The sequence below is a fragment of the Canis lupus genome, chromosome 36 (genome assembly GCF_011100685.1).
Source record: "Canis lupus familiaris isolate Mischka breed German Shepherd chromosome 36, alternate assembly UU_Cfam_GSD_1.0, whole genome shotgun sequence".
NCBI lineage: Eukaryota > Metazoa > Chordata > Mammalia > Carnivora > Canidae > Canis > Canis lupus.
In genome coordinates, this window is record NC_049257.1 from 30,800,440 (window position 1) to 30,922,335 (window position 121,896).

The following is a 121,896-nucleotide window of genomic DNA, read 5'->3' on the forward strand; positions in this document are numbered from 1 at the left end:
AGAGACACATGAGCCTCTAGAAGGGAAAATTGCCAGAGGAAGCGCCCAGCAAAGAGGGGGACAGAGGGCAGGAAGGGCGTCGCCTGGACAAAGCAAACGAATATCACAGCCAGGCTTAAAGCCTGCGGCAGGGCTGAGTCGGGAAGGGCTTTGCGTCTCAGGCTAAGGAGGGACCAAACACAGTTGGCCTCGGTCAGGCCAATGTCGGGCAGACCAGAGCCATTCGGAAACCAGAAGATCCAGAGGACGCTGCGGATCCGAGGATCCCGCCTCATTGGTGCCAGAAGGTTCCATAAGTCTCTTGCTCCCACTACAAAATTCCATCTTAAAGAAGAGCTTGTGTTGGGGATAAAAATATGAAGGAAACTATCTAAAACAACGAAAGAGATTGAGTTTGCCAATAGAACTAAAAATTATATAGTCTGTTTTGTTTATTTGCTGTTCGTCTATCAACAAACGTGTGGACACGCGAGGACGACCGTATCAGGCGACCATATTTGGCTATTACAGGCCAAATAAAGCTGCTAAAGTCTTTTTCTGTGTATCTCAATATTTTGTGTGTTAATGGTATTCTCAGTATATTAATTAAGAATATGAGTTATATGAATTATACTTCTTTAAATTTTTGTGGAGTACTACCTTATATTTGTTAGTTCTTTGTCCTTACATAAAATAATAATAATAATTAATAATTAATAATAATAATAATAACAACAACAACAAATGGGAGCACCTGGGCGGCTCAGTCGGTTTAAGTATCTGATTGTTGATTTTGGCTCATGCCATGATCTGAGGGTCATGAGATCAAGCTCCATTGGGCTCTGCACCCAGGGAGGAGTCTGTTTGTCCCTCTCCCTCTACTCCTCCCCCGACCCACACTCACTCTCTCTTCTTCTCTCTCTCTCAAGCAAATAAATAAATAAATAAATAAATAAATAAAATCTTAAAAAAAAAAAAACCTAAAATAATAACAACAGCAAACTACTAACACTACTTGGAGCTAGGTATGGTCTCAAATTATTTACATGAGATATCTTTTTTATTCTTCACAAGAATCTGGTGAAGGTATTCTTATTATACTCATTTTTTTTTTCAGACTAAAAAAAGAGAGAATGTCTAAATCATTTGCCAAAGGCGCTGAGCCAAGACCCCAACTGAGGCATTCTGACTACAAATCTACAGCCACAGCCTGTTCATTCTTCTTGATTATTCCTTAATGAGAGTGAATCACTGACTGTGAGATACTGATTTCATTACACTGGTCACTTTGATTTGAAACTTTGCCAAGTAGGTTGCTTGGCACCAAGTAGGAAAAATGTCTGGATGAATAAGAGAATTTTTTCCTGAGTTGAAATGTCTACATTTTAACGTGGCAAATACATGTTGGTTGTTCCTGATGACCCTGAAGAGGCATTGCACTTACATAAACTAGGAGTTAAAAGGTCCTCTCTTGTGATTTCAGTGCCTCTATTGGCCTGTTTTAGTTTCATATTTTGACTAAGAAGATGCATTCAAATCACAAGGGCAGACCCTCCACTGTAATGAGGAACTTCAGGTAGCCTGTCTCTTTATCACTTCCCCTTACCCTACGTAATTACTTCTGCATTTTCCTCCTCCTTTTCTCTCCTCCTTCAACTCATTCATTTTGCTCTTCTCTGTTCTCTTCATGTTTACCTCATTCTTTCCACTCAATATTCTTTAGTCAGTTCCTCTTGGAAAGAACTATTTTTCTTCATTAATCCTCTGTCCTCATCTATCAATGTTATCAGCACAACTATGGCAGAAGGAATATTAAAATAAGAGGTAGAGATTTTAAATCACTTGGTGTTAGGCATGTCATTAATTTGTCTAGGTCTGTTTCCTCACCTGTAAAATAAAAGGAATTAACCTAGAAAGGTTCTAAAATTTACTCTAGTTCAAGAATTCTTCACTGGGCTTGTTGAGTTTGCGTTTATATTTTACATATAGCATTATTCCTTTAGGATGTGTCTATGCAGTGTCAAACATGAAGTCAATTTAGTCAAAATATTAGCCGGCCAGATCTTTTGTCTTTATGACAGCAAACATCTGGGAGAACCGCATTTTGGACTGATTTGAGACCGTTTAAGTACCGTGGCATAAGCCTGGCCAGTCAATATATTAGCTGAACTGATAGTTTGTATCTGGTTCCCAATTAGTATTTCTATATGTAAATCTAATGTCTGTGTTTGAACTGCAACTATTTTAGAACTTCTCAAGAGCTGGATGACATTTGAATAAGACACCAGAAGTTTTCAGAAAGATTTATTTCACTGAGTGATCCCGTGAATAGCCTAGTTGAACTGGAGGGTGAAATGGCCAACTTGGTTTCCTATAGAAGTTCTGATTTTGATTTTGAAATGCTTGGAATAATCAATTCCAATGCTTCCAGTAATTATACCTGGTGTTTAACGGTTCATAAGAGGATCTTCCTCATACATCTTATTCCTGAGAGCCACAGCCTGTTCATTCTTCTTGATTATTCCTTAATGAGAGTGAAGCACATTTGGTTACCATCCTCCCTACAAAAATAACTGAAGTACTTGCAGATGCTCTCCTCCAGGACATCATCTTCTAGATGCACCGCGTGGGGAATCTGTTTTAGTTTTCAACTTAAAACTTATTCTGCCATTATTAAAATGTGAAATATGTTTAGCTGGATGCATAGGACAAAATGAATAATTAGGGCTATGTAGTCACTTTGTTTTAGGGTTATTGGAGGCAGCTTGCATGCAAATAATTAAAGATTGGAGAATGGAAATGGGAAGAAAGTATAATCTAGTTACTGTGAGTCGTGGTAATGAAAATTGCTATTTATTGATTTATATTGCACACATTAAGTTTTTTTTTTTCAAAAATTAGGACAGAGTTTCAAAAAGGATGAAATAAACGTCCAGCTAAAAAAGAAACTGTTCACACCAGAACTCAAATTCTGGCCTGTTTTTCTTAAAAATCCATGCATTTTCTAATACACAATTTTGTCACTATACCAAAAAGTTCAAAGGGGACATTATCTCATATAAAACCCACAGATTTATTTAAATGACTTGGTAAAGTTTTAAAAGATTATTTTAAAATTGGGATATGTCACACAAGATCTCTAAGAGAAATCAGAAAATCTAGAAACATTCACCCAACAGTTAGCAAGTTAAAAATAGTTTCTGCCTCCCTTTAAAAGACCCCTATAGTATCCAGTTTGTCCCAATCTCCATCATCCTCTACCATCAATCTATCAATATGTGTGAATGCTTATTGTTATATGAAAACATTAGATATTATGTCATTAGATTACCAGAATGATACCCAATCTAATTAAAAGACTTTGCATGATTTCCACATGCAAAAAATGTGGCACAGAGGCAGTGTTGGTTTGCCATAATATCCAGATGGAACACATGATGTTAACATATGAAAATCTTTCCATTCAAAATAATGTGATCACACAGCCAATATGCTCTTCCCCTATAGGGCTATGACACATATACATCTGTCACCCAGCTGTGTAATCCAGAATTGCTAAAAATAAGAGGTGCTCTTTTCAAATAAAGAAGTCTTAACAACATTAATTTTTTGGATAAATGTTTTGAGCCAGACAAATTCCATATCAGATGCCAAGCCATATCCTTTCAATCCATTATGATGTTGCCACCAATCCAGGGGGTCACATGGCACCATAAATTAAGAAATGTTGTTTTATGTAGTCTTTCCCTTAATAGGCCCTATAAAAGATAACTTGGTCTCATAAATACTTGGCAAAAGAGTCGAGTTGTAGGAGGTAGTAGCAACATGTAACTTCGAACTTGCAGAGTTCCAAGAAACAAAGTTGTGGGCTGGAGAACTCACACAAAAGCAAAAGGGATTACAAATGGTATCTGACATCATATTTACTTGTTTGTCGGTTTGCTTACTGCATTTTACTGTTTTAAATTTACCTACTATGTTCTAGACACTAAGCCGGGCACGATAGATACCGTGTTAAAAAAAGACTAGACATGGCCCTTGCTCTCATGCAGCTTGCACTCTAGTGGAAGGGAAAGGCACTAATCATGGATTTACATATAAAGAGGTTTTCTGGAAAATGCTGTTTAAAAGGAGATCTGATCTAAAGAGAGGAAGCCTCCTTGAGGAAATGAGGCTTTTCGCTGAAATACGAAGGACACGCAGGAGTTAACTATGGAAGCAGAAGATGGACAAACACGTTAGGCCAGGAAATTGTATCTGGCCTGCGGTGGGATGCAGCACAGCGAGGAGAGAGAGACTGGGAGCATGTCTTCATGGCTGGGCAGAGAGCAGAGCTGAGTGTGAAACGGGGATGGGGATACGGAGAGGAGCCAGGCTACGCAGGGCTTTGTTCACCGTGTGAAGGAGTTGGCTGACATAAGCAGGAAGCCGTCGAAGAGCAGACCTGAAAAACAGACTGACTTATGTTACGGAAAGATCAGTGTATCCCAAGAAGACGTCATCTGAGAGAGGCTACACGGGCTGTGGGTAGGCAAGCTGGTAGACCAGCGCACTCCTGGAAATGTGAGCTGTTTGTGGCTTGTACAAGGGCTGCTTAAACACGGCTTAAAGCCACACACACCTATTATCTCGCAGATTCCACGGATCAGAAATCCAGGAATAGCTTTGTCGAGGTCTCGGTCTGTAGCTCCCTTGGGCGGGCGAACAGGTGTTCAGAGCTGCAGTCATCTCAAGGCTCCACTGAAGGGGCCCACTTGCAAGCCCACCCATGTGGCTGATAGCAGAACCCGCTTTCCCGTGGGCTCTTGGGTGAGGGTCTCAGGGGCCCTTGGTCAGCCACCTGCCTCGGCAACGGGCCACGGTAGGCCTGTCCGCGGTATGGACTCTGGCTTTCACCAGAGCAAGCAAGTGAGTCAGAGATGGCAAAAAGATGGAAGCCCAAGTGACTCTGTAAGCTAATCCCAGAAGAGACGCTCCATCCCACTGTTGCCATATTCTATTCATTAGTCAGTAGGTTCAGCCCAATTCAAAGGTAGGACAAAATGCAAGCGCGTAAAATGTCTGGAGGCAGAGACCCTTGGGAGCCTCTCAGATGCTGCCTATCAATCAAGTAAGAGGCAGTGGTAGCCTGGACTATGAAGGAAGTAAGTGCATGTTCAAGAGGCATTTATTTAAGGAAAAAAATATTAACGAATTTGGTGATAGATTTTTACGGGCTAAATTGTGTCCCCACCAAAATTCATATGTTGAAGCCCTCACCTGCTAGCACCTCAGAGAGAGAGATGAGGCCTTTAAAGGGGGGATCAGGGATCCCTGGGTGGCGCAGTGGTTTAGCGCCTGCCTTTGGCCCAGGGCGTGATCCTGGAGACCCGGGATCAAATCCCACATCGGGCTCCCGGTGCATGGAGCCTGCTTCTCCCTCTGCCTGTGTCTCTGCCTGTCTCTCTCTCTCTCTGTGTGTGTGACTATCATAAATAAATGGAAAAAAAAAATAAAGGGGGGATCAAGGTAAAATGAAGCCACCGTGCCGGGCCCTCATGTACTCTCACCAGTGTCCTGGGAGAAGGGGAAATCTGAACACAGACACCAGGAATGCACACACACAGAGGGGAGACCATGTGAGGACGTAGGGAGTTGGCGGCCACCTGCAAGCCAAGAAGAGTTGTCTCCGGAGAAAGCAAACCTACAGGCATCTTAGTCTTGATCTGGGACTTCTATCCTCCAGAACTGTGAGAAAATACGTTGCTTAAGCCACTCAGTCTGTGGAATTTTGTTATGGCAGCCTTAGCAAACTAATACAGTCGTCAACCCTGGAAGATGAGGGAAATGAAAATGTGGACAATTTTTGCTAGGCTCTTCAGCTGGAGGAATGGCGGTACTTCCCACCAACAGGAAACCCTAAAGGAGGATCAAGTTCATAGAGCCCTTTTTTTTGCCTTCATGAAATAAATATTTGTTTAACTAATATATGCTGGGTACCAGTCTATGCACCAAGGATAGAGCAGAGACTAAGCAAGAGTCACTGCTTCCACTGAGCTTACGTTCCACGTAATGTGTGGGTCTGCAATTCAAGGGATCTGAGGTGGAAACAGACATTTATGAACCATCCAATTAAGGTAATAATTAAAGCCACAGGTGAGCATGAGATGCATAGGTGGAGAGTGGTAAGTAAACAACAACAACAAAAACCCAAGAGCCTAGAAATCCATCTTGATGCACTCCAACAAGGAAGGCGAGGTACAGGCGAGTGAACTTATGTAGGAGATTGGGGGAAAAGGAGGAAAGCAGGACAAATAATGTTCCACATGAGCCAAGGGAGGAGTGTTTCAAGGAGGAAGAGATGGTCAACAGAGCGAAATGCTGGTGAAAGTTAAAATGAAATGAGAGATGAAAAGTGTGTGCCAGATTTAGGGCCATGGAGGTCATTTGTAGACTTGGTGAAAGCTGGCTGGGTGGAGGGTCTCTATTAAAGAGGTGAAAGTAAGCGGTAAGGAAATATAGATAAGAACAGTTGCTCCTTCCAAGAAAGTTGTGTGTGGATGGCTCGATAGGAGAAGGAGCCGGGGGAAGGAGAAGTGGGGGGATCTACGGGTGCACACAAATAAGGTGAGGCGGCGAGGAAGGAGGGCATAAGACCCAAAGCACATGTGATGGGAAGGATTAGCCCCAGATGGAAGCGAGCTCGCCTCTTCAGTTACGAGATGTAGATTTTTGTAGGTTTGGGATGAGGAAGAGTCGGAGTCCATATGCATGGTGGCCAAAGTCAAGGCCCACATCGGAGTGCTGGGTGAGAATCCAACCCTGCCGCTTGCTAGTTGTGTGACTGTAGGCAAATAACTTCAATGCCCTTTGCGTCAGTTTTCTTGTCTATAAAATGGTGATGAAAATAATGCCTGTTTCCTAAGGTTGTTACAATTATTAAATTAGTCAATATATGTAATGTTTTAAAGACTAGTTCCCGGCATATAAGGAGCATTAGGCATGCATTTATCACTATTATTACGTCTCTACACTGGAGCTAAGCCAATCTGCTGAGGGTAAGGATGGAAGAAGAGGGCAGGAGTTTGGGCGATAGTCGGAAGGGGTGGAGATACGCACCGCGGCGGGCAGGGAAGAGGAGACGTAGTAGGATTGTCTCGCTATGTGGGGAGCCCTTTAATGTTGGGATTGTGAATTTGTCATCCGTTCAGCTTGCTCTATTATGTGCATTTTGGGGCAGTTTTCAGCTATTTGGAAGCAGCAGCAGAGAAAATAAATATTTGAATACAACCACACTGGGTTTGCCCAACACACTGGTAAGACAAAAAGACAATAGGGCAAGGAGTTTCAGTTTATTGGCAGAAAACTGTATTTCATGGACATTAGGCCTGATAAAGAGGGACATAAAGGAACAGGACAGATGTTGGATTTGGAGAAAACAGAGAGGTCTCTTTTACAAGAGCCGCAGATAATAACAAGGGAGCATGTTGCTTGTCAAGATTAATTTCTTTTGGCTCTGATTTAGAATGACTTGGTATCAGTTAAAATAGGGTTTAATATCATCCCGACATTAATGGTGTGAAGTGATATCAGCAGAATGGTGGCATAAAAGACCCTAGCCTCTGTCTGTTCACCAAAATCAACACTTAGCCAAGTGTCTACCAACAAATCAGCTCTGGGTGGGCCCTGGAGTCCATTTAAGCTTCGGCAACACGCGGACACAGAAACCCGAGAGCGACCACACGAAGAGGGAAGAAGGCAGCTTCGCTTTGCTTGCCTCACCCCACCTGCCAGCCTGCAGTGCAGGCCATGAGGGGGCCCCCCCAACTAGAAAGAGTTCCCTTTACCAGGAGGACCAGAGTAGGGCGAGCAGCAGCTTCCTCGGCCTTGAAGGGCTCTGCGTAGGTTCCTGCTTGCCCTTACCCTACCCAGACAGCAAAGAAGAGATGGATGGACTGAGACAGCGAGGGGAGAGCAGGGAAGCTGGGCGGCCTAGCAGCAGTCGCAATCCCGGTTCCCAGGAAGCTGCTCTGCAGTAGCCCAGCAGCTTCTGTCGCTAGAGGAAGGAATAACCAGAACCTTCTACAGACTGTACCCATTTTTGCCCCATAGATAGTTGCATCTGCTGATGCCAGCTGCGTGGTCCCACCGCCACAGGAGCCTGGGAAGTGTCCCAGCAGGCCTCTATGGCTACGTGAACGCAGGCTGCCCGTGAGGCTCCCACAACTGACCCACCACATCATGTGCCTGTTTGGGTGGGCACCTTCAGCTGTCCCCCCGCATGCCCTCAGCTCTGAAGAACCCAACAAAGCAGGGCATACCAGCAGCCAGGACCCCTGCAGCTTCCAGGAAGCCTTCAGTTGGCCCCCGCCCTTGCCGCCTGCCCTGGCCCCACCACTACGTGTGTGTCCACAACGGGCCCCTCCCACCCTACAGGCAGCTGTAAAAACTCCTACAGGACTTACGGACACCATAAAAAGACATAGGCACGCATTATTGGAATCCCTAAAGGAAAAGAGAGGGAGTAAAGGGGAGAGAAATTACTTTTTAAAAACAATGGCTGAGAACTTCATGAATCTGGGGAGAGATTTGGACATTCAAATTCATGAAGTAAGAGGTCACTGCAAAATTTCAATCTAAAATAGTCTTCTCTGAGACACATCATAAAACTCTCTAAAATCAAAGACAAAGATAATTTTTTAAAAATTCTCTTATACGAGGAGACCCTGCAGCCGAGACCGTGAAGGCTGAGAAAGAACGGAGAAAAGAAGTGTGGAAAGAAAGATGCTGCCAACCAAGCACACTTTACCCAGAAAAGCTGTCCTTCAGAAATGAAGGCATAACAAAAACACACACACACACACACACAAAAAAAAGAAAAGAAAAGAAAAGAAAAGAAAAGAAAAGAAAAGAAAAGAAAAGAAAAGAAAAAGAAATGAAGGCAAGATAAAGACTTTCCCTAACCAGAGGCTGAGGAATATCATTACCAGTAGATCTGCCTTACAAGAAATGCTGAAAGGACTTCTTCAAGGTAAAATGAAAGTGTGTTAATTAATAATATGAAACATGAAAATATACAACACACCGCTAAAAGTTAATGATGTAGCCAGGCTTGGAATAACACTGTAATATGAGGGTGTTAGCCGCTTTCCTCCAGCATAAAGATGAAAGGAAAACAATATTTAAAATATCCATAGGAAAATAAATAAATAAAATAAAATAAAATAGCCTTACGTACAATAATTTGTTAATGAATACACAACATAAAAAGATGTAAATTGTGACCTCAAGAACATAAAAGGAGAGGAGTAAAAGGGCACAGTACCTTGAAAAGGTATCCATAAAAAATGCCAGGACAGAAAATGATCAACCGACAAAGGAAGGAAGCAAGAGAGGAAGAAAGGAACAAGGAAAATATAAAACAGCCAAAAGCCAATTAATAAAATGGCAGTGGTATCTTAGGTAGCAATAACTATTTTTTTTTTGCAATAATTACTTTAAATGTAAATGGATTAAATCCACAAAAGACATATCAAAAGACAGAGTGGCCCAATGAATAAAAAAAACAAAAATCAAATATGTGCTGCCTCTGAAAGACTCAAAGGACACCCACAAGTTCAATGTGAAGGGATTAAAAAAAGATATTCTGTGCAAATACAAACAAAAGAGCAGGGGGTAGCTACCCGTGCATCAAACAGAATAGACTTTAGGCTAAAAAATGGTATCCAGAGACAAAAAAGGTCGTTCTATGACTCGACACATTCAACCGAGGACATGGAGTAGAAAGAAGTATAATTGTACAATTCGGCAAGTGGGTCCCTCGCTCAGTTCAATAGTTGGTGACACGTTCAGTAGGAATGTGGTGGTTTATTGGGACGAACTGTAGCTGAGAAACCAAGTCACCGAGCCGCATCCCGGTTCTCGTGTGAACCATGGACAAGAGTGCAAACCCTCTGGTCCTCCGGCCCTCACCAGCAGGGGGGCTTGGTTTAGTGGTCTCTGTGGCCCCCTGCAGCTGGAGTGCCTGCTGCTGTCGCCCGGGGCTGCCATTGTCCAGGTCAGCTACAACGCGCCATGGAGGGTGCCTAATAGGGTGCCTAATAACGGGACGTATTCCCAGGCAAGAGATGGTCTGCAGCCTGCTGGAGGTGGAATCCAAGAAGGGCTTAATTTCATGATGTTAAAGAGGCCCGTGGAAGTGTATTTCCTCCATGTGGTTTTGGTTATGGGCAAATGTAAAGTATATCTCTGACTCAACTTGTGGGTGGTCAAATGGGGGAAGATAAACAAAGGCTGGCTCTGTACTGCGTTAGATCACTGCAGCCCTGTGTTTGTAGAAGCTGCTTGAGAAAAGATAAACAAACAAATGCTCAAGTCAAGTGAAAAAAGAGAACGTTATATGCAGCTCAAGACGCATAGACTATACCGCTTCCTAAAATAGAGGAAGCTAAAGATGTCAATCTTTAATCATTTTATTATTCTCTTCCACTCCGTCACAGTGGAGTTAAAATTGTTAAAAATTGTTAAAAACCCAACACACAAAGAACTCTTCTTAAAAGTGTCTTTACAACATTAGTAATCTGTAGTAGTTAACTTCCAAGTAAACCAAAATTCGATTTTACAAGTTTCCTTTGTTCTATTTTTATAATAAAAATTTTGAATCTATGGAGTCTTAATATGGCAGGATATAATAGAAACTGGGAGAGCCCCATATAGGACCTATACAGGCTCTTCAAAAGGAGTCACAGAAATATGGATTTGAATTTTGTCTGAAGAAAATGTAACAAAAAATTTTGGAAATATATTGTGGAAGTTTTCCTATCAGCTGAACGTTCTGATGCATTGAATCAATTATTATAGGACATTTACCATACACCAACAAAGGATTCAGTGAGAATTGGGATCCACATAGATCCCATTTAAAATCGTATAAAATGTGTTCATTGAGTCTGTGAATTTGAATACTAATTTAATGTTAATTTGCTGATGAAGAAAAATCAATCAGAAAAAAAGTAAGTCTCTAAAAAACTAGTCTCATCTACATACCTATGTTTTTCTCATGGTTGGATGTGTGGTAATTCTCCATTTATAGCCATTGAAATTATTTCAAGGAATTTTTTTTTTTTATTTCAAGGAATTTTTGAATGGAAATCATCAGTGCCATCTGGGATCATGCATCAAATCCCACACTTGAAAGTGTTGGAAGTACCCCTTTTATTATAAATATAGTTTCTGTATCTTTAATAAGCACCTTCTTTCATTATCAGATGTCTCTGAAAAAAAATCACATGTTAAAATTTTTAAAAGATAAAGATAAACAAATATTTTATTTTAATAAAATTTTATTTTATTTTAATATTTTAAACATTTTATTTGAAGCATTTTTCTTGGCCATTTGCTCTTTGTATTGTGCACAACCATATTGTGCATTGATGAGGACTAAAGCTAAAACAAGAACTAACGTATCAAGGTTAAAATCACAACTATTAGTCCATATGTAACTTTTTTCTATGTTGGGAAAAAGTAATTGAACATTTTTGATTTTTATTTCATTGAGAAGATTAACAACCTGAATTGTTTAAAAACCTAAATACTTATGAGTGGGGATAAGATTCCATCAACTTTTAATGTTTTAACTAATTAGTTAATAATGTTCTATTTAGGTGCCAAGCGAAAGGAGAACGTGATTATGTAATTTTAAAGAATTTCTTTGAAATTAAGATATTTTATCTTTAAGTTTTAAAAATCATTAGTTAGTCAATTCATTCCCTTGTCAAAGTACAGGAAGCAGTGTCTAAGAAGTAGATTCCCAACTCACGTAAGAGTTTCTGACATCAGGTCAACAACAAGGGGCCGTGGAAAGGGAGGAGGCAGGGGGTTGGGGGTGACTGGGTGACTGGCACTGAGGGAGGCACTTGACAGGATGAGCACTGGATGTTATGCTATATGATGGCAAATAGAGCTCCAATAAAAAAAAATCAATAATTTTTTTTTAAAAAAGAGTAAATCTCAGTCAACCAACAACAACAAAAAAAGAAAATATCTTCTGTAATTTGCTTATTTTTATTGCTATATCAGTGCTCAGGGGGGTGTTTTATTTTACTCTTTTAGATTGAATATCTAAATAGTTCTGAGCTTTAAGAAGCTCTGAAAATGAAGAAGAAAAAAAAAGAACTTTCAGCATTTGGTTCCTTGCTATTCTTTCTCCTTCAGATAAGATGATAAAATGTGGAAGGAATGGATTCATTTTTCCCGTATGACTTGGAACAATGTGTGGTCTCTCTTTGCGTGACTATGGACCACACAGTTTTACAAATTGCAGGGCAATGAGTCAAGTTCAAAATTCTATAAAGAGAAGTTTCATTTTTCATGTAAAACTCCTGTTATCATATGGAAATTCTCTATGTCTTCAAAAAAAAGTTTTTTTTTTTTTTTTTTAATAACCACTGAATAGATGTGTAGGTTTCCTTTTGTCTGCCCTTAATTTGCATTCCAGTCTTCCTTGGCTGCCGTGGGTGCCCTCCTTCCACTCACAATCATTTCCTGAGAGCCCATCAGTAGCTAGGAGCTGTATTAGCAACATGGAGACAGGAAACTAAAGCAGCCTTTCTTCTCAGGGAACCAAAAGCCAACACGTGCTCTTTGATGCGGTGGAAGCGGTTGAGATCGTTGAGGTAGAGATAAGACATGCAAATATAAATAAAATCTTTAAAAAAAGAGAGAGAGAGATGCAAATATAAGGGCAGCCAAAGACCAAAAGCCAGCAGCACCGGGTCAGGGCTAGTGGGAGGCTGCCCGCCGAGGCCGAGGCCTACCCGCCCTGGCTGCACCAAGACGTCCTCTCTAGTCTCCCTTTGTGCAACAAGAGTAGTATTTTTAAGAGAATCCCAAACTTAGATTACTTTATTAAAAGTGAGTTTTCCTTTCCCCGCCCTGTGCTGGTGTTTCAGTCCCAGGGAAATAGGGAGAGGAGACGTTCAAGTCAGGAATCTGGGAAAACCCCGCAGAAGAGCCAAGTAGGTGCCCCTGAGGAATCCGGGGGGTTTGGAGGTGCACAGATCCTCACCTGCTCCCTGAATCCTGCCTGGAAGGCAGTGGACGTGCTGGGTAAACTGAGGACAGGAAGGGAGCGTTCTGGAGCAGCAGCCGAGCAGCGTCTTTGTGGGCACTGGGACGAGGGAGACGGGTCTCCCGGGCCCAGCCCCCACGAGGCCGTGTTTCTGTGGTTTCTGCTGTTTTCTGGTATGTATTTTTTAACGATTTTATGTATTTATTCCTGAGAGACACAGAGAGAGAGACACGGGCCGAGGGAGAAGCAGGGGCCGAGTGGGCCCCACGCAGGACTCTATCCCGCGACCCAGGGTCACGCCCTGGGCCGAGGCAGGGGCTCACCCGAGGAGCCCCCAGGGGCCCCTGTCGTGGTATTTTAATGACCTGGAACAAAAGAACTAAAACTGTTCTCTGGGGGAAGAATCAGGGTCTCGCGCTTGTGGACCTCCCGTGGGGCGTGCAGGTGGGAGCAGGCCTCAACACTCCCGGGGCGTGACCCGGTGCCCAGGGGTGGGAGGGGACCCCGCGGGTGACAGGTGGGCAGAAGAGGACACCCGCAGGGGACAGGTGGGTGGGAGGGGACCCCTCGGGGGACAGGTGGGCGGGAGAGGACCCTGCGGGTGACAGGTGGGCGGGATGGGACCCCGCGGAGGACAGGTGGGCGGGAGGGGACACCTGCAGGGGACAGGTGGGCGGGAGGGGACACCTGCAGGGGACAGGTGGGCGGGAGGGGACCCTGCGGGTGACAGGTGGGCGGGAGAGTACCCTGCGGGTGACAGGTGGGCGGGACGGGACACCCGCGGGGGACAGGTGGGCGGGAGGGGACCCCACGGGGGACAGGTGGGTGGAAGAGGACACCCGCGGGGGACAGGTGGGTGGGAGGGGACCCCTCGGGGGACAGGTGGGCGGGAGAGGACCCTGCGGGTGACAGGTGGGCGGGAGGGGACACCTGCGGGGGACAGGTGGGCGGGAGGGGACCCTGCGGGTGACAGGTGGGCGGGACGGGACACCCGCGGGGGACAGGTGGGTGGAAGAGGACACCCGCGGGGGACAGGTGGGCGGGAGGGGACCCCACGGGGGACAGGTGGGTGGAAGAGGACACCCGCGGGGGACAGGTGGGTGGGAGGGGACCCCTCGGGGGACAGGTGGGCGGGAGAGGACCCTGCGGGTGACAGGTGGGCGGGAGGGGACACCTGCGGGGGACAGGTGGGCGGGAGGGGACCCTGCGGGTGACAGGTGGGCGGGACGGGACACCCGCGGGGGACAGGTGGGTGGAAGAGGACACCCGCGGGGGACAGGTGGGCAGGAGGGGACCCCTCGGGTGACAGGTGGGCGAGAGGGGACCCCTCGGGTGACAGGTGGGCGGGAGGGGACCCCGCGGGGCACAGGTGGGCAGGAGGGGCCCCCGCAGGTCCGCAGGCGGAATCAGCAGGGAAGGAATGGGCTCCCTCCAGATCCTGTGGGTCCGAGCGAGCAGGTGGGAGGCCGGGGCCACGGCCTGGGGAAGGGCACGGAGCGGGCGGCCTGGGCAGGGCCTTGTCTGTATTCTAGGAAGAGCCCGCAGGTAGCCCATCACCAGCATGAGCCAGAAAGCTCCTTCCCTCCTGTCACCAAGAGGTCATACACGTCTCCCTCGCATCTCCAGGGAGGACTCTAAAAGTTCTGCGTTAGGACGCCAAACAATTGAATTAAATCTAAACAGACTCTTTAAATTATCATGCATATATTTTTAACTAGATTTACCTGTATTTAATTTCCTCTACACCCACCCTGCAAAGACTTAGTGGACCAAGTGATAAGGGAGATAAAATCTGTGTTAGAATATGAGGAAATTCTATTTTTTTCTGCAGAAATAGTTTAAAGTTAGTAATTTTTCAACCAAATAATTATGCATCATTTGTTTTTTGTTTCTCATCCCTCAACAGATTTTTTTTTCTTTTTTTTTTGTTTTTTTACAAAATTGAAAAGAACAAGTTGGGTGAAAAGATGAACTCTGATAGTTTCATTATCCCAGAACTTTCTGTCCTCAAACACACACATAGTTTGATTATTATGCATCTAAATAATCTTTGATTAATGACTGATGCCTTTTTTTTTTTTGACTGATGCCTTTTGTCAAAAGACTCTTTTTTTTTTTGTCAAAAGACTCTTAACAAGAGAGATGCAACTGGTAGCGGTGGGTAATTTAGTATATAATGATTATGGGGCATATGGGATATCTACTTCTAGATAAACTTGGAAAACAGTATGTAGAAAGGAGGAAGGAGGTCTGACGTACGGGCAGTCCTGGGAAAAGTGAATATAGCTGTAGCATAGAACTAAAATCATAAAAAAAAAGAAGAACTAAAAGCATATGGTTGGAGCCTAGGGACATCAGGACCTTCAGTGGGAAGAAGCTCCAAAGCCTAGGAGACATTTGAATTAAGGGCAACGGGAGGGCACCTGGCTGGCTCCATCAGTAGAGCAGGGGACTCTTGATCTCAGGGTTGTGCGTTCGAGCCTTACACTGGGTGTAGAAACCACTTAAAAATAAAATCATAAATAAATAAATAAATAAATAAATAAATAGGACAAGGAGAACTGAAGGGTAATCAGAATAACATTTATTTTTATTTAAAATACACAAATGTTTTAATCACATCTAATATTCCACTGACCCCTCACACCAACCTCAGGATGTCTTTTTTTCTTTTTTTCTTTTGCCACTGAAAAGCCCAAGATTCCAAGCCGTAAAGTGACTTGTCTAAGGCCACAATACATTAAGTGGCTGAAGTCGGGCTGGAACTCAAAGGTCCTGCTTCCATGTCCATTTCTCTTCTAATTTCAATCACAGTGGCAACTTTTCAAACCTCCTAATTTTTTACATGTCCAACTCTATGTTTTTAAATGATCCAAAACAAGTATGAATAAAATCTAAAAAAAACAATGGCCCTCCAACTTCTAAGACTGTAAACATTTCGGCTCAGGCAGTCCAGTCTAATCTTTTCATGTCTGTCCTTCATTAATATTTAGACTTGCTACCCTGTACCTAAAATCTAGGATTAGTGTCCTTGAAATGCTTTTAGTAAAAATGATTTGTCTATTAGTTTGTAGAGGAAAAGATGGCATGGCATGTGAGAGTTTCTTGCATTTCAGACTTGTCAGTTTGAGAAAGATAAATGAAATATAATAAAGTATATCAATTGAGAATGGGTCCTGAGAGGCACTCAAGTGTATCTGAATCTGTAAAAATATGCAAGATATTGTCCTATTCTCCTCGGAGTAATGGTAACGGCTATCCTACAGTAGAGATGCTTGAGAAGGACAATGATACACTTTTCCAAGTATAAAATGAGATACTTTTGCCTTCACGGTTCAAGGAAAAGAAGGTTTTTATAGCCATGAAGTGAACATTTAATGGCAAATGCATTTTTTTGAAAATCACAGATAATCATTAAACACACAGAGGCTCCGCTCCAAGGAAGGAGAGGGCACAGGATTAAGAAAGAAGGTAATATATGGGGCATATTTTCACATGGCTGGTTAATGTGCTCATCATCATTTAGGGACGATCTTTCTTGAGAAGAGAGTTGTCAAGTTACACAGATTTCTTTTACCAAGTGTTTTCATAATACATTTTTTATCTTCCATACTTAAATTTTGCTGTATGCTTTGTTACAGATATATCTCTTTAACTAGTTTATAATTAGATGGTCTTTCGTCCAGTCTGACAATCTTTGTCTTTTAACTTGAACATTTTTAGTCCACCTGTATGGAAAAATAATTACTATTGTGGCTGTTGCTAAAAGTGTTGAAAAGTCAACTAATTTCACTCCTCTGGAGAGAATCTGTCTTCTCTAGTTAGACTCAGATTTCCTCTTTGTCTCTGATCTCTGTTGATCTATTCATTTGTTCATGTTCCTGAGGTTAATTGAACTTCCTGAAATAGTGGATGTCTGTGTGACATGTTTTATTTATTTTTTATTTTTTATTTTATTTTACTTTTGTTGTTGTTTCTCTATTCGACATGTTTTATTATGTTCTCACAATTCTTTCTTCCCTGCTTGCATAGGCCTTGGTCTACAGCATGTCCCCATCTCATTGATAATGGGCACGCCTTGCAACATGCTTTGATCAGTAAAATGTATGAGGGAGCGAGGGTGTGGGAGTGCCAGGACCTAGCCAGGGCTCTACGAATACCTGGTATTTCCATGGGTCCTGACTCCATGAGGAAAGCATGTTCAAACGGGCTGTTAGGCCCCAACCAGAGTCCCACACAACAATATTAAACTTGATCCTCCATCAGTTGTGTACAACAAAAGTGAATTTGTTTAACTATCGACCACTGATATGTGGAGGTCGCTTGTTATCCTATTATTGACGCAGGTTTCTGAGTAATGCAATATGTTTCATCAGGTCTTGAAACATTCTAAGTTTTCTCTCTCTCTCTCCCTATCTCTTTTGCTTCTCTCTTTATCTTCCAAATATACATATGTTTAAACATACATATGTTTACAGCTTACTTTCTCCTAGTCACTTACAAAAATCTCCATATTTTGATCATTTTCCATGCTGTTCAGATAACTCTTCTAACCTATATTACAGATCATAAGCTCCCTCTATAACTGTTTACCTTGATTTTAAAATATCTATGGAGCTGTTTTCCTATAATTTCAATGTGACTCTTTTTCACACATAGTAAGCCATTTTCACAGATTTCTATTTTCTGTAGGTCTTCAATCTTGTTTTTTTTTTTTTTTTTTTTTCTTGTTAGGATAATGACTTCTTAGTCTGCATCTAATAATTTTTGTGTTTTAAAGTATTTCTTTCTCTCTTGTTTGTTCTGGCTCACAGTCATTTCCTTTGTGATCAAGTCTCTTTTATGACTAATTATATTTTTAGAATTGCAGACTTATGGAGAGTTTCTCCTTTGGGAGCAAGATGTATATTCTTTTCTGATGAATGACCACGGATTTTACCTGCCGTGTCCAACCTTCAACCATGCCAGTTTCAAATTCCTCAGAGCACTGAAGGATAGAAACCCGGATTGTAATTCCATGCCTAGAACTAATTCCTTTCTTTCTTACATTCATCCAGAGTCCAAGATAACCGGAGGATCTCGTTAGACTCTTCTGTACACTCTCAGCTTTAAATTCAGCTTCATCATCATAGGAAGATTTTGATTTTCTAGGTCAACAAATGCCTAAAGTACTATCTATGTTTGCTTACGTACTTGATTTCTAACATTCCTTTATTTTGCCACTGGTAATTGTTGATATTCCTGTCGTTTTCTTAATGTTTAAACCTCTTTAGAGGTTTTCTTTTTAAAAATCTTTTATCCAAGTTTTAAATTATTTTCAACAGGATGAGTGATCTGAACAACCTATTCCATCGTTATCAGAAACAGGAAGTACCTCACAGTTTTTCCAGGCCTTTTCATTACACTGCTATGTTTTTCTGTTTAATTTCCTTTTCTCCCATCTGTTCTTTCCACTATCTTACATGTCTGTGCTGGAATCAATCCTGTCCCAAATTAAAGTACATTTGCAAAATCAAGAATAACATAAAGTCAGCATTGCGGGCAGTCTGACTCTCATCTATTGACTTTATGGAGTTGGGAACAAACTCTCAGGTTGGGCCCCCATTTGGTCGAGTCATTTTTTTCCCCTTTCTGTGTAAGAGATCATGTCTAGAAAGTCTGGACATTTTTCCAGCATAGTATCAATGCCTTACTTTTCCAGATCTTTTTTGTTGCTGAAATCCTGTCTCTTCCCTTCCAACTTTATGGCTAATGTCATGTTTGTTTAGGAAAGACCATGTTGATGCAGACCTTGATCTCTACATGTTATTTTCTACAATCCTTGTTGGAGTGTTTTATTGGCCTTGTGGAAAGCTCAATGCCATTTTCTGAAACTCTTTGGTACTGACTGTTTCAACCAATTCTCTGGATGCCAAATTCTCTCCCTTGACTCACTTTACCACATCTCCTATAACTAGATATGTGATATACGCACACATTGCACCCCTCTCATGGACAAAATATCATTCTGCATTTTGACCCCTCTTTGATGTTGCTATCAGCTTCATGAACTATTCCATAAACTCTCGTATCTCCAGACATGACCCTTCACCACTTGCTTTTGAGTAGTGAAGAAAAGAAATGAAAAATTAATCGATAGATTTAATTATTTGCTTATACATTTTATCAAAGATGTGCTATTTAAGGATGAATAAACCAACTGAGTCACCAGTATCTTTAAAAATAAAAATTTCTTGACAGGCACTGAGGTGGGCACTTGACGGGATGAGCACTGGGTGTTATTCTATATGTTGGCAAATTGAACGCCAATAAAAAATAAATTTATAATAAATAAATAAATAAATAAATAAATAAATAAATAAATAAAAATTTCTATGAACAATAGGAAAACCCCTACTTCTTTGAAACAATAGGAAAACCCCTACTATCTTTGAAAGATAATTGCATTGACAGATTCTCCCTCCATGAAATTTATTAAATGTACTTCTCCCAATATTTTGGCTTCCTTTTGCAATCTAACTCCTGGAGAAAGGTATCAGACACAAAATCTGAATTACAGCTGTGTTGTTTCAAAATGAATAATGTCTACTGGGTGAGACACTGAGTCAAGGGTTTAGTTTGCAGCAAAGGAAAATATTTGTGAGTGCTGCTGGAAAAGCTGACAGCCTAGCATATGCAGCCTCCCTTTTAGATAGAGAAACATGGGAATAAGAGCAATTGCTAATCTGGCTAGAAAAGCAAAAGCAACTTTTGTAACCACTTCAGTAGTATCCCAAAGAACCTCTGATTACAAGTAATCCTCATCTGTTCTTCCTTGTTTTAGAAAGTAAAGTTATGAATTTTTAAACATTAAAACAAACCTCTGGTCTTAAATTCAATGAGAAAAGATTTCCTGGAAAAAGGCAGTGAAAGCATTCTTGTTGCTCAACACAGAATGTTATCTAAAAGAGATAATAGGCCTAACATCGAGTTCACTAGCCCTCGCTTCCACAAGCCTAAGCAAGTAATGGGATTGCTGTGTTGAACTAGGCAAAATGCATATTAGTTAAGGTTATATTTTCTAACTCTTAATTCATTAATCAGACAACACTTAAAAATTTCTCTATTGAAAATGTGAGTTTTTCATTTAGATAAGCTTTCCACTTGTTTGGTTTCACCAGACAATTAATACTAAAAGTTAGAGAAAGTAGGAATTGATCTTTCAGGAAGAATGAATTTTATAAAGTACTTGGCTGTGCATATTTTTTACTCAAGTTTTAAACATTTAATCTCAACTAAATCTACCTAAATTTAAACCACCAGCAACATATTGGTGGGTTTAAATGAAATAAAAAGTTCAGTTCATTAAGTCTGAGGGGTATTCATTTGCTCTCACTCTTGAACCCACATGTGTGCTAATAGTGAGCATATATGAATGTGTAACTCGGCTATTTACTTGTCTTGATGGGATTGGAAGATTACTGGAGTAGCAGCTGGAGCGATGCATTTCGAGCGGCATCATTAACTAGCTGGATAACTCCAAGTAAAGACCACAGACCCCCATTCGTGTTGACGTTCTTTGAAAGCACTAAAAATATAACAGCACAGTGAATAGGTCATTGGAAGGGCAGTCCAAACTTTTCCACAAATCCAAGTATTTTCCAGGGTTAATTAACAAGGATATATCGTGCTACAGACTTACGTGACATGACTTTGGCTCAGGTAGTTCATCTTCCAGAAACGACCCCGACAGACAAGCAGGAGTCTAGGATAGATCATGTGCAAGGTCATCTGCAGTTTACACTTTGTTTGACAGTTCAAGACCAACCTGGCTGCTCTGCCTGCGTGCACAGTACGACTTGAGGAGAGGGGCACGCGTACCCAGAGTTAACCAAAGGAAAATGAGCTAATGAGCTCTGGGGAGGCAACCATACTGCAGCATAAAACATCTTCTTGGCTTCCAAAGTAAGAATTGATTTAATAATGCAATAAATGAAGTAATATAAAAACAGAGAGCCAATATCAAAAACTGCTAGCAAGTTGCTGAACATGACTTGTTTTTTTAAAAAGCCATTTATGGGGGGTGCCTGGGTGGCTCAGTCGGTTAAGCAGCCGACTCTTGGTTTCAGCTCAGGTCATGATCTCAGGGTCCTGAGATGGGCCCTGGCTATTAGCAGATATCCTCCATAGTTTCTCTACCACATAATACATGGGCTATAGAGTTTGTTATTCCAAGAAAAATACTTGAGAACGAAAGGATATTTACTAAATGATCATTGTACATAGCATATTGTGTATAATGGCTTAAGTTTCCTTTAACTAAAAAAGCCTAAGCTAAAAATGTTTTTACTTCCTTTATAAGCTATAAGGAGTTATTTTTTAAAGAGGAAAAATAGGAAGAGGCAGAGAAGGAGGAAAAGGAATTTCAAATCCTTGGTATTTTTCAACAGAGATGTTATCTTTCATCTACCTATTCAATGCATTTCCACCTTTAAATAATGTTATCTCTAAAAAGTATACACATGATACAGAAAGTTAGTAGAAAATAAAATTTTCTGAGTTTCTTCGTCCAGTGATTTCACAAAGTTACTGAACTAATGAATTAATGAAATAATTCTCATCTCTCATGACTGCTTGCAGTCTCCCAACTAACAATAAGGAACCTCATAAAGTGATTTATTTTCTTTCTTGTGGATGTAGAATCAAAACTGATGAGATGCTAATTAAAAACATAAGCTTCTTGTAATTCTTAGTATGTGGGTCTCCACTGAACATTGCCATTCTTGCTGATATCTTGTCTTGATATGTTCTTATTCTTTCTTTCTGATACTGAGCATCTGCGTCATAACACAATAGCAAAGTTCACACATGTAGTAAATTATAGGGTGAGTACCACGTCCATTCCTTCATCTTTGCTGAGCCAGTGATCAATCAGATACTTTTGCTCAAGATGTTGAACTAAGAGAGAACACAGTCTCTGAGCCACACTGATGGTGGAACATTAGAAAGAATGTCTTTCAAATATGAAGGAAACTGGAAAATATATTTGTGAAATAGAGACTCTCAGAAACTCTGACAGAGATCTTCACATTTTCTGGGCTTCATCTTCTAATCTGGGTTTGGTTATGTATTTAAAACAAAGCTAATCATCATTCATTGCATATATTTGGTAGAGAGAGGGAAAAAAAACATTATATTTTGATGTAAGAATTTTTGAATTTTTAGTCTATGTAAATATTACCCAAATCTTACAAGACAAGTGCTAGTTACCAATTAAAAGCATAACATTTGCAACATCTTTTACTCTCTATTCATTATTTTTGAGAGTCAAACATATAGCACCATCAAAAAGAAGTCCCTCGTTGTTCAAAGCATATATATAAAAAAATAAATAAAATAAAAATTTAACAATTTAAAAAAAGCATATGTATATTCCTTTCTCACTAATATGCTTATTGAATCAAGAAACTATGAGATTTTGTTTTGGCTAACAATTTATATAGATAAAAATGTTCAAGTCTCATGATATAATGGACATCTCCAGATAATAAAACAAGACATGGAAATATATAGAAAACAAAAGAACTTCTATTCCTGCATCACAGTCACTCTCTGTGGGCACTCAACTTCCCACAGCCTCTCACAGTCAGGCAGGGTACATGGTTTTAAAGTAGGATCATGCTTAAACAAATACATTCTCAGCCACCCAAGCATCGGCTGATTGCTGGAAGTCCAGAAACATTGGTAAATGTTTTGCATTTCTGGTTTTTGACCTGGGTTGAACTGGACACACTGAAATTATGTGAGAAAGACTGTTTTTTGGCTAGAACTAGAAGCTAATCTGCCAGCATTCCCGTGAGCATGCTTTTTTTTTTCTGTCCAGCTTTGACTGTTTGAGAAATCAAATTATGTTAGACCCAGCCCTTAATCTCAACTATAGCTAGATCATGAGCCATTTCTGAGAACGACAGAAATGCCTAACCCATATTGTGAGGGTGGAGCTTTTAGGAGGGCTGGCATCGCCAAAAGTCAGAAACATTTGCTAAGTGGAAGAAATGAACTGTCAAAACGTGTGTCAGTGGGTATTTTGTCCCATCCAGGTGAGGTGAGCTGAGGGTAGCTTCTCACCTAGAATGTGACCGACACCACGCCAGAGAGAACTCTCCAGCAGAAGTTTCTGAGATACGTTAGTGATCGTCTATCTTCCACCTTCAGTGGGAAGAGGAAGGTGTGGCCATAGTTAAATCTCTAACTTAGTCTTAGCGTATTAAGCTTATGTATTACTAATAGGATATTTGATATAAGTTTATAATTTATAAGTATCTGCAAACTTTATTCATCTTCAAACTGATCTCTTTCTGCCAAACGTTATTTTTTACTTTTAGATTTATAAAATTTTTCAAAGAGGAACAAAGAGGAATGGCTAATCTGAAGCTGTATTTTATTGTTAACATTCTGATAGATTTTTTTTCATACTTATTATTCTTGTATCTTATTTAAACATAACGTGGTTCTCTTTTAGAATCATGAAATAGAGTTGGAAGCTTTCTTCAAAGGTCAAAACATCCTAGAATATCCTTTTGAAAAAAGGAGTGGCACATTATCCCCAAGTTATGCAAACATTACATTTTGCCTAGGCCTCGGGCCACAAGATAATCACAGATGAAGCCCATTTTTGCCTTTTCAGTCACCAGTGAAGGAGAACAGCTGGCTCCTCTCCTTTGTATGTTCATCTTTTATATATTTAGAGATCAGGCTCAGCTCTCAGTGTTTAATCAAGACTAAACAATAAAGATCCTTTAGACTTTACTCATCACTTTTATTTCCAGTTCCTTACTAATCATGTGGATGGCCCCTGAAATTTTCCTCATTTCCCCCTTTTAAGTTGTGGAATCAGAACCAGGAATAGTAATAGTCTTGAAAGGACTTAGTCAACCCTGAAGAGCATAAGTTGAAAGAACTTCTTTATGGTTCTTAAAGTTCTTGCGCATTACCTTACTTTCCATAACAAGCATGACACACAGTTGACATGTGATCAAACTGAGTTTATTTCACCCATTCCTAGCAGTGTTCTGTGAGCGTGCTGATGCTATGTATTTTCCTTCCCAAATGTGCTACATTCAGCCCCAGGTCCAATCAAGAAGCTAAATATTTACACGTAAATGTGACTAATAACCAATCTGATGTCTACAGCTGCCTATGTGACCATCTATAGTTGAGGGGTGTTAAAGTATTGCCACCACCCATAACAAAAATTCTAAAAGCATCTAAATCCACTTAAACAATGAAGTAGAGAGAAGAAAAAAAATTTTATAGGAAAAGCACATTTCAGAATCAAATGTGTAAGGATGAGTTACCCTGTCACTATTGTTCCAAATCAAACTGGAATTAGACTTTCTGGTGAGCTCTGCTCGGGAATGATCTGTAATAAACACAAGCAACCAGAGCCAACACCTCAAGGGTGGTGCCCAAAGCTGACTTTTGTCATTAATGACAAATCAAAAAAGCATAGTAGTCCAAAACATAATAAATGGATTTCCATGATTATTGCTATGGTTTTATATAGTCTGTGTGCCTAATAGCTAAACACAGGGTGCCTAAATATACCCATTAATAGGGAAATCCATTTTTTTTGTTTAAAATATCTAATATGCTCAGTCAATATTCTCAACAAATACTATTCTCTAAATGGTTATGTTTGTTAGGAAACCTTTGACTATAGATAACAGAAATCTGACTATTTAACCACAAAAATGTTTATCATTTACTTAACAAAAATTGTCTTGATGTTGATCCAGCAGCTCAGGGATGTCATCAAGGATCCAGGCTCTTTCTCCCTTTCTTCTCTGCCATATTTTTATATTTCCTATTTGTCTTCGGATTTGTGGGTACCTGCCATCGCTCAAGACATTATAATGTCCATTTTCAGAGTAGGAAGAAAAGGAAAGAGAAGGTTCATCTAACATTAGTCTCCGATTTGTCTCTTTAATGGGAACTCCTCCCCCCCCCCCCAGAATAACCTCCTTCAGGAGAATTTCTCTCTCTCTAATCACTTGGTCCCTCCCATCTACAAGAAGTTTAAAAAAAATGAGTTTCTATCAGGTGAGAATAAAGTTACATGATTGGTGTCAACTAATCACAATTCATTTCCTAGTTTCGATGTATTGCCTTATTTCCTGGAGATCAAGACCTCTCACTTAAACAAACCTATTTCAGTTTGCAGAAAAGTACGGCGTGGGGGTGGCTGGGTAGGCAGCCAACCCCGGTGGCCATCTCTCCTGCACCATCACGTATGTAAACTGGTGTCACTCTCCCCCAAACATGTCTTGGATAAGATACGCTTCGGGAGATAACATCAAATCGTTCTATGTAAACGTATGCAGGTATTTCTAAGAAACAAAAGTGTTCTGAGCTAAAGAAAGCCTGGAATGTAGAGATCAAAAGGGCTCACTGTGTCTCCGGCCCACATCCGTGTTTCATCTAAGCAGAGGGCTACTGAGCTCTCTGGGGGCGCTGGGCCGAGGCCCAGAAAGCCTCTGACATGTTAACATTCTCACAGTCAGGCTGGCTTCCCTCCCTCTGGAACCCCCCCTTATTCTCAATGTAACATGTTTCACACGTGAGCAAGGTTCAACCCAATCCAGGGTCCGGGAGACTCAACCAGCAAGTGAAGGTACCAGATACACAGCGCCTTGTGTCGAGAGCCGTGAAGGACGTGGCCCTCTGTGGCTCGCTCACCTCACCTGTCAAATAGAATAATCGCAGCTGCTTCTCTGGGTTGTTGCAAGGATTAACTAAGATAGTCACAAGTGATAAGAGCCTAATCAAGGGGCGCCTGGGTGGTGACTCAGGCGGTTAGTGTCTGCCTTCGGCTCAGGTCACGGTCTCAGGGTCCTGGGATGGAGCCCGGGGTCGGGTTCCCTGCTCAGCAGGGAGTCTGCTTCTCCCTCTGCCCTTCCCCCCACCCATGCTCCCTCTCTTGCTCCCTCAAATAAATGGTTTTTAAAAAAGAGCCAAATCGGTGCAGTAGTACTACTCTACGAGACGTGGATTTATGTATGAAGTTAATGGTAAATGGTGACTGCTTCAATATCACTGGTGAAATATTCAAGGTTCACAGGTGAGTAATACCTGAGGTTTCTATAAAAAGATACAATAAATGTTATCTACACACACACAGGGAGAATCATCTCATTTTTCTCCTCTACCACACTAAATCCTGGAAGACACTAGCATATCTACAGAATTTTCGTTTAGGGTCCAAGATGTTTTTACTCATACAACACAGCAATAGAAAGATAGCTTCAAATCCTCAAGGACTCAGGGTGTAACCCACATAGTTTTTGTGGAAAAAAAAAAGGTTATTAAAAACGTACTTTAATCAAGAATAGTAGCCAGTGTCATCCCTTTAAAAAGTAGGTCAGATTGTGTCATTATTTTGTTCAAAACCACCCAATTGCTCCTTCTTCACCTTAGGATGCATTGGCAGTAGTTTAAAAAGACTCAGAAACTCTGGCCCCCGTTACTTCTCTTACCTCATGTCCAATTAGCCTCACTGTTGGTTACTCAGCTCTAGTGTCAGTAGCTTCCTTGCTGTTCCTCAGATAAATCAGGCGTTTTCTTACCTTGGGTCTTCTCAGAGATAACCCTCTCTGCCCGGAATGCCCACCCCACCGTTACTGCAAGAGTCTCAAACACCCCTTCTCCCTGTGGCTTCTGACCAGTGGTTTATTTGATTATCCCTAACCTTATTCCATTTTCTCCATCTCTGCCATCTGTAGTATGTGCTAGAATATGGGTTCTCTGCATCTTCCATAGCTATGAACTCTTTTCCATCTTTTTTCTCTTTCAGCTGAGGTTCACTTTACTTCTAATTTTCTGATTCTTTTTTTTAGACTGATACTATTTTAATTTTTCCTGCATATTTTTAAGATTTTTAAGAATTTTTCTTGGCCTGAGATTACTCCTATTCCCTAATATCTTGTTTGTGCTTCGTGAATGATAAATTCCCTCGAATATCTCTAAAGATACATACTCAAGTTTTTAAACTCTCTACTATTTCTTGCTTTATTTCCATATCTGGGATGTGCTCCTCTGATTGCCCATCCTGGTCTTTCTTTTCCAGGCTGTTAAATATTCCTCAGAGGCCTAAGAGTCCTCGGTTAATGATTCATATTCATCAACAGAATTTTATCTGACTCAGCATGAATTGCTATCACGCTTTTCCTTTTCAGTCGTCTACGTCTCCCAACCGGAACAGGAACAGCTGCCTGAGACCCCCGTGTGAGTTGATGGATCCTGTTGAAAACCAGGCTTCTCTTTATGGTTCATACTTGGCAGAAAGGCTGGCTCAAGAACTCCACAAATGCCGAAGTAAATGTTACTTTGAAGCAGATCCTTGCACAAAGTACTTCTTCTCGGCCGTGGCTGTCCTAGTCTCCTGTGCGGACATGGTATCCGTCAGCCTCTTCTCTACTTCACCTCACCACACCGACTCTGCCTGACGCCTCCCCAGGTCTATTACTTACTCTGTATAGAGGGGAAATCCTGCATTTCCATCTGTGAACAAACATTCTAGAATGCTGCTCCAAAACTGCCCCGGAAGATAAGGAGCCAACTTAAAACACGTGGATTTCCGTGACGCTGCCCAGTCCTGCTCTTTTGCTCTCTGCCAGCTCCAAATGTGGAATTTCTCTGGAGCTCAGCTAGGAAGGGCTTTGCCCTCATCTGCAGCATCTTACTGTTGCCTCTCTTCCAAGCCATGACTTTTTCACCCATCTGCTTCATCTATTAGTGTAACCCCTACCACTTTCAGAGTTCCAGAAGTTTGTAAAATCTCTAGTTTGCTAGAGGAATCCTCTCCTGGGCAGTGTCCTCAGGGACTCACTATGTTCTATGTCTTTAGTGCCCTTCAATGGGATCTATGGATGGAGGGGAGAAGCCGGTATGTGCCCAGTTCGCCACTGTAGACTGAAAACCAGCATGAAGTATTGACTATACAGTGGCAAGAAACGGGCTTCAGATGAAGAAACTAGAATAATAGGAGTAGGAATGCAAATTAGGGGTTTTCCTAAGAGAAGCCACAGGAAAAGGAACTTCACTGTGTTTTTCTATCTTTCTGACTTAGCTCTCCTCGCTTCTCAAGGCTTCTCAGGAACTGTAATGTGATGGCAACACCTATCTTTGTAGTCTACACCTAGGGATTTCAGAAAAAGTAAATGTGGAAATCAGCCAGGAGGCCCGGCTCTGGTCTTAAGTCTCATGGAGAAGGTAGCAACAAATTTCACTAAAGAAAAGAATGGCTCAGGTTCCAGGCAAATTATTCGAATGTGACAATAATTTTATAGAAACAGTCTGTAAATTTTCACGGACAAAATTTCCCTCAGACATATTTTAACATATCCTTTTTCTGACTCTCCCATGTTGGTTGATTTTTATGATTTGGCCCTTTGGTTTGTTATTTATTCTTTCCATCTCTACCTCCTCTGCAAAACCTTGTAAGACAATAATTCAGGATGATAGACAAGGCAACATCTTAACTTCATTATGGTTTTCCATCCCTTAACAATTATCGTGACTAGAGAATGACAGAGGCAATTGGCCCAGGAGCCTAATACCAAAATTGAGCTTTTGAGAACAAAAGTCAAGACATCAAAGCCGGCAGGACAAATGAGGCGGGCACAACCTCCTACATTCTCTAATTTGAAACAAAGCAATGAAATTCCTTTTCATTTTAAATGGATGACTGAAATAAATTAGAGTAAGAGAATGTAGGATGTGACAGGACTGTCTAGTGTGATGCAAATGTTAATTTAAACACCAACGTCTTCATATTTGCCTTAACAACTACTGAAATGTACATATGTTGATGATGGCTGTTGCTTATAATTTGAAGTTTCATTAGATGGTGGAAAGTCTCCCTTGGAGGCTTTATAATTAGCATAGACAATCATCATCTGTTTTGGATGATTTTGGAGACAGAATTTCTAGGTCCCTTCCAGCTCTGATCCTGTGTCTGGGTCTAAACAAAATGAATCATTTCCAAGCAATTTTCCCAAATGCACACATCGGCACTTTCTGCTGCTGTCATATTTCAACCACAAGTGTAAATTTGGAAATAACCGCTTGACTGTGCTTTATCTCAATACCACTCCCCCCAAAACACACTTCTGGTTGTGGTCTTCCCGGGATGCTCCAGTTCCACCTTCTCCCACCTGCTTCCCCTTCTTTCCCTACTCCACGAACACATCATGCTCAAGTACACACACCTGCTTACTCTTTCTAGCTCATCAACTAATCCCTCATTTCCTCTCCAAGTCAGGCTGCCCAGCTGCAAAGAGCATCATTAAATCATAGTTTATATGTTCTCCTTCCTGCTCTGATGTGAAGTAAGTGATTGCTTCTCTGGAAAATTCCTTTCTGTTTTCAAAGAGCCAAGTTTTTACACAATAAGATAATCAAGAGTTTTGGCCTTAGTAGGTAAACAGGTGCTCACATCAGCATACAATGATTTACCACTGAGCAAAATTATTTATCAAGCTCAATATAATCCATCTTTGATGTATGTTATAACATCAATCCATATCTGATATATTTTATAATACATATTATTACAAAGAATTCTAAATAAAATTAATATATCTAACAAAATTACTTTATAGTCAGGTAGGTTTGTGAATTCTCTCTCTCTCCACTGACTTTAATTATAAAAGAAGGACAGGAAAGGATGCCTGGGTGGCTCAGCGGTTGAGCACCTGCCCCTGGCTCAGGGCGTGATCCCGCAGTTTTAGGATCAGGTCCCACATCAGGCTCCTTGCCTGGAGTCTGCTTTTCCCTCTGCCTACGTCTCTGCCTTTCTGCGTGTCTTTCATGAATAAATAAATAAAATCTTTTAAAAAGAAAAAGAAGAGCGGGGAAAGATGGAAATAATAATAGTTAATATTCCTTGAGCTCTTACCATTGTTCTCCACACTCCAAATAGAATAATCCATTTAATCTTCACAACATCCCCAAAGAGTGGGAGTATTTCTATCCTGACTATGTGCGTAAGGAAATGAGATACAGAAATTTTCTATATCCTACCCAAGATCACTGCTACCAAGTGGCAAAGCCAGAACTCAAACCTATAACCTGGTTCCAGAACTCATGGACTTAATCAAAATGAGTTAATGCCTCAAGATATAATGCAACAGTGCTAATAGTCCTTGAGAAAATATTTAATGGAAAATAAAATTATGGAGTGCCAACGATGGCATTGAACATTTTAATAATAGTGTAATTGCGTAGTAGACAATTTTATCAAAACAGGTTAAAATAAATAACTGCTTACAAGGAAGAAAAACAAACCAAAAACCTTTCTATAGTAAAATCTGACTCTGCATATGCTACAGTGACACAGACCCCAGAGCTACTGTGAAATGACAGGTAAGTATACAAAATGCCACATGATGGGAATTACAGCCATCCTGCCTATGTCCCATAATTAGGATTTCCCTAGTGCCTGTTATACCGAGTATCCTTTGCACAACGAATGTTTGTTGAATTGAATGAACTTTTACTGGTCGCCCTGTAAGGGAAATATCAGGTATGAAGTATTTGAGCGCCTTCTTTGAACTACTTTCAATTCTTTAGGATTTATATACTTTGGAGTGATCTTTTTACAGAAGTCCTCAGCAACACACAAGCAGGCGCACGCTTGGTCCAGGGCTGCGAGAATGTGAAAGCACAGCCACCAGAAACTTCCTAGCCTCGGGGCGCTCACCTGGTTGAGCATCTGCCTTTGGCTCAAGCCACGATCTCGGTCCCGGGATGGAGCCCCACGTCAGGCTCGCCGCTCAGCGAGGAGTCTGCTTCTCCCCTGCCTCTGTTGCTCCTCCTGCTTGTGCTCTCTCTTTATGTCAAATAAATACACAAAATCTTTTTTTTTTTTAAGAAAAGAAAGAAAGAAACTTTCTAGTCTAATTCTCTCATTTACAATAGGAGGTTAAATGGGCCAAGAACGGTTAACAGACTTGCTAGCTCACTAATCAACTGGTTTATGGCAAAGGGCATCTACCCACGTATCCTGATGCCTGGGTTGACTTGAGAAGTACACACATGGACACAAGCACGTGCACACTGCATCTGCTCTACACTGTTTTTCCTCACCAGGATGCCACAGCTCTGAAACCCCAGCTTTAAAGGAAACGGTCACCCATATTTGTCTTTCCCATGTTCAATGCTTCCGGCAAAACCCCATCCGTGGATTTTGCACCATCACGGCACCCTACACAGCACTGCTGCTGGTCTGGGAAGTCACTTCTCAGCAAAAGAACTATTGCACTGGGCTCTCGCTCGTGGAATTCACTGGCACTTCCATGTTTTCAGTCATCCTGAAGCAGCTGGCTTGACGGAATGGTGGCATGGATTTTTGAAGACTCGGTCACGGTAGCAGTTCAATGGCAATACCTTGCCGAGCTGGTGGAAGGTTCCTCGGAAGGCTGCACAAGCTCTGCGGCTGTGTCCAACGTATGGTGCTTTTTCTCCAAAACCAGGATTCTTGGGCCCAGGAATCACAGGGTGAGAATGACAGTGGCATCATTCACGATGGATGACCTTTAGTGACCCATTAGCAAAATTTCGTTTCCTGTTCTAATGACTTTATGCTCTGCTGCGTAATGGTGCTAGTTTTGGAGAGAGGAATACTCCCACCAGGGAACACAATAATGATCCATTGAACTGGAAGCGAGACTGCCACCCAGACGCTCTGGGCTCCTCTGAATCAACAGGCAAAGGAAGGAGCTCCAGTATTGTCTGGGGTGTTTGCTTCTCACTGCCCGGGGGAGGTCGGATGACTGTTCCACAGTGGAAGTAAGGAAGCACGTGTTTGGAATATTGGAGACCCCTTCAATGGTCTCTTAGTATTAACTTGTCCTGAAACTAAGGCCAATAGAAAACTACAGCAGCCCAATCTACAGAGAAGCATTAATAACTTAGACCCTTTAGGAATGAAGGTTTAGGTCCCCCAACCAGCTAAAAACCATGACCAGCCTTGGTGATTGCTGAAAACAAAGGGAATACAGAATGGGTAATGGGATAAACTGGTTATAAATGGCAGCTATGATCACGTGACCACTTACAGAAATGACCACTAACTCTCATGAGTATTGTCTTCCCATTTTGTTATGAACACATCTGTGTATGTGCAAGTATATGTCTTCATCCCTTTCTTATTCCCTTATCATGTAGTAGAAAGTTTATTGATTTTGTATCATACTATTTAAATGTTGTGATTTTTTACCTCATATTATTTAAGTTACAGTATATCAAGAAGAGTTAACATTACCCAAAGACTTTATCTTCTCTCCTGGGGGACAGTTGGTGTGTTTTGGGTTGTATGCAGGATAGTTGTATCATGTCAGGTGGAATTATGACCTTGTTATTGTCTTTATTTGGAGACAAGTCTGGTTTAAGGATATGCGTTATGCATGTGAATGCCGACCTGACAAGGGGTGAACCTGCGATGGTTAGTTTTGCGTGTCAACTTGAGTGAGCTACGGGGTGTCCAGATAAAGCACTATTTCTGGGTGTGGCTATGACAATGTTTTTTGGATGAAATTAGTATTTGAATCAGCCGACCAAATAAAGCAGATTATCCCCTCCAAGTTTGTTGGGCACCCTTCAATCTATTGAAGGTCTGAATGGAGCAAAAAGCAGATGTAGGAAGAATGTGGCCCTATTTTCTGCCTCATTGCTGGAGGTGAGGCATCTCATTTCGTACTCTCCTGCGCTCAGTCTAGAATACATGTTATTGACTCCCCTGCTTCTCAGACCTTCGTACTCAGGCTCAATTATACCACCAATTTTCCTGGGTCCCCAGCTTGCAAATGGTAGACTTCTCAGCCTCTCTAATTGTATGAACCAATTCCTTATAATAAATCTCCTTTATATACTATTGATTCTGTATCTCTGGAAAATTCTGACTAATGCAGATATTATTTTTAACTGTGTAAATAGGCTAGGTCAGCTGTAACCCCACGACTTTAAAAGAAGGAGAGAAAAACAATGGCCCAGCTCCTTACAGTTTTCATGAGTTGGTCCTGCTGTTGGTGTTTCAGTCGCCAGGCAACTGCTAATTGAATGTTTTCTGCAGTCACATTGGTAAGCAACACGTCTTGTATCTAGAGGATGATCTCAGCAGACATCTGGATCTTGTTCTTCTGTAGTATTTTTATTTCTCATCTTAACCTTCTTTATCCTAAAGTGATGTATCCACCTACTTATGCCTGAGAGGGTGCTGACTAGTAATATAAAGGGAAGCATTCTCTCTCTTGGCTGTTTTGCCCACTTAGCAGCTCTTAGTTATAAAAAGATAATTAGAGAATTGAATATCTAGTAATTTTCATGCAAACAGAATCACCTTTCAACTCCGTAAGACCATTTATTCGTGTATTTAGTGGTATAGATTAATTATAAATACGACTGTTTTAATGACTGTGTTCAACAACCCAATGTTTAGTTCACCGCGCCCCAACAAGTAGAACCAATACAATTTTGTGACCAAGTTTGGACCCTGATTTTTCTAAGATACTTGTGATGATCTCATCCTCTTTGCCACTGATTGACTTAAAGAGTCTCATAATCCACTTGGTCTGGCGAGACATGAAAGTAAGTATTCAAGTTTCTTCACTCTTAAAAACAAGAGACAGAAAAAAGTCAGCCCCATTTCTTTTTCTCCTCCTGGATACAAATGAAGAAATATGCATCCCTTATTTCCACTGAAACATTATTCAATGAAATATCAGGGTTATTCTGGCCAGATAATTTTTAAAGATTTTTTATTTATTTATTTATTAGAGAGAGACAGAGAGAGAGAAATAGAGAGAGAGAGGCAGAGACAAAGGCAGAGGGAGAAGCAGGGTCCATGCAGGGAGCCCGACGTGGGACTTGATCCCAAGACCCCGGGGTCACGCCCTGGGCTGAAGGCGGCCCCAAATCACTAAGCCACCAGGGCTGCCCCAGATAATTCTTTATTATGAGGTATTGTAGGATCCTAGCAGCACTCCTGACCTCTACAAACTAGGCGCTAGTAGAAACCTTCCAGTTCTGACAATCAAAATGTTCTAGATACTGTCAAATGTCCCATGGGGGTAAAATCTCTTGCGAGACTTTAATCTCTGAGAAATATTGACATAGATGAAGCTGGAAGGATGGACAGCAGCAAGGAAAGACCAAGATAAATTAGATTCATGATTTTATCATTAAATCTCTAGGTCAACGAATTCTGAAAACTTCTTTACATCTAGCCTATTACAAGAACTAATAAATCTCTTGATCTCCTTAACCAGTGTGAGTTGATTGGTCACCTGCAGTGGATACTGGGCGAGGACAGAGTGAATTGGATAGTGGTCGGCAGGTATAAAGTGATACAATCTTAAAGCAGAAGCTTGTGAAAGAAAATGAGAAATATGGGATATTGGGCACATGATGGTTATGAAGTTGGGAAAAGAAGTATCAAAGTAGGTTGTTGAAAAGAAGATGAGGAAATGGCCAAGGCACAAGACGCTATTGGGAGGAATTTTGGACTAATGCTGTCCCCCTTCTTGTTGTTCTTCCCCTGAATTTGTTTCAGCAGAAAACCTAATATATTTGTGCGGTACATTCGCTCTCCCACTCCCCCAAATGACTGCTTGATATGCCCAACCTCCTCAAGCCACCTGCTCACCATATGCACTGTTAGTCAGTTGCATCACTCCCCACCTCATTGAGAAAATAAAAGAAGATGAAATCTACTTACATCCCAAGTCCAAATGTATTTACCAAGCAGCACCTATTTCCATACACTGTCCTCTGTCACTATGGTTATAGGAGAATCGTTCCAGTCTCTTCACCAGTACAGTAAATCTCATTCCCTTTCTCCCAGTATAGCTCATAACCCCACAAATTATCTCCCTCTCTCTTCCCTGTATCATTTCAATCAGTAGGCAACCATGCTACAATTTCTCCCACTTTATATTATTCTGGGTTCTTCGGAGAAATAGAGCCCATAGGATATCTGTCTGTATCCCATCTGTGTGTCTGTATCTATCGATGTGTTACAAGAAATTGAGGTACACAGTTAGGGAGGCCAAGAGGTTAGGGTTACACAAGATTGGCAACCGGGAAGCTAAAGACCTAGGAGAACCGATGGTATGCGCTCCAGTCTGAATCCAAAAGCAGAATAAGATCAATATTCCAGTTCAAAGACAGGCAGAGAAGTCACATTCTTCCTTGCTTAGCTTTTTTTGGTCTATTCAAGCCTTCAGTGTATCGGATGAGGTCAGCCCACTTTGGGGAAGACGATCTGTTTTACTCACTCTACTGATTGCAACGTTAACATCATCCAGAAACACCCACAATAAGATATAGCCAGATATCTGGGCACTCCACAGCCCAGTTAAATTAACATTAACTCACAAACTTTAAATTTTTTAGAGTAAACTTTTTATGACCTCGCTTTCCCTGTGGCAACAGATCCATTCATTTACTTTCCTTTACAGCAGCCTCTCAAAAAAGCTACTCATTAGAACTATCTGAACTCAACATCTCCAACTTCCCCCCACTATACTTCTGAATGTCACCACAATCAAACTTTCACTCCCATTTTTCCACCAGAGCTGCCTTTATCAAGATTAGTAATGAGGAGCACCCGGGGGGCTCAGTGGTTGAGCATCTGCCTTCGGCTCAGGTTGTGACCCCACGGTGGTCCCGGGATCAAATCCCATGTCAGGCTCCCTGCAGGGAGCCTGCTTCTCCCTCTGCCTGTGTCTCTGCCTCTCTCTGTGTGTCTCATGAATAAATAAGTAAAATATTTTCAAAAATGAGTAATGACCTTTGCATTGGTATATCCAATTGTTCATTCACAGCCCTCGTTTTATTTATTTCTTAAAGTTTTTTGATTATACATTTCTAATTTGAATTTATTAGTTTCAGAGGTAGAGGTCAGTGACACTCAGTGCTCATCACATCACGTGCCCTCCTTAACGTCCATCCCGCATTTACTCCATCCCCCCACCCCCCTCTCCTCCAGCAACACTCAGTTTGTTTTCTATGATTAAATCTCTTATGGTTTGTCTCCCTCTCTGGTTTTGTCTATTTTCCCCTCCCTTCCCCTAGGATCCTCTGTTTTGTTTCTTAAATCCCACATATGAGTGAGATCATATGATAATTGTCTCTCCAGTGGACTTATTTCACTTTGCATAATACCTTCTAGCTCCATCCACATCATGCAAATGGCAAGATTTCATATTTTTGTTGGCTGAGTAGTAGTCTATTGTGTATATAGACCACATCTTCTTTATCCATTGATCTGTCGAAGGACATTGCTGACAGCCCTCATTTTAAATCACTGATCAGGAGCCTTGAATAAAGCTGATCACCCTCTCTTCCTTCATATATTTTCTTCACTTGACTTCCTACCGCACTGCCAACCTCGGGTTATTTTACCGGGTTCTCTTTATTTCATTTACTTCAATCCTGAGCCCTATTCTCAGTTCTTGGTTCTGTTCTTTTCTCTGCTTAAACTTTCTACTTTGGTGACTTTTATCCAATCATGGCTATAAACTGATATGCTGAGGTCTTTCAAATTTATGTTTGCAACCCAGATCTCCCTCCTGAATCTGAAACATGTATACACAAGTATCTCCCTGATACACTGTCTTAGTGCTCTAATAAATATCTCAAATAGAGTCAAAAATATCTGCTCTTGACCTCCTCCCACCCAAACCTGATCCACTTGAAGCCTACCCTTTCTAAATGGAGGACAAAGTTATCCGTTTAGTTCTCTTTTATCATTTCTTTCTTTTCCTTACACTCAGACTGTTAAGAATCTCAGCTGGGTCTACCCTCAGAATATACTTAGGGTCTTACTGCTTCTTGTCGGCTTCAACACTACATTCTACTATATATTGTGCCTGAGTTACTCAAGTAGCTTCTGTTTTTCCTGTTTCTTCTCTCCCCCACAACCCTAGGACACTCTCAGTACAGAAGCCAGAGTAACGCCTGTGTGCAAGCAATATTTAAACCCTCTCAATGGTTCTCCACCTAAACTTTATGAGACACAGCTCTATTAAAAAGACTGAAAAATCCTATATGACGTGGCTTCTTTAACTTCTTCTAGTGCATTCCCCCTTTACTCATAGCTCTAGCTGTCCAGGCTTCTTTCGTGTTCCAGAAACATGCCAGGTATGCTTTTATCTTAGGGCCTTTTGCACAGATGCTCCCTTCTGTCTGGAATGCTTTATCTTAAGATACCAATGTCTTACTCCTCTACTAGATCATATAGACATAGATGATATAAATATGGACACTGAAGAAATATGGCCAAAGTGTTACCAAATATGGTAAAACACAAACACACACAAATGCACAAATCCGAAAAACTCTTTGAACCACAGGCCATTTAAGTACAAAGGAAACCACAGCCAGGCCCAACATAACCAAACTGATGGTAAAGCAAAAATGAAAAGAAAATGTTAAAGGTTGCTAGAAAAAAAATATGCATTACATTCAAGGGGAAAAAATATGAATAAAAGTTGACTTCCTTTCAGAAAACAAAATGAAACAAGTTTTATCCCCATGGAATGGTATCCTTAAATTCTGAAACAAACAACAATAATAAAAAAAAAAAGGGATCCCTGGGTGGCGCAGCGGTTTGGCGCCTGCCTTTGGCCCAGGGCGCGATCTGGGAGACCCTGGATCGAGTCCCACGTCGGGCTCCTGGTGCATGGAGCCTGCTTCTCCCTCTGCCTGTGTCTCTGCCTCTCTCTCTCTCTGTGTGTGTGTGACTATCATAAATAAATAAAAATTTAAAAAAATTTAAAAAAAATATCAATGACCACCAATACCATATCCAGTAAAAATATCCTTTAGATACAAAAGGATTAAAGAAGTTTTCAGATTGAAATGGAGAGAATGCATTTCTAGTACTTCTGTAATGAAGGAAAAGCTAAAGAAATTCTTCTGGCTGAGGGGAATAGAAACCAGATAAATATTTTGACCTATAGGAAAGAATATAGAAAACTAGAAATGTTAATATAAGAAAATACAAAAGGCTATTTTATCATAACTTCCTTAGAAGGCATATGATGGAATGAAAATAACAGTATTGCGGTAAGAGTCATAGCATTTGCCAGTGGCTGGAATATATATGACAGTATCAGTGACCAGATAAAAAGAACCCTGTGATTACAAAGTTTTTACCTTTTATATAAAGCACAGTGTTATTTCAAAAATAAAGAATGCATATTGCAATTCCTAGGGCAACCACTGAAAATAACGGAACTAGGTTAGAGCAGAGAAAATAATAAAGGACTGCGCTGGAAATCAGTAACTAGGAACTCCCTCAATTATTTTGAAATCTGACACACTGCTAGGGAACTCACAGCTCAGGAAACAAATTGCAAGAGAAATTAGAAAATATTTCAAATTATTTTTTTTATTTATTTTTTAATTTTATTTTTTATTTATTTATGACAGTCACACACACACAGAGAGAGAGAGAGAGAGAGAGGCAGAGACACAGGCAGAGGGAGAAGCAGGCTCCATGCACCGGGAGCCCGACGTGGGATTCGATCCCGGGTCTCCAGGATCGCGACCTGGGCCAAAGGCAGGCGCCAAACCGCTGCGCCACCCAAGGATCCCTAGAAAATACTTCAAAGAGAATGATATTGAAAACACACCACAAAAAAAAAAAAAAAAATTGTTGCACAAATTTAAAACTGTATTTGGGGAGATTTGTAACTTTAGATGTTTATATTAAAGAAGAATAGTCTAAAATCTATTTTCAAGTTTTTCCTTCAAGAGGGCAGAAAAGAAGTGCTGCTTAGAACTAAATTGAATTTAAAAAATAATGGCAAACATCAGTAATAAAGTGTGGGAAAATAGACAAAATTAACAAAGTCAAACTTGGGTTCTCGAAAAGATAAATGAAATTGATAAATAATTGTGAGACAGAAAGGAAACAGAATTGAACAAAAATAATAAAGCAAATTAGGCAGAAACATGAAATAACTGCTGAGGGGTGGGTGGGAGCTCTTTGTACAATTCTTGCAAATTTTATCTATTTGAAAGCAGACCAAAAATTTTAAAATTCAAAGAAAATTCCTAAATATTACTTGAAATCAGAGTAATATTTGAGTAGGCTAAGATTAACCTTTCTCCCTTCCTGAGTACTGCTGACGCTGGCTCATACCGGTTCCCACTGGCTGTGGCCCCACTTACACTATGGACACCAACAAATGCCATATGTAGATTGAGGTTTGATTTATTGTTTTGTTGATCAGCAAGACTTAGGAAAATGATTGGGAAAATGTTAATAATGCAGATTAAACAAAAGTATGTCAGGTATGTAGCTTTTGTATTTTGAATAACACAACAACAATTAAAGAAACACTCTCCCAGGATTCAAAAGCTAGTATGAGATTCAGTAAAAAAAAAAAAAAAAAAATTGCCGGAGGCATTGACCAATAAGTGAATTTCTGCCGTGTGTCTTTATTATCTCACTTTGTTTTACTTGTTAATGTAAATTAAAATGTAAAACAGTGTTCACGTCAGAATTACATTTACCCATCATTTCCGGTGACAGATGGGTTATGGATTCAGAGCTCAACAAAAATCCGAAAGAGTGTTCTGGGAGACTTCACTGGCCACGTGGAGTCGATGACGGAGTGTTCCATGGCCCATGGTTAGCCGCAGGCTCTGGGCTACACACCTCTTCCATACGTGAAAATTATAATGCGCTTCTCGGTATACGTGACTCTATATTCACGAATGTGTACCTGTGCTTTTCAGCAGGGATCTAGGATCACGTCACTCAACTGTGGGCACATCCCCTAATTCTGAACATGTCCTAGACGCGGCTTCACACCTGACGGTTAATAGGACTCAGAGCTACCTCGTAAGTTCGACGTGAGGATTATTGTTGCGACCTCAAAGCGAGCCAACGTAGTGCCCAACACAAACCGGCCACGTGTACGACAAAGGCTGGACCCCCCGGGCTCCCCCACTGCTAACTGGCCGTGGCTGAGGCTGTGCCTGGTCCCTCGCGGTGCCCCCAGGCTCCATGTGTCACCCCCTCAAGTATTTTTGTCTCTGTCCTAGTTTGTTGACCTCAAAAGGAGAAGCCAAGTCTCTGTTTCCTTCAGGCTGCAGTGTTGTCACCGGTGAGCGAGGGGCGACAGGGGTCCCGCAGCCCAGGGCTTGCACACCCCGAGGAGGGCTGAGTGTGTGCCCTGGGTGCCCTCGCGCCGGCCCACCCCCCGCTCCTGGAAGAGGCCTCGGGAGGCCTCGGCGGGCTCGGCGCCTCCCCAGGGCCGCACGCGGGTGGCCTGCGGGCTGGAGCAGGTGGCTGGGCCTGCTGAGCGGGACTCGCTGCCTGCCCGGGACCTGGGATACAAGGTCGGCAGCTGGGCCGCTGCCAGTGAGACCCTCTGGGCCCCCACTTGCCACCTTTATGCACAAGACTGCCCGGCGCTGCCTGGAGATTCTGGAAGGGGCGACAGTGAGCAGACCCGGAACAGCCGAGGCCGGGCCTGTGCTCCCGGAGAGCTGCGCGCTGACCACCAAGGGCAGCTGTGGCCCACCCTGGGCTCACGCGGGCCAGGAGGCCTTCCCCCGGGTCACCTCGGGGAGTCCCGCTGTGCCATCAGTCGCAGGGCGGTAGGGACATGCACTGAAGAAAACATTTGTGACTATTGCTACTCTAATAAGAGCAGCCACTAGCGAGCGGCTCCGTGGCCGGGGTGCCCTTCCAGAAGTCTGTCTTTTGCATCCCAGGTCGGCTTGGTCCAGACCCGTGCTCGCGCCGAGCCCTTCCCAGGACTCCCTATTCATAACTACAGCACGCCAGGGACGCCCTCCCGACATGTAATCTCTAAAACATATTTGCAATTGAATCGTTCTGCCATTTCCTCCTCTGGATTTCTTTCTAGGACACATGGAAAGGAGGAAGGCTACTGTTTGCACAGCCAAACAGTCTCCGCGTCCAGAAATTTCCCTTGGCAGTCAGTGCAGCAGGTTTCCGAGCGCGATGAGAACACGTACTGCTCCCGAATGGTGAAAGGGGCTCCCAGCACCGGGCTGCCACAAGCCGGGTCTCAGATGAACGCTGACTGGGTGAATGAATAAGAATTCAATTAAAAATAAAATATGTTACGTACTTGGAAAATACCTTAATGCTTTAGGGAACTGGGAAAGGTGTTTTAGACAGAAAATACAACCCACCCACCCATCCACTCAGCCCTTCCATAAGTGCTGATTGAGGTCTGCTCTTTTCCAGACACCGTGCAAGCCTCCCCGACTATCGCGCTCACCCCGACGTGCTGGGATCGCAGACTGCTGAGGAAATAGGTATTAAACATAGTCTCAAAATCACTGCCACTCATGAAGAAGACCAGTTACGCAAGTATGTAATAGGGAATATAAACAGGAATTTCAGGTTTTACCTATAAAATGATAGGATTCAGTTCTTTGAACCCACCTTCATCCACGTTTGTAGAGCTGACGTTCCAGAACGAGGCTTAAATACATGCATCTCACGATCAGGTTCTGGATGCCCTGCGTTGTCGTTCAAGGTCTGATGCTAAATAAGCTTATTATAAATTCATCAACTACAAACCCAAGGCATGATGTGCACTATCGGACGGTAACGTTGAGGTTCAGTTGTGTGGAAATGGGCTAGTCCATTTTATGAGATAAATAGCAGTTTCCTGCAACAGAGCATCAAAAAAATGATACTACTTGAAGACAGGTGGCTAAATCTTTAAATGATAATCTAACTCACAAAGTCCTGATCCTGACTAGACAAAAGTAACACAAAAGAGAAAATCCTCCAAAAATTGAAATATAATCAAAATAACAAAATAGGAATTAGTGTAGAAAAAAATAGGTAAAAAAAAAATTATAGGTGAACTTCACAGAAGGTTGGAGGCTGTGGATGGATCGTGAAGCAAAGAGGACTTTTAGGCCAGTCTGAATCCACTGAACACGGGGCTGAGCACAGCCCGCTCGGTCCTGGTGAGAGGAAGCAAGGAGCCTGCAGTGTGCTCACCCTGGCGGCAGTCACCCAGCCCTCTGCTGCCTTGGCTCCCGGAGCTGCCCGGCCAAGGGCGCAGGGCCCTCGAGGTCCATCAACTTCCATGCACGTGTCGTGCTGCACCTGCACCTGCAGACCCTGGCCGCAGCCCTGAGGCCGGCCGGCCGCCTCAACCTTCCTGCTCCTTCCCCCACTGGGCTGCGGCAGGTAGGGCCCCGGAACACCCTCCCAGGAGCACGGCCCTCCCCAAGAGCACAACCCTCCCCAGGAGCACGATCCTCCCCAGGAGCACAATCCTCCCCAGGAGCACAGCCCTCCTCAGGAGCACAGCCCTCCCCGGAGCACGGCCCTTCCCAGGACCACAATCCTCCCCAGGAGCATGGCCCTCCCCAGGAGCATGGCCCTCCCCAGGAGCACGGCCCTCCCCAGGAGCACAACCCTCCCCAGGAGCACGATCCTCCCCAGGAGCACGATCCTCCCCAGGAGCACAATCCTCCCCAGGAGCACAGCCCTCCTCAGGAGCACAGCCCTCCCCGGAGCACGACCCTTCCCAGGACCACAATCCTCCCCAGGAGCATGGCCCTCCCCAAGAACACAATCCTCCCCAGGAGTATGGCCCTCCCCAGGAGCACGGCCCTCCCCAGGAGCACAACCCTCCCCAGGAGCACGATCCTCCCCAGGAGCACGATCCTCCCCAGGAGCACAATCCTCCCCAGGAGCACAACCCTCCCCAAGAGCACGGCCCTCCCCAAGAGCACAATCCTCCCCAGGAGCACAATCCTCCCCAGGAGCACAACCCTCCCCAAGAGCATGGCCCTCCCCAAGAGCACAACCCTCCCCAGGAGCACGGTCCTCCCCAGGAGCATGGCCTCCAGGAAAGCAGGCCTCCAAAAGGCAGAAGCCGCCTCCCACACAAGGGAAGGCCAGCGCCCTGCAGTATGCAGAGAAAGGAAAGCACAAGTACCATGAACACAAGGGACATATGCTGTTCCCACGTGCTCAGCACGCCTCCCCTCTCATGTGGGTCCCTAAACCAAAATTTTGAAATCCCAAACTAACATCAACAAAAAATAAAAAATAAAAAAAATAAAAACAAAAAATCCCACCACCGGGGACAGCTACTTTGCCAAATTCACCAGACTTTCCCCCAAAGGTCTTAGTCATTGACCTGGTTTTGCACAAGAGTCCAACTCTAACAAAGAATTCACCGCCCATGTGATTGCTCCACCTTTTCAAGAGTTGGGTGAGCTCTTCCCTCTTCAAACATCCCCTTCCCTTTACGGTTCCCAGCCTCTTGGCCACACTCACCCTGGCAGCTCCCGGCCCCCTGCACCCCACCACGGGTGTCGTTCTTCGGGGTGGCCCTGCAGGCGTCCCCCCCATCCTGCTCACTCAACGTGCCCGTTCCCATAAGCAACCCAGCCAACTGCTGACCGGCCACCCCTGTCTGCCAGGTGTGCGTCTTCAGCCCCCCAATTTCTCCGGGCCCTAAAGCTGTAGCCAGAAGGACCCCTAGACCCTCAAAGGCCACCTGGGGGGCTCAGCTGCACCTCGGACTCTGCACACCCCAAGTCACATGCTCCATTCCTCCCACCCAAACTGTGCTACTCAAGGAATGAGCACAGCAAACCCTCCTCGCGAAGGACCCACGTGGTTTCCTCCACCGTTTGCTGTCTCACCACGATGGTCACCCACATTCCAGTTTAAATCAGCACAAGCTCTACATAAACTCAACCCTTGTCCTTGCTTCCAGATCCATCGGCCCCTACACTTCGCTCCTCAGCTGCATGCACTGGGTGTCAGGCGCGCTGCCCGCCTGTAGCTCGGGCCTCGGTTCCACCAGGTCCATCGCAGGACCAGCCTGAGATCTGTGTCCTCACCCAACTTACTCCACCCAACCCAGTCCTCTTCACGCTGCGTCGTGGCACATGTTGAAAGCCAAGGGTTCATCACTGCTTTCTGTCTTGCTCAGAAATTCCCGATGGCCTCACTGCCTGCTGAGAACGAAATCCTGCACCTTCACGAACCAAGCAACGCCTTCCCTGGCTTCACCCCCGCCTGCATCTCGGGCTTTGCCTCACACCCTCTACCTGGCTCTTTGCTCCAACTCCACGGGCATTGCCTCAGTCCCCGAAAGTGGCCTGCTCTCTCTCACCTCACCACTTTTGCTAAAACTCTTCCCTCAGCCTATGATCCTCTGCTATTTTCCCAACTTTGGAGAATACTCATCATTCAGGTCAAATTTCATTTCCTGAGGGAATAATTCCCAAACACCACAGACCAGGTCAAAGACCTCAGTACTTCACAGCACTTAGCATTGTTCTGTATCAAGCAACAATTTGTGTGAAAATGGAATTAATGTCTCTCTTTCCCATGTGTCTCTGCCATAGGGGGCATCATGACTATTTTCATCACAATTACATACCCAGAGTCTAGCCCGGGACCTGTCATTTAGTATTGATGCTTTTTATTATTTTTTTTATTTTTTATTATTATTATTTTTTTAGTATTGATGCTTAATAAATGTTTGCGGTAAGAAAAACCAAATTAACCCATTCTGTAGAGATGAAAATTAGTTCATTTTATTTAGAGAAATAATTAAATGTCTTTTGTTTTTCAATCTTATGTCTTTGATCTACATGGATACGTTTGATCAAGTAAAGTTGACTCAAAAAAAGGCTGATTTTCTTTTTTTTTTTTTTTTTTTTTTAAGGCTGATTTTCATACTCAGGTGCATCTTAGTAATGTTTCTGGATGACTGGTTGACAGCAGAGCAAGAGTGATACAGGGCTTTGTACGTATCACACTTCTCTATTTTCATAATGCGAAACTCTGGCTCTTACGTATCTACAACTTGAAATACATAGTTGGCGTATATACATACACACCCATGTATGTACACGTATATAATATGTGTATGTGTATACGGATTTTTTATCATAATATATATAATGATCAAACATTTCAGGAAGCTGAGCTCTCCCTATCCCCCACTGTGAAATTTAGATTGAGCGCGGTCTTTTTTCAAATTCAGGAAGAGGTATTTTTGACATCTTCTTAATACCAATAAGCTCGAAGGCGGTAGTACGTTATGCTTGACTCACATGTGACTACAGACGAGGAATGGGAATTCTCTAGGCAATGCTTGGCTGTGCCTTTGAGAAAGTATCAGTTTTTAATTTCAGTTGGTAAAACTTGAACACAGTTGGTGATTTACCAGCCACCATGTTGGAGACACATGCAAAAGAAAGGAGACCCATCACTTTAAAAGATTTATAGAATTTATGGCAGTTACTGCCACGTTTCAGGTATTTACAAGCCCTGGAAGAAATTACAGTTCATTGATAAAGACTCTATATCTTCAAGGCTATGCAGTCAATACACTACCATAGTTGACTCTTTGGAAATCAGTGTATGAATTCATATATAATATATATTAAAGCTTAAATGTGACTTTTCATTATCATACAAAATATCAAAATTAATTTTATATTCTATTTTAAAATGGTTGTTAGAAAAAAATAATAAAACAAAGTAAAATGGTTGTTAGATATTTATTGACTCTAAAACTGTTTATTTGTGATAAAATTCTCAGCTGGATGTGACCTATCATGTAATAAAGAAATCATTATGTGTTACCTCACTGCTAGTATCATCAAATCGAAATATGTTTAAGACACTCTCTAGTTCTAAGAAACCTGTAAAAACGATTACATGAGAAGAAACACTAAGACCAGACTCTGAATTCTTTCAAATGGGAAAAATGGCAAATGCATATTTAGCTTACACACCAAAGACCTCTCTTCATTCATTCAACAAGTAACTCTGCTAGATCCCCTGGTAGCTAAGATAGTTCCCGTGAGTTAGATCTCCAGAGGTCACCTGCCTGCCATCCCAAGGATGTATCTTAACATCTTCTCAGCTCCTGGCAACCACCTTTCCGCTCTGGTTTGGGGGGGTTCATTTCTTTTTGGATTCCACAGAGATATCATATAGTATTTGTCTTTCTCTGTTTGACTTATCTCACTTAGTGTGATCTTCTCAAGGGCCGACCCTGCTATTACAAACGATAGAATTTCCCTTTTCCTCATGGCATGTGTGTACGTCCACCACATCTGTATGCATTCGTCCATTGATGGATACTAGTTTGCTTTCGTACCTTGGCTTCCGTGAATAATGCTGCACATTAAACTTGCGAGGAGATGAAATCATAATTGTTTCTCTAGAACGATTAGAACGATTATCACCTCTAGAAGAAATAATAATTGGGGCATGTAGGTGACTCAGTTGGTTAAGTGTCTGCCTCTTGATCTTGGCTGAGTTCATGATCTCAGGATTGTGAGATCAAGCCCCGAGTCAAGCTCACATCTGCTTGAGTTCCTCTCTGTCTCCCTCTGCCCCTTCCCCTATTCATGCTCTGTCTCTCTTAAATAAATAAATAATAAATAAATAAATAAATAAATAAATAAATAAAATCTTTTTTAAGAACAGAAATGATAATTACGTGGCACCACAGAAGGATTAGCTAATACTACAATGACAATCATACTGCAACATAAATTATCAAAGCGATATGTTGTGCCCCTGAAATTTATATAATGTTATATGTCATTCAATTATACCTCAATTAAAAGAGAAAACACCACTTGTAAAAAAGACGTTTCTAAGAGTGAAAAAAAATTCCAACCTCAGAGAGCTTAATCTAGTTCTAAGATTAACCTCAATTTTGGTGAATCCAATCATATAGAAATTTTTTTTTACCTTAAGTCATTATGATTATCTTTATATCCAAATAATATTTGAGGTTGATGTTAATTCGTAGTATACATACCTAATAGACAAAATAACATATATGATTTACTGATAGTTGCTTTTGTCATTTTTCTCATGTATTTTTTTTTAAGATTTTATTTATTTATTCATGAGGGACACAGAGAGAGAGAGGGAGAGGCAGAGACACAGGCAGGGGGAGAAGCAGGCTCCATGCAGGGAGCCCGACGCGGGACTTGATCCCAGGATTCCAAGGATCACACCCTGGGCCAAAGGCAGACTCTCAACCGCTGAGCCACCCAGGCGTCCCTCTCAAGTATCTTTAAAATTTTATTTCATACGTACATAAAATAAAATATAAAATAGATACTCTACTTAGGAGGGAAATTGGTTTTTCAATGCCTTTTAGTCGCAGAGACTTCCTATTTTAAATTACTCTAAGTCATTTAGAAAAACAAATGTTGTCATCTGTTCCTCATGCCTATTTATATACCTTCTAGATCCCACCCCGCAGGCTGGCAGGAACCCGCGTGGTTGTGTTGTCGGAGAGAACTGTTCATGCTGCTGAGGGGAGCATGAATGAACAGGGTGTGTTCAGGGATCTGCAGAAGTATTTTCCTGAGCTGTAGGACTGACTCTCCTTTAATTGCAGTTGACTCAGGCAAAATCACACACTCGTCCAGCACAAGGAGGGATTAGGGTGTCTATTCTTCATCCATTTCCTTTGAGTGATTTGGAAAACCAGCTGCCCTATTCCAAGACCGTTTCCTTTGTTTCCCCATCACAAAATATCTTGCATTCAGATCGACGACACCTGGATGTAGACAGAAATGCTCCATGCCCGACTATTATTACTGATAGATGACATCGGTGGGCAAAATCAGCCAGGCCTGCCTCATCGCGACCCCCCTCTAGGGCCTCGTGGTTGTCAGTGGCATGAGGACTTCCTCACCCGACCCTGCTGCAACAGGAGTTTCCTTACGGATGGGGAATATGTGTTACTTGCATTTATATGACCAGTGGTTAGCAAATATTTGGATTTTAAAAATGTTTTTAACGGTATGAACAAAATGTACCAATTCCCCATTTAATGTTCTGATCAAATAATAAAAGGACTCACCGTGTACAGAAGAAAAGCGCCAGAATTGTATCGCACACAGCCTCGATTCTGCTGCCAACCCTGCCTACTTTGGGGACCTTGCTGCGGTTCTCACCTGGAGCTGCACCATGGAATCACCGAAGGATTTCTTTTTAAGAAGATCCCACCCAGATCACATCTCAGACTAAACAACCCAAAATCTCAGGAAGGGAGTTGTAAGCATCTGTATTTCTTAAAGCCTCCTGGTTGGTTTGAATATGCAATTAAGTCTGAAGAAACACTTTTGAAGACGAACCTGAGGAATGCAGTTATTTCACTTACGTATCCTTAAAAGAAAAGGCTAAGCTTATTTCAAAAACTGGTAATGAAGATAAATGATTTAAACAGACGTCGAATTTGTTAGAGAAGAATAATTAATATTTCAGCTCCTCAATCTTGAGATGTTGGGGAATATTTTTGGATGAAAAGATAAAAATATACTTGCTTGAAAAGTTGCATGATGTGATACGAAACCTATTAAACCTGGAGAAGCTTCCCAGGCTTCAGAGACTTTCATTCATAAATTAAACCGTGCATCTCAGTGTTCTCACCTGTCGAGGGACCAGGTTGGGCTGGATCATCTCTGATCCTCCCCAGCCCCAGAACTCCATAGCTGGTTCGAGGAGCATTCTGAATAATTATCTTAATCCGTTTCTAAAACGTACTTTTCTTTCTTTTTTTTATTTTTATTTTTTAAAAAAACATTTATTCATGAGAGACACAGAGAGAGGCAGAGACACAGGCAGAGGGAGAAGCAGGCTCCCTGCAGGGAGCTCGATGTGGGACTCGATCCCAGGACCCCGGGGTCACTCCCCGGGCTGAAGGCAGACGCTCCACCACTGAGCCCCCCAGGGGTCCCTATGACGTGCTTTTCATTGGAGGGCATATCCTTGACAGTTGTGATGAATTAGGCCTTTGATGGCCATCAGGACCTTTTGTTTTATATTTAGGAGCTCTATTCTTCAAGAAAAATAAGTCTAGAGTCCTTATATTTTGAAGAAAGGCTTTCCTTGGCTCAAATTCCTTAAGGCTGAGTCCAGATCCCAAAACCCCTGCCCACTGTCCACATGAATGAGTCCAACACTGTTGGCTATTATGGTCTGTAAATCAGCCTTCATGGGATAAGGTTGATTCTGACCAAGAAAGGGCTTTGCCAACTACAGAGAACTGCAGGAATTCATTCTGGCTGCCGCCAATCTGTAGAGAATTATGTAATATGGAATAGTTAGGAATTAGTACAATAAGCAAACAATTGGGTCTATCAGTGAAAATTTCACTACGACCTTTAAGCTTATGTTCAATCTTTCATCTTTCTTTCATATTTTCATCATTGCTCATGGAGTCAGTTGCTTTAATACCGGCCCAACGTTCTATTTGCTTCTCTTGTACTTCACATATATCTCAAAACAATTCTGTGAGTCAAAGGACATTAACTTTTTTAAGTGAGAAAACTGAGGTTATAAGAAATTCAATAAGGTGTCTAAAGCCAGTCGGTGGCAGAGCCAAGGCTTACGTCCCGCGTTTTCGGTTCCAAGTCCAGGGTGTCGGTGCTATGCCTTGCTGCGTGGCCAGGCACACCATCAGTCAAGTTGCTCTTTTTATTTACTTTTAAAAAATGCGCTCTTCATGTTTCATTTGGATTGCAGTGACTGCGTCTTCAGTTCTTCTCAGGGCAGAGGTGGGACTGAACAGATTTGCACACTCATGCTTGGAAACCACTTGAGACAGAAAGTGATGATGTCAGTGATGTCAGGCCATAGCAGAAGAAGCAAGGTTCTGCGACCAGACACTGTCGTCTCCGTCTCCTTGCCCTTCCTGGGCAAGGCCCAGTCTCTGAATTACAGGTCAGAGCGTTCAGACTGAGATTCCTTCTGCTTTCTCCTTCAGTCTCAATGCGATTGTCTTAGTGCCGTACGCTAGACGATATTCAGATGCCCGGGTTACCATTTTTAATTTTTTCTTTCTATTTAGTACAGATTTCAGGTAATATTCTTTGTTTCTAGTGAATACTGAATAGACTACTAAACAATTTTTCCTTGAGTAAGGGATTAATGAAATAACTAAAGGTCTCATTGTGGGGATCCCCGGGTGTCAGCAGTTGAGCATCTGCCTTGGGCCCAGGGCATGATCCTGGGGTGCCGGGATCGAGTCCCCGTGTCGGGCTCCCTGCATTGAGCCTGCTTCTCCCTCTGCCTATGTCTCTGCCTCTCTTTCTCTGTGTCTTTCATGAATAAATAAATAATATCTTTTTTTTTCTTTAAAAAAAGGTCTCATTGTGCTTTTCAAAATCATTAGGCAGTTGAGATCTTTTCTCTGTGGTCTTGATTAAATTGCTAGAAATAACTAGCACGTACCTGATTTCTCTATTTACATTTGTATTTCATTTCTTTGCATATAACATTGACTAAATTATATTTAACTACCCTTGATCTAACAATATTAAGCATTGGACAACTTAAAACATTTGTGGAAATCACATTCTAATATTCTAATTATATAGGTGTTAACAAGTCTGTCTGTACCTAAAGATCTGTAAAAAAAAAAAAAAGTCACTGTGATAGATAGCATTCTCAGATGGCTCCCCAAATATCCTGTCCTAATCTTTGGAATTGTGAATAAAATAGATATTACTCCCATGACTACATGATGTCATGTGGTACAATTAATTTTTTAAAATATTATTCAGTGACTACTTTAATCACTAGAATCCTTTTCTTTCTTTCTTTCTTTCTTTCTTTCTTTCTTTCTTTCTTTCTTTCTTCTTTCTTTCTTTCTATATCTATATCCTATATCTATATCTATATATTTTTTTTGCTAGAATCCTTTAAAAGCCAAGAGTTTTCTGGGTCTTGTTACAGAAGAGGAAGTCAGAAATTCAAAGCACAGGAGAGGCCTCCCACACCGTCGCCGGCTTGAAGGCAGAAAAGGCCACTTGGCACGGAGCGTCCAGGGGACGCCGAGGGGCTGAGGGCGGCTCTCTGCGGATGGCTGGCAAGGACTGAAACCTCAGGCCTGCCCTTCAAGGAACAAGAAGGGAGAACTTGGAGGGGCCACTTGCCTGAGCCCCCAGAGGAGACCGCACCGGGCACTGGCCGGATCCCAGCTGTGGCGCCCTGGGCAGAGGGCAGGCTTACCTCCCGACCTCTGTACTGCCAGTAAAACCCAACCAATAAATGGACTTTTGTGGTCATTATATTTGTCATGATTGTTACCCAGAAATAGGAAACTAATACATACCCCACCTTGGCCTCAATTCTCTGTGCGTACAGTTAAGAGTTACAGGGTATTGATGCACAGTACACAGAAAACAATCACTCAAAAATAAATCAAATACACAAACTTCTTGAAGTTGGTCGAGGAGATGGGGAAGGACTGCATGAGAACCCGACGGGTGGCGCATACTCAGGAAATCCTGGCATTTATCTTGGTTTTCTAGGAGCCACGGGGCTTTTCTCTTAATGTATTTCTCACAAGAAATTTTCTTTGATTTCTCATAATTTCAGCTTGATATATATTATTATATTATATTATTATATTTATAATATCAATATATATTTATAATATTAATATATTATCTGTATATATAATGCTATATATTTGCTATATTCACTAGGTAAAAATTTTTCAAGTTCTGCCCTTTTTCCTAATTGCTTAATCGTTTTCATGCATCTGATTCAGATTTTGCAAGGGGGGATCTGATGAGAGTAGCTCCCTTAATCCCGCCATTCGTGTTCAAGGCCAAAGGAGGCTGCGTCCTGATTGCTGACGCACGAGAGGGATGAGACCACAAGCTCCCCAACGGGGCTGCCGTGCAGGCAGGGAGGTAGCCATCCCCCAGGACGGACTTTGCCCCATGACCATCAGCTCTGGTGGGAACCTCATAACCTTCTCTCTCTCTCTCTAACATACAAACTAAAAAAAAATAATAAAAAAAAGGTAAAAATTTGCCTTATCTCCTCCTATAGAGACAAGAGGAAACCATACTTAATTAGTTGGAAGCCTACATACCAAAGAACATCTCTGCAATTGAGAAATAGCACTGCAACTGGTCTTTCCATAGAATATTTTACTAAAAAAAAAAAAAATGTTCTCGAACATTACTATCCTATAACGAAACATCTATAGGAATAAATGAAAGAGAAACAAAGGCAAAGTTAATTTGAAACCATCAGATAATCAGAACTGAGTGAGGATGAGTCAATCGGAGAAGGACAAACATTGTATGTTCTCATTCATTTGGGGAATATAAATAATAGTGAAAGGGAATAGAAGGGAAGGGAGAAGAAATGTGTGGGAAATATCAGAAAGGGAGACAGGACATAAAGACTCCTGACTCTGGGACATGAACTAGGGGTGGTGGAAGGGGAGGAGGGCGGGGGGTGGGGGTGACTGGGTGACGGGCACTGAGGGGGGGCACTTGACAGGATGAGCACTGGGTGTTATTCTGTATGTTGGCAAATTGAACACCAATAAAAAATAAATTTATTATTAAAAAAAAGAACTGAGTGGGGAATGAAGTGACGAAATTGTGTCCCTCAATCTTCAAAAATATCTGTCAACAGATATGAATTCTTATTTTGACGTAGTTTATGTTAAGATGGCCAGTCTGGTGCTAACTGGCCAACAGTGACAGACACTCTAGACAGTTCTAAATTTCAAGAATATATTAAATATCATAAAAACTCAAGTGTCATATCATCTTTTTCCACAATAGCTGACAACAACCTATAAAACTGATCTTGCCTTTGGATGACAAGTGACTCCTGGATACGTGCAGAGAAGTTGAGAAAAGGCACGTCTGGAGGAGGTAGTAGTTGGAGTAAAAGGATGCAACGATGAAAATGAACACGACCAGCTGAGATGGCACCAAGACCTGGAGAAAAGCATTCATAAAGTGTTTTAGACGTTGACTTGTACCGGGTTGAGTGGTCAGTATGGGAACTCTGGAGAGAAAGCTGCAAGAGAAACCGAGCGTCACAATTCCATGAACATCAAGCGGTGCACTGGATAATGGCGACTAACGCTTACTTGACAATGGCCAGGATTGGTTCTTCATGTCTATCACCTCATGCAATTCTCACAAAAACCCTGCGAGGTAAATAACTATCGTCTTTTCCATGTTAGAGATAGAGGATCTAGGGTAAAACTGGGTAGGTGACTGGCCCAGGGTCATGCAACTGAAAGAACTTGAAAACAAAAATGTTAGTGTCTATTTTTATCACTCCGCCTGGTTTTTCTAGCCTGTGCTTCTCCTCTCTTGTGTGGGTGAGGAAAATCAGCTAGAGGGCTGATAGGTAGAGAAACATAGTTATAGGGACGGTGAGCGGGGGATGAGGTCATTTTGTCTTATTACTTTGAGTTAACGGGAGAGGAAATGGCAACAATCAAGTATGGACTGGGCCAAACTCAAACTCAGTAAGCTAAAAAGAATATTCATTTAAAAAAAAAAATGCATTGAAAGGCTAATAACCGTTTTTGTGGGTAAATTTTCTTGTGAGCATTTTTAAGCCCTGAAACGTTTAAGGCAACATCCAATATGCCATTTATTTCAAAGAGCATAGAGTTTACAACTCTGCGCTGTCATTTATCCCTAGTTCCCACAATTTATCACCGAGACCACGAACTCGAATATGCTTTTCAGAATTTACTGAGGTTACTTTGATGTTTGTTTTTTTTTTTTTAAACTGAGATCTATAGAAACTCCTTGTCGGTTTGTTCTTTTCAGGCCAACAGTTTGTGATAGTACTAACCAAGAAAACAACATTTAAAAGCTGATTATTGTAAAAACAAAACAAAAAAACCAACAACAACAAAAACAAAACAGCATTTAATGTGGTGTTTGCCTATGATTCTTAATTGTACTGAAGTGGGAAAAGAAACATCAAATCTTAAAAAAAAAAAAAAAAAAAAGAGCAGGGATGGCTCAGTGGTTGAGCGTCTGCCCTGGGCTCAGGGTGTGACCCTGGGGTCCCGGGATCGAGTCCCGCGCCAGGCTCCCTGCAAGGAGCCTGCTTCTCCCTCTGCCTGTGTCTCTGCCTCTCTGTCTCTCTGTCCCTCATGAATAAATACATAAAATCTTAAAAAAAAAACCATCAAATTGATTAACAATTAGTGATTTTTTCACCTCGATTTATGCTTAGCTACTAATATTCACTGAACTTACACTTCTTTCTTCTCTTTTTCTTTCAAGTATGTTCCACACCCAGCGTGAGCCCAGCCCAACACACGCCTTGAACTCACGGCCTTGAGAGATCAAGACCCAAGCTGAAATCAAAAGTCAGACACTTAACTCACCGAACCCGCAGGTGCCACCAACTTGCACCTCTTCCACAGTCAAGCTCGCGGAGCTGGGGAAGCAGACGCCCACGCCCTGGTCACTCCATTTTTGGATATTTCTTATTCCAATGATTGGTTTAAACTCTTTGGTGAAAGAAAAAAAAGATTTTATTAATTGATTTTAATTAATTAATTAATTAAACTTCTCTACTGGGTTTAACTGAAGGGTGGAAAAACCCCAAAGAAGGAAGACCACTAAAGCTCGTGTAAAACCTAGAAGTCTGATCTACTTAAATGACAGAGGGTTGTGACAGGAAGGGAGGGTTTTTTGTTTTGTTTTGTTTTGTTTTTTAATGTTAAAATATCTATAGAAGTGAGTAAAATTTGAATAATTCACTTGCATTTCTCAAATGGAAGTTCTTTCAGCTTGAAACCTTCCACAGCTCAGATGGCTTTCCTCTGACTCAGGAAACCCCTCGTGTGGCCTTCTCATGTTTACATTGTTTTTAAGTTCACTTTAGAGATCTAATGGAACGAAAGAATTCGGCAACTTTAGAAGAAACCACTGGGGTTTACATGGTTCTGTTAAGCATTCCTCTAAAGTTATTTTGTTTCTGACGATCTTGGCTGTACGCAGTCACTTTCAAAAGGCATATTTGTTTTCTTTTATCTTTCTCTGTTTTCCCAAAGATCTCACAATTTTCTAAGATGGGCACTTAAGGATTAAATTACAATCCAACATCTAAAATAAAAGTTGAAAAAAAATAAAAAATAAAAGTTGAATATCTTACTGCTTTAGACTCTCAATCTCCTGCAAAGATGGGAAGTAACTAGGTTCCTATACCATGAAATCTCTAATTTCATATGTGAAATGTTATTTTTTTTTAATATGCCGCAATTCTTATTGCAACATGGCCATTTTTGTGAAGATGGGGAGTTTGATCTAAATGTGCAATGACTGACTGGGTGACGGGCACTGAGGGGGGCACTTGATAGGATGAGCACTGGGTGTTATTCTATATGTTGGCAAATTGAACACCAATAAAAAATAAATTAAAATAAATAAATACATAAATAAATAATAAAACGCTCAAAGTCTCACAAAAAAAATTTTAAAAATAAAAAATAAATGTGCAATGTTTAATAAATGCCATCTGAACGGTCTCTCTTCTGTCTGTGCATATGTGGAACACGTACTAGTGCCCAATAAGATTTCCAGTTTTTTATACCAGGAATTTTCTTCTGCGAGCACACCTCGGGTCTTGCCGTTTTGCTTAGCCCATGAAAGCGACTGGAGGTGGCGGGCCAGTTGCTGGTGGGGACGGGGGCCAGCTGTCCAATTCCCCACAATCTCTGCAGCTCACAAAGCCAACTCGAAAGCCTCCTGCTCATGTAACAGCAGAGCTTCTAGGGGTTTCCCTCCCTGAGTGACCACGATGAGCAAAACCCCTGCTGACCTGCAACCCATGTACCATACGCACAAAATAAACCCATTTTGAGAGTTCTTTGTGCATCCTGCATACAAGTCTTTTATCAAATATGTGAATTGCAAATATTTTCTCCAGTCTGTGGCTTTTCTCCAGTCTGTTTGTCCTCTTAGTATCTCTCCCGGAGCAAAAGTTCTTAGTTTTAATGAAGTACTTTTGTTTTCCTTCCCTGGATGGTACTGTTGGTGTCATATCTCAAAAGTCACAAACACGAGGTTGCTCAGACAGATCTCCTCCTATTTTTCTCCTAGAAGTTTGATAGCTTTGTATTTTACATTTATTCGGTCCATTCTGAGTTGATTTTGTGTAAGATGTGAAATCTGTGTGTGAGTTCACGTAGTTTGCACAAGGATATCTAATTATTTCAACATCATTTGTTGAAAAGACTATTTTATCTTCATGGAATTACCTTTGCATTTTTGTCAAAAATCAGTCAGCTTACATCTGTGTGGGTCTACTTTTTTGGCTCTCTATTCTGTACGATTAATCTGGTTTCCACTTTTTCTCAATACCAGACTGTTTTGATTCTAGTAGCTCTACAATAAATCTTGAAATGTCATAATGAGAGTACTCTGACTTTACTCTTGTTTTTCAGAATTGTATTGGCATTCTAGGTTCCTTACCTTTCCATATAAATTTTAGAGTAATTTTTTCATAGCTCCAAAAATGCTTGTAGGGATTTTGATTGGGATTATGTTTAATCTATGGATAGGGCTAGGAAGAACTGACATCTTAACAATACTGAATTTTCTTACCCATGAAGAAATATTTTTTATTTATTTGGATATTATTTGATTTCTTTTGTCAATAATTTACAATAGTTCATATACCAATTCAGCACATATTTTGTACATTTAAAACTAATTATTTCCTCTTTCTTTTTGGTGCTATTGTAAATGCTAACTTTTTTCTTTCCACCTTCTAATTGTTAATTGTTAATAAATAGGAAAGCAACTGCTTTGTTGCTTTAACCATCTGAAGTTTAGGGGTTATTTGTTATCAATTGACTGTCTTGATGAATGTGAACATTGTGCATAAAGCGTGCTGATTCCCTAACAGAAACCTAAAACATACATTACTACTATTGGGATCTAATAGCTGGTGGCAGGGCATCATTCTGGAAACTAGAAAGACAGAGATTTGTGCTTCACAACATGGTGAAACATGTGCTATGACCTATAATACCATGAAGGGCAGATCATGTTCCCAACACACTTGTAGCTCTGAAGGAACACCTCGGAAAGCACAATGTTGGTTGTGTGTTTTGGTAACCACTGGGTAGTTTGGCAAGAAACAAATGAACTCGGGAAAGAACTAGCCAGTTTCCAAAGCAGAAGGGAAAGGAAATAGAGTGAGGCCAGACATTACTTTTTCATCCCAGACAATGAAAGTCTTTCCTTCATTGAGAAATACTTTGTGGAACCAAAATCCACTAAAACCTTTTAACTGATTAGACTACATTCGGGCAAGGAGCAAATTAAGGGTGAAAACTCATAAGTCCTTTCAACTAGAAAAAGAATTCATTATTATTAGATCTTAGGGTATCAAAGTACTTGACACTAAAGGGAGAGAGAGAGAAAATGTGGACGAGAAAACAAAGAAATGTAGCAGTTCTGGGAACTATATCTCAAAAAAATAGGATTGATCTGGTTCCCGGCCCAAGGAGCTGACTAAAAGCATATAGATCTTAATCTTTTACTGAATTTCTGAGGAGTCTGTTCCTCTCCTCTTCCAGACTTTAAATGATCTTTGGGCTCCCCACCTTATATAGGCAGAAATGAGTTAAGAAAGCAAGTACATATTCCCCAGTGACCATTTAAGATGTGGCCAAGAAATATATTGGAAAAGGAATACTCTCCCAGAGGGAGTAGCTAGCAACTTGAAAAACAATGAACAAAGGAGTTCCTCCCAGTGAACACTACCGGGGCATAACCAAGGAACATTCCATACCCCCAGGGCAGGGATCCTCATAATATCTTCCCTTTGGAATTTTAGAACTGCTGTGAAGTAGAGTTTATAGAAAGTCCCCTGTTCTTCCTCTTTCTGAATGGGAGTGTTTCCTGTTTTTCTTTCCCACCATTGCACACCGTGCGTCTATCTGGTTGGGAAGGTAGCACATCCTCACTGTTTCTAGCTCCCCGTTCTCCAGACCAAGGGAAGCCATATTAAGACCAACACACATCACTCGGATCCTGGATTCTAAATTCCACAGCATGACTGGGGTCGGCTTTCGCATCGTCTCTTTTCGGTCGTAGTGAGTGTGTTCCACGTGTGGGGAGAAGAGCGAACAGAATAATTGATAGAAAAGCAAAGTGTGATGGTTATTTATATTGTTCCCAGAGATTTCCTTCTCCTCCCTTTCCAGGAACATTCATTCTCTAAGTGTTTCGTAGCCGAAGGACGTTCTTTGGCCAATGAAATGGGAATGAAAGGAAGTGTCCCCTGTGAGCAGAAGCAGAAGTCTCCATGGAAGTCTCCAGGTTCTTCGGTCCGACCAAATCTAAACCTGAGGCCTTGTGTCCAGGCAGCCACGGAGCTTCAACCTGGCCTCCTGAGGGGCTTCGGTGTGCAGGTTGCCCTTTGCCAACCTGGATTTCAGGTACCACAAGGAAGAAACGGATCACTGTTGTTTTCAGCCGCGAATATGTGGGGATTCTTTGTTTTGCAGCATAAGGTGATCTATCCTGATTGTCGTACAAGGTAAACTACATAACAACACTAGACACTTGGATGGACCAAAACTCAACAGCTTTGCACATAAATAAAAATGTCCACATTCGGCATGAAATTCTTAGGGGAAAAAAGTATGATTTTAGTCAAGTTTCTATACCCTTCTAAAATACATTAGTCATAGTAAGTATATGAAAAGAACAAGATATACAAGTCTAGGTAAAGGCAAGCTTGTGAAGTTTGTTTTTTGAACCCTTCTACTTCCTTTTTCTGTGGCTATTCGGTCTCCAGAGGGCCTTAGTCTCCACTCACCAATCCCAACCTCTAAATACATGATTGTTACACAACTCAGAGCATGATCGTTTTGGAGAATATGTAAAAGTGGTGCCATTTGGAGTTAGTGCAAATTATCTCCATTATTTGGTTTGGAAAGCTCGGAGAAAATGATACGGGATGTGAAAAATAATGAACAGGTTTGTGCATGTCTACACTAGAAGCAGGATTCAATCATACTTTCCCTCTTCTCCCTCTTCCCCACTTTTTCCCTTTTCTCTTTTTTCTACTCATCTTTTATTTTCTCCTCTTGTGATGCCTTTAAAAAAGCAATTTTAAGGTAAAATGCAACACTTTGATAGGATATCAAGAAAATATATGTGATGATGTGTTAATTTAAGGTCCTTTTAAATCCACATTTTAAGATGTCTTATTTACTTATCATAGAAGAATCACAAAAAAATTCCATCCTAGAGCTTGAAAATTAAAATTCAGAATTAAAAAAAAAATAAAATAATAAAATAAAATTCAGAGAAATTCATTGGTCTGAAGATTCATAGTCACAAGGAAATTCAGGTGCTCTATTGGTGAGAACAAATATAACTAAATGGTAATAATGCAGGGTCTCAAGTATGATAAGCTGCAGGTGTGGTACTCATTGTACTTACAGGGCTCACTGCAAGTTAAAGGAAATAAATATTTGCATTTTATTCTAAAATAAAGGCAACGTTTTATAAAATATGGCCTAGTTCTCCTATTTCCTGAGATATTATTAAGCATGATCCAGTAAACCATTTTCTAAGGAGTTAGCCCCTAGATAAGGCCTAAAGTTTCCAATGTCCTTTGGCCTTAAGAAATTCCATCTATGATTCACTGGTTTCCAGTGATAAGAAGTCGACAAATACCAACTTGTTAATAGTATTTTCTCAATACGATTTCGACAGTAAGTGGAGTGCATATTGACCTTGACAAAATATGACTTAAAAAGTATGGATTTTTAGAGCCCTGAAGTATCCTAACACAAAATACACGTGACAAAGTGCGTCTGTTGGTGCAGAGCCGTTTTGATTCTCTGGGGAATATGTTCCCAGGATCAGACCATTGACTGAGGGCTTTTTTCCACGACTGTGATGAGACTCAGCTGGGTCTCCAACAGTCCCTCCAGGGAGCCGGCACTTCCCAAGGACATCGCTGCGCCCGGCTTCCCTGCCCCCCTTCCCTCGGTGAGACTGACTGTCTGGGAAGACAAAAGGGTTCAGACAGAGAATTCGACATGAGTTTAAAGCGGTGCCAAAACCCACTTTATTTCATGTAGGCAGTGACTTTCCACCCACAGCTTCCATCTCTTAAGTGTTCCAGGCCTGCCTGCCGGCTCATGAACAATCTTTTCCTGTGGACCACTGCCAGTTACTTGATTATTATATTTTCCTTTCTAACTTTGAACTGAATTATCTTTCACTGGTTGAAAATCTTTCAGAAATATCCCCCAACTAAAGTTAACTCTTTCTTTTCATCTTTCCCTTTATTCATGGAAAACTTAAAGATAGGAGGCTAGCTAGCACTCAAATGGAATTAGAGCTAGAAAAGAAAAAAAAATGAATGTATTTTATTGACATGGGGAAGAAATGGATTGATGTAGGAAAAGTGGCTGATATTTGATAATACATGTAAATTCTTTCCAACATCAACCTCAATCTCTGGTACCATACTTTTTTTTAACTGAATAATTGCATTTAATTTATTCTCATATTCATTGGTTTAGGTACACAGACTCTGCTTTTCTCCAATCTAATTTTATCTTAGAATTCTTCATTATAGCTCATGGAAGCTACAACATGTAGAAGGTATTAAATGGGACTTTACACATTATCCACTATGGCTACGTGGATCAGACTAGAATGAGAAAGTTTAACCAAACTCATTAAAATCTCATTACACTGATTTCATAATAAGGATAATAAAGTAAATATGATAATAAAGGATAAGAGAATGGCAGTGAGAGGCTTCAGACACTAGATATCATCATCAAATCAAGAGAAAACACAGAAATGTTCTTTAATTCTCATCATCTTTGAAAAAGTATAATAAAAATTAATCACCAGGTCCAGTTTGCCTAGACCAACTGGTTTTCTATACAAAGTAAATTCCAATTTTTTTTAAAGATTTTATTTATTTATTCATGAGAGATACACACAGAGAGAGGCAGAGACACAGGCAGAGGGAGGAGCAGGCTCCATGCCGGGAGCCCGACGTGGGACTCGATCCCAGGACCCCGGGGTCATGCCCTGGGCCAAAGGCAGGCATTAATCCACGGATCCACCCAGGCATCCCCAAATTCCAAATTTTTAACCTGTATTTCGGTAGGCAAGTAATTTCTTGAGCTCAAATCTCAGGAGGAGTCGGTAAATTGTTGATTCCCTTGGATGTGTGTGTAAATTGGATCTATGTATAAAATATCCAATGAGTATTAAGACAGTATAAACGTGTCCTCTTTTACATAAAAGAATTACTGAATATGTATACTTTATATGTGACATTGTGCAAATTTAAGGCATACAACACGTTAATTTGATACATCCACATGTCACTGCCATAGTCTGGTTGCCATTGTAGCGATATTGAACGTGTCTATCATATTACGTAACTATCCTTTCTTTTTAGTGGTTGGTAAACTTTTTAGTGGAAAAAGGTCAAGAGACAATTCTACAATAGTGAAGGGCATGCTTTTTTGGAATAAACACTTTTCAAAAAAACACTCTTTGGCTGTCGTATCCTAATGACACAAACCATTTCTAGTTTCCATATAAATGCTTCCATTTCATTTGAGGACAGGTGCCATATGAGGTCAGGAATAGGGTGGTCAGAACACGTATTACACATTGGCAGTACTAGACATGACTTCTGGATAAAAGAATGAGAAGTTAATATATTTCCATTCAGAGTGTCAGTTAAAAACTCAGTCTTCGGTGGTGATGATGAGTGGGTGGGGAAGGCCTTGTTTGTATAGTTTTCTTTCTCTTGCTGTGGTTTTTTAGAACGTTTCAAAAATATAGACACTGTGCCAAAATAAATCACAGTCTTTAATAAAATAATTGGAGAATTTTATAAATTTGAATGTGCTCTTTACTTTGATATAAAAAAATCTGCAAAGAAAGAAGTTGTATCTCTCAATAGGTAGTTGAGGCATTAAAACATTAGTGGTAAGTAGTAGTAATAATGATAATAATAATAATGTGATATTTTGCAAGGGACGTATGCAGAGAAGTTCTCAAGAAATTGCACTTGCCGTAGCAGATCTCTGTCCAGTTGGGAGGTGACAGCAAGATTCATTTTCGTTAAAATGCAAGACTTCTTTCCACCTTCACGAGAGCCCGTGTCGACAAAATCCATCAAAACTATTAAGGAAGAGCACAAGGTATAAATCTCCTGTTTAAGAAACTAAAGGATTCTTGAGTAATATTGATTACTTACCACTTTTGTCCCTTCTTTCTCTTTGCTCCTAAATTTTCATTTGAGGTAAGCCAGTTTAATCACAGTGGATACCGCACAGAGAATATTTGGTTTATTATGCAACTCGAGGAAAACGGTCGTTCCACACGTTCATCTGTGGAACATAAAAGCCCAGAACGGGAATTTCCTGGGAGACGGAGCCAGAGTCTTTTATGCCAGTTCAAAGTATAAAGATTGTGGGACGACCGGGTGGCTCAGAAGGGTAGGCCGCTGCCTCGGCTCAGGTCAGGATGCCAGGTCCTGGGATCGAGCCCCTCGCCGGGCTCCCCGCCCAGCGTCGGGCCTGCCTCTGCCTGCCGCTCCCCCTGCTTGTGCTCTCGCTCTCTCTGTCACATAAAGAAAATCTTTAAACCAAAACAGAACAAAGTATGAAGATCACATGAGTTGGCTGTTGCTGCCACACACTTACGTCTGACAGTCCCGGAGATCGGGGGTCCAAGGTGGGCCTAGAGCTGCAGTCGAGGGGCGGCCGGACCCTATTCTTCCCCGGGGGCCTTAGAGGAGTGTTTCCTTGCCCTTTCCAGTTTCCAGAGGCTGCATTTTACTCCACTGGGGGCTTCCTCCTATTTTCCAAGTCAGCGATGCCCCGTGGAATCTGTTTTACCTTGTGTTAGTCGGACACAAACATCCCGGCCTCGCAGAGGCTGTTCCACGTTTAGGAAACCTTGTGATGACCTTGGGCCCATGCACATGACCTGGGGTCATCGCTCTATTTTCAAACCCACTGATTAGTCACCTGAATTCCATCTGCTTCTTTAATTTCTTTTGGGTCGGAATTTAACATCTTCACAGGTTCTAGGAATTAGACTGTCGCATCTTCAGTGGGTCATCTCGCTACCTGCCACAGAACTATTTTTTGCGCTTTTGTGAAATTGAGCATCTTAAGGAGGTGATTTTCTATATAAGACGTGTGATTACTAATACATTCCCGTGAACTTTCCCAGCAATTAAAACCATATGCCTCTTTTCCTAAGGCCATATTCTTGTTATATCTAGCATTTTCTTTCTTTGAAGAAAAAATATTTCAAAAAAATTCATTTTCCTTTAAAGGAGTTACTTGCCAGGCATATATCCAGGCATACAAATTAATTAAAAACTTCCAGGTTTTAACCCTGAAAAACCCTGAAAAAAGTTATGAAATTTCCATATTTTAAAAATGGTGTATGGCTCAGCAATAGTTTCAAGGGAATAAGAAATTCTTTAATAATGACTGATTTGTAAAGGGTCTTTCAAATCTATAATTCCTTTCCTTAAAAATTTATCTTATTGAGATATTTTCTTTTATGCATTGAGAGGACTTTACTTAGTAATTGCCTGCAACCTTGTTTTTTTTTTAAATATTGGAAATAGTGAATTTAACATATAAGCAGTTGTGTGTTTATTGTTTTATATTTCTAAAGGTGTTGTGTGTGCATATGTCACCCACCCCTCCATCCCAGAAAACCATTTATTTCTTTTCTGTCATTATAGATTAATTTGCATTTTATAGAATTTCCTATAAATGAAATCATATATTATGTACCTTTTTTTAGTTCAGTTTCTCTCACTCGGTCTATTATTTTCATATGTATCAAGATTGGTGACTGGCTCCGTAGTTGATGATTTTCGTAACCGAGCAGTAGTCCATTCCATACCAAAGTCTACAATTTGTTACCCACTGACCTGTTGTTGGAGATAGAGACTGTTCCCAGTTTAGGGTTATTACAAATAACATCCATCAACATGTATACTTATAGGCTCTCCTTTTTATTGAGTGAACAGCTAGAAATGAAATGACTGGACCCTATGGTGAAAGTATATTTAACTCTTGAGCTGAAAACTGTTTTCCAGAGCAGTTGTATCACGTCGCATTGGTACCAGCAGCATATGAGGATTTTAGTAGCTGTCTATCCTCATCAACATTTTAACACCTTATCAATATTTTAGCTGTAGACTTTCTAATAGGTGTGCACTGGTACCTAATTGTTCTGATTTATATTTCTCCAGTGACTAATGATATTGGCCATCTTTTCATGTGCTTTTTACCAAACACACACACACAAAATGTGTGTACATTTTCTTTGATAAAGTGTCTATTCAAATCTTTTGTTTGCTTTTTTCCCCACAAATGTGTACATCTTCCTACTGCCGGAGCCATGCTAATCTACTCTGTATTGTTCATATTTTAGCATATGTCACACCAAAGCAAACGTTATTATTTTAAATTGAGTTGTTGTATCCCTATTGAGTTTTGAGAGTTCTCTATGTATTCTGAATACAAGTTCTTTACTAGATGTGTGGTTTGCAAATATTTTCTCCCCATGTTTGGTCACTGTCTTCATTTCTTTAACAATGTTGTTCAAAGGCCTAAAGTTCTTAATTTTGGTGATGTTCTGTATATCAACTATTTCTTTGATGTTTTGGGGGCTTTGGTGTTATATCTAAGAAAACTCTACCTCAAAATCAAAAATATTTTCTCTCACATTTTCTTTTTTGGTGTTTTATTTAGGCCTATGAACTATCTTGAGTTTCTTTTTGTATATGGCGAAAACTATGGATCAAGATTTTTTTAAATAAAGGGATACTCAATAAATAAATATATAAATAAATAAATAAATAAATAAATAAATACTCCATTATTCCAAACACAATATAAGAATTCTATCTTTTCTTCATGCAATTGACTTTGCATCTTTTTTGGTATCAGTTGACCATATGTGCATGTCTACTTCTGTAATTTCAATTATGTTCCATTAATCTGTCTATCCTTACACCATGATCGCACTGTATGGACTACTGTAATTTACTATAAGTCCTAAAGTCAGATAGTCTTTATCATCCAACTTTATTCATTCTTTTTCAAGTTGTTTTTGTCTATTTGGATAATTTATATATTTTTTAAAGGACTTATTTATTTATTTTAGAGACAGGAGAGAGAGCATGAGCATGCAAGCAGGAGGAAGAGCACAGGAAGAGAGAGGATCTCGAGCAGACTTGACACCAAGAGTGGAGACTGACTCACCACCCTGATATCATGACCCTGAGGTCATGACCTGAGTGGAAACCAGCTCACCTGACTGGGCCACCCAGGCACCTCTTGGGTGATTTATATTTCTATATGTACCTCAGAATGAGCTTGTCTGTTTCTACTCCCCAAAAAAATCCTGCTGGTATTTTGACTGAGACTGCATAAAATTTATAATCCAACTTGACTTCTTTTTTTTAATTTTTTAAATTTTTTTCCAACTCGACTTCTCAACATTATTTTGTGTTCCATTTCATAAATGCAGTGTATCTCTCCATTTATTTAAGCTTCTTTTGAAATCTTTCATCAGAGTTTTCAGATATTCAATGTATAGGCCTTGTATATATTTTTCAGATTTAAGTACTTTATCTTTTAATGCTATTGTAAATGGTATTTCTTTAAATTTAAATTTCCAATCTTATGCTGTTAATATAGATGACAAAATTAATTTAAGTATATTCATCTGGTACTCTGCAATGCATTAACTTCACTTAGAAGTTCCACTTTTTTATTTTCCAATCTGGATGGGTTTGATTTACTTTTTTTGCCCTACTGACCTATCTAGAATCTATCTGAACCACCATACAATGATCAATAGAAGTGGTGAGAGTGAACATGCTTGCCTTCTTGAAGATCTTAGAGGGAAACATATATACACATAACCAAGTAAGAATAAATTACATAGCCCATTGCCCCAGAATATGAAAAATAAATACATTCTGTTATGTAATCACAGTACAATTATCAGCTTTGTAAATTTAAATTGCTATAATACTTGGATCTATTTTAGCATCAATATTTCAATTTTGTTAGTTGGTCTAGAAAAGTCATTTACACCATTTCCCCCCTGTATTAGAGTATCCAATCCGAGGCCAGATATTGTGCTATCTGCTATTTCTCTTTAGTTTCCTTTAATCTTGAACATCCCTAACAATCTTTCTTTTATGATACTGACATTTTGAAGAGTAAAGACCTCATTTTTAAGTCCCATGTTCCTCTCTTATGTTCATCTGATGTTTCCTCATGATTAGGTTGACGTTATGCACTCTCAGCTGGAATACTGCATAGCTGCACTGTATCTTTCTAAGTTCACTTTTGGAGACATATGATATCCATCTATCCTTCATTGGTGATGTTAGTTTTGATCACCTCATTAAAGTAGTGCTGAAATCTCCACTGTACAATTATGGACTTCTCTCCCTTGAAATTAATAATTAGTCTGTGGGGAGACACTGTGAGATAATGTAAATATCCACTCCTAATAAACATTTCTTTTTTAAATTTGTCATACCTTCATGATTTTGCCTAATTCCATGTAGACATAATGTTTTTCAAATGATTATTTGCCAAATTTTACATTCACTCCACATTGATCAGTTGGTCATCAGTGTTTACTATAAGGAAGAGGTCTCCTTTCTTTAATTATACATTCCTCCACTTATAAATGTGGACCCCTGAATTCCCATTCATTTAGTGGATTACAATTCATTAAGGTGTATAATTATTTTAGTACTGAAATTGTCCCAGATCTGGCCAGTAATGCCCCTTCAAATTGCAGTTGTGTCCTTATGACATGTTCCCATCACTCTTTTTGTGGTACTTCCTTACTTCCTGGCATAACAAGGAACACCAGGACCATCTTACTGTGTCCAGCCCTGGTATCAGATTCTTCAAGGTGCTTTCATTCACTTTAGGGAAGAGTGGTAACAGAAAAATCGTGGGCATCAGATGGGTTCATTGCTCCTGGGGTGTCATTTCTTCTTGATCTTTCCTTGGACAGAGCTAAGAAAAATGAAAGCACAGTAATATAAAATCTCAGAGGGAGCATATTGACTTCCAAAAATTCATGTGTTTCAAGTGCAAGCAGGATGTGTTCTTTTCCAGTTCTCTTTCTCAGGAATCATACCATAATCCAGAAAAAAAAAAAGAAAAGAAAAGTAAGTGATGCCACCTTTAACAAGTTTTTGTATAAGCCATTGTCTTTGTGCCCTGCAATAGCATATGAGGTACATGGATGCTATATTTTGAAAAAAATAAGTAAATATATACATTACATTAAATGCAATGTGTGCATGTTTTCCTAATTGTATGACTACGACTGAATATAAGGGAAAGCCTGAACTTAACCCACAACTTTTTTTTTCACATTCTTCATTTGAATTTTGGTAGGAAGTGTACTCATTACACAGGATTATTTATTAACTAAAGGATGGATAGAGATTCAACAGTAATAATCAAATTAAAGGTGTAAAATAAAATCAAATTTACCCAACTACTTGTTTTCTTATATCTCTTCCTCCTGTCTTCAATTTCACTCCTAAGCCAGCCAACACTCTGGCTCCTACTTCACAGACTTGGTCAAATACTTTTTCCATCTCAAAATCTCACTCCCATTAGTTTCTTTTCCAAGTTATGTCATATGTTAGCTTCACATTCTTTCCTCTCCCTTCTCAGATCTCACTTTAACATATCAAGACTTATTGATCACATAAGTCTAAAAATTGGATTGCAGTAAGTTGGTCATTTTGTGGTGAATTAATATCAATATAATATGATTTATCAGATCATTTTAATAATTGAAACAATGACAGGAAAAACACCTACAGGATTATAGTCTAACAGCAGCAGTATAATATTAGATATTTGGCTTTAAAATAAAATTTTTATGAAATCTTATTTTCTTATGTTAATATTTCATAATCTAAATCCTATCTCCTACATTTTACTCTTTTATTCAGTTAGGAAATGATTACTATAGTCATATGTATCTTCTGTTAGCAGAATTTCAAAAAAAGCATTACACTAAGATATGAGCTGGGAATATTATGACTGAGACAAAAGAAATTCGAGACACAATATAACAAATAAGGAATAAGACGTTCCTATTAAATTCTTTTAAATTTTTGTAGTTATTGTTTTTTTGTTTTATTTTGTTAGTGTGAACATAATTTTGCTATTTTGGTATGAAAGAGACAGTTCTATTTAATAATATATGGGAGCTCCTCATCAGCATACTTGCATTAAGCATAGAGAGTGAGTGTAGTGCTCTAACGATGCCAGATGCTCTACTCTCCCGCAACATTAGCTCATGGTCTAAAGAGAATTGTAACATGTGGCAGATTCAGAAAAGAGATGGATTCCAAATCCTTAGCAAGAGTTCTGAAAAATGCCGATAATATTTTGGCAAGGAAAAATCGATATACATGGTCTTGGCTACAGTCCGAAGCTTGGCCTGGTTCCATCCTTTTTCTTCACCTACATTCCAACTTTGTTTCAGAATGGTTACCACGGCGGGTCTGAGAGGAGGGACAAACAGAAACCCTCCAAATCTGGCTACGAAGCTGTGAAGGGTCACCCAGCCTCACCTACAGGTGACTCTGGTCACCGAGCCAGATCTAGGCAGGTCGACTTTTGAAAATTCTTGCTTCTTTATCCTTGAAAGGCAAGAGCAGATAAAACAAATTGATCAAAGTTAAAGGAGGTAAAGGGGAAGCTGATCATTTGGTGGTTTGGGACTGTTTTAGAAATCTGGAAATATTAGAAGTATTTTGGATCCCAGAAACTTTAAATAGGTAGTTTTACAAAAATCAAGAACATGTATTTAACACAATGATGATGATCTGTGCAACTTGACTGCCCAAAGGTTGGTGCTTCCTGAACATGGAGCCGTTTTAATAGCAATTTGGAAGAAAATATAAATTATAAATACAGCTAGCTTGGAATTACTTTATTAAACACTCATCATGCCAACATGATGTCTGAGGTTCCCCCATTCATTTCCATCCACGGAGTCACTCTCAGTCTCTTAGTGAACACCAGGCAGGGTGAACCACGGCCTGGCCCGAGAGCTTTCACTAAAGTAGAGTAAGTTTATCAAACAAACAATCTGTGTATGTTCACAATAATTGCCTCTCATCTGACTGCAAAGGAGAACAATCTTGTGAGTTGTTTAGCAGATATTAATTTGGTGTCTGCTATGGCCTATTGGGTTACTGAAACAACACAGTGGCTTCAAGATAATTTTTTAAAAATTTTCCATTGGATTTTAGATGTGTTTTTATTATCCAATTAAAAAACCTTTAAAATAAGAAAATTTATTGCCATGGATAATCTAAACTTGTCTTCTTTTATTTATTTTTCTTCTTCCTCTTCTTCTGTGAAATATAGAATAAAGTCTAACTCCCTCTCCGCCTCACCCATTCATTCAATCCAATGTTTTTTTCAACTCTTATTTTCAACAAATACCCAATGCATACTATAAGCCAGGGGCCTTGCTAAATTCCAGGGACGTAGGCGTGAGCAAAACAAAGCCGTGACTACCTTCTTGGTACTCAGACCCCAGGAGAGGACACACGAGCATTGAAAGCCACTTGGAGAGAGAGCAGGTGCTCAGTAGGTACTCGGCAGGAAAAGCCGGCCCTTCTGGGTTTCAGGGAAGCTTCCCGGGGCAGGACCGTCTGACAGTGAAGAACCAACAGGAATGAGTCTGGTCCCATGGGCAGTTGGAAGAGAGTGTGAAGCTGTGAAGGTCCGGGGCCAGGGAGAGGGGAGGGTGAGGCACTGGCTTCAGAAGGTCCGAGAAGACTGGAACGTGCAGCCCTAAGGCCCAGTGAAGTGACAGGAAGCGAGGTGGTTCTCCCGAAGGGTAGGCTTTCCTTCCAGGAGTGGTGAGATGTTGTCGGCAGATTATGCTGCGGAATGGCAAGAGCCAACCTGGGTTTTAGAATAATTTCTCAAGAGATGGCGTAAGGAATAAACGTAAAAAGAAGAAAGACTGGAAACAGGGCTGGAAAGTGGGAAGGTGCTGCCCAAATCCAGGTGGGCTGGGATGGCTCGGGCTCTCCCTGGGCCAGAGAGGTGGGCCCTCGGGAAGGAGGTCAGAGGTCAGTAAAGTGTGGGGCTTGTTTCCTCATCCACTAATTTTACGAATATCTATTGTGGATCTAACATGTCTGGGACTTGGCACTTGAGTATGAGGTGCCAGCACCCAGGGCAAGAACAACAGAGACGGAAGCCCTTGTCTTCACAGAACGTAGGTGCAGCTGTCATGACAATAACAGACACATAAACAAACCACGTATCAGAGGCTCACACGTGCTCAGAACAAATGGTGCAGGAGAAAGAAGGCCAAGGGTTGAGAAGGTGCGAGATTTTCCAGGAGGTAATGGGGGCAAGACTCGCGGGGGTGAGGCTGGAGCAAAGGTCTGAGATGCTGGAGGAGCAGCCGGTGCAGATGCTGGGGGAGCTACCGGGGGAGGCACTGGCGGGCCAGAAGGCTGAGGACAGGAGTGCGCCGTGGACGCCTGCGTGTGTCGGGGGTCAAGGCCATAGCACACACGAGATGGAGGAGGAGGAGGAAGGAACTCAGGATAAAGAGACTTGGGCTACTCTAGAAAACAGACATTTAGCTACAACTGGTTCTCAAGGGCATCACGACATGCCCTGGCTCCTCTCACGGGACACGAACTTGTGCTGGTAAACATCACGGACGATTCTGCGGAGCGGCCCTGCTTCGGGCCTAAGGGCTTTTGTAGAGATTTGTTTGCTCCAATTCGAATGCTTTGAGGATATTGGGATCACGATTTGGAAAATCAGAAAAACGGATCTGCTTTTGGATTTCTTGCTCTTGTCTCTTCTCCTTTCTACAGAATCTCATCAACAGGCTGTTGCCTCGTGCCGCCCGAATGCAGCTCTGCTTCTTACCGAGGACACGGAAGAGGTGTTAGGGAAGTTTCCTTGGTTCCCAGGACCTATCGTTGTCCAATTTCGTGTTTGTAAGACTAATCTGGCTGTTGAAGAAGTTAGAGGAGGCACCACGTTCAATCTTCTCCGGATAGTGTAGGGGAGGGAGAAGGGTTGAAGGGTCCTGACGGAACAGGCCAAGGCTGGGCTCTACACCCAACTGCATGAACCCCTTTGTGCGAGATTGCTGGGAGACACGAGGCATCACTGTCTACCCCACTTCCTCCGGAAAACCCACCTTGAGACCTAGAGAGGGAATTGCGTGCCCCCCAAATGTCTCGGCACCTCCTTTGCCGGAGCATGTATCCCTCTGAGCTGGAATTGCTTCTTGTCAGCCCTGGAGACCAGGCCGCAGTCCCCTGAGGACGGCCAGCACCAAGCCTTGCGCCCAGCAAAGGCTCAGCTCAATAAACACACGTTTAATTTATGAACGAGGGCACCGGCCAATTCAAGACCCGCACGTCCACGGTAGGACCAACTAAAACCTACCGGCTTTTTCTTTTTCCACATCGATGACGACTCCTGCGCAGCCACGGTTGTCTGCACCACAGTCCGGGCAGCTCTAAAGGAGGCCTCTGCGTTAGCCTCTTACGTGACTTGGCCGTGCTGGCTTCAGCCGCCTCACTGGACTCTGGGCTCTGTAGTTTAATCCCAGTGCTATCATGCAACCCGGAGCTTTTATCACCACCAATTGATAAGAATTTCTGCTATGTCTACTGATGACTATTTTATAGGAATATCAACCAAACCTCTTTCCTATTTCCCATCTCAGTATCACCCCATGAAGACGTTGAAGATGACGACAAAGTACAGTGTGAGAGACTTTGCCAAGATTCACTGACACGAACTCTGTAGCGTCGGGAAGAAAAGCAGCATCTCTAAATAGCCCCAAACAGGCAGTGTGGTTGCAAGGCATTAAGGGATTTACGTCTTGTCCTTTTGTAAGCATCTTCACTCTTGTCTACACCAATACGGGCTACGTTGCTGTTAGGGCGCTTGCAGGCATGAGCGAAGCATTTGATTAGAAATGCTTGAGGAATGCATGCGTGCCAACCCTCGAGCCTTCTATAGGACGCGTGCAGCAGACTCAACGGCGGGGCCTGAAAAACAAACCAACGTGACAGCCAGATGACGACTGCCTGCCATAGCCCAGCGGAGCCGTCACGAAGGGATGAACCACCCACCTCTGAATCATGCACAAGAGCACCCCCAGTATTTATTAAGTCGTCGACACTATTTTTACGAACCCTACATCTTCTGATGCGGATTTCTTTGATCTTTTGGTGTAAGAAGCGTTATGGGTGGAATGAGAAAGTCAGCTTCTTTCTTCCCTTCTCTATGCTTATTTCCCGGAACTATTCCCAGTGGGAAAAAAAGGAGATGTCACCTACCCAGTAGTGAGAGATTCTTAGCTTGTTGCCTCATTCTGAAGCATCCCATTCAAAATTAGAACAACAAATAATCAGTTTACTCAAAACAAAAAAGAACTCAAGAATAATAAAAATAAATAATAACAGAATGGATTATTCCAGCGTCATGTATAATTCTCTATTTCAAAGCACAAACATTTCTAGCGTGACCTTAAGATGGGGTCTGTGCCTCAGCTCTAGAGAGGGTTTAAGTAGCTTAACAGCTGAGGAAACACTTCATGTTGAACACACACACACACACACACACAACAGATTTGCTTCTCTTTTTCTAAAGTTTATTTGTTTTTTGTAGTCATCTCTACACACGATGTGGGGCTTGAACTCATGACCCCGAGATCAAGAATCACATGTTCTTCCAGCTGAGCCAGCAGGTGCCCCCAAACCTGTTTGGTTCTCGTTTCCTGTATTTTACAATAATGTGCTATTGGGGGGGGGAAAAGATGCTGTTTGGTTAACTCCAGAGAACAGTTGCATCTGTGTGTGCAGGACCCGCTTGGAAAACAGAAACTCGTCTATAAATATAAAATATATTATGAGAGAAAGGAGCATATTTGAATAAATAATTGAAACTTCTTTTAAATTGGGGACAAAAAGCAAACCATATGATTTTTTTTAAGAAAATTGTTGAATGTTTAAGCCAGAATAAACTCTAGTCAAGTTACGTTTAACTTTGTCGTTTCATAAATGAATTTATGCTGAGTGGCTGAATGATTCGTTCGGTATTAGATTATTACCTCCGTAAGGCCAAGGGTTGTACATTACTTTTCTGTGTTTATCCTAACAAACTCAGGGCAGCATTATGCTTCTTGAATAGACAATTGGTATTTGGGCAGCACAATTAACTAAGCAAATGGAAAGTGCTGGAAAGTTAGGCACCACTATCTACCTAGAGGCACTTACATGAGTTGCTAGAAAGTAATCTGGAGGCGAAGATGTAGAAAATGAGCAGTGTCCTTGAAAATCCCAATCTATAGACTGAGAGGAAATGGCACATCTGTCAAATGATTAAAGTATAAAAATGAAATAAAATAATAAAATTGGAATTTGGTGAGCTGCTTTAATTTATTTAACTGCTAATCCACAGATTCTCCTGGTTTAACTGTTTTTTATGTGTTCTTCGGTTGCTTCTTGTCACTCAATAAACACAAACAACAAACTACGAATTTGTCTAAAGAAAAATTTTCTTTGGAGAAATTGAAAGTTAACCAAACTCTTTCTTGAAAATATGATAAAGAGAGAAAGTGATAAAGAGAAGGTCAAGTTGAGAAATGCTGGAAAAGTCTAGGGAATACTGTTGAGGAGAAAACCCTATGATCCTCTGGAAATACTTGTCTCAGTATGTCATTTCGGGACAGCTCCTGCCACATATGTAAGTTTTGTTGGAAACTGTGCTCGTTTCTGCACGGTCAGGATGGGATCATCTTGTGCAGTTTACAACGTGGACAGGGCCTGGGGGAGGGAAAGCCTAATTTTTCACTTTCTGGTTTTGCTTGGCTAATCCTAGCTTAATACTGACTACAACAAAACCTGGACTGGCCAACAGACTCTGAGAAAAACAAAAATGGGATAAAACTATATAATTTAGTAGAGGAATGAGGTTCTACTCACAGACCACTCGTCGCACAGACCTCTGCGTTCCAAAGTGTCTTCAGGCCACCTCCCCCCAAGACATGAGATTTAAAAAAACTCTTACATTGACTTTCAGATTCCACAGCATACTGAGAGTTGTCTATCTTTAGTCTTTTCTTTTTACTAACACAATTTTCACTCAACTTATTTATTCCTTTTTTAAAAAATGTATTTATTTATTCATGAGAGACCCAGAGAGAGAGGCAGAGACACAGGCAGAGGGAGAAGCAGGCTTCCCACGGGGAACCCGATGAAGGACTCGATCCCAGGACCCCGGGGTCACGCCCTGAGCCGAAGGCAGACGCTCAACCACTGAGCCACCCAAGCATCCCATAAATTGTTTATTCCTATTTATTTATCAGAAATTGCAGCAAATTGTTTTCAGTAGTCTAAAAACATTAAGCTTACCCTTAATGGCTTCACCAATGGATACATTCAATATATTTCAATTATGCAATTGAGGGAAAAAAAACTAAACTAAAAAAAAAAAAAACTAAACTAAATAGAGTTACATGAAATATTTCATTGAAGATGAAAATGCTCATTTAAATATAAGGCTTCTAATCTGTTTAAAAGAATGTGATGCTATGAAACTCAACATAATTGAATACGTATAGGGATTAAAGGGATGCGTTCTAGAACCCGACTTCCCAGGTGTGAATCTTGGCTCTGCCGTTCACTACCCATGTGATCTTTAGCAGGCCAATGTGCTCATAATTGCTATTATTGTTGTTGTTGTTAAGAAACGCTTTGTTTGTGGTTTTAATGGACAATCATCCACGATTACTTTTCCTTCCAATACCCTTCTTCATACTAACAAAATCAAAACATGTAAACCCACTTCATAATTCATTCATTAAACAGATATTTACTGAGCACCTTACATGCCAGGAGCTTCATCAGGAATTAGGTATTTAATATTTTTCAGATTTTATTACAAGATGATTGAAGCTCTCTGCCTAATGCATTTTGGGGCTAAGTGCTTAAACACACAGTCAACAATTTCTGAAAATGGTTTAATTGTGGGAGACTCTCTTCCTCTTCTTCACTCAACCCCGTTCCTTGCCTTTATCTATGCTAACTAGCATTTATGGGCCAAGCTTTTTCTTGTAAGGCTTTAAAAAAAAATAATCTGTTGGACAGTGATCCAAAGTAAACAGTTCAAAGGAGATAGGCTTTGGGAAAATGTTAATAAACTTGCCTCAGGCAAATTACTGGAGTTTTCTTGCATTTCTTTCATTTGGTAGGGATTTTACTTGGGATTAACAAAAAGAAATGAAGAAAAATGTCACCAGATTTTACAGATGGATACTTTTATTCTAAAGTGATGATTTTCTTATAGAACTACTTCAAGACTGAGAATTGAGACACCTTTGATTTAAACAGATTAGAAGCTTTATATTCAAATGAGCATTTTCATCTTCAATGAAATATTTCATGTAACTCTATTTAATTTAGTTTTTTTTAGTTTAGTTTTTTCCTTTGATTTAAATTCACTATGAAAAAAATAAAAAAATTAATAAAAAATTTAAAAAATAAATTCATATTATGTAAATTAGACTAGAAAACAATAAAATTACGAAAAGCTGAGAATCACTGGTACGGGAGTAGATTCTCAGCCCCTCCTCAGTCTGTAGGCCCCACTGAGAGCCGCCCTTGGAGGCTGCGTGCTAGGTGGCAGAGAAGCGGTCACCACCAGAATGGGTACGACCCTTCCCCATGGAGCTTAGCCCTGCGTGAAGCACAAAATAACCCTGAGTGGTCGAGTAAATTGCCATAATAAAGAAATGCCTAGCTGCATGCACGCGTGGATACCAGACAAGAAATTGAGCAGTCTGGGAATGTGGCCATTCAAGATGGCTCGTACTTGGCCATCCTTTCTCTAAGTCTTCTGACTTCTTTACCCCAGAGTCATGATGACCATGTTCCCCCAGTTCTAAGCTGTTGAAAAGAGAAAATGGGAAGTGTTGCCTTTGTCTGTTTTAGCTAACAAGGAGATCAGTGTAGTGCTGGGAAGAGCAAGAAGAGGACAGCTGACACTGGGAGGGGTCCACGGGGGTGCTCGAGGGGCTGCCATGAGGGCTGCTGTCTCCTGCAGGTCACTCGTCACCCTTTCTTCTTGTGAACAGCCAGGAAGGACTTTGCTAACTAGCATTGGCTGCATCATTAACAATTTGGTGAAGTTCCAAAATCCACAGCCCCTAAGAAATTTTCCTGGATCTCCTACTTGGAGAAACACTGTAAGCATCTTACAGCACACTAAATCAGAAAGGTTGGCCTGGAAAACCATTTATGTAATTTCTCTGCTTTTGTTTTGGGGAATCTTCCAAAAGAAGTGTCTAGGGAATCAGATATAATTTTGTGCAGGGTATGCTAACGTGGCTTCAACAATGATTTTACTTTTCTTGTAATTTTGCACTCGACATCATTTTTTCCAGTGGTGTGTCATGCTGTCCCAATTGACTGGCCATATTTTGCTCTGTTGTTTGCTATAGCAAAAAGTGCAGATACAAAATTACCATTTTTCAACATGATGTTGATTTCAGTCAAATCTCCCAAGATGCCTCCTCTCCCCTCTTTCCCCCTATTAAATCTACATGATTTCAAAGAGTCCATCCGTTCTTGATTATATTTTGAATGGGAAATAATGACTCTTTGGTATTTAAAAACAATCCAGGAGTCTTAATTTCACGATGGACTTCTTCTTAATTAGCTAGTCATCCTACCTAGCGAACATACTCCGTTCTTTTTCCTCCTTTCCCCAGCATAAAAGTATGTTGCTTACACCTCTTCACCTTGGAAGATGGGGAGAAACATGCAATTTCACACACTCCTACCCAGTTTGATCACGTACTGCTTCCAGCTACTAACCTTTAGCTGCTGGCTTCCCATTGCCCGTCACACCCTCCTTGAAGTTTTAAGAGCTACTGCATCGGTTCACGCCAATCAAGACTGATACAACCCTGATGCGGAATCTGGGTCAAAGAAGCTTCCTCCTTTGAGAAGCTCACCTTGCCCCCAACAGCCAAAACCTGGATTCCAATTCCCACACACAGAGGACCTCGTGAGAGCACCGCTACCTGACCCCATTGTCTTCCCCAGCACGCTCAGCTCGCCAGCCTGGTTTCCACCCTGCTCCATGACATTGAAACCAACAGAGCAAACAAGAGAGAGCAAAGTATTGAGCAGTTGTCTTACAGAGTGTGTGGAGTGTTTGTGTTTATGGAGGTGAAGGGAAATTTCAGTATTTTGATTTGATAGGTTACACTTTTTTTCCCTTTTTAGAATTGCAATTGCAAGGAAACAGAAAAGGGAAGTAAAAGAGCTCACACAAAAAAAGTGCAAGAACTCCCTTTTTAAGTATTTTGTTCTCATGATACTCATTTATATGCCTTTTTTTTTTTTTGGTTTGCTTTTAAGTCTCCCCCCTAACAAAACACGTTAAAACTGTGATGTATTTCTTGTCCAATTATTTAAATTCATTGAGAAATGAACTTTTGGCTTTTTCTGTCATTCTCTCTTACAATCCTGGGTAAATTACCTGAGTTTTTTTCCATTGTACAAGTTATTCTTTCTTTTTTTCTTTTTCTTTTTTTTTTTTTGGAGATCTGTCTCTTACTTGTGATACTTGTGGTAAACACAGAGTTTGGCTGCTTTCAATTTGTTTGCTAACCACTTTTATTGTTTATTTTTTCTTATTCTAGAAATAAATTCATAACATCTGGAAGTTTTAAAAATCCATTATAAATCCAGAGACTTCCTTTGCTGGAAAGAGTGACCTTTCTTCTTTCAGAGTGATAGAAATACTGGGAGTTATTAACTTATTGAAAATTACATGAATTCTAAAGAATACTAAGGAAATAGATTACTTCGTATGTAGTTTGTGTGTTGTAAATCACATGCCACTTGATATTTATTAATCACCTCCTATATGGAAGGCCCTGTGACAACTACTATGGGGTATAAAAAGATGAATAAACCTGAATCTTACCCTAGGGTAGCTTTCTCTTTAGTATGAGATATAAATATCTGTAAATCCAACTAAGAGCCATGAGAAAGGTAAGGAAAGTTAGGGGAGGAGGAATGTATTTTGCCAGGGAATATCAGAGAGATTCGCCACATTAGGTAATCTGTGGGTTGAGTCTTAAAAATGGGGGAGAGAAAGATCACATAGAGATGTATATATAGGTAGAAGAAGGACCATTTCAGACAGAATGGCAACACAAGAAAAGGCATAGAACCAAAAAATATAGGTTAGATATTAGAAAAAGAGCTGTTGGATTTAAGAAGATAGTGCCTAAGTCAGGATGAACTGCATATTGGAAATTATCTAAGAGAGTATCAGGGAGGAGATGGGGAAATGGAAAGTGTGGATGGATGGACATGAAAGAATAGAAATAAAGTGATATTAATCTATTCAGCAGCAGCCAAAGTTGGGTGTTTGCATAATCAAGCTGGCATAATTTTTATGTGGAAACTTTCTACTTGGAGTGGTTATTGTCATTAGTCAGATGTTTTGACTTAATCACATCATGAAATGCATCTGACATCTGTAAAATGGTGAAGGGTAGAAGCGAATTCTTGCTGTGGGTCCCATACATTTTAAGAAACGTCTATATTATTAAACACCTAATTTTTTTTTCCACACTTTTGCTTATTTTTTTCCATAAGTTTAAATCCTTAAGGGATTCACCACCATACAGATTCTGTGTCCAATGGCCTTAGCAGGAGATTGCTTCAGAATTTGGCATGAACCATGCCTCTGTGTCCGTTGGCACAGCTCCCCAGGTTACTTTGGTTCTGTTTGGTTGGCCACCAGGAGTCACTGTGTGTCCTTTGTATGCATAAGACCATTTATTGCCCAAACAGAAGTCCGTTTTATCTCAGACACAAGCACCTTCGCCTTAAGAGGAGCTGTACGTTCCCTCTGGTTCTGGAGACTCCCCTGAAGCCAGCAATAATGGGCGCAGACCGCACTCTTCCAGACATACTTGCATTTTAGAAATCTTGTCCCCAGCAGGCCTTCATCGGCCCCAATATGGCAGAAAGAGAATGCCTAATATTTTGAGCGCTCCATTCCAACTCCATAATTTTTTTTTTCACATTTACCAATACCTACTGTGATCAAGGGACTGTTCTTGCTTCTATGCATGACTTTAAAAAGAAGCTGAAAAAAATAAAAATAAATAAAAATAAATAAAAAGAAGCTGAGGTAAAACAAAAAATAAGAATGCCCTATAAACAGGAATAAAATAAATACATACATAAGAATAAATATAAAGCAAAGCTGTTAAAATGGACATTGCCACATGAAAGCTAAGATTCCAGAGGGTGACAGTTGGATCCCTGGAAACAAAAGGAGCCCATTTGCCATAGCCACCTTCCACCAAGAATTTTTTTAAAGATTTTAGTTATTTATTTGAGACGCAGAGAGAGAAAGAGTGCACGAGGAGGGGAGGGAAAGAAGGAGAGAGAGAAGCAGACTCCCCACTGAGTGCAGAGCTTGACCCCAAGATCATTAACTGATTGAGCCATCCAGGAGCTCCCACCAAGTGTTTGTTTAATGTTGGTATTGTTTCATAGACCAATAGCATACCTAAATACAGAGCTTTTTTCAACTTGATTTAATGTACAGACAAAAATAAAGACTTCAGGCAATTATGACAGTATCTTTTGCACGAACAATAATACTAACCTGAAGACAGGTTGGTTATATAAAGTAATAGTCACAATAAGCTAAACATGGAAAGGCCACATTTTCATTTATTTTTGGAGAGGAAGGCAGATGGCTCTAAATTTCTGTGTCCTAAACAATTATTCGAATTAAAAGACCTTAAATCTGGACAAGTCCCTACCGTTGAATATCTGGATATAAAAATTTTGCCAGGAATTAAAGTCAGTATCCGTTTGAAACCTGTAAATCCAGTGAGTTTGGCGTTGGCCTAACTAACGCTTCTATCTGTAGATGGTGATTTGGACCTTCTTTTTATCTGCAGACAGAATTGGCTATGTTTGAAAAGCTATTGCAGCTGTGTTGGATATTGCTGAAAATTCCAAAGTATGACTCAGATGACAAATTATATTTGATATAGAGTCTAGTGGGATTTGCAGAAGAGAGTTTCAATCCTGAGAATGATTAAGTTAACTGAAGACCCAACAGGGAACTCCTAAACTCCCGCAAGATGTTGCATCCAGCTCTCTGTGTCACCTTAGTGGTAAAATTCATAAAGTAAAATCGCACTGTTCTGGGATGAGTCAGTGTGTTAGGTAATGAGACGCATTTCAGTTTTCTATGAATTTTCAAATATAATTATAATAATAATTATGATGGCAAATGAATCATCACTGAAACATAAGTATATAAAGATGTCATTCAAGAGGACATACTGACAATACTTCAGAAACTTTCAGTTTAAACACATATATTAAGGCAGTTTCCAGGAAATTGTACTTGCACAAATTTTTGTCGATCTTTAAAGTATACATATATGTATATATATATTTTTAAAGTGTATATATATATTTAAAAGCACACATATATTTAAAAGTATGTGTATATACATATACACATGCGCACCTATATATACATATAAACATACACATAGACGTGCATATAAACATACTCACAAATATGTGAATTCTCCTACATGCCCTGGGATTGGACTCCATCATCATTTATAAATTAGTGAGTATTTACTAACAATAAATAAATAAATTACAGCAATACTGGAAATTACATAAGGATTAATGGCAAACCAAAAATCAGAAGAATGGTTTTTTTTTTAATTAGCCATTAACCCTACAACTTTATTCTTCTCTTTTCTCCACCATTTTACAAAACCCCATTAGAAGACATTCAAAATACAGTGCCAAATTTGTGTTCACCCAATTCTTAACTTGCATAAAAATATCTTTACCACAATCAGTGACTAATCCAAGTGGAAAACATCTGAAAAAAAAATTGGAAAGCGTGCCATTTAATTCCAATCCCAATGAGTAATTTGGAGAGTCATGTAACCTCTTTGAACTTGGGGTAATTTTCAGCTGAAAAATACAAGGAAAGAAAAGCAGAACCTCAGTCATACCAGCAAAGGGTATAAAAAGGATGGATAGGAATAAAGAAAAAGAATGGATGGGATTAGAGATATGTCTCCAAAATGAGTACATAGTAGCACATTTCGTTTCACTAAATGTTGAGGAAGTGTGAGTCTTGTCCGAAAGTAAAATTTCTGGGCCGGAAAGAAGTCATTTTCAATATGTTCTGTAGGAACAAAAATAAGAGGACAATTAATTCTACCTTGTGGACTAAGAGGAAATTGAAAAGGGGGTCTTGAAGCATTGGTCACAGTAAACCAGGCAAATACTTGCCCGTCAAGGCCACTCCCAATGCCATCGCCTCAGTCTTGGGGTCTTGGGTCTCTCTACAGCTGGATGTGCCCAAGTTCTTTAACTACAACTGACACGTTTTCAGTCATATTTCTAGCTCAACTACACACACAGTGGTATTTGTCTAAATTCTTTTTAAGGGGAACCCAACCCTTCAAGTGCGGTTTCACACACGTGAACTGTGTGAACCGGCCCACCCCTCACGAAGAGCGAAGAGAACCTGCGTTGTGTTGCGCAGTCCTACGTAAGTCACCCTCTTTTAGGCTGCAATTCTGCTGTGGACTCAGTACATTTTTAAGTGACTCTTAGCCATAGAGACATTTTGAAGGAGCTTATGGTGATTTGAAAACATATAGAAAACGTCCATAGAAAATGATGCATCTCCTTGGCCTAAAAGAGGAAAATTACACGTAGGAGAGTGAGACTTGTCCTCCGTGGGTGTCTCCTGATGGAGACTTGATTTTCTCATCGCTGTTGTAGAGAGCACTGCTGACATTCACTGGCCTACTGAGTTCATCACAGCTGTGCTTAGGCATCCTCCAAGCTGTGCTTTCCGCTGAATTGGAAAAAATGGGAATTTGGGGTTGATAGTTTGCCACACCCTCGTTTTGCCTTGTCGTTCCAGTCACTCTCTTTGTTAAGGAAGAGCCAGATTAATCAGTGCTCTTGCTGGTGCAGGTGTTTAGATTTGTGTTAAAGCCCCAAATGCAATCCAGAGAGCAAATGACAGGTCTGTGTGGGCTGGTTAGTGTCCGGGCAGCCGGGGTGTATAGGAAGGAACAACAAAACACAGCAGCGACTGTACGTGCACTGCCCGAGCAAGAGCATAAAAGGAATTATTTTAAAAATAATATATCTAATTTTTCACACTGCAGAAAGATTCTGATGAAGAAACTCAACAAATTTCAAGTTTTATTGACTGTCCCAAACAATAAGGTAATACATAGAGATAGCTGGATTTTTTTTTTTTTTATGCACGTGTCAAAGACCCTGGGGGAAAAGTCGATCATATTTCTGGATTCGTTTGAACACAAGATTTTTTAGTTGTTTTTTTTTGTTTGTTTGTTTGTTTTTAGGTATAGCGTGGAAGGCAGAAAGATGTAGGTAAGAGTGTCTTTCCCCAACAGCTCCACTACGAGCCAATAAAACAGCTTATTTTCATGACTATTCAGTAGTTACTTTTTTTTTTTTCCCACCAAGTGGTGACTCTCCAATCTAAAATCAGAAGACTCATGAGAGATTGTTCCAACGGATTCTCTCGTCCTGTCATCAGAGGACGTCATCTACATTGGGACATCCTAGTGCTTCCGTGGCCGAGCCTAGGAGGCAAGTTAGCCACCGTGCATCCTCGCGGTGCAGATACACGTACCTGGGAGCGTACGAGCAACGTGTGAACTAGGTAAACAGTGGTAACACGAACCGAGAGAGAGACAGAGACAGAGAGAGAGAGAGAGAGAGAGAGGAACGCAAGTGTCAAGGATGGTCTTGAACCAGGTCTCAGAGAAGTGGCCTCCAAGAACTGCGGTGAGGTGCGGAGCATGATCTGTACCTGCACACGCAGAAACGGGCACCGTTAAGGTGGAAAAAGCAAAATAAATGAAAGTGGCTTTGGCTAGATGGCATCGACTAGAACTGAGGATCCCAGGTGGAGCACGCGGATGACCCGCGGATTGACGCTCAAGGTGTGAAGGGTTATTGTGCTCACGACAAACCCCTTGATGCTGTGGACCAGTGTGTTTGACTGACAGAAGGTGTTTGTCCCTCTTTCAAACATGACCCAGAAATTACTCCTCAGATCCGGGGCCCGCACTGCAAAACCACGTGAATGGGCTTGGGGATCATACCTGAGAACATCTGGACTTGCAAGAGTTCACCTAATCCTTACACCAAAGCAGATACAGTGAGGACTCGCCCTGGTTCTCTCCATGTGATAAGCCCTCTCCCTCCCTGTTTCTTACAAAGTCAGAACATGAAAAAACTCCATTTTTCTCCAAAAACGCTCTGTTCTGGCTTTCACGAGCAGCATAAAAGCTTGAGCTCTCACAAGAAACCGCTCTCTGGCCGGCTAATGAAATCTGCGCGGCGGCCGCACGGCTATTGATAAGGACCTGGGTGGTTAGACGCCCTCGGCAGGGTGCTCAGCTCACATGCTCGGGCGCTGGACATTTGCCTGAACCTGCCCTTCTCGCACCCAGACTGGGTGGACGGGAAGGCACAAAGGCTCTTCTTTCGACTAATCTCTCCCAGTTTCCTATTTAAATTGAGTCTGGGGCGGGGGGGTTCTGGCAAAACCCCAATACAAAGAGCTTGTAGGAAGATAAGATCTGCAGAGTGGCTGTGCCCCAGGAAGGGGCTGAGCGGCTCTTCCAGAGCAGCCCCGGCCGAGTGGGGGGGCGAGGGGCCCCCGTCTGGGCCCAGCCCGGCGCACGCAGGGCTTCCTGACCCGCAGCCTCGGGTCGTACAAACACGCATGGGAGCGAACCCCGCCACCAACTTGCACACAAGCAGCTGCACACGAGCTGCAGATGTGCTCTTTCCTTCCTTTGTGGGCTGTGTCTTCTATAAGGGAGAGAGACGTATTAATCATTTCTTTTACTGCTAAGGGGATGGGTGCTGCTCTCATATTTCAGAAAGGGGCTGGAAAGTGAGAGAAGCCAAACTTTTTCCTATTTAAGGCCGAAGCGAAGGAATCTCAGTGGCTGAGTTTTATGACGGGCCCGGTGCTGCAGGGCAGGGAACATCTGATGGTGCTACTTTGAGCTGCTGCTCTCCCCTCCTCGCTGCACAAAGAGTCTCATGTCTCACATTTAGACATGACGAGCTTTGTGCAAAAGGGGACCTGGTTGCTTCTCGCTCTGCTTCAGCCCGCTGTCATCTCGGCACAGCAGCAAGGTGAGTAGGCTGCTCTCAGGAGACTTCGCGGGGTTTTGTCTTTACTTCTTGCAAGCAGGAGGAAAGGGGAGACCGGCCTCCGAGAGGTAGTCGCCCCGGTCGCTCCCACGGCCCGGGCCCGGCCGCTCCTCCTCTAAGCAGCTGCTTGGAACGAAGATTGGCATTTTTGTGTTTCAGGGTTTTCTGGTCGTTTAAGATAAAGATGTTCTTGTGTTGACTCGTTTGCGTGTCAGCGGCACTGGAAGCCTTCTCCGTGGCCTCTGCAGAGCCCCGTCCCCACGGCTGACCCTGCGGCCGGGCCATCCGGAGGCCGCGGGTGGGGCCCGAGGGTCCGTGGGTCCCCGCGCAGCCGAGGCCACAGGACCGCCCCCCAGTGGGATCTCGGGGGGCTCCCCAGGGCCGCAGGCAGCAGACGTCCTGAGTGCATTTTACACGGCCCCGAAGTGCTAAGACTGCCTGCCGGCTCCTGGCCCGGGGTCCCCGTGTGTCCTCGGCCCGCTGTGAGGGTCTGGGCTTGGCCACGTGCTGTCCACTTTAACCGCATTTGCATTAATGAAGAGAATATTTTAAAAAATCGTTTTTGCCAGGATTGTTGGACTTTCCTGCAAACGAGGTAAGAGGCGCCGGCACCGCCAGGCGGGCAGGGGTTCGCAGCCTCCCGGTGACTGGGGCCAAGGGCTCCCCCGCCGTCCTCCCCAGCCTCCCGGCGTCATCATTTGATGATGTGACGCTATGTCTTTTCACTCATATGTTTCTCATAGTCACGAAAACACCGGTCACGCTGCCGAACAGACTTTCATAGAAATAACCCTTTAATGTTAAAGGTATCGGAAGAAACCGTGACACAGCAGCTCCTGTGTGCCCAGGGCCCAAAATGTTTACATTCACGTCGAGGTTTTGCAAACATGGGCCTGACAATGGCTTTTGTGTTTCAAGTAAAGCCTTTGATGTTGTCGAGGGTCACGTATGGCAGGGGACAGGACAGGACGGGGGACCCAGTGACGTTGCTTCAGTCACAAGCAGCCCGTGGCCACGAGAGGAGAGAAACACCCACACCGCCTGTTCCCCGAGCTCCTCTGCCCCCTTCCTGTCCCCTCCTTCTCAATTCTCCGCCCCTTCGGCTCTTTGGAACCTCCTCCTCCTCTTCATTCCTTCCCCCGCCCCCCCCATCACCCCTATGACCCCCCTGTCACCCAAGGGTCCTCCTTGTGCCTCCATCTCTTTTCTTCCCTCCTTCCCCTCCTCGCTTCCTCCCACCTTCCTCCCCTGGAGCCCTTCCCTCCCCCATTTCCCTCTCCTGGGCCTTCCCATCCGTCGGCCCCAGACACTACACCCCCGTCCTCGGCTACGGACCAAATGCATCCTGCACACCCCCAGCTCAATGAAGACATTTACCTTTTTTAAAGCTCTTAATTTCTCCTGATTTCTGGGAGGGGTGCAGGGGGGAGGGGGATCCGAGCTGCCATTTATTGGAAAGACTACAAACCTTTGGTGTTTAGTTCAAAAGACTGACAAAGTATTAGTAGTTGCCCAGTGGTTACCATCTTCTATAAGAAGCACTCTGGCTATGTCTTCTTGATCCGACTTTAGAGGGGAAAAAGGTGTTTAATGCCTTTACTGTTGGTGCATCACATAAGCTCTTTTTAACTTTTGTCTTTAGCTGCAGAAAATAATACATAGTCATGAAGTTCTGCTGCTGCATGTGTGTGCTTTTAAGCTCAAAAGAGGTTGACAAGGATTTTGTTGAGGTTTTTATTTTGTTTGTCATGAAAAAAAAAAAAAAAAAGCTTGAGTATTTTAAGATAGCACATCCTGTGTTTCCTGCAAATTTTACAAGAAAATTCTGTTGGTGGATTAGCTTTGGGAGGTTCCAGAAGGTGGACGGACAGACACTGACAGCCGTCGAATACGGGTTCTGGGTTCTTATCAATGCCCTGAGGGTCCCCGGGGAGAAATAGCAGAGCCCTAAGGAGTCCTGACCTCGGGGCTGGTCGTGCAATTTTTCTGGAGCTTAAAACATTGTCCTCACAAAGAATTTTGGTCCTTTCACAAGTTTCTGAGAGTTCTATTTAATTCATGTGTTTTATTCCACCAATGGAGAGATGTGGTCTGTTTTATATTTCCTGTAGTTTATAAACATGCCAAGTCTAAGCACAGAGCCTCTCCGCCTAGCGGCCAGCGGAGTTGCCGTGTGCAGGACCGGTGCCAACCCAAATGTCACACAGCTGGACCCCATGCTTAGGAAGGAGATTTAAAAGTATTACATGTGTGAATTCTAGGTATTAAATACCACGTTCCTGAGGAAATAAGTGCATTACTGATAAAGTGTTGCCCAACACACACAAGCACATGGTAACAATATTCAAAGACTTTGGGGATGAACTTGAATGTTAACGTCCATTTTCAAAATTCCACAGGTAATGATTCCACATCTAATGTGTCACTATTTCTCTGGTATTTGTCAAGTTTTTGATGTTAGTCCTTGTTTGGTGTTAGTATTGTAGCCACTGCCTGCTAGACAGATGCATAAATGAATAGATGGCTATTGTTAAGTAATATTGCTTCGTTATGGGCAAAGAGAGCAACTCTATTTTTTTTAAATTTTTTTATAAACTCTATTTTTAATTAAAAGTGTTGTAATGATTTTGCTTATATTTTACTCTCCTGATAATTTCACCGTGATAATTTCACTGTGGGCCTTTGATTGTTTTGAATCACAAAATAAATGGGCTTCACAGAACCTGTTCCCTATTACAGGTTATGAGAGTCTATTTTCCACTACGTTTAAGGACACAGTTAGTAATCCGTCAGGTTTTCTGGTTTGTGTTGCCCCCAGAATTAAAAATAGCCAATGCAGAAAATATAGCATAAAGTCACTAGAAACAGTTGTCCCTTTAAGAGGAGAGAACGTATAATTACTCATGTATTTCCGTGTCGTCATCCCACACCGGTTCGGGGCTTTAGTTGAGATAATACAACCCGGAAGTGATAGCGTAAGACCAGGACCAGAATTCTGTTGAATCCTAAGTATTTAGAGAACACAAAACATACATTCAGTCTCCAGGATCTGACTTTTCTCACTCTTGTAACTGTCCTTGAAAAGGAACACTAAAACCTTGTCTTTTGTCCTAGAAAGTACATCAGCAAATGCATTTCTAAAGGTGAAAAAGGTAGATTTTTGTCTGTGTAACACTCAACTTTGAATTGGTAAATAAATCTATTCTTGAAACAAGAGAAACCAAGGTTCAGTTATGAGCTAACCAGAGATTATCTTCATTTCTGTAAAAATACACATTTTAAGTAAATAAAGTATTGATACAAGACTTTGTGTTTTTCATTCATAATATCTCGCATTTCTTACCACCCACAGACTATTCCGCATCAGACAGTCTGATGTCCTATGTAGGTAAATAGATATTCTGATTAAATTCTGGACTTAAACATCTCACTTTCGTGAGTGGAAAGCGCGAAGCCGCTGAAACAATTCTGGGAGAGAAGGAGAGACGTGATCGTGAGCCTTGGACGGATTCAGCCTCTGGGTTGATTGTCTGATCCAAAGGCTTATGTTTTCCAGGAGTGGAGAGGAAGGGAAGGAAAAGCCCGTGTTTCAGCCCGGAGTCCTGGCCGGGCCTCGAGCGGTCACCCGGACAACAGTGCCATCTACTGACCTCACGGCTCCCGGGGGGGACGCGGGCGAGCCCAGGCCCCCGACGCCCAGGCTTTCACTCCGTAACATCAAGCGAGATCCCCGCCTTGAAGTCATTAGGAGTGGATTGCCTAAGAGTTAAGGCTTTAAAGATGAAAGATGTTATTGCCTTTGCTGGACATGAACATTTGTAAAGTTTCCAGGTCTGCAATAACTTTCTGGAAACGTCTCAGTGGACTGTTTCTTGTAAAGCAGTTTTCCCTGGAAAAAAAGCTCAGTCCCATTGCTTTCCACACTCAAAAAAAAAAAAAAAAAAAGGAAAGAAAAGAAGAAGAAAGAAAGAAAGAAAGAAAGAAAGAAAGAAAGAAAGAAAGAAAGAAGAAAAAGAAAGAAAAGAAAAAGAAGAAGAAGGTAGGGAGGTGTAGTGTAAAAAAAAAAAATCCAGAGTTTTCAAAGGGGGAAACTTAGCCTGTTTCATATCAAAATGACAACGGAAAAAATGAGATAGCTACTCTTCCACAAATCACTTGTTAACTGCAGTTTGGGGAGTTACACTAACCGCTGGAAGGTCTGTCTGTGCCTAATGAAAACACAGCAGAAGTGGATTCCTTTCAGATTAACTAATAAAACCCTTGTGTTTTCCATGACTGAGGTCAAGAACTGCCATTTAAAATTGGAAGTTAATGAACAAAATGAGAAGTTCAAAGAAGAGGGCAAAAATTAGAATGGCCAAACAATGTAAGAGTCAAAGAGCAAGGAGCCGGGACCTATTAAAAGTTACATTTGCTCTGAGAACTTGCTAGGAGAGCTCCAGTCCCTCTGAGGCCGGCCCCGAAGCCGTGGGGCAGGGAGGCCAGGGGCGTCCGTGTCCCTCAAGCTAAGTCAGAGAAATACCCCTTGAAACTACGGCATGTTCCTAACGTCCAGACTGAGCAGGGAGGCTTGTGGTGAAGCCAGAGGCCCCCGCATCCCTGCAGGTGAGGGTCAGGATCTGGGCGCTGCACCTCCGGCCTCCCTGTGCATCGCCGGGGGACTGGGCTCCCCTGAACCTGCTAAGGTGCCTGCGGAGGGTCCCCACACAACTTGTCCTGGAGGTGGTCCGGATGCCAGTAGGATGGCCTTGGGGACGCAGCTGCTTTCCAGAAGGTCAGGGGACCATAAACCACAGAACTGCACCCCACATGCTATCTTCTTGCTTTGAGACCAGACTGAAAAAACAATCTGTAGGCCACCGTCATCCCTTAAAAAAAAAAAAAAAAAAAAAAAAAAAAAAAACACTGTCTTCTTAGACTCTGATTTGAAGCTTGCAGGGCCCAGAAGCCGTCGTGGGGGAGAGCTCCGAAGCTGGATGTCCCAGCCCTCTGGGGCCTCGAGCTGCAGAGGATGCCCGAGCCGCATCTAAGGGTGTCTGGGCAGAGACGGGCCGAAGCTGCCCCCCTACCGTGTAAACCTGGGGAAAGTTATCCAACCTGCCTCCAATGCCCCGTGTGTAAAGTGAAGATGATGACAGCACCCAGCCACTGCAAGGCAGGCCGAGGACAGGAGGTGCCGAAGGCCTCAGACCGAGCCCCCCCGCACAGGGGACACTCTACAAATACTGGTTTTACCACCAGCGCAAAATAAAATTGCTGTAGGGAATTAAAGTGACCTAATGACTTCGTGGTAGGAATTTTGGTGATCAGATGTAAGATTTGGTGTTTGCCAACTGTAATGAAACAAGCAGAGTAGATTTTCTCCAGTGTCGCTATAATGTGTCACAAACCAGCTCATGTTATAGTGCGATCGCTCATTGTTAGACGTATGATACCTTTCGCTCTGATTATCTATTTTTATTTTTCACAGGACAGAATGTTAATCACCTTAAAGGGAATCTCTAGTTGGAAACATAAAAATCATATATCTATAAAGAATAAAGCAAGGAAACATCTAGAAATGATTCATAAAGTTCTTTGGTTTTTGGATTTGCTGGGGGGGATGAGAATATCAGAATCTGTCTTGTCCATGTAAAACAACATTTTGAAATTGAAGCTATCCACCCATATAGGTCTATAGATATTTCCTTGAAATTCTATATTTCCTTGAAATATATGAAATATATTGAATATATTTGAAATTGAATATATATGAAATTGAATATATATGAAATTCTGATATTTCCTTGAAATTTAGTCAACTTATCTAATGTATTTTAAAATATTCTGATAAATGTAAGCCCCAGAAACATATTTAATCAAAATGTATGATTCCTAAACAGCATCATTTAAAAGCAAAAGCCATTTCAGTGGGAAGTTGTATAGACTCTACATACTCACACTTATGAAATAGTCAACTTCCTAAAGTAACAGGAAAATAATATTGTGGTAATTTGCATATCACATCTGTTATTTTTAATTTTCAGATTAAAGAACACCTTTTCCCAGGAAAGGATTCAGTAGGAAGAGAAAAGAAAATAACAGTGAAACTTATCACTCAGGCTAAATTAGCAATTTGATTGGATGCTTTGGGGCATATTATTTTTACTCCAAAAATGGAATTAAGACAAACATAATTTACATTATTTTTTTACTCACAACAATAAAATTCTATCAAATCAGCATTTAAATTAACATTTAAAGAATGGAAACAAAAACAATAAAAAGAAAGTGTTCACATATCTAAACATATTAGATTATGTTACTTGGTTTTATTTTTCTCTGAAGTTTCAAAACAGAGAGCTAAGAAAGAAAAGAAGCTCAGAGAGATGATGTCATAGACCAGCTTCGCTTTGTTTTATATTTTAGGTCCTAGTAAGGAGATGGTTTAGTCTAATGCATGGCTTGTGTGGCTACAAATAAATTCATTTCAGGACTGTTCTTTGTAATAAGGAACAGAAGCACCAAGTGACATGAGAGATGGGGTTTAAAATTAATTACATTTTCGAACAGGGAGACTTCGTTTAAGCAACAAGAATAAAAGACGTAATCGGAAAAAAATCTATTTCTCGTCCAGTAGTAAAAATGAGATTATTTGCCTTTGAGTTAACATTTTTGAATTTCTGAATCCCATTTTCTAAACAATTTCTAAATGCTGCAAGTGGCAAACTAGAATATTTTATTCCTCTTGAGAACAAAACATTCTTTTTCTTGGCACCAGGCTATGGTGCCAAAACGGAGGGCGGGGAGACATCTGTGTAAGAGGCTTAGCTTCCTGGAGAACATATTTCCAACCATATTTTGTCATGCGCACAACGAGAAATTAGAGGAAACTGCCTTTCAACAAAGGTGTTTGAGATAGAGCAACAGAAGAAGGTCTGACTCTCAACCACAAGTTTCTACGGAAACTGACTTTTCAGGAGAGCCAAATTCTTTTAAATGTATGTGAAATATGTTATGGCCATAAACAAACTGCATCAACTCTTATTTTTCAAGTATTCCAACTTCCTTTTCCATAGAACAACATCACTTAAAAGAGGGAGAGAGAGAGAGAGAGATACAACAAAGTGACTCAAGCTTTATCTTGAGACCTTCGTGTTTTAAAAAGCGTAATGCATATGGCTTCTGATAAAATGTGGACCCAAGAGGCTAAGTCGCGACTTTCATTTACAGAGCGTTGGGTTTAACCCAACTCTAACAAATTCACTTACAATTTTTAGAAGTAAATATCGTGCCCGTTTAGCACAGAGCAAATGGAAAACGCTGGGTTGCTAGTGATGTGATGGTACTTTCAGTGAGACGTGAACAGAAGAGGGTGATTACTGAAGAACGAAATTTATGTTAATTTTAGGGCAGATTAAGAACCTAAGAAAAGATATTAAAACATGAGATGCTTGACTCTCCCTTTAACTTTCTTCATCATTTGTCTCTAGTAGGTCATCAGCACCCCAGAGCTAAGTTCTGTAACATGGCTCCTGCGTGACATGTGGAAAGATGTTCCCGTTCCAGAGTCAAGGAGTTGAAAGAATTATGACTAATGATAAATCAGCACCGTATTTTCTTTTTTTCCCTCCAGCTTTATTGAAGTATCGTTGACAAAATTGTGTGTATTTAGGGTACACAACGTGACCGTTTGATATACATTGTGGAACGATCACCCCAATGTAGCCAACGACTAGTTAGTGCCCATGGCTACCTTCCCGCGTGCGAGGGCCGGCAGCACCGAACTTCCAATCTCAGCAAATGTCGAGTTTACCGCGCGGTATCACTGCCTTGTGGTTTACATCCTGTACCCTGGGGGTATTTTCAAGAAGGCTAGGGAGTCCGAAATCCGCATTATTCATGGGGAAGTCTTCGGCTGAAAATCATCTGTCGCCACATTTCACATAATGTTAGTTTAGAGAAAGTTTTAAAAGGATTCATTTTAAGAATCGGGACTGTATGGCCTACAGTTTTAGCAAACGATCTTCCATCTCATTAGAGCCTTCAGACCTCTTCTGGAAGACCGTGAACCTAGTCCCTAAACATAAGCCTTCAGTTCTGCTTAGAGAAAAAGGAGTTTGGTGCCTCTCTCCCCTCTCTTGCTGTTCATCATGACATAAAAAAGAAACTGTGCTTCCCTTAAGCCTACGTTTCATGACACTATTAATAGACGTCCTTCACTTGCGTGAGGCGAGCATCGTGGCGTTGAGCTCTTAGGCTCCCGAAGTGGAAAGGAATGCCTCTCTGCAAGCTAAGACAGTATTTCTTTCCAATGTTCTCATATATCTGCTCCAAACATGGAGGAGGAACGGGAATAACTTTTTAAATAAACAGATTCTTGCCTTCTTAAAATCGCAGTAAAACAAACAAGCTTCCTTGCAGTAGCTGTAGAGCACGTTGGGGAATGGCCATGCACAGCACGAAGAGACTTTGAAACTTCCCGAGTGGATGGACGGTGTCACACAGGATCATGAAAGTCATTATCTGTAGCCAATAATGGAGAAGAGGAATGGAGGCAAGGCCAGTTTGCGTAGGGTCTATGTTCTGAAATTACCCCTTCTTCTGTGAATCTTTGTGAAGCTGGCTAAACCTCTAAACCCAAATTATTTAGCATGAACTTCAATCATTATCACTCCAGATATGAGAGGACACAGAAATGGGACGTATTAAAGGTGATCTTCATGGTCGTATGCGACCTCTAGATGGAAAAATTGGGGGACCCGCTCAAAGGCCTCTTGGCCACAATATAGCAAAAAGTATGGTTGGTAAACTACTTGCTTCCTCCCAAGCAGGCCTCTTTCAGCAGACATTTTAAAGATTTTGGCTCTGAGAAAATAAAATTTCACTGTTTCACAAAAATATAAATACTGAACAGTACATCAATTGTTGTTTGCAAAAATTTCTGCAGATGTTTAGAAACTTCTTATTTATTTTCTCAATTACTGGCAAGCTAACATAGTAATCCTCAAGAACTAAAGTTGTCTTTAACCACAATCCACAGCTAATGCTTCAAGAATTGAGACCAGGTTTTGTTCTGGCAACCCCTAAGCTGATTCATTGTTAATGGCCGCTGAAACCTGAGTACCTTACATATAATTAGGAAACAAGTTTAAAATTTTGGTTGAAGCAAATTTTTTACCATGTTAAGCCACAAATACACATGGTCATGATTCATATTTTTCCCTATTATTGTTCCCTATTCCTCGCCCATATTTATTTTTAAAAAACATTATTTTTAGTGATTTGGAACTTACTTTACATCTACAGGGGCCATACAATATATTATGTCACATCGTGTTGACCTACTAATGCCCGATGGGGCTGGCAGTGATATTCAATACGTACAATAAGCTTTGCTAAAGCTTTCCCAGGAATCTGGGAGAGTTTTATGCTGCCAAGAATATCTATTTTCCCTTGAATTTCCCAATTAGCTTAATAAAATCCAGAAAGTCTTCAGAGTTAGTGACAAAATCGTCGCGATAGTGTAATAATGCTCTTGTCTACCATGAAAGCAAAGGATCGTGATTGCTAGAAAGGCTTGTTTTCAATTACACAATTAATAAATAGATGTTTAAGTGCTTGTGTGATTTCCATTGGTGGTAAATTCTTACTATAATAGAAACTAAAATTCTTATTGGCCTTAAGGAGAATTTCCTAGGGGGTGCCATTTTGAAGTTAATAAATTCGGTATTTTCAGCAACCTCTTTCCAGTCAGCAAATTACATAGAGAGAATATGATGTTCTTGGTAATGTAATTTGTGGGTTTTTTTTTTCTTTTTTTTTGCATAAGCATGCTTGTAAGAACATACAAATTAGTTTAATAAAAGGAAGAAAGTATTGGTTTCAAACTATCTCCACTTTGGTTATTGGAAAGTGGTGACAGCACACAAAAAAATCGTATTTCAGCAAAACAGAAAACAACCTCAAACCATCTTATTTTCCAGCTATTGATGGAGGATGCTCCCATCTTGGTCAGTCCTATGCGGATAGAGATGTCTGGAAGCCAGAACCGTGCCAAATATGCGTCTGTGACTCAGGATCTGTTCTCTGCGATGACATAATATGTGACGAACAAGAATTAGACTGTCCCAACCCAGAGATCCCATTTGGAGAATGTTGTGCAGTTTGCCCACAGCCTCCAACATCTGTGAGTTTAAAGAAAATCTGTACACCTTCATATTAAGAAGAGTATTAGGAATCTTCATATATAAGATTCATATCTTAACACATGAAATAGTTTCCTTTCCTGAAAGGAAAAGAAAGTAGTGTATGACAAACAATCATGTTGGTGTCACAAGTTAAAAGGTGGATTTTCTGGTTTAAAGCTAGGGATTGGATGTGAGTTGGGATAAGAAATAAATAGGCAAATTGGGACACACTTCATGGGAAAGTTGTTCTTATGTCTTATTTAATCTGTGTCTTTTTCATTTATTAGCCTCCTCGCCCTCCTAATGGTCATGGACCTCAAGGCCCTAAGGGAGATCCAGTAAGTAAACATTCTTCTGTGGAATGAATTGAGTTCTTTAAGTAATTTGCTGCCTTTTTTTTTTTTTTTTTTTTTTGCTTCTTCTAATAGCCTTTTCATATTTGAGCTTTGATCATTCAGACATTTCCTTTGCTACCCCATATTTAACAACATGAAAGAACTCAAACCGAGAATCCGTAATTGTACATGTGAATATTTAAATTTCCCCAATTTTATACGATCTCTTCATCCCCATTATCAGTTTGGAAAATAAAACATAGGTCAATCTACAAAGAAATAAATCACGCTGAAAATGTTCCCATGATTTAGATAAAAATGTCTGTATTTTCAGGAAGATTTATCACTCATATGGATTCCTTGTATTACAAAGCAGAGAAGCTACAATTGGATGATGATTCTGAATCGTTAGACCTTTTTCCTGTTTTGTGAGTTTTTATCTCGGATTCTTTCAGGGCCCTCCTGGTATTCCTGGGAGAAATGGCGACCCCGGTATTCCCGGACAGCCAGGCTCCCCTGGTTCTCCTGGCCCCCCTGGAATCTGTGAATCCTGCCCTACTGGTCCTCAGGTAATAAATCCCAGGACAACAAGATCCCCTCCCTTTAAAACTACCTACTTCGTTTTCTCTTCTTCAGCCTGTGGGACATCTCACGTTTGTGGATTCCTTGCATCTATGCTCTGATTTCATGTATCTAACAAATCCTTACTTAGTGCTTAGAAGCGCTGGACACTATTTTAAGTGCTTTATAAATTTTACCTTTCCTCAAAATGCCGGTGTATCACTATTACATCTTTGCAAACTTTCCCGACTTCACAGCAGGCATATGACATATCACTATGTTTAAGAAACGAGTCAACAACTCGCAAAAGAATTAGCCCGGAGTATTTAGGAATTGCTGTGACTGTGCCTTATTGCACTTAGAACCCCAGTGGTAAAGCCTCTGTAGGTCTGGACAAAAAAAAAAAAAATAAACATTTGAAAAGCTGTGAATACTCATTGACTTCACGTCAGCAGGATTATTGACGCCTGACAACTTCTCTGGCCAAGCCTTCAGAGCCCATCCTGCTCCTCCTAAAACACGTGGCAGGCAGCTAAGCCTGCGTGTGAAGCAACTAACCAAACAAATAAATGAGTCAAAATTTCTGCTGCCTGAAGTTAAGAGAAATTAGAAGCCACTATACACAAATAACTCTGAATTTTAAACAATGCAATTCAAAACTCAAAATAAAATAATCGCCAAAGAAACCCAACAGGCACATGGGTTTTTCTATTATTCTTTGCCTATTGTCTGTGGGGATGTTTATTTGGGGAATAAATTTGCTAGTGTATTAAGCAGAAGCCAAGGGAGACAAATCTTATTTGCATCATTAAATGTTGGTAAAGTAATTTGACTTCTCCATTTTTTTTTTTTTCTGCTCCAAATGAGGAGATCAGATTATATGATTTCAAGGCCCTTTCAGTTTCAGTCTGTGATCTGATGTTTCTGAAGCTGTGGGTATCTCTTAGAAATCATATTTTGGGTAAGACCACATAGGAACCAATTATTTGGCATTAACACTGCACCGAGTTAGTTGGAAGACTTGCGCATTACGGAGGCACGTGTTTCCGTCGAGTACCTGCCACACAAGCTGCAGAGAGACAGGCTGAGCAGGCTACCCAATGACACGTGCCACACCCTCCGGCACGTAGAAACTTTCTATCAGGGAAGAGTAGGTGCTGTAAATGGAGGCTCTTTTAAATGTTTTGGGAAAGAACTACAACATATATATCAAAATGATCTTATCTCTGGTGTCTTTGCTACAGAACTATTCTCCCCAGTTCGAGTCCTATGACGTCAAGGCTGGTGTCGCAGGAGGCGGCATCGGAGGCTACCCCGGGCCAGCTGTACGTACCAGGGTCCCTCAGCATCGTAGAGCAGCGTGTTGGTTGACTTCCCGTTGGTTGACCCCGAGCGGTCGGCTCCCTAGTAACACAGCCTTATTCCATGCTTGCCCAAAGCGGCTGACCCTCCACTGAGGCTGGGGAGCACCTGCTAGGATTATCCCGGTCCGTCTGCCCTGACCCCTTCTTTCCTCACCGCCCCTCGTTTCACACCTGTTGCACACTCTTTCTCTCTTTACACAACCACACGTAGAAGGCGCCCACCTGCCTTCATGCTCAGGTCGCACGCTCGTATGTTCCCTAACTTTAACCACATTTTGTTGTTTTTCACCTCCACGTTTCCTCGTTCGCCCTACGTTGTTCGGAATCTTCTTTTTATGTATTTTCATCAATGAAGTGCGGCCTTCTAGATGACAGTCCGAGGGATGAACGCCCAATATTACAATCTGCCCCACTTAAAACCCTGAAGTCGAATACAAGTATTTCCAGAATTTATTGAGTCTAGGTTTCTCTATGACAAATGATAGCTATTCACATTGTACCCAAAAGGCTTCCCTTAATGTAAATCACCTAGAGTTTTGATAGAAGAAAATAGAAAAAAGTCACTGAAGCCTGAGCACCTGGGCACGACGCATGGTGTCACATAAAAGGTCCTTATCACAGAACAGGCTTTGGGAGGAGCAATGTAGGGAAGTTCACGGCTTTGCTGCCAGTAGCAGGTATGAGTGTGAATGAATCATGACGCCGGGACTATGGAAGATTGTCCCCGAGATCATTAGACACCAGGTTTGTGACTTTCCAAACTAGAGAGGACCACACTTTAGCTAATAGAGCCAAATTACCAGTTAAACAAAGACCCTTAAAACTGATGTAAATTGCAAAAAAGAGGATTTTTACAAATCTCTAAAGTTTTGGGGGGATGTGGGGTTTTTTTCCCTTTAAAGCCAGAAGGAGAATTATATTAAGAATGTCAACAGCTGGTCTTACTCAGCTAGGTTCAAATTATGAATCTTATTTTTCAGTCTTATGTACAGTTTTTACTAAAAAACAAAAACCAAGAAAAAAAACCCAACAAACTCATTACTTATTAACATTTCAGAAAAGAAGTTATAAGAGATCATTTATTTTTTTAAGAGATAATTTAATTACAAACAGTGGTTTTAAGGTTTGTTACCAGTATTTGGAAATAGCATACTATAAAACTGAAGGTTTTCTAGTGTAATCTGTATTTCTGAGCAATGATAAATCAACTGGTTATAATTGTAATTTATCATTGTCCCACTTATAATGATTCTCCCGTACGTCTAAATCTTCACGTCAACATAACACAGTGACATACTTAAGAACTTCTACTTTGATTTACATCATTATTTTTAGAGACTGGGATTTACAGTATGCAGATACGTTTCCACAGGAGTTTGGCCAGTGGGCAAAAAATGCTCCTTCCCCAGTACCAGTATCATCCTAATATTGCAGGGACATTCATAGCATGTTGCATGAATATTTGCAGATTTTATTGTATGTCTAATAAAACCCATCATATCCATGGATAGTTACCATATCATGAGGTATGCTGTCCTCATTTTTTAAAATGTCAGTATCATTTCTAAACAGAGCATCTCTTTGATGCCCAAGTAAATTATATTTCAGTTGCATTTATTTTAAACTTATCCTTCAAAAAAAAAAAAAAAACTTATCCTTCAAATTTACATTCCAGGGTCCCCCTGGTCCTCCTGGTCCCCCTGGTACATCTGGTCATCCTGGCTCCCCGGTAAGTTTAACCATTAACGGGGCTTTCTTTCTCATATATATTATATAAGTCTAGTTAACACAGATTTTGCTGTAACTCCGCCATTCCAGCAAGCATAACCCCAATTAGGTAGAAAAATCACAACCAAGAAACTGTCATTCCTTCAAGATATTGGAATTTCATATTCAATTCCTTTCCACAAACAACTATCAGTAATTAAAATGTCGGTGAAAGTTAAAGCAGAGGCTTAATTTGCATGTGATATGGCTTCAAGTTCAGAACAATTCAATCTCAATGGAATAAAATGGATGGAATGGAATAAATTTGGTTGTTTCTGATCTAAAAAATTCTTTATACATTGGAATAAGATCCACCGAGTACCTTCACAAATCCCGATTTCGTACTGTCTTCTAGACTTTTAACACATTTGCACGTCGTTCCATCCTAGGGTTCCCCAGGATACCAAGGCCCCCCTGGTGAGCCTGGGCAAGCTGGTCCTGCGGTGAGTATTTCACCTCTACGTAGTGAACTGACAGTTCTACACAGAAACCATCTTCATTTTCTAAAACATTATCACAGGGTCTATAATGTATAGATTAAATTTATACTCAAATTTTAAATAATAAATATTATTTCTTGGCATGGTTGAACTGGTTTCAAAGGCCTTTTGGAGTCTTTTAGTGGTTTAGGTTTCCTAGAGATCCTTGCTTTTTCATCTGGAAATTCCCTGGCTAATTAGCCACCACAATCGTTCACCTCCTAGGGAGGATACAAATCCTGTTTTTCTTAAATATAGATTTAATTTCCCTGTAAGCACTCAGTTCACCTTCATATCTACTCTTTGATGTATAATTTTTAAGACTTCATTTAGTGGAAATAAGCATAATCTAGCAGAATTCTTCAAAAAAACATGCTGTATGAACAAGAAAGTGAGGTGAAATTAGTTTAATTTAATATTTCAAACTATTTGGAAATACCTGTATATTAAAAAAAAGAAATACCTGTATATTAAGAAGTTCAGGGTCTCACAAATGCACTTGGAGGTATATATAAATATACATTTAGGTATGTATAAAACATAGATCCATGATATTTCTAATTCCCATTAAAAATAACTTCATTAAACAGTAAAAACTTGATATAATATAGATATATTAACTCAATGTGTCATTTTCATAAGGAAACATATTGAGAGTATCTTCTAGAAGAGGGTTCCTTTCAGAGAAACACATATAACAATAAATCTCTGTAAGAGAAAAACCTATGGATAAATTTGTTTTTTATTTTCTTATTTCAGGGCCCTCCAGGACCCCCTGGTGCTATGGGTCCATCTGGTCCTGCTGGAAAAGATGTAAGTGTTTAAGATTGAATGGAGATATGGAAAAATTCAAGTTGGAATATTGCACGTGGCATATCCTGCATGCTGTATACGCAGAAAAACCGGACTGAAATACTCAGTGCTATCCTAATGACATTTTAGCTCATTTTACTTTTTGAATGTGTAGGGTTTGTATAGCTCTATGCACCACTTCTTGAATTCCAGACTAACAGACCCCCTACCTGTGCTTCTTCACTGCCAAGAAGCATCCAGCGCATATATCACTTGAGGAGAAACAAGTATCTTCTTTCTTCCTCTTGTAACGAAGACATCGATATCAATACTTTACAAACTTGAAAACTTAAAAACACCTTTAATATCGTGTCATTCTTCCTTTCCCATGGCACGTTCTTGTGTGGGTCGAGAGCGCACCGTGATGTTTCAGGGAAGGGCGATGCCCCCGCTATGCAGAAGTCGTATTGCCATGGAAGTCCTCCCCATTCCTTCTACTAGGAAAGCTGTTCCAACGGCTACAACAGCTAGAAAGTGGTTGAGCCTAACCACTTTCATGAATTTTTGATGAGAAAAATGCAAAGTTTTTGGTTTGCTAGTTGACTGCAATCTGTTTTCTCGTACACAATCACCTAACGTGATTTGTCTTTCTCTACCTAGGGGGAATCAGGAAGACCTGGACGACCTGGAGAGCGAGGGCTGCCTGGACCTCCAGTAAGTCTTCAGCATCCAGTGAATTATTTGGAGTAACCATGACAATCTTAGCTTGAAAATTATTCTATAATTAAATTGAATCACACTTAAAAATGGAAGGCATTTTACTACTGGATTGTGATTCTATTTGAAAACTCATTAACGTCTTTTTTATTCCTTATTTTTAGGGTATGAAAGGTCCAGCTGGCATGCCTGGATTCCCCGGTATGAAAGGACATAGAGTAAGTAGAGTTTCTAAATTAACTATAAGTTATTTCATCCAGCTATGTTTACTTGCCTAACCTATTTTATTGGGAAATTTGAGTATGTACCAAAAATAGTTGATTTTGACAACTAGTCAATTTGATTTTTTAACGATCTATCAACTTTGTTGACCAAACCAACTAGTTATTTAACAGATAATAATTAGACTGAGTTTCAATGTGTTATAAGGCTTAGGAAAGAATTATTTAATTTTATCATCATTGTCAAAAAAAAGAAGAAAATATATTACTGAGAGCTAAGTGTTAAGGCAACTTCCTAATTGAACTAAACTGTGCTTGCTGATAAGTTCAGACTTTTTACTCTAAAATCAATCTCAAATGTCTTCTATTAATCCATTTAAAAGGGCTTTTAATTATTTACATCAATGTTGGAAATGGTGCCATCTAGTAAAAATTAGTTATGAAAAATACAATGTAAAGTTTTCAACCATTCTGGATTGTTAACAGATCTTTAATATTTTTGCTACTTCTGTACATTTCCTAGGGCTTTGATGGACGAAATGGAGAAAAGGGTGATACAGGTGCTCCTGGATTAAAGGTAAATCAAAAGCAAAATCATATTTTCATAAATAAATTCATTTTAATGTTATATTTATATTTAGGACTTATATTTTGGGGTTAACTTTTTCTGAAATTTACCTGAATTTTGCATTTTTGGAGCCAAATAACAGTGAGTAATTCAGAGGCTTTATTGAAGCTCCTACCAAAGCTGAGAACTTGAACTGTCTACATTAGAAATGATTGTGCATCCCTGAGTGACTCACTGGTTACTTCTGCTTCATCCGCAAGTTTTTAAAATGCAAAAATTGAGAATGATGGTAGACAAAATGCTAACAAAAATTTGACATTGCTGGAACGTGTCTTTTTCTTAGGCTCTATAATATTCTTCATAATGTGCTGCATTTAAAAAACTATACACTCCTCTCTCTTTCTACAAAATGGTAACATGTTTTATGTGTTTCTAGGGTGAAAATGGCCTCCCAGGTGAAAATGGAGCCCCCGGACCCATGGTAATTATAGTTCTCATGTAACTTTCAGCTTTATCAACCCAAAGGTCGCCTTGCTCCGTCCCCAGCTGCTCTCACCATGTCAAGTCTAAAAGGAGATCGTCCTTTCCATTGTGTTCCGTAGGGTCCCCGAGGTGCTCCTGGTGAGCGAGGACGGCCAGGCCTCCCCGGGGCCGCGGTGAGTGTCCCCGCCGCACCCACAGCTCCTGGGGCGACAAGGGTGCAGACAAGGGCCTGGGCCAGGCTGCGGGGGCCCCAATCCCCGAGAAGCTCTTTTCTATGAAGTGTGGCATTTAAGGATGCCTCATAAACCGTGAGCTACACTTGTAGGGACACAAATAAGGGCTTTGTAGTTATCGCCTCTTTTGAAACTTAGTTAACCTTGTCCATGTCCCTATAGGACCCTCAGCTCACAATCAGTTCTGTTAAACGCAGAATCGGGCCCTCGCACAGCAGATCACTGCTGGGAACACCGGGATTGTCTCAACTTGCCTCAAAACATAGTCTTGGTAGGCAGATTTTAATGCACTGCAGGAAAAGCCAACTCGGTGGAGTCAGAATTTTAGTCAGAACATTACTCGCAACTGGCTTTTCAGAAGTAAGAGGATATTTGAGACAAATTTCTCTCTTTAGGGTGCTCGAGGTAACGATGGTGCTCGTGGAAGTGACGGACAACCAGTGAGTGACTTTTAATCTAACCCTGCGTTGCTTCGGGGTGATGAGAGATTTGGGGTATGGAATGTTGGGATGATGTGGGTCCTAGACCTACAACTCAACGTGGCTCATGAATATGTCATTCCAACTGACACGAAGTCCACAAATGAAATCGAGGAACAACTAGAAACATTAAGCCCATACATAACATTCTGATGCTCCTTATGATCCTTGGCCGATCGCTAACATGTGAGAGTGCGCTCACTGTCAGTTAATGACCAGCACTGCACGTGGCAATTAAAGGGACCTGAAAAATAGGTAATAGTGTCACCTCCATTTCATACACAAGCGTACGAGAGCTGGGGACAAGTAAACTGCACAAAGTCACAGAATTGTGATGGAGGGCAGAAGCATCCTACTTTTCCAACTTTAGATTTCACTCTCTTGTTACTTTTCCACATCATTGCCCCACATAACATTCATCCGTGGATGATAAATGTGACTTTGTCTGCATAATTGTCTTCTATGTTGTGTATGTGCTCACTTAATATTTGCTGGTTAATGTTATCTTAGCTTTTGTTTACTTGATTAAGAACTCTTGAAATTGTCCCTAATTTTTTTCAGGGCCCTCCCGGTCCCCCTGGAACTGCAGGATTCCCCGGTTCCCCTGGTGCTAAGGTAAACATGTATTCCCATAGAAGAATATAAAATAGATCTTAGGACAACAGAAAATCATTGATTTGCTTCTTGAAAAAATATATATATATATATTACCCATCAAGTAGATATCTTTTCAGATCTTTAAAGTCCTATTTTTTATTACAAAAGGGGTTACCCATGGCATTCAACTATTCTGATGTCTCCTTATTTATGCCTTTTCTTTTTTCCCAGTCTCTTTCTGAAAAGCAGCTCACGTAGTCGCACTCATAGTATTTGTCTCCACCTTCACGACTGATGATTCTTTCCTTGTGATAGACTATATTGTCAAACTACTCGGGGCTTTGGGAGCTGGGTTTCAATGGGCCTAATGATTAGAAGTGGCAAGAGAAGCTGACTACTCGGGACTTTACACCTTAGGGTGAAGTTGGACCCGCGGGATCTCCTGGTTCAAACGGCTCCCCTGGACAAAGAGGAGAACCTGGACCTCAGGGACATGCTGGTGCTCCAGGCCCTCCTGTAAGTGACAAGTATGGCCGTCGGGGAGAGTTGCCTCACTTCTTTCATGAAAGCAAATGTTTTAAGGTTGCTATCAATTAAAATATTTTTTGAAAAAAAAAATCATCGCTTGGTGCTTAGAAATATTCTATTGTGATAAACACTGATTTTATTAGTACCAAAATTCATGGGTTTTGAGGTTTACACTCTTCTAGAATTTATGAATTTTGTTTATATGACAAAGTGAAGTAGAGGATGGATAGTTATCTGGTACTTCAAATACTGTGCCCCAACTGATCGCCAATCACAGAAATTCAGAGAAGAAACAGTATTAAAAACCTCTCCTATTTATTATTTAAAAATTTAGACCAAGGGCATATTATCTTTAGATTACTCAGATAATGATAATTCTTTTGCCTACATTTTACATGTTGTGCTATAGTTGGAGGAATCACCGAATCTCTACAAAGCCCAGCACCCATCAATAGATTTACTTTGCAAATGTACATTCACTATTTGCATTGTTTTTAATATGCTCTTCTCCCCTTGTAGGGCCCCCCTGGGAGCAATGGTAGTCCTGGCGGTAAAGGTGAAATGGTAAGACATCCTCACTTCCGTCCTCACTTCACCCACTCACGTTATTGGCTTCCCTTGCACTTTGCATGACATTGCATTCATGGTGTTTGAGTGAGCTGTTCAGAAAAGAAGGTTCAAGTTTGACTAATGTGACGTTCTTGGGCTATTTTTAGGGTCCCGCTGGCATTCCTGGAGCCCCTGGACTGATAGGAGCCCGGGGCCCTCCTGGACCACCCGGTACCAATGGTGCTCCTGGACAGCGAGGTGGTGCAGTAAGTTCATATTTTCCTTAGTTGCCTGGAAGATGGGACTTAATTCCCACAACAAAAATATCAACAGCAGACTTTCTGTACTTGTTCCGTTGATTTTATGTTGACTTCAGTCTGGGTTTATAATTGGATTAGTTGTTGCTGCTGCTGATTTTGTTAGCCTGTAACTCCCTGTTTTTAAACCAAGATTTTGTTTCATTTAGGGTGAACCCGGTAAAAATGGTGCCAAAGGAGAGCCAGGCCCACGCGGTGAACGTGTAAGTATTACCCCTGACAGAATCGGTTATTTCTTATTCCAGGTGAAAATTTGGCAAAAGAATTAACCCTTTATTGGCATCCTTTTTAGGGTGAAGCTGGTTCTCCAGGTATCCCAGGACCTAAAGGTGAAGATGGCAAAGATGGCTCGCCTGGAGAACCAGGTGCAAACGGACTTCCGGGAGCTGCCGGAGAAAGGGTAGGTTTCCCATAAGCATCTAAAAGGAGCAGGGATATCATACTCATCCATAGAGAGCTTCACTTTAAGGGTGAGGATATCGTCCTCAATCCCAAATACTGTCTTTGAGGCATTGGATAGCACGAAAATATCCACTGCTACTCAAAAATTATGAAAAAGTTTCATGCTTTGGGCCACAACATTTGCCTTTCACTGTCTCCAGGGTGCACCTGGATTCCGAGGACCTGCTGGAGCAAATGGCCTTCCAGGAGAAAAGGTAGATGACTTTAAGGTCTAACTTTGTAAATGCTGGTACTACAAATGGTCATCTTCTTCCATACAGTGTCCCATTAACTGAAACCTAAACATCGGAAAGAAATACACTGGAAGTTAAAAATCATAATAATTCTCTCATAATAATTCTCACAATGGTCCCAGCCCCTGCTCAGCCCATCTCCTAGCTTCATAGCTAAAGCAAGTCACTTAACTTCTATGAGAATTCTTTAGCTCATCTGTCATTGGAGAATGATTCATTTCAGCATCATTGCAAGAATAAAGTTAATTAAAATGCCTGAAAGTTCTTTGAAAACTCTAGAACACTGTACAAATATGGTTTGATATCATCAAAGATATTTGACTTTATATGCACAGAAACATATCGTTATGCTCACTGAATATTGGTGGCATGTGATGTTCATCAAAGTTGCCTTAAAACATTCCCAATATGATCATCCAAACTAATGGGGAACAGTGATTGTAGGGCACGTCATGACCTAAATATGGTCAGTGTCTAGGTCAGTGAAGGATCTTTTACCTATTTGTTGACTTCTTTCACCTCTTAGGGTCCCGCTGGGGAGCGTGGTGGTCCAGGCCCTGCAGGGCCCAGAGGAGCTCCTGGAGAACCCGGCCGAGATGGTGTCCCAGGAGGTCCAGGAATGAGGGTACAGAGAAGCGCTCGTTTGCTTGACACTCACATTTAGTGAGAAGAAAGACAAATAAGGGAGCGTTAAAGACAACTTAAGGCAGACTCTACTTTTATAGCATCAAAACAAAATACTCTTAAGATAAAGTTAGAATGACTGAAGAAAAACAGAAGGCTTGACTGAGACACTTTATAGATTGAAAAATATGCGCCAGTAAAAGGCTATGTACGAAATCTCACAGTTTTACAGATATATATTTTTTTTTTAATTAACATTTTAAGATCACCTGACTGACTGCATTCTTCAATCTAGGGCATGCCCGGAAGCCCAGGAGGGCCAGGCAGCGATGGGAAACCAGGGCCTCCCGTATGTACATTTTTGACATCTCTGTTTATAAGCCCAGTGAATAATGGAATGTGCAGTTTGGCTGGCGTTGATGTGTGTTGCGTAGTCTTGGTATATAGCTGGCATAGTTTCATGAGATCTTTATCAAACCTCTGTTAATGCAATTTTGTCTCATTAGGGAAGTCAAGGAGAAAGTGGTCGACCAGGTCCTCCAGGCCCGTCTGGTCCCCGAGGTCAGCCTGGCGTCATGGGTTTCCCTGGTCCTAAAGGAAATGATGTGAGTTCCTCCCTTTATTTCTTCAGTAAATATTTGACAGAAGGCTTTTACTTCCCATATGGGAGTTCAGAGATGGCCAAGACTTGATCTCTGCTTCAAAGAAGTAGGATATAGGAAAATTAAAATGCCATGTGAGACTGGGTGGGTTTTGTGGTTTGCTTTCTTTTTTAGACGTCTGGAGAAAGAGTAGTGAACTTTATGGAAATCTAGTTCTAGAAAATAATTTCTTGGCTGCGGATGCATGCATGTGTATGTGTAAGAGGCAGATCCCAACTATCAGGGAACAGGACACTGAATGATTTCGTTTTGAGAATGAATAAATCCTGGCCACTCCTTTAGGGTGCACCTGGCAAGAATGGAGAGCGAGGTGGTCCTGGAGGTCCCGGCCCTCAGGTACGGAGCTGTCGTTAACTTGTTTCCAGCTTTCTCTAGAAGCCTTCATTCCCAACCTATGACTTCTACTATCTCCGTTACCTCTGCTTCCCTAACTGCTTTTTTTTTTTTTTTTTTTTAGGGTCCTGCTGGAAAGAATGGTGAAACTGGACCTCAGGGTCCCCCGGGGCCTACTGTAAGTTTACTCACGTAACTTGGAGATGGAAGTGAGTGGGAGTGGGGCCGAGGAATGATGCCATCGTTCACCAAAGCAGTTCCGAGGCTTGGTTACTTAGCTAGCTAAATGCTGGCTGACTAGAAGTAAAGATCACGTTGTACGAGGCTCCCTTGCATCAACTCTGTAGGCCAGACTCTGTCCTCCTTCACACTATTAAGTTTTAAATTAAGCAGTGAGCCTGTTGAAATCAAAACTGTGTGGACTAAGTATGAAAGGATATTTTATAATAGGACATCTCATTGTATTTTCCTACGCTAGGGGCCGGCTGGTGACAAAGGAGACGCGGGACCCCCTGGTCCCCAAGGGCTACAGGTAAGAAGTTGCTACCTAAGTATCCCTGGGTTCCTGATTCTACCAGACAATTCAGTACTTCCCTTGTGAGCTGTATTTGTTGAGCTGATTGACAGTTTGGTTTTTTTGGTGACACTCCTAGATTACAATTCCTCTTCAGCTTAAAATGTATGGGTCTGTCTTCCACCTTGAAATAAAATGACAGACGATGTGAGTCGACATTCCTGTTGCAGATTGATTATTATTATTATGCAATTATTTTAATTAATTAAGCACATCAAATTTTTTATGCTTAGGCCTACTTCTGTTATAATTTAAGTCCACATAGCAAATCCATATTACCATCGGTTCATTTTTACCTACAGCAACAGAAAAACTACAGGGAGATAAACATTAAGTTTGAAAGATATGATTGTCCCAGCTGTGCCCCTGGGTTTTGAGACCCACAAAGCTCTTAGTCTTAAAAAGACCACTAAACCTTTTTGAATACCTTGCAGAAACACACAGATGAGAAGCTTTTCTGTGAGCAGTGTCTGAAGTGATTACACAACACAAAATGTGGTTCTTTGTAGGGTTTGCCCGGAACCAGTGGACCCCCAGGAGAAAATGGAAAACCCGGTGAACCAGTAAGCTGCATGCCTTTTTATTTTTTTCAAAAATCAGAAGCCAAAAGAATAAATCATAATCACTCATCAGTTATCACCTTTTGCATTTTCTCACGCCATGGTTTCTGAGTTTTATCATTTGCTTTTTAAATATTCATTAACCAAACCAAGAAAAATTATTCAATCATAGCTGTAACATGGACTGTTTCGGTTTTACCATAAAAGAAAGAGCACACAGCTCAAGATTCAACAAACTGTACAAAATGCCAACAAGTCCTTTTGCTTATATTCACACAACCTGGATCCTGACATAGGCTTAATCGTATAACCCCGTCTTCTAGGGCCCGAAGGGTGAATCTGGTTCACCTGGAGTTCCAGGAGGCAAGGTAAGTATTTCAATTTATTTTCTAATTTCTTCAAACTGTTAGAGAGAATTGGTTAGCGACTCCCTTTTAGTACATCAAACCCAAATGGTCTTTTCTTAGAAGCAGGACGTGGCAAACAGTTGGCCAACACTCTTAGGGTAGCTCAAGACATTTCCAGGACGTTAGATTTGCATCATCTATAAAATCACATTGTCTGACATGAACAAATGCTACAGAAGCAACCGAGTGTCTGAAACTGCAAACGCCAAATCTTTCCAGGGCATGGATTCCGCATAGGAAAACTGTTTAAGTAGAAAAACGTTTTTTAAAAAATGCCCCCATGAGTAAAAGAACAGCAGCAGTGTCAGAGGCAGCAGGTCAGGCCAGGTACCAAGGTCCCTCTTTACGGACTCTTCCCATGTCGCCTCCCTGCTCAGGGACAAGCGTCTCACAAGCACATTTCCCAGGTGTCACAGTCAGTGCTGTGCGCGACAAGCATGCCCTCCACTGCGGGCCCGCTAACCGCCTTCTCCCTCCCACCAGGGCGACTCAGGTGCACCGGGCGAGCGTGGTCCTCCCGGGGCTGCAGGCCCCATGGGCCCCCGAGGTGGAGCTGGACCCCCAGGCCCCGAAGGAGGGAAGGTGAGCGGTGGGGACCTGCGGCCACCCATTAGTGCCGGCGCAGTGGCCTCCCGGCGCTTACCGTGTCTCCTCCACCCCAGGGCGCTGCTGGCCCCCCTGGGCCACCCGGCTCGGCAGGTACCCCTGGTCTGCAGGGGATGCCCGGAGAGAGAGGAGGCCCCGGCGGCCCCGGCCCCAAGGGTGACAAGGTAGGATGGCCACGCAGGTGCCAAGGCCAACCTGCTCCCAAAGCCACCCTGTGGTCCTGAGGCTACGACCACACCCTGGGCAGCCTCCCGGGGTTGCTCCTGGGCCCATTCCAGCCATGACGCTGACTTCTGCTCGACAGGGCGAACCAGGCAGTGCAGGTGCAGATGGAGCCCCGGGGAAGGATGGTCCCAGGGTGAGTGTCTCTATGACCTGGAAGTTTCTCTCCTCCACTTGTACTTGCTGTAAAACCTCATCATGATGGCCTAGACCGTATTTGGCCACTTTCTGACCACTAGGAAGGCCCACATGACATGAATGTTAAAATTCCTGGCTTATATCTGTCATTACCTGATGGTCCGACCGTGACATGAGAATAGAAAAATCTCAAAAGTCTGATAAAGGTTAAAAGCTAAAGTCATAATGAGTCACTAACATCCAAGATAATCAATAGTGTTCATGAAGGAATCTTTTGATTTGATGAACACTGTAATTCTGTGGTATAGTCAGACCGTGGGCATCAACCTACCGATAGAAAATACACACAACTTACGCTAACCTCAAAGACACCAGCTTCTAGAGCTTATACACACATTCCCGCGCAAATGAGAATGCGCACAACGGCTGGGCCGGGGTCAGCTCTGGGGATGGTACCAATGCCAGTCGCTTGGTTCTGACATGGTACAACAGTTGTGTAGATATTGACATTCAGGGATGCTGAGAGAAAGGCTCATAGGATTTTCTTGTATCTTCTTTCGCAACCTCCTGGAAGGCATAACTATTTCAAAATAAAGGTTAAAAACAAACAAAATAGAAAAACATTACCATCAATTCTATCCCCGTTCGCAAACACCTTCTAGATATGACTACAGCCAATAAGCATGATTGGTGCGTCGTTAAGTAGATGTTATATTCATGGTGGATGCCTTAAAGAAATTCACACAAATTTCACTTTTGACAGATTTGATGGGTAAGCCATCATCCAATTAAAAAACCCACCTAATCTAAAAAAAATAAAAATAAAAATAAAACATAAATAAATAAAAATTTCAAAAAAACCACCTAATATCTCACTTAGGTAACGTAGGTAAAACTCTACTATTTGAAGATGCCAATTTGAAGATTTTAATATGTGTATTTATATTCTGAGTATTTAAGCATTTTGGATCATCAAGCTGTTGACTAAGGCAATGCATTTTAATTTTTAAAAAGATACTATCGTAAGATGTTATGTCACATCATTATCTTCTGCAATGGAAAGAAAAATGAATCAATAAATTGCCCCTGGAAAGGAGAAAAAAATGAGTGGGAACTATCAGAAAGGGAGACAGAACATGAAGACTCCTAACTCTGGGAAACGAACAAGGGGTGGTGGAAGGGGAGGAGGGCGGGGGGTGGGGGTGACTGGGTGACGGGCACTGAGGGCGGCACTTGATGGGATGAGCACTGGGTGTTATTCTATATGTTGGCAAATTGAACACCAATAAAAAATAAATAAAATAAGTAAAAACTGAATCAATAAATTGCCCCTGAATCCATTAGAGGCAGCCCCCTCGAAGCTCATGGTTCTTAAGCTCTGCAATATGTACGCACCAAGTGAAGCGTATCGTTGAAGCCAGAAAACAAGTCCTATTATCTGGTTGATCAGATCAATGCTGTGTCTATATACTCTGATTAATAGGAAAGAGGATGCTTTTTTACCTCTAAAATTAAAAATGTATTTCTATTTTCTTCAGGGTCCTACCGGTCCCATCGGCCCCCCTGGCCCAGCCGGTCAGCCTGGAGATAAGGTAACGCGTAACACTACCTAGAAACAAACACACACAGAAATGCCCCGGCTTCTTTAGACGCAGAGCGATATTGTCTTTCTCTTTCTTCAGGGTGAAGGTGGTGCCCCCGGCCTCCCGGGCATAGCTGGTCCTCGCGGTGGCCCCGTAAGTGAGAACGAGGCCTCGGGTTACTCTTGCGCCCACCAGGCCCGAGCACTTCCTCAGCAATCCCGCCCCAGGACCTGAGTCTCAGCCGTGGGAGACCGTTTCCTTAGGCCAAAGTTCTTAGATCTAAAATTCACGAGAGAGAGTTTTAAGTCACACCTTCTCTCCTGAATAATTCTGGAAAAGAAATAAAAAATGGCACGAATAATGCTCATTTGTAAGTATTTGTTAAACCTGCAGGATCTTTGCCTGAGGCACCTTCTAGATCTAAAATCCTCTGCCTTCAGGGTCTGCAACTCAGGACAGATACGGAGTAAATGGCTTTAATTAATTAGTTGACTGATTTCCCAATTAACCCTTTTACTATACTTTTAAATTCTCACATGTTTAGAATTACAGATTGCATGTGTCAAACACTTCCAAATGCTCAGATTGCTTTCCTGGCAAATAACCTCACAGCCGGAGGGCTCTGGGGTGCACCCTCGGCGCCTCGTTGAAGAGCGGGGGAGTCTTCCAGAAGCTACCGGTGTAGGCCGCCGAGCGGGGAGGCGGGCGGTGCCGTGTCCCGTGGGAAGGGCACCAACGGGAGCGTGTTTCCCCCCAGGGCGAGAGAGGTGAGCACGGCCCCCCGGGACCCGCCGGCTTCCCCGGAGCTCCCGTGAGTACCGTCCGGGTGTGGGGCAGGCCCGGCCGCTGGCTCCCTGGGCCCCGGGCCGCCCTCCCGTCCCTGTCCGGCTCTCACCCCCCTTCCCCTGGCGGGCGGGGATGGGAACACCGCCCCACTTACCCGCGTTGGGAGGCGCTCGTGGCGCCCAGGGCCCGGGGTGAACACGCCCTGGAGATGTTCGACGTCCCCCTGTTGCAAGATGATACAATCAAAACGCTCGGGCCTGGCCCTTCCCGAGGGTCCCCCGCGCTCACCTGCCCCACAAGTGGCGCGCTTGGACCTCCCCTGGGGAGGCTTCCCTTACCAGGCCTTGGCCTGTCTTCCGAGAACCTTCTTTTCCAATCGTATGGCACCGTCCTGCCCCCCCAAGAATTCTAGTTTCTGCAGAAAAACTAGGATGAGCCACGTGCACGGTGAAGGCCGCGGCTCACGGGCTGTCGTTTCCCACCTCAGGGACAGAACGGCGAGCCCGGCGCTAAGGGCGAAAGGGGCGCCCCCGGCGAGAAGGGTGAAGGAGGCCCCCCCGGAGTGGCAGGGCCCCCCGGAGGAGCCGGGCCTGCGGTGAGTACCCTCGTGCTGCCCAACGGCGGCCCCGGGCGGCCGGACGCCAGGCCTCGGGGGACGGGCCCAGCCTCAGGGAACGGCCTGAGGTGTCCTGGCCACGCCACAGTCCCGTCCCCTTGACGTCGGTTTGTCGTGCACTGGGGAGCCTGGGGTAGAGGGTCGCCACGCGGCTTCGTCAGCGCACCGTGGCCTGGAGGAGCCCGACGGTGACCCGACGCAGGGGCACGACTGATGGTCACCATAAGCAGAGCCACCGTTTCTTGAAGGCTTAGTGCTTCTTTCAAGTTTTGATCTTGGCGGTTTTCTGATGAACCATTTCTACCTCCGTTCCATACAGGGTCCCCCCGGTCCCCAGGGTGTCAAAGGTGAACGTGGCAGTCCCGGCGGTCCCGTGAGTATCGGTTCTCCCAGCCAGCGTCCTCCACCCCACTACGCAGAAGCACTGCTCAATTCCCATCCGTAAAAAACTGCCTTGAAAGTGCTAGATCCCTCACGGGGGATCCCGAACAACTACAATCCCCTAATCATAAAGGTTCTGTGTAAATTCCAAAAGGAAAAAAACAAACCGTGAATAATCCCAGGGTGGAAAACGGATCCCATTTCTTATACTTTATATGTGTTTTTTGTACTTGATTATTCATCCTGCTTGACTTGTGGAATTCAAAAATATGTTGTCATTTCCCAGGGTGCCGCTGGCTTCCCTGGTGGTCGTGGTCTTCCTGGCCCTCCTGGCAATAATGTGAGTTTTTTTTTAAATATTTTTTCTTTAGTCCATAAAGAATATTCACATATGCGTAGGATGAGAAACTTACCCGTTGCTACTACTCTTTGTATGAAATCCCATGTAAAATGCAGGTAGAAGAGGGAGATAAAAGAGGGAAGAAACATTCATTGTTCCATTGCAAACTACTCAAATTTCAAAAAATGTCCTTGTAGGGTAACCCAGGCCCCCCAGGCTCCAGTGGTGCTCCAGGCAAGGATGGGCCCCCCGGTCCACCCGGTAACAACGGCGCTCCTGGCAGCCCTGGGGTGTCCGGACCTAAAGGTGATGCTGGCCAACCCGGTGAGAAGGGATCGCCTGGCCCCCAGGGCCCTCCGGTGAGGGGTCTCTTGCTCTACTGATCCACAATACCGTTTTGTTTTTAATTATGGATTCAATAGAGGAAAACACAGTCACATAAAGAAGGACCAAGCCTTTATTATTTGCTCAACAGGGAGCCCCAGGCCCTCTCGGAATTGCTGGGATCACCGGGGCCAGGGGTCTCGCGGGACCACCAGGCATTCCAGGTCCTAGGGGAAGCCCAGGCCCACAGGGCGTCAAGGTGAGCGTGGCCGTCTTTCACTGCACCCGGTTTCCTTTGATAGCCCTCGGACAGCACGTAACCGTAGCAAGCGCGCGACGGACACGTTTTCCTGTAAAAGATGCAAATTCTTGATATTTTCAGGAAGCATGCGTAGTATAAAAAGGCTGCAGAGCAAAAACAATGGACGTCGTAGGGCAGCCTCGAACGTAGACACTAATAAACTGGTATCGCAGCAAATATCCTGCCACCTCGAATACCCCTGTTATGTTGTGAGCATTTTACTTTGCTGACTGTCCGTTTTAAAGAGGGAAATTTTAGGTAGTTTTAGGAACAGATCCAATTGACCTTTAATAAAACAAAGTTTTGGGGATCCCTGGGTGGCGCAGCGGTTTGGCGCCTGCCTTTGGCCCAGGGCATGATCCTGGAGACCCGGGATCGAGTCCCACGTGGGGCTCCCGGCATGGAGCCTGCTTCTCCTTCCTCCTGTGTCTCTGCCTCTCTTTCTCTCTCTATGTCTATCATAAATAAATAAGTAAATAAATCTTTAAAAAAAAACTTTAAAAAAATATAAAATAGAAGTTTTTCCTTGAAAAACGAGCACACCTCATATTATATTAATTGATTATTAAAGTAAGTTTTAAAAAGCTTAAATTTTTTTATAAAGTAAAACAAAAAACGATAAAATAAGTCAAAGTAAAATGTCTTTTATTTCTTTGTGTGCAGGGTGAAAATGGGAAGCCAGGACCCAGTGGTCACAACGGAGAGCGCGGTCCTCCCGGGCCCCAGGGGCTTCCCGGCCTGGCCGGCACGGCTGGTGAACCTGGAAGAGATGTAAGTACCAGCTCTTGGGAAACGTCGGGCTGTCCAGGTCGTACCTGGTCACTTATTTAAGCACCGGTCGGGCCGTGCCCTCGTGTCAGGAGCGTAAATATTGCCAAAGCTCCCCTTGTTTCTTAATGACAGATCCCCTTTCTGTGACAATTTAGAACGATGTTAACTAATAGTTACCAGAGATTGTGACGGCGAAGGGTGAGCGCACCAGGGGAATGGAGGCCCGGGGAGCCTTTCCTTAGATTGCAGGTTTCCGTTATCAGCTTATGTCACGGTTTCTCCAGCTTTTGTCGCCTGTGTCCTAAGGGTTTTCTCAGACACCTTTCCCCGACCACATCCCCCGTCTCACGTGGGGGAGACACACGGGCCAGAGGCCTCGGCCTGCAGCCCCCACATGACCGCCAAGGGCCACAGGCACCGCAGAGCTGAGCCACAGGGTCCTGGGAGCGCCCTGTCATCCTGGGGTCACGGGTGGGCCCGGGCTGACCTGCCCCCTTCTCTCCTCCAGGGAAACCCAGGCTCCGACGGGCTGCCAGGCCGCGACGGCGCTCCGGGCGGCAAGGTAGGGGCAAGCGCCGACTGGGCGGCCTCCCCCGGCCCGCGGCTGCCCCCACTCGCGGGCCCCACTCACGTGTGCGCCCTCCGCAGGGTGATCGTGGGGAGAACGGGTCTCCTGGCGCCCCGGGCGCCCCCGGCCACCCCGGCCCCCCCGGCCCCGTGGGCCCGGCGGGGAAGAGCGGCGACCGAGGCGAGACGGTGAGTTTCCTGTGCTTCCCCGGCTCCTCTGAGAGCCCAGGGGTGGGGGGCGCGGGGTGGCCCACGTGTGAACCGAACCACCTGCCATCGTTTCTTCGGGTTTCCTGCGACCTGTCCCTCAGGCAGCTGTGCTGTTTTAGAAAAGGGCTCTGGTAGGTTCGGGGCCCCAGCCCACGAGGAGCCACCACGGCTCCTTGTGGGCCGTGGCCGTGGTGCCTGGAGGGGCGAGGCCCATGTGGCCTCATCAGCCCTCCTGCCTGGGCCGTGCCGGGGAGCCCGGACAGCGCCGACAAGGACAAGGTGACCTGGATTGTCACAATCGCCGCGCCCCCGGCAGCCCGCGACCACGGCACGACCACGACACTGACTCTGAGCGAAGGCAAAGCTTTCTCAGTGACCCGCGATCGCCGTGTGTTTGTGTTCACGCAGGGCCCCGCTGGTCCCTCCGGCGCTCCTGGTCCTGCAGGCTCCCGAGGCCCCCCTGTGAGTGGCTCTGCTTCCCCTCACCCTGCGTGCGGTGGGACACGCGCCATGCCCCGGCGTGTTGGGGGCGGGTGGCAACACCCACCGCGGAGGAACAGAACTGTGACTTCCTTTTGCTGATGCGGAAAGCAATTCCAAATGTAAAAGCTCCTTGGGGCCGAGGACCCACATAGCAGTTACTGGCCTTTCGTGGGATTATTAGCCCCACGTGGGAACTACCCGAACAGTCCCCATCACTGCACGCGCGGTGCCGGCGGGAGTTCCAGCTAGCAGGACGTCCCCGATGGTCAGCTGCTCTAGGTCCTGTTCTGTTTTCCCAGTGTGTGCGCGTGTTCTTGACCTTGACTTGAACTGTGTCTGTAAAGGGTCCCCAAGGTCCACGCGGTGACAAAGGTGAAACCGGTGAACGTGGCCTTAACGGCATCAAAGGCCATCGAGGATTCCCCGGTAACCCAGGTGCCCCAGGCTCTCCGGTAAGTGTGTCGGCTTTGTCAGCAAATCCCCTCTGGTGTGTGTGAACTGCAGAGCGAGGCAAGTCTGAGAGACCAAAAGGGGAAGACTGCTCACCTTTAGAGGTGTGTGCAAAAGGAGGTGAGCGTGGGTTCGAGGGCTTGTTCGAAAGAGCTGTTGGCATGAGGCAACGGGGAGATTAAGGTGAAGGGAAATCACACTCCGTCACCCTCCCTGTGGCTTTTATTTGATGTTGGATGCACAGTCTCCTACATCTCCTACAAGTCTCCGTTCATACTGACCCTTCTTTTCCTCACAGGGTCCTGCAGGCCACCAGGGAGCAATCGGTAGTCCAGGCCCCGCAGGCCCCAGAGTGAGTAGCATGGAAAGAGATGGGCAGACCCATGTTTTTAAGATGTTCTAGCAGAAAAAAAAATAATTAATTAATTTAAAAAAATGTTTGGGGATCCCTGGGTAGTTCAGCGGTTTAGCGCCTGCCTTTGGCCCAGGGCGCAATCCTGGAGTCCCGGGATCGAGCTCACATTGGGCTCCTGGCATGTTGCCTGCTTCTCCCTCTGCCCGTGTCTCTGCCTCTCTCTCTATCTCTCTCTCTCTATGTCTATCATGAATGAATAAATAAATAAATAAATAAATAAATAAATAAATAAATAAAATTTTAAAAATGTTCTAGCAGAAAGGTATTCTAACATTGTGATCTCATGATCATCTTTTAGGGACCAGTTGGACCCAGTGGACCCCCTGGTAAAGACGGAACAAGTGGACATCCAGGTCCCATTGGACCACCAGGCCCTCGAGGTAACAGAGGAGAAAGAGGATCTGAGGTAAGACATCACTTACACATACATGTATTTAATGTGCGACAGCCCTCACTTTTCAGAAACACTTGGTAAGATCGGCCCCGCGAGCCAGCGAGTGAGGCCCAGTACAGGCATCCCTGTAGTGTGGCAGATGAACAGGGACTTGGAGGCAGTGTCCACCCCAGTGAGGCTCCTCTGTCGGCCTGTAGCAACCAGGGGGGAAAGATCGTGCCCACGGTTTGCTCAGAGAGCAGGTGGGTCAGAATAAGGACGAAGCCCGATTAAGCAAAGTTACCCAGCGCTGCTGTCACGCTGGAGGCCTCACAGTCACGATCATCGTGCCAGCAAGCGTGTGGCCCACCTTCTCCAACAGCTCCCGTGGCTCCCCCGCAGCTACCAGGGCCGTCATTGCCGATACCTTCCTGTCGCACATCTCTGGCGTAGGTGCAGTAAGAACCTCTTCCCCACAAGTTACACGTCTGGTCGTTGAGACACAAGTGAGCGATCAGCCCAAAGACACAAAGCCAGTGACAAAAGTGGGATCAGAATCTGGGGGTCCTCGTCAGATTCCCTCTGTCCCGTCAGAGTTAGAGGAGTTGACATCGTTTGTTGCAAAGGAAGCAAGATAGGGTACAATGTGTGCTCTGGCTCCGCTGATTTGTACACAGTGAATCTCACGGTAACGAGTCTATTATAACCGGTATCATTCGGTCACAAAACAAATGGACCTTCCTTGAAATGATTATGATGACGTATTGATTGTTTGTGATGCATTTTATCAGCCTAGCAACACACCCTTCCAGCGGAGAACGGGTCCCCCATGACGCCTGTGCTTTCCGCCCTAGGGCTCCCCCGGCCACCCAGGACAGCCAGGTCCCCCCGGGCCTCCTGGTGCCCCTGGACCCTGCTGTGGTGGGGGCGCTGCCGCCCTGGCTGCCGCCGGAGGGGAGAAAGCTGGCGGGTTTGCCCCCTATTACGGAGATGAGCCAATGGATTTCAAAATCAACACCGAGGAGATTATGACTTCGCTCAAATCCGTCAGTGGACAAATAGAAAGCCTCGTTAGCCCCGACGGGTCCCGCAAACACCCCGCTCGGAACTGCCGGGACCTCAAATTCTGCCATCCAGAGCTCAAGAGCGGTGCGTGGAGGGGCTCCCAGCCTCTGGCAAGGGGTGCAGACACTGCTGTCGGGGGACGGCGTGGGGGGGAGCACCTGCTGGGGGCAGGACACATACCATAGCACACGTAGCGCTCACAGGACGTGGGTTGGCTCGAATCCACTTAATGTTTTAAGCAAGCAGACACTGCAGGTAGACAAAATGTGACATGAATAACCAAAATAGCCCAAACGTAGGAAAATTCCTGGACAATTTTGTAGAAATTTTCATACAAGTCCTAGTTTGCTCTATTCCTGCATATCAACCCCAAGCTGTCTGAGTCGTAACGCAACCTGGATCCCTGTGTGTTCAGGATAAAATTTATATAACTTGATACAGACATGATTTGTGGTTTAACTTTTGCAGTATTTATCGAATGGGATTAATTGTGTGATAAATCTAATTATTAGCTTTTTTCATATTAAATGAAAAATCCCAGACTCCTATAAAATTAAATCAAATATTGGTAATGCTGTAAGAGTTAAGAATATACTGGGTTAATCCTTTCTGAAGGGCAAAAATTACTGGAGGCTCTCAAATACCTTGACGTGGGACATTGCCTGTGTTAGGAGTCATTTCTGAAAATTACTTAGGATAGAGAACAACCATCAATCACAGGGACTTCGGGTTAAACCCAACGGCATAAATATAGATTAGACGAAAAGCTCACATTATTTAGCAAGACTGCACTAAATAGACAATCATCTTAAAAAGAGGGAGAGATTTCAATGAACACAATGCACCAACCAGATGTCTCGGCCTAGTATCATCAGCCTTGTTCAATATCAAGAAGTTGTATTTTACTCCAGCGTTTTTTAACCCTCGTGGCTCATTCTGAGCTTCGCAATCCCAGGGAAAGCTCCTGGGTCACGCTCTCCCATAAAACACAAGCACACTGCAAGCAGCCTTATGAATGGGCACAAACAGGGACACCAACGGAGTCCCTGTGACCCAAACTCCACGGCTACGTGTATAACCAAGTCCCGTTATTCTCTCTCGTGACCATTCAGGAGAGTACTGGGTTGACCCCAACCAAGGCTGCAAGTTGGATGCGATCAAAGTATTCTGCAACATGGAAACCGGGGAGACGTGCCTGAATGCCAGTCCCGGGAGCGTTCCCCGGAAGAACTGGTGGACAGATTCTGGTGCTGAGAAGAAACATGTTTGGTTTGGAGAATCCATGGATGGTGGCTTCCAGGTAATAAAGGATATACCTTTTTTTTTTTTTAAAAGTAAGTCATTCCTACTTACCTGACTTTTTTGGTTCCTCCTAAATCGTTCATCACAAAGCTAAGTTAGAGAAAAAAAAAAAAAAAAAGCTAAGTTAGTTAATAAACAGAGGAGCCCAAATGGTTTTATATATTCGGGTGATACCTTTATGACTTTATGACTTCTCTCCCAAAGCTAAGTTAGATCGAATTATTCTTTGTACGCACCCACCTTTCTCTCAATTCTTGACACCTTTGTTACTGTAGAGCTATATGTCATACATGCAGTAAAAACATATTCAGATGTAAAATATTCATACATAAAATACATGAAGAACCTACGTTACGATGACCATACTACCGCGCACAAATCCTCAGGACCTACGGTTGCACCTAAGATGTCTGATCCCTTTTGTTTGTCCCCATCACAGTTTGGCTACGGCAATCCCGAGCTGCCTGAAGACGTCCTCGATGTCCAGCTGGCATTCCTCCGCCTTCTCTCCAGCCGGGCCTCCCAGAACATCACGTATCACTGCAAGAATAGCATCGCGTACATGGATCACGCCAGTGGGAATGTAAAGAAAGCCCTGAGGCTGATGGGGTCAAATGAAGGTGAATTCAAGGCTGAAGGAAACAGCAAATTCACATACACAGTCCTGGAGGATGGTTGCACTGTAAGTAATAACATTTTTTGAAGCATGGATCACAACGATCTCAGCATTTCTAGTTTAAGCACACTGTTGTGAAAAGAACTAAAAAAAATACCGAGGGCGAACGTTTGGTGTGAGGTACATAGAATCTACTGATTCATTGCGGGGAATCTTAAATACCCCACACACGAGATATCGATCTTCTCAACCTCCAGGTGAAACTAACTGAAATCAGTAGAAATTTCAATTCTTAATATAAACTTTATCAGATAATCTGGGTGGTTACTGTACGTTCTGCATAACAGTTGTTCATCTGGAGTCGCTCTAAAATCTCTGCTCACTTTTTCACGTTAAAGGTTAGCTTCGAATCTATTCTTCGTTATCATTTATAAACAAAGGGAGACTTTGCTTCTAATGTTAGCAAATTCCATTATGAGAGACTTACCCACTTTTCAGTAAACCAATCGTATACCTGGTAGCAGTGACCAGACAGGAGCAGGCCTCCTGAGACTCTCTGCTGGGTGGACCTAAAGCTCTATAAGGCTCTTGGTTAACAATATGGTTTATTAGGCACCTGGGTGGCCTAGTCAAGTGTCCAACTCTTGACTTTGGCTCAGGTCATGGTCTCAGGGTTGAGGTCAAGGCCACCGTGGGGCTCCGCACTGGGGGTGAAGCCTGCGTGAGATTCTCTCTCTCCCTCTTCCCCTCCTCCTTCTCCCCTCATGTGCACATGCTCTCTTTCTCAGTCTCTAAAAAAAATAAAAAATAAAATAAAATAAATATATATAAATAAATATAAATATATTATATATTTATAAATAAAATATATATAAAATATATAAAATAAAGTATATATTTTTATTAAATATATTATAATATATATTATAAATATATATATAAATATATAAAATTTAAAAATATATATATATGGTTTATTACCCGGGGTGATTCTAGCTTTAAAATGGAACGGGTCTCATATGCATGGAACATAGCCGGGGAAGTTGGCACCTCCCTTAGAGCACGCTGGTTTTCTAAGCTTGATCACTCAGAGGAAGTATCTAAGTAGTTGTAATGGCATGATCACTTACATTTTTTTTTTTTTGCTCTTTTTTACAGAAACACACTGGGGAATGGGGCAAAACAGTCTTCGAATACCGAACACGCAAGGCTGTGAGACTACCTATTATAGATATTGCACCCTATGATGTTGGTGGTCCTGATCAAGAATTTGGTGTGGACGTTGGCCCTGTTTGCTTTTTATAAACCAAACTCTATCTGAAACCCCAGCAAAAAATTTCACACTCCATATGTGTTCCTCTCGTTCTAACCTTGTCAACCAGTACAAGTGACCAACTCAATTCCAGTTATTTATTTCCAAAAGTTTTGGAAAAAAGTATAATTTGGCAAAAAAAAAGATACCTTTTTTTTTTTTTTTTGCTGTTACACCAAATACAGTTCAAATGCTTTTTGTTCTATTTTTTTACCAATTTCAATTTCAAAATGTCTCAATGGTGCTATAATAAATAAACTTCAACACTCTTACAATAACACTGTGTTATATTCTTTGAATCCTAGCCCATTTGCAGAGCAATGACTAGGCTTACCATTAAAAGATAACCTTTCTTTCTGAAATAGTCAAACATGAAATTAGAGAAGACCTCCCTGTTTCAACTACCTCAACCTGGTCAGAAATACAGATGAATTCTAGAAGTCCTGGAAGATGAAAAAAATCATAAATTAGCAATAATTTCCTAAAATATTGATAAAAAAGTATAGTACGAGAATTTAAAGAAAAAATTTTTTTAAATCTACGATTTTAATCTTGGATATCAACTGCTTTTAAAGGTGCTTTTCTCCTTTCTTGTCATTGCTGAAATGGTCAAGATTACCCACATTTGGGAAGGCTTTAAAGACACATGTTATGGTGCTAATGTACTTTCACTTTAAAAACTCCAGGTCAGAATTGTTGCCTTGCATTCAAAACATAAATGCACACCATCTTTCAAAAAA

The 121,896-nt window shown here is 42.0% G+C and overlaps 1 protein-coding gene and 1 non-coding gene across 2 annotated transcripts; one reads left to right on the forward strand and one right to left on the reverse strand.

The window, feature by feature from the left end:
* Window positions 1-64,258: 64,258 nt before the first annotated feature.
* Window positions 64,259-64,370, reverse strand: LOC119867880. Its single transcript, XR_005384928.1, has one exon. It is a non-coding gene; the product is annotated as a U6 spliceosomal RNA (small nuclear RNA).
* A 19,503-nt stretch (window positions 64,371-83,873) lies between these two features.
* Window positions 83,874-121,434, forward strand: COL3A1 (collagen type III alpha 1 chain). Its single transcript, XM_038585075.1, has 51 exons — window positions 83,874-84,263; window positions 94,247-94,449; window positions 94,738-94,788; window positions 95,241-95,354; window positions 96,591-96,671; window positions 98,386-98,439; window positions 98,867-98,920; window positions 99,716-99,769; window positions 100,409-100,462; window positions 100,630-100,683; window positions 101,210-101,263; window positions 101,691-101,735; window positions 101,857-101,910; window positions 102,366-102,410; window positions 103,011-103,064; window positions 103,464-103,562; window positions 104,094-104,138; window positions 104,291-104,389; window positions 104,590-104,643; window positions 104,733-104,840; window positions 105,043-105,096; window positions 105,662-105,760; window positions 106,055-106,108; window positions 106,266-106,364; window positions 106,704-106,757; window positions 106,879-106,932; window positions 107,233-107,286; window positions 107,838-107,891; window positions 108,212-108,256; window positions 108,779-108,877; window positions 108,958-109,065; window positions 109,206-109,259; window positions 110,800-110,853; window positions 110,944-110,997; window positions 111,602-111,655; window positions 112,118-112,225; window positions 112,566-112,619; window positions 112,914-112,967; window positions 113,165-113,326; window positions 113,443-113,550; window positions 114,256-114,363; window positions 114,872-114,925; window positions 115,012-115,119; window positions 115,549-115,602; window positions 115,968-116,075; window positions 116,372-116,425; window positions 116,787-116,894; window positions 117,716-118,010; window positions 119,039-119,226; window positions 119,668-119,910; window positions 121,003-121,434. The coding sequence occupies exons 1-51, from the start codon at window positions 84,185-84,187 to the stop codon at window positions 121,147-121,149; spliced, it is 4,398 nt and encodes a 1,465-aa protein (XP_038441003.1). The 5' UTR covers window positions 83,874-84,184; the 3' UTR covers window positions 121,150-121,434.
* The last annotated feature ends 462 nt before the right edge of the window (window positions 121,435-121,896 follow it).

Excerpts from the sequence above, each read along its gene's own strand:
- COL3A1 (XM_038585075.1), top strand. The coding sequence starts at position 84,185 with ATGACGAGCTTTGTGCAAAAGGGGACCTGGTTGCTTCTCGCTCTGCTT. Across the intron at positions 106,933-107,232 it reads AGGGTCCCCCGGGGCCTACT|GGGCCGGCTGGTGACAAAGG; the intron begins GTAAGTTTACTC and ends TTCCTACGCTAG. Across the intron at positions 107,287-107,837 it reads CTGGTCCCCAAGGGCTACAG|GGTTTGCCCGGAACCAGTGG; the intron begins GTAAGAAGTTGC and ends GGTTCTTTGTAG.